The sequence below is a fragment of the Ruditapes philippinarum genome, unplaced genomic scaffold, assembly GCF_026571515.1.
Source record: "Ruditapes philippinarum isolate M1 unplaced genomic scaffold, ASM2657151v2 ctg6828_1_1_1_1, whole genome shotgun sequence".
Classification (NCBI taxonomy): Eukaryota; Metazoa; Mollusca; class Bivalvia; order Venerida; family Veneridae; genus Ruditapes; species Ruditapes philippinarum.
In genome coordinates this window covers 24,641-138,424 of record NW_026852366.1, presented here as the reverse complement: position 1 = coordinate 138,424, position 113,784 = coordinate 24,641, and the positions used below count along the sequence as shown (strand labels likewise).

Here is a 113,784-nt window from a genome sequence, read left to right as displayed (position 1 = left end):
TATTAATATATATAAAAAAACAACCACAACAACAAAAACAATTATAATTGATATTCAACTCAAAGAGAACAAAATTACTTGTTACATCAATACTCTTAACATTCAATTAATGATTGTTAAAAAAGTCAAGCACCGCATAACTAACTGATAAACTTGCAAAATCATTTGTGAAACTAGTTAAGTGAAACTCGCTTGAAACGGGTATTGTATTAGTATGTAAATGAAAAAACTGATGAGCCTAAAATACATTTTATAAAGTAAGGTTTTAGTAATAAGAGACTAATATCATTTTTTGTTTGAAATTCAGACAAACATTTATAAATAAAATCCGAAAATATCTTCTTTGGTAAGTAAAAAAAATATAATTTGTAATCCGTTGGTCCCAAATTTTATTTGATCATTTTAAGTACATCATAATCACATTTCCATTAAATGCTTATTGGGTGCGTTTGCGAACTTATTACTTTGTGATCAAGCTTATAAAAGTTTAAATTTGATAATATTTTGTTACATGTAAATGTCACAAGGTCTTACAATATAACTAAATGCCGTCCATGCATGTAATATAGCATAGGTTGGAACATGTGGGTCTGACACAAATCAAATTACGCATTTATGCGCGTGTCGTTTAATTGTAATATAATTTATAACTGCAATAATCTATCATTTCTTTTAAATGTTGAAAGAACAAGGTTAGAGAGATAACAGCAAGGAACATCGGCTAAGGATACCAGTGTCTATTGCTATCAAATTTCATTCTGTGAATGGACCATATGTCTTGTCTATAATGTTTAAAAATTTTGTCATGTTTCTGTCGTTTCCATTTCTCAAATGCTAAATGATTTTCATACTGCTTTTTCTCTTTCTCGAAAAACTTTCTTCTCAATGCTTGTTTTCTTTGCTTCAGAGTTTTGAGTTTTAACTCATTATTTTCGCGCTTTTGTTTATCTGTCAATGCATACGGAGATGCATAATTGAAATTCCACTGAATCGACTTCTTTGTCACTTTGTATTTTAAAGATGATCTTCTTTTCAATGCATTTTTCTTCTTGTCGTCTAGTAATGTGCCTTCAGAACTACTTGTTATCTTTGTTTCTAACTGTGCGTCAATTTCTATCTTACTTTGAGATTTGAGATTCAAGTCACTGTCATCTCGGGTACATTCAAAATCTCTAGGAGCGATGTCATTTTGTTTACATCTTATACATGCTAAATGGAGACTATCGTCACTTTTTGATTTCAATTCTCGTTCCCTTTTGTATGTCATAGCCGGGTCGTACTCAATGACAATATTTTCTGTAGAATTCAAATACGGTACATCTTTCCTCAAAATACTTTCATTTTCAAACATACGCGTAATGGATACTTCACTTTTTATACCCTGACATGGGTCGTTTTCCAATCTGCTGTTTTCGATAAAATCCTCTCCAGATGGACATGGCTCTTCTTTTATCTCAGAAGATCCTGGCTCTTCAGATTCTGACTTTACTCTTTCTATTTCTATTGAACATTTTTCTTGTGTCTTGTTAACTTTATCTTTGTCTACTTTTTCTTCGTCACTTTCTACTTTTTCTTCGTTACTTTCACCCATTTTATCATCTCTTGACACTGTATCTTTTTGAAAAAGTGTAACTTTAGATTGATCTGTTATGCTCGTATAAGACACTCCAGTAGTTTCGTGTTCTTCTTGAATGACTGGTAATCTTTCAATTGGTGTGTCTGTCAATATACATAATTTATTTATATTTGAATGTTTAAATTGATGTTTAAAAAAAAACGAAATATTCAACGTGTTAATCTCAAAGGATGATTAAAATTCAGGATTTGGAATCAGAAATCACTTAAAAATGCATTATTATACAGGTGGCCACAAAAATTAAAATAGAAATCTTTAATACTATCAATTATATATATTAGTGCGATTTGCGAAAGAACGCGTTTTAATTACTGAGTATAATATCGCAATGAAAATATTTAATGCATATTTTTACTAGTAGTTGTTGTTTCCCGTTGATGAACAGTTCTAGTTGTGCTTGATTTTGTTTCTCTGCTTTCTTCTACTTCTTCTACTTCTTCGTCTTTGATGTATTTTACTTTGCCAATTCTTCTTCAAACATATGACAATTATGATGACAATTGCCATTATTATAACAAAAGGAATTAGAACTATTCCTATTATTACCCCTACTGACTTTGCGTCATAGCCGTCTGCTGTCTGCACTAAAATGAAAATCATATTTTATGTCCCGCTAATGAATAATACAAAATTGATATTTTTTTAAAGATGTACAATGTATCAAAACTCATCCATAGATCATTGGTTTGAACCTCATATGAGCCTCAACCATGCTTCTCCATTTGATAGTTTCAAAAGATCTGATCGAATAACTGTAATCGAGATAATATAAAAACAAATTGTTATCATGTTTGCTTTATACATGTTATAGTGATACATTCCGTCCATATATAGTGTATTTCGCTTACGAATGTGCGACCGGAAACAAAATAGATTATAAAATTGATTTTATTGGTATTAACCGGCATTTAGTACTATCTTTTTGATAAACAAAAGGCGTTCTTTCTTTGCGTACTTACGTGCACGAAAAGTAACTCCAAAATTTACCGCAAGAAAAAGCGATAACGACATTAACGGCAGAAAAATAGACTTAGTTTTAATTCCAATATTATTCCACCCATATCTTTCTGAATAATGCTTTTAATGACAACCAGCATTTTATGTACTGGCGCAAAACAGTGACATCTTTGAAAATAGATTACGAAATGGAAACGCAAAGCGCGGACCAGTATAGAAAAAATATTTCTGACACTTTTCAATGCGATTTATAGGAAATGCATCTTTTAGAAAGTATTTACGTTAATGTTAAATATAGTAAGATACTTTTAAATTTGTAAATTTGATACTTATGGATGCAAGATTTATTAAATACATATTATTTATCAATACAAATTTTAAAAGATACTTTCTTTTAAATTACCTAGACTTATCCGTAACATATACATGATTATCCATATATTAATTTTTTGTGTCATGCTTTTAAATTATTTTATCGACAATTCATTAAATCCAATGTATTAACGAACGAACTTCCGTGTCACCAAATAGTATAATAACTTTTATAAGACAAAAGTATTCAATGAGGTGTGTAATCTTATACAAGTTGTTAACTAAATATACTGATTCCCTGCTAAATTTCAAAAATGGACTTGCTTAACAATTAATCTAGGAAGACTTCCTCCTTTGTAAGTGTATATAGAAAACAAGATTGTTAAAATCTTTTCAAAAGTTGAAGAACAAGCATGATGCATTGATGAATAACGATTAAGAAATTGTTGATGTTAATGATTATTTGTAAATTGATGGTCTTTTGGGGGTTAGATATTAGATGATCTTAGTGTTCGTTTTATGGAACTATTCTCAGACTGATATTTCAAATGTAAAAATGTAAATTGAAATATCAATACATTCAAATGGGGTTTAATGGTGCAATGAAATACTTATTGCTTCTTTAAAAACGAATTTTCTTTAGATAAATGTCTTAATTATATTTGATTAACAATGTACTTATTGAAATGCATTATGAAGGTTTATACACTCTGTCCATGGCTTGTTGATATAAGACAAACATCAAACTATTGATTAACACGATTTAAAAGTGCACTAAATGTAGTATGACTTTGGTTGAAAACGGTGTGTCTATATATTAAAACAATGAGAATGAAATACCTACCAAAATATTACAATTCTTAGTCAACTATACAGCAATTTAAAGCATATGCTGAAATGTAAACATTAATGTACACTAAACAAACTTGTTAAGTATACATATCTTGCTACTTGCAAGTGCGGACATGTAGGGTTAAAGGATGACGATAGTATCGATAATAACAAAATTTACTATGACTGAAGTACATATTAGCAAATTTAAATTTGCAAAGTATGGTCATTCGCGTAAATAACAATGAAAAGAATCATTTTGATACAATAACTCTCCATCCTATTAGTAAGATATTGCACTGCACTCGTCATATTGGATTATAAATGCAATTGTTATATTGGATGATAAATGCAATCCATATAAATATAAATATATTAATATGTTTTGCAATTTATGCATTTACAAAAAAAGAAACTTACGTGGAAAATCATGAAAACATCTGTGTAATCATGTAACATAAGTTATTATTAATAGAAAAACTAAACACAACAACCTTCATTAATTTTATGATGATATATTGGAAAGTGTACACGGAATATAAAAAGGCAATATAATGGAGTCAAGTTTTCTAAATAATGACTCTTTTCATTAACAAACAAGATCCCCAAGATTGTCCAATATATTATACATTAAAAGATTATTTTCCACTCTACAGAAATGATTTTGCACGGCAGTATTCATAAGTATAATTTAACGTGACGTCATAATCATGCATATAAAGAAAGCGTACAAAGAAATACGTACATATAGATATGAAAATGTTTTGTTTTGTTACGGTCACTGTTTTTAGATTGTAATAATCAGAATATTATATCTTATTCCTATACTGCTTCATCTATTTGATGCCACAAACTCGAATTATATTTTTGTATTTAATAACCTAAAAATACAGAATTTGAAACATCAATCATTCAATATACTGTTAGCCTATTCATATCACATTTTTCAAGTTATTGTACTATCTGAGGGGGATACTGGTAGTGACATCTCAGAAACAGGGGAGACAATAATGCCGTCTGCAAAGTTTCCGGTTTTCGTTGATGTATCCAAACTATTAAATGGTGATAACATAGTGTTATTACTGTTGATATCTAGCATCTGCGTTTCTGCTATATCAGTTATACTGATACCTCTGCTGTTATTCCTCGATGTGTCGTTAGGAGACGACGGTAATATTATTGTTTTCTCTGTTATAAGAGGGGAACTCCCAGAATTCTTTTGTTCATGCCATTCATTCTTGACATGCTGCATCCTTGAAGAATATCGTAAAGCATAATTCACATCTTCATCCATTATTATATCATCAAATACTGGAACTGTCTTTGTATTCTCACTTGGTAATGCTGGACGAGCTACATACACTGATTCTGTTTTAAATGGCGGAGTAATATCTCTTGCTGGCGTTTCTTTTGATTGCATAGAATCAAACTTCTGTCCCTCCCGCATTGGTGATACATTTTTATGAATTCTACAGATCTAACATTTTTTTTGGTCAAGGTCAACAGGTCATATAGTAAATGTGCATAGACATAGGGACTTCATTCTATCTGTGTACATGCATCTTCATATATACTCATATTCCTCTTTGTTAAACTATGAGAACTGGCTTCCATCACTTTAAATGTCACTTTTATTTTGATGTTCGCTGAAGTCTCTTCAGCTAACAGAACTGTCATGTTTACATTTAAACACACCCCTGGAAAAAATACGAACCGAGTCGCTACTAGCTTACCTTGTTATATATATATATATATATATATATATATATATACATGTATATATATATATATATATACATGTATATATATATATATATATATATATATATATATATATATATATATATATATATATATATATATATATATATATATATATATATAATATCAATTTATTCATAACTATTATTTGATATTACAGACATATTTTCGCTATTTGTAAAAAAACAGACAGTTCGTCCTCAAAATCATTCGAACGTTAAGCAATTCGCACCAATATTTAAATGGACATATTCTAGGCACATATTGTCTTGAATTTATTTTAAGTTTACCAATCATTTCACTTTCACTTATTATCCAATCTATTTTGCTTCGACCAGACGTTTCAATCTTTGTCGCAACAGACAAACATTTCAGAATTTCAGACACATACCAAGAACATGGAGAAAAAATAATAAGTGCTTCGGAAAAGAGAACGATTTTCAATTCTGATTTTGTACATCACCTGTATCTGTTTACATCATTTGGCGGCGTCTTTGATGTGCAGCATCAACATTTAACTTGTTAACATATTAAAATAGATCCTTTAAAATTACCTCAGCATATAAGTAGAATATAAATCCACAAAATAATTCTATGCGTCATTTTTCATTTAGTCCTGTTGGGGTTTATTTACGTTAGATTCCGTCATACTTTCAAAAGACAAAAGAAGCCAATGAGACGTGTAACTTCATACAAATGATTATTTAATACGTTAATTAAAACAAAAAGAAACGTTTAAAGCTGGGTATATCAAGGTACGAAATTTAAGGTGTAACAACATATCAAGCTTGAAGCGTGTTATTGTTTAAAAAATAATCGTTAAAGGCTTAAAGGAGGGGGCGAAAGCTAAACAATACAATTACTATATAGTTTAGAAATATCTAAACAAAAATGTATACTGTTTTTAATTTACTATTTTCTTTAAATATTTTTGTATATAAGTCGAATGATAAAACAGACATGAAAATTTGTCTGTGTTTTTTCTTTGTTTTTGGTTGTTTTATTTTTAAAAAAAATAAGATTCGTTTCTTCCCCTCCAACTGTAACAGAAAATCTCTTTATAATCGTACTTTTTAATTAATATTTTGCGTTAAATAAAATGTATTCACGGTAAACATTACACATATGGTACCACAACACAGTCTGTCAACACAGGGTGAGACCGAAAGTGTCATCTCGGGAAATGAGTTAGACTATCATGTCGTCTGCACAAATTTCGATGTCTATTAACATATATAAAAACCAACAACAACAAACAAACAAAATCAAAAACAAACAAAAACAAACAAACAAAAACAATTATTATTGATTGATATTCAACTCAAAGAGAACAAAATTACTTGTTACATCAATACTCTGAACATTTAATTAATGATGATTGTTAAAAATGCAAGTCAAGCACTGCATATCAAACTGATAAACTAACAAAATCATTTGGTTAGTGAAACTCGCTTGAAACGGGTACTGTACCTGTATGTAAATGAGAAAAATACTGATAAGCCTAAAATACATTTTATTAAATAAGGTTTTAGTATTAAGAGACACATATCACATTTTTTGAAATTCAGACAAACATGTATAAATAAAATCCGAAAAAAACTTCTTTTGTAACTAAAAAATATATATAATTTGTAATCCGTTGGTCCCAAATTTTACTTAATCATTTTAAGTACATCATAATCATATTTCCATTACATTCTCATGGGGTGCGTTGCGAACTTATTACTCTGTGAAAAAGGTAATAAAAGTTACAAATTGATGATATTGTGTTACTTGTAGAATGGTACGTGCTCTTACTGTAACTGAATGACGGACATGTATGTTATGTAGCATATGTTGGAACGTCTGGGTCTGAAACAATCAAATAGCGCATAAATGCGCGTTCGTTTGTGTCGTTTAATATTTCATATAATTTTACGCTCACCTGAGCTTGCTCAGGGTGAGCTTTTAGGGTCGGTGAATGTCCGTCGTCCGTCGTACGTCCACAATTGCTTGTGAACACTCTAGCGGTCGCATTTTTGCCTCAATCATCATCAAACTTGGTCAGGATGCTTATCTAGTTGAAAGCTCGGATGAGTTCAAACATGGCTCATCTCGGATGAAAAACTAGGTCACAAGAGCTAAAAATAGAAAAACCTTGTGAACACACTAGAGGTCACAATTTTGACCCAATCATCATCAAACTTGGTCAGGATGTTTGTCTAGGTGATAACTCGGATGAGTTCGAACATGGGTCATCTCGGATGAAAAAGTAGGTCACAGGAGCTATAAATAGAAAAACCTTGTGAACACTCTAGTGGTTACATTTTTGAACCAATCATCATCAAACTTGGTCAGAATGCTTGTCTAGTCAATTGCTTGGATGAGTTCGAACATGGCTCATCTCGGATGAAAAACTAGGTCACATGAGCTAAAAATAGAAATACATTGTGAACACTCTAGTGGTCACATTTTTGACCCAATCATCGTCAAACTTTGTCAGGATGCTTGTTTAGATAATAGCTCCGATGAGATCGAATATGGGTCATCTCGGATGAAAAACTAGGTCACAGGAGCTTTAAATAGAAAAACCTTGTTAACACTCTAGCGGTCACATTTTTGCATCAATAATCATCAAACTTGGTCAGATTGCTTATCTAGTTGATAGCTTGAATGAGTTTGAACATGGGTCATCTCGGATGAAAAAGTAGGTCACCGGAGCTAAAAATAAAAAAAACCTTGTTAACACTCTAGCGGTCACATCTTTGCATCAATCATCATCAAACTTGGTCAGGATGCTTGTCTAGGTGATAGCGCGGATGAGTTTGAACATGGGTCATCTCGGATGAAAAAGTAGGTCACCGGAGCTAAAAATAGAAAAACCTTGTTAACACACTAGCGGTCACATTTTTGCATCAGTCATCATCAAATTTGGTCAAGATGTTTGTCTAGGTGATAGCTCGGATGAGTTTGAACATGGGTCATCTCGGATGAAAAAGTAGGTCACCGGAGCTAAAAATAGAAAAAACCTTGTTAACACTCTAGCGGTCACATTTTTGCATTAATCATCATCAAACTTGATCAAGATGCTTGTCTAGGTGATAGCTCGGATGAGTTCGAACATGGGTCATCTCGGATGAAAAAGTAGGTCACCGGAGCTAAAAATAGAAAAACCTTGTTAACACTCTAGTGGTCACAATTTTGACTCAATTGTCAGCAAACTTGGTCAGGAAACTTGTCTAGGTCATTGCTGGGAACAAATCGAACATGGGACATCTCGGATGAAAAACTAGGTCACAGGAGCTAAAAATAGAAAAATCTTGTTAACACTCTAGTGGCTACTGTTGTGATCCAAATATTCTGTTAATTGGTCTGAAAGTTTGTTTTGATGATTTCTAAGTCAATATCGAACATGGGTCATCTTGGATAAAAAACTAGGTCACACCGCCCAAATATGGAAAAACCTTGTTAACATTCTAGTGGTCACATTTTCGACTCAATTATCATCAAACTTGGTCAGGATGCTTGTCTAGGTAATTGCTTGGATGAGTTCGAAATCGCATGTGAAACTAGGTCACCGGAGCTAAAAATAGAAAAATCTTGTTAACACTCTAGTTGCTACTGTTTTGATCCAAGTATCCTGGAAATTGGTCTGAAAGTTTGTTTTGATGATTTCTAGGTCAAGTTTGAATATGTGTCACCTGGGTAAAAAACTAGGTCGCACTGCTCAAATATGGATAATCCTTGTTAACACTGTAGTGGTCACATTTTTGACTCACCTGTCATGAGACTTGGTCAGAATGCTTGTCTAGGTAATTGTTTGGATGAGTTTGATAAGTCAGGTGAGCGATCTAGGGCCATCATGGCCCTCTTGTTTATATAACTCCAAAAATTTAACATTTCTTTTAAAGTTGAAAGTTTGTTGTTTGTTTTATTGGGTTTTACGTTACACCGAAACAGTATAGGTCACATTGCGACGTTCCAGCTTTACTGGTGGAGGAAGACTTCATGTGCCCTTCCGTGCGCATTATTTCAGGCACGAAAGGGTATCTAAATAGAACCACCGACGTTCCGTAAGCTGGCTGGATAGCGACCTCACATGAAAGAATTCAAAGTCCCTATCAGGATTCGAACCCACAGTGGTGAGGGGCAAGCGGTTTAAAGTCAACGACCTTAACCACTCGGCCACGGACGCCCCTTTAACAAAGTTAGAGTGATAACAGTAAGAAAAATCGGCTAAGGATACCAGTGTATATTGCTATCTAATTTTGTTCTGTAAATGGACCATATGTCTTGTCTATAATGTTTAAAATTTGTCTCGTGTTTCTGTCGTTTCCATTTCTCAAATGCTAAATGATTTTCATACTGCTTTCTCTCTTTCTCGAAGAACTTTCTTCTCAATGCCTGTTTTCTTTGCCTCTGAATTTTGAGTTTTAACTCATTATTTTCGCGCTTTTGTTTATCTGTTAATGCATACGGAGATACATAATTGAAATTCCATTGAATCGAATTCTTTGTCACTTTGTATTTTAAAGATGATTTTCTTTTCAATGCATTTCTCTTCTTATCGTCTAGTAATGTGCCTTCAGAACTACTTGTTATCTTTGTTTCTAACTGTGCGTCAATTTCTATCTTACTTTGAGATTTGAGATTCAAGTCACTGTCGTCTCGGGTAAATTCAAAATCTCTAGGAGCGATGTCATTTTCTTTACATCTTATACACGTTAAATGGAGACTATCGTCACTTTTTGATTTCAATTCTCGTTCCCTTTTGTATGTCATAGCCGGGTCGTACTCAATGACAATATTTTTTGTAGAATTCAAATACGGTACATCAAAATACTTTCATTTTCAAACACACGCATAATGGATACTTCACTTTTTATACCCTGACATGGGTCGTTTTCCAATCTGGTGTTTTCGATAAAATCCTCTCCAGATGGACATGGCTCTTCTTTTATCTCAGAAGATCCTGGCTCTTCAGATTCTGACTATACTCTTTCTATTTCTATTGAACATTTTTCTTGTGTCTTGTTAACTTTATCTTTGTCTACTTTTTCTTCGTCACTTTCTACTTTTTCTTCGTTACCATCTCTTGACACTGTATCTTTTTGAAAAAGTGTAACTTTAGATTGATCTGTTATGCTCGTATAAGACAATCCAGCAGTGTCGTCTTCTTCTTGAATGTCTGGTAATCTTTCAATTGGTGTGTCTGTCAATATACATAATTTATTAATATTTGAATGTTTAAATTAATGTTTTAACAAATATATATATTAGTGCTCGGCGTTTGCAAGATTTGCGAAAGAATGCGTTATTTAATTACTGAGTATAATATTGCAATGAAAATATTTAATGCATATTTTTACCAGTAGTTGTTGTTTCCCGTTGATGAACAGTTCTAGTTGTGCTTGATTTTGTTTCTCTGCTTCTTCTACTTCTTCGTCTTTGATGTATTTTACTTTGCCAATTCTTCTTCAAACATATGACAATTATGATGACAATTACCATTATTATCACTAAAGGAATTAGAACTATTCCTATTATTACCCCTACTGACTTTGCGTCATAGCCGTCTGCTGTCTGCACTAAATAAAAATCATATTTTATGTCCCGCTAATGAATAATACAAATATTGATATCTTTTTAAAAGATGCACAATGTATCAAAAATCATCCATAGATCATTGGTTTGAACCTTATATGAGTCACAATCATGCTTCTTCATTTAATAGTTCCAGAATATCTGATCGAATAACTGTAATCGAGATAATATAGATAATATAGATACAAATTGTTATCATGTTTGCTTTATACATGTTTTAGTGATACATTCCGTTCAGATAAGAGAATGTATTTACGAATGTACGACCGGAAACAAAATAGATTATAAAATTGATTTTATTGGTATTAACCGGCATTTTGTAATATCTTTTTAATAACCAAAAGACGTTCTTCTTTTGCGTACTTACGTGCACGAAAAGTAACTCCAAACCTTACAGCAAGAAAAATCGATTACGACAGTAATGTCAGGAAAATAGCCTTAGTTTTAATTCCAATATACTTCAACCCTTTCTGAAGAATAATTTTAATGACAACCAGCATTTTATGTACTGGCGCAAAACAGTGACATCTTTAAAAATAAAATAGATAACGAAATAGAAACGCAAAGCATGGACCAGTTTAGAAAAAATATTAAAAGCACTTTCCAATGCGATTAGGAAATGCATCGTCTAGAAAGTAGGTTATCATTGAAATAATAAGTATTTACGTTAATGTTAAAGATAGTTATATACTTGAAATTTTGTAAATTTTATACTTATGGATGCAAGATTTATTAAATACATATTATTTATCTATACAAATTTTGAAAGATACTTTCTTTAAAATTACCTAGACTTATCCGTAACATATACATGATTATCCAAAAATAAACTTTTTGTGTCATGCTTCTAACTGCTCTAAATGGTTTTATCAACAATTCATTAAATCCAATGTATTAACAAACGAACTTCCGTGTCACCAAATAGTATATTTACTTTTATAAGACAAAAGAATTCAATGAGGTGTGCAATCTTATATAAGTCGTTAACTAGATTTAATGTTTGCCCGCTAAATTTCTAAAATAGGCTTGTTAATCAATTAATCTAGGAAGATTTCCTTGGTATGTGTATATAGAAATCAAGATTGTTAAAATATTTTTTCAAAAGTTAAAAAACAATCATGATTCATTGATGAATATTGATTAAGAAATTTGTTGATGTTAATGATGTGTTTGCAAATAAACGGTCTTTTGAGGTGTAAGAATGATAAGATGATCTTGGTTTTCGTATTTGTGGAACTATTCTGATATTTCAAATGTAAATCAAAAGATCAATACATTCAAGTGGGGTTTAATGGCAAAATAAAATACATATTGCTTCTCCAAACACGAATTGTCCATGGATAAATTTATGCCTTAACTGTATTTAATTAACAATGTAATTTATTGAAATGCATTATGTAGGTTAATACACTCTGTCCCTGACTTGTTGATATAAGAAGTCAAACATCGTAATATTGATAAACACGATTTAACAGTGCACTAAATGTAGCATTACTTTGGTTGAAAACGAATACCATTTAGTGACGATGTGTCAATTTTTTAGATCAATAAGAATAAAAAATATACCAAAATATTATAACTCTTAGTCAACTATACAGACATTTAAAGCATAAACTGAAATGTGAACATTAATTTACACTTAACAAACTTGTTAAGTAAACACATCTTGCTACTTGCAAGCGCGGAAATGTAGGATTAAACGATGAAGATAGTATCGATAATAACAAGAATTACTATGACTAAATAGAGAAAACAAGAATACCCAAAGAAACACAAAACGGCAAAATTGAAAATGTTGCAGGTTCGTTTTGATTGAGCCTGTTCATGGACGATACCGTCAAGTGCGAACTACCGTCCACGTCCCCTAGCACCAGCTTAAGCAGAATTCAACATTTAAACATGAAATTTTGAATTTATAAACATCTGCAGATGTGTACATACGATGGTTATCATGGAACCTTGAATGTGACACAGTAGTGCCATTCCATGAAAAGCGGCGTATGGTCCCCAAGTAATAGAACGCGTGTGCCCTAAACGAGAAAACAATGGGCGGAACTAAAGTACACACTAGCAATTATAAATTTGTAACATGTGGTGATTCGCGTAAATAACAATGAAAAGAATCATGTTGATACTCTTCATCCTATTAGTAAGTGATTGCACAGTAATCGTCATATTGGATTATAAATGCAAATGCTAAATTGGATCATAAAATGCAATCCATATAATTTATTAATATTTTGCAATTCATTCATATACAAAAAAGAAAATTTCGTGGAAAATTATGAAAACATCTGTGTAATCATGTAATTTGAGTTATTTTTATAATAAAAAGCTAACCCAACACAACTTTTATTATTTTTATGATGATATATCGGAAAGTGTTTTCACGAAATTAAAATATAATTTAACGTGACGTCATAATCATAACAAAGAAAGCGTTCAAAGAAATACGTACATATAGATATGAAAATGTGTTTTTTGTTTTGTTACGGTCACTGTTTTAAGATTGTAATAATCAGCAGAATATTATATCTATTTCTATAGGCTGCTTCAATCTATTTGGATGGCAAAAACTTCGATTTATCATTTTTGTATTTATACCTTAAAAAACAGAATTTTGAATTATCATATATTCCATTATAATAGTTAGCCTATTCTATCACTTTTTCAGTTTGTACCTAATCTAAGGGGGATACCGGGGTAGTGACATTCAGAAACAGGGGAGACTATTATGGCGTCTGCCATACTTTACGGTTTTTTCGTTGATGTATCCCAAACTATTAAAAGTGGGTTGAATAACACATTGGGTTATTACTGTTGATATCTAAGAATCTGCGTTTTCTGTTATATCAGTTATACTGGATACCTCTGCTGTTATTCCTCGATGTATCGTTAGGGAGCGATGGTAATTTATTAATTGTTTTCTCTGTTATTAAGAGGGGAACTACAAGAATTCTTTTTGTTCATCAGCCATTCATTCTTGACATGCTGCATCCTTGAAGAATATCGTAAAGCATAATTCACATTTTCATCCATGGTATCCATATCATCGAATAACTGGAACTGTCATTGTAATTCTTACTTTGGTAATGCTGGACAAGCTACATGCTTTTGATTCTGTTTTTAATGACGGAGTCTATCTTGCTTGGGTTGGCGTTTCGTTTGTTGCATAGAATCAAACGTTCTGTCCTCCTGCGTGGGTGGTACATTTACGGAAGGCTTGCTTTGAAAAGTTTAACATTTTTTTGTTCATCGATTTGTTCCTTAGGAACAGAACTTCTTTTTTGTTGTTTATCTATGTTCCCTAGAAAGCATGCCTTCGCATTCTTGATCCATGTTTTCTACGATCATTGTTTTCTTCGGTGCTCCGGTACGTCCATAGCTAACCCCCATATCCTGACATCCAGTGTGACATATCTTCTACTGTTAAAATCGCTGTTAACAAAGATGCATAAGTCATTTTATAAAAACATTTCGTTTTTTATTTGATTTATAGTTTTATTGTATATTGACTGAACTGCATTAAACTAAAGGAAATACAATATACTGAAGATAGGAGAAAGAATACCAATTTTCTTTAATTTTCAAAAGTAAATATATTTCAAAAATATTCTGAATGTTCATACTTTGTAGAGAGATTTTATGTAAGTGTTTTTTTTAAATATCAATATTCTACTCATATGATCGTTCGGCAAAGATATTGTACGCAGAGAACTTTTACCATTGACAAGGTAAAACTGGTAAAGCAGCTCATGACTTTACAGTGTCGATGAAAATTTTAATCCAACTCAGAAATGAAATAACAAAAGCCTGAAAAAGAAATTTTAGAGAAGAAAAAATATCATACGTGTTTTTGGTCGAGGAGGACGCTTTTTGCAGCAAAACATCTTGACTAAGATGATGATCAGAATCAGTAGCAATATTACGGCAACGCAGCCTATGGCAATGGCTAGGTAAAGTGTGAATTTACTATCAGTAGATGGAGTTTGAGTAGTAGCAGCTCGAGTAGTGGTAGATGTGGTGGTGGTTGTAGGTGTCGTCGTTGTTGTCGTTGACGATGTTGTTGTTGAAGTCGAAGTTGTTGTGGGGGTGGTAGTGGTGGTTGTTGGTGTTGTTGAAGTCGTTGTAGGGGTGGTAGTGGTTGGTTGTTGGTGTTGTTGAAGTCGTTGTAGGCGTGGTAGTGGTGGTTGTTGATGTAGTCGAAGTCGTTGTAGGGGTGGTAGTGGTGGTGGTTGTTGTTGGAGTAGTAGAAGTAGTAGATGTGGACGTTGTTGTGGAGGTAGTGGATGTTGTAGATGTAGTCGATGTTGTAGACGTAGTGGTTGACGTAGTTGTAGAAGTTGTTGATGTTGTAGAGGTTGTAGTTTCTTCTGAAAAGGCATTTACAAATTAAAAAAATATGACAAAAGAGTATCCATATCTATTAGGGCAAAATTGAAACATTACGCTAGATTGATGAAAACTTTTTCCTGGAAGACATATATAATTAGATATTCGCTTTGTTCTTTATACTTTACATTAATGATAGATTATCAGATACTTTAAACAAAATGTAAGGATATGCGTTTTATACAAAACATAAATAATATTATTTTATCTTATTAATAAATGTATCAAATGATTTTTATGTAATAATAAAGATGGAGAAAACTATTACTTTACATACCACACAGCTCTGAAGAAAAGAGAAATTAAAAGAAATCAGTGGCATGATTGATTCTTTTTTACTGACAAATATTGTGCGTATATCAGGATATTAATGTACAAGTACTATCCAATATTTGAGCAGCGATTATGTAAGACTTAACAAAATCACCTTGGCACGTAGTGTATGATATAAGTAAACATGATATTACATACAAGAGTTGTTGGTAAAACAGCGTGATAAAAAAATCTCAGTGATTGATAGTAAACAACCGCCTTGATAATTAAGAATTTTTTTAGGTTAAAAAGGACCAAAATTCTGTCAAAATAAATATTACAGTTTGGGGCCTTAGACAGTGAGTTCCGATCAGACTCGAAAATATGGGCGGAAAAATTCAAAGTATTCCCTTAAACATGTAAATATTGTTATTTGACACTCATACAGTTATTAATTTTTGAATTTTACTGAAATGAAATATGTCAAAGCGATATTAGGGAGATACAAACTTGCAAATGTTGACTCCAATGTAGAAGTTATTATAAAAGCTATCCTAATTCTTTGAATAGCCAGTTAAAATTACACTGGCAATGATATGAGTATTGTGTGATTAATAATAATATTTATTTCTTTAATAACAGTTTTTGTTCTAGAACAATTTATTACCTGCAATATACAGATATGTATCATCGGATCATGCATGGTATTCTTACAAATAACATGCATATGTAATATTTCCGTGGATTGGTTTCACGAAAAAATATTAAAAACTATCAACATAACCACGCATTACTACTTTTTTCATCTATTGGCCACTTATCTATTTTTTTATGAAAGCAAGAGCTCTCCGAAGAGCAATGCACCCTATTTTTCTCAATATTTGATAGTATGGTGAAAGCAAAGTAGAAATGTGAGCATATTCTGATAAAATGTTTGGCAGGGATAAGAAAATATAAAGCAAGAAACAAGATTAATTGACAATAATGCCCTTGAGGATAATTTGGGTGTTCTTGTCAACATTTATAGCGAACAAGCATTCAAAGTTTTAAATAAAGAATCTTTCAAATTGAAAGTTTTAGAAAAATTACGATGATTGTGAACAGGTTAACCAAAAATATAGTGAATAGCTTTGCTAGTTTTCGAGAAAAATGACCTTAACCGAATACCTATTAAAAGTCTCAATGACACTGGCCATAAATCTAATGAGCACAAAATTGGTGTAACAGATCTCATCAAGGTGTTTCCACAAACCAGGTTTGAATGTTATAAATTACCTTAATTTTCAGTTAATGAAACGAAAAAGATTAAATTCCGACCAACGAGTGGCCCATTTTTTCTTTTCGGAAGGTTGAGCTAAAATGAAATCTTATATTTAAAAAAAAAGATTTACCTTTGTCATTCAATACCATTCTTAGTCCAGATGTTGGTACATCATAAGGCGTCTGTGATTTAGCACAACTTCCAGGACTTTGTGAGACGTACAGAGTTCCATTTTGTGCCAAATGTGAAACCTTTGTTTAAATTAAAAACAATCTTATGTAATATATTACATGCATGTATAAATGACTTAACATGTTCGCCAATGTTGGCAAGATCGTGCTGAAATGTTTAATTTATACTGTACAGATAAATGGCATGATTATTCATTTATTAAATTTTATAACTGAAATGTAACACAGGATATATTAAGAAACTGTGTTAAAAGGATTTTGCAGTGCCACATATTGTTAAGCCCTGTTAACAGCGTATATTGTTCAAGATTTAGCGAATATACCACTACATTAAGTGCAACTTACATCAAATATATTTTACCAAGGCTGTGTTATTATCGCTGTCATTAATATTTTGCAAGATTGTCTTTTAACTTTTTCCCTCATATATATATGTATTGACGGCTTTTCGTCCCCCCTTTTTGAGGCCTCAAACAATACAAAAATGCCCTATTTAGGCCCCAAATACTATTTTTCGTTTAAGAATTGTTTGTTAAAAAGTGACCATTTTTTCGGCACGGTCCTCCATGAAAATGATACATCAGAGGGTTGCCAAAAGGGGGATGCGCCCCCTTCTGTTTGGGGTGTTTGAAGGGGGGGGGGGCGGTAGTCCCTGCCAATAAAATTTTGGACATGTGACAGGCTAAAAATGACCTCGATCTTAAGGTGAAGTGTAACCAACGCTGAAAAGCCTTTTACTCTATCTCATTGCATTGAGAAGTTGCTGCACTTAGAAACCAGTTTTGATGAAAAGAAACAATGCAAAATAGTAATTTCTCGCAAATTTGAGACGTCCCCCGTTGCCATGGTAACAGGAAATTTATGTAGAGCATTTTGTTACAGAGGTTATGGTTCAGGCAACATATGTGCCAAGTTTCATCCGTATTGAATCATTTATCATAGTTTTATAGCAGTTAGATCTTGTAACAGGAGGCTTTTCAATGAAAAAGGCCACTTTTTACAATATGCTCATTTGGTAAAAGGTTAATTACAGGAATCATCAACATTTTGGCCATGTGTATTTAATAATTGTTTAGATTGAAATCTAATTCCTGGAATATTATATCACTCTAATGTACAACTATAATTAAAATATAGCATTCCCGGGTCTTTATTGGCACAAATATGTTGAAATTTATACGCGCATATCTATAAATTAGATTTGTTAAGTAAAGACGTCTATTTAAATTCGTTTACGTAGTATATGTCTGGTTTAAGACTAAATTTAGTTGTATCAAGATCAACATATGAAACTCAGATTAGTACAAAAGTATATCGTAACAGTCAACGTGTTACTTAAAGTGGTAATCAAATAAAGAAAACCACACATATATCATTTGTTGCGAAAACTTGTTTAACAAGTGAACACGTAGTAGGTACAATAAATTTATCAAATCAATAAAGTTAATGAACTGAAAAAGAATAAAAAACGATAATTCATGGATAAAGAAATAAGGTTTTTAAGTAGTCAGGGATATCTACTTTAATAATATCTGGTCATACTAAGCTTTTTAATGACAGATTTCATAATTACAAATAATGTATACATAATTGAAATATAATGTTTAGCTTACGAAGCACGTAAACCGTTGGCTACTTGATATTTCCTTTGTCATGACCGTAACAAGTGTGTAATTTCCATCTACCATGTCAAAAACACAGTTCACAAGACCTTGATCTGAAATACAAATATTTGACAACATTTTAATGTTATCATAATTATTAATGTCATTTTAATTCTAGAAAGATATTTAAGTAGTTTTAATGCTATAATTAGTTTTAAGAAAAACGAAGTATTTTTCAATTGTTGAATTGGATTTGAAATTTAGATATAAATTTTACCTTTTATTTATAGATGAAAACGTTTTATTATTATCATCATCATCATTATCATTTAATAATGTTAAATACTCATATTTTCTTTCATTCTTGCATGCTTGTTATCTAATCAAGCAGCAAAATATCATATCATACAAGTAATCAGTTAAGACTTTTACATCTTGATTTTGTTGGGGTTTCTATCTATATTTTATCCTTATTTGGTTTTTAGGAATGCCGATATTATTTAAGACGTATTGTAATATTCGGCTTTCTTGGTTGATGAAGAAGTCTAGTACCCATCTGTATATTATTTAAGGCACAAGTCTGTAATATGAGCAGAACCACTGACCTTACGTAAAGTTGCCAGACAGCCAGCTCATCTGAAGAGACCCCTTTAAATTTATTAAATTAAATATATTATTTTGCCAGTTGACTGTAGTTTACCCGAGTACGCAAGTATTTTTGAACAAAGTGTATAATTGAACATCATTGTGTCGCTGCTGGAGCAAACGCTCCAAGAACTATCACCAGAGTCACAATATTCTGTTGTCGTGTCATCAACAATGTATTTGTGTGATCCTATATATTCACTAGGACAAGCACGACTTGCGGCCTCTGTTTTATCTGCAAAATGTTTAAGTTGATTTTCAAATATATAAAGCGTTTTACATAACACAAACATGAGCAGAATTTTTATCGTACTTCAACTTTATTAGCAGCTATTTATATAAATCGAAATGGTATTTGGGATTTGTTTTTGGTCTGTCATTTTAATATTTTTCTTATTTTAGTCATTCGAAGGTTGAACATCGTACAGTCGTAAGTAAAAAAATTATAGCTCACTCGCTATAAGTTCTTGTATAAATTCAAAAAAATGTGAGCAAACAAAATAAAATGACAAAAGATCTATCCAACAGTGTTAATAAATAATAATACAATGTACATGGACAGCAATATTTTAATTCACTGTGGTTTGTTAAGTGATAATGCCATTCAAATTGCATAAATTGACCTTTAAAGTTATAAAATGTACCATTTCTTATGATGACATGATATTCCTCTGCAGATGGAGCATTGGTGTCAACTGACGACAAACAAAGAAGGTTTTCTGTTGGTGGGTTAGTTAGATATGTACTCGATTCAATCACAGGGAGTCGGTCATAACTCATTCTGGATTCTTCGTCTGTAAAAAAATATTATACTTGCTTCATGATGTCATTAACGGAAAATGTATCATAAATAATTAATAATTCTAAATACGTTTCGATTTTTTAAGGAGAAGTACAACATAATTATAAAAGTGTACTGATAAAAAAGTGGTTATATTCTTAATATTAATATTTATATTGTTACAAATTCCTTTATGAAGAAAAGCAAACATCGTTTTTTTTAAAAAGATAAAAATGCACAAAGAGGCTTTATTGAAACAAATTAATACTTTGATCGTTGAATTTTATTTATTATAGCATACATACATATATGCATGAATGCATGCATGCATGCAGCATTAAACTGTGTTTGTTCATAAAACAATTGGTACTTGGCACACTGTAGTCATATAGCCTTACTTGCTTTAGTAACATACTTTTTACAATCAATTACTTACCAGACATCTGGTAGTACATGTAACCCTGCTCAGAAAACTCTTCCATTTGCAAACACGCATAAACTACATAGGTAATTCTAAATAATTCAAATGTTGTGCTTGCTCTGAAACAATGCAATTCAGTTTATACATGTAGGAACTTCAGCATCAAAGAACATAATCTAACATGTCTCTTAAGTATTATTTACATGTATTGTTTTTTAACAACGGCACCTGTCTAGACAGGATTATGAAGAATTCAACTTTAGCAGTGCTTTTGCAGTCTTATATTATTTTGAAAATCAACACTGGACTGTCATCATTTTTAAATATAGTCTTATTTTTTGCTGTTACAATTTAGCTATGTAATAATTGAAAACGCCTTAAATTAGGCTTTACAACTTTTTTTAAAAACGCTTCATAGTTTGATTTCTCTGTTTTTCATGTTTAAGCAATTAAATGGCTGCATATTTAAGCTGATAAGAGTATGAATTTTCATTAAACAATTGTGAAATGTTAACTTTTTGGTTAGATGAATGTTTGGGCCTCGCAATTGTGTAAACAGAACACTGATTAAGGTAAATTATGATAAGGAAAAACCTACTTCAATACAAGTGTTAATGTAGTAGATGAAGTTTCATTTACACTGTAGCATTCCCATGAATCTATTGTTGTCCCTCCTTGAGCTGTTGCGCCCCAGCCACTCAGTGTCGTATCTGTAAATGTCACCTCACCACGGTTACTGTCGTGCCATATTGTATTTCTAAAGGCAGTTGGCCAGCTGCAAGATTTTGATACTGGGAAAGAAAATAATAGAAATTTCAATGCAACCTATACCTAAGAAATGAGTGAATTAAACTTTATAGGCAAGCATGTAATTTATAGCGTTTAAAAACTAGATTTATTACAAGAAGAACACGCGTGTAATGTAATATAAATATGTGAATATAAAGCACTTAATTATTATAACTATACTATTTGCCAAAATACAAAAGAAGCAAATAATGACAAAGATATTGACAAACCATTGACATGAAACAAAACATCAGTTATCAAAAGGACTAGCATATGAAACATTATTTACTTACTTTTATACGCATTTATTAACGGTCGGCCAATTAACTATCAAATGCGAAACAAACAAGCAAATCAAATTTGTAATAGTATTTTTATGCTCAACTTAGCGGCCTCCATCGTCACTGGTATGAATTTTGGCATTTAAGTTATTTTAAAAACAAATTGGCGAGCCAGAGCCCGTTTAAGACACGTTTTAAACGTATCATACTTCATACATGAGTTGCAAAACCATACATGTATTAAAATTCTAATAACAAAGTAAAGAAGATAAACTCACGTTTGACATTTATTGCCAATATTGCAATAACACATATGCCACCATTTTTCATATTGAATTATAATTGTTACAAGTAAATGAGACACATTGATTAACTAATCTAAAAAGTACAAACGTAATTATGAATGTTGTCAATAGAACAAGTCTTTAAGGAACACGTATACCCTAGAAAGTATCATACTGTGTAAAACACGCTTGAAATGTGTATAAAATATCATGTCAATTGTTATAATATATGTTAATTTGAATATCTTTGGAATTTCTTTGATTGGACTGAACCTGTTCCTAAACTTGTCATATAGACATTCAACATCTAATTACCACATGAACAATATATTTCTGCTTACTGGCTAACCAAACGACCCACCTTACACCAACCTACCTACACACCTACCTACCCACCTACTGACCTTCCCGTCTACCATCCATAATTATTATTGTTGATGTATGAGACGTTCACGACCATTGTCATCTAAGCTTCAACGTTCATGGATTGAGCATGGCAAAAACATTATTACAGGTGTCAATAGACCTTAAAGCTGTTACCGTTTTAACCTATATATCAAATACAATGAAGAACAAAACATTTAAAAAGAAAGGTAAATTGACTAAAAACAAAAGAACTGCGACACAATCGCAGGCAAATGTGTGAATTTAGAGTATCAATGTCTTATTATTATAACAATAGACAAGTTTAATTATTTGGGCGGATATATTAGGTTTCAATCTTGCCATATCATACATAAGCTTTAGTAAGTTTTACTAATTGATGTATAGGGTTTCAATGTTAAAATCACAAAATTCATTCAGGTGTTTTATTGCATACATTCATACATGTAGTCTGATTTCATTGACCTGTCAATGCTGAATACATTATAGCACTCCTTTACACTGAAGAAACATCGAAACACTATTCTGTCTTAATTTATATTGTGTTTTACGACATTAAAACTACATTAATTTTCTTGTTTCTAATCCAAATAGATTTCAAATATTATTTTCTTTTATTAAACCGTGGTATTTAAAAAGTGTATTTTACCAAAATAAGTGAAAAAACATATTTATAGTATACAAACAACACACAAATCAGTCATAGTTTTAATTATATTGAGCATGGAAAAATACATTGACAAAAGCGGTTTCGATTTTACCACATTTAGGACATTTAGACATTATAAACATGTAGTTTATCCTATTGCGCTATAACTCGCAGTGAAATTATTTCATACACATAAATTAAATCAAATCAAATCTTAGTGTTAAATCTCTCGGAACTGTCCGAAAATTGTGTGCGTTGACTAATAACAAATTGTTTGGTTTTACAAAGTAATGCCCTATTCAAAGCGTGTTAGCTTTTTTTTATGTAAACACATAAACAATACACTTTTTCCACATTCCTTCATTTGTAGTATATACTTTTTGTTTTCTATGTTACAACTGAAACACTACAATAACATTTGATTTAATTAACTTGGTGCCTGCTGTTTACTTTAATAATAATAATTATAATAATAATGATAAAATTATTATTACTATTATTATCAATAATAATAATAATAATAATAATATCAATAATAATAATAATAAAAATGATAATAATAATAATAATAATAAATAATGATAATAATAATAATAATAATGATGATGATAATAATTCATATATGAAACAAATCAAAAAACAATGTTTATGCGTTTATTTGTACAAATTTATGAATCATCAAACACAACTATTTGTCTTTAGCTTGAATCTCCGGTAAAGTGCAAAAGTTACATATTTGCTTCCTTCATGTTGTTTTTGAAAGAAAAGTAACTACAGGGTATGTTAAACATTTAGATGTTTATTGTTGATAACGCATTAATTTCCTTATATAATATAAACAGATGTGTTTGTGAAAAATGTACGCAAATGACATTAAAAACGTCATTTATTCAATGTAGCCGATTTGTATCACGTTATTACACTATCTGATGGGGAAACGGGAAGTGACATCTCAGAAACAGGGGATATCATCATGCCATCTGCATAACTTCCGGTTTTCGTTGATGTATCAAAACTATTAAATGGTGATAACACATTGTTATTACTGTTGATATCTAGGATCTGCGTTTCTGCTATATCAGTTATACTGACACGCCTGCTGTTATTCCTTGAAGCATCGTTAGAAGACGGTGGTAAAATTATTGATTTCTCTGTAATCATAGAGGAAGTCGTCCCAGAATTCCGTCGTTCATACCACTCTTTCTTGACGTCCTTCATCCTTGAAGAATACCGTAAAGCAAAATTCACATTTTCATCCATTATTATATCATCGAATACTGGAACTGTCTTTGTATTCTCTCTTGGTAATGCTGGACGAGCTTCGTACATTGACTCTGGTTTTAATGGAAGAGACATACCTTTTGCAGGCGTTGATTCTGGTTGCATGAAAACAGACCCCTGTCCTTCCTGCCAAGATGGTAAATTTACGGAAGACTTTCTATGATAAGCAGCATTGTGTTGATTAATTTGTTCCTTAGGGAAAGAACTTCGTTTTTGGGCCTGCCAGGAATCTTTGCCTTCGCTTTCTTGATCCACATCTTCTATGATCGTTGTTTCCCGTGGTGCTCTGGTAAATCCCCAAGGCACAACTCCATACCCTGATGTCTTATGTGACGTCCCTTCTATTGTTGAAACCGCTGTAAAAATAACGCATATAGTCATTTTATGAAAACATTCGTATTTTTTAACAATCATAAAAAAATAGGGTAAAAAGGCACTCGACTTCAAACCACTAGCGCCCGTTTGTTCAAATGACAACAAATACTTCAGCCAGCAAAGAAACGGCATTGATTCTACTCAAGTGCCAACTCGTGTCTGAAATAATTCACCGAGGGCACACTATTCTATGTAATACAATGTACAAAGTATGAAGTTGAAGTATATCAACTATTCTATTGTCATGTTCAATAATTTAAAAATACTTCAGCGTATCTTTTTTATTAAGACTCATCATGATTCTACTTGGATATCCGGTTGTACCGGAAATAATACATTGGGTGGCCCCTGAAATCTATCTCAAATACAAAAACCTGAATGATGCCCTATGACCACTTCTGTGCCGTTTGAGTCAACAGCGAGAAATAAATATGGGTCTTAGTGGTGGGATATATAAGGTCTTGTATCTCTTTCTGTGTGCCACTGCTGTTTTACTCTAATTCCAAGATGTACTTTCGGTTTCATTATATGGGCAGGTTATTGTTTCTACTCATATGCTTATTCGAGCCAAAAAATATTATACAAAGAAGTAAATCTTGTAAACCGGCTTATGACTTTGTCGGTATGATCTTAAATCCAACCTAGGAATGGAAGTACAAAAGTCTGGAAAAGAAAATTTAAACAGAGAGAAATTAGAGAAAATGGTCATACGTGTTTTCGGTCGAGGAGGAGGTTTTCTACAGCAAAACATCTTAACTGAGATGATGATTAGACAAACTAGCAATATCACGGCAACACAGCCTATGGCAATGGCTAGGTAAAGTGTGGTTTTACTACCAGCCGCTGGTTTTTGAGTTGTAGTTGTTCGAGTAGTGGTAGTTGTGGTGGTAGTAGGTGTCGTCGTTGTTGTCGTTGACGAAGTTGTTGGTGAAGTCGAAGCTGTTGTAGGGACGGTAGTAGTGGTTGTTGGTGGAGAAGTAGAAGTAGTAGAAGTGGACGTTGTTGGAGATGTTGTGGAGGTTGTAGATGTTGTAGATGTGGTCGATGTCGTAGACGTTGTGGTTGACGTAGTTGTAGACGTAGTGGTTGACGTAGTTGTAGAAGTTGTAGATGTTGTAGAGGTTGTAGTTTCTTCTAAAAAACGCAATTTACAAATTAAAAAATATATATAATTATAGAAAACAGGACAACAATTTATCCATATAGGGCACAATCAGTACATCACAACAATTATTATCATGATAAATTCTCTTTTTCTGGAACAATCAGATATCCGAAATGCTTCTTACATTACACAAAAATTTACAAAAAGTTAAGTTATGCGTTTCCTACAAAAACAATATAATGATTTATTATCTAAAATGTCTCAAATTATCTATGTTATTTTAGAAATGGAGAAAACTATTAATCTACATACCGCACAGCTCTGAAAAAGAGAAATAAGAAGAAGTAAGCACAGTAGTATGTTTAATTCACATCTTTTTCTGCAAAGTATAGTTAAGCTTGTTTTGATATTGATGAAATAGAAATAATTATCTAATATTTTAGTAGATATTATAGTAGATATTGACGATTAAAACTAATCATCATTTATATGTGGTTTATGATATAAGTTAACATAATACTTTCTAACAGGAGATGTAAGTTTATGCAAAAGGACAACGTCCTCCACTAACCACAGTGCTTGACAGTAAAAATGAAGAATTTTTCTAAGTTCAAAGAGAGCCATAGTTCTGTCAACATCCACGTTAGAGTTTTTGGCCTTGGACATTGGCCTCCTATAAGACTCTCAAAAACGTGTAAGAAATTTCAACCCGTTCACTTTAGTATTATAGAGATACCAATGTGCAGAGTGTGACCGATGCCGAAGTGTGTACGATAGTTCTCATTATTTTTTAAATAGTCAAGCTTAAATAACACTCGCACTGGTGCGAGTTTTACGTGATCTAATATTATAAAATTCATATCATTAATAACATTATTTTGTTTTAGAACTTTTTATTATCTGCGTAATGCAAATATTCCATATCGGATCATGTATGTTACTCTTACAAACAATGTCCATTTGTAATATTTCCGTGGATTTGTTTTACATAATATATAAACAAGCGGGCCATGACGGCCCTGAAATCGCACACCTGTACATGTATATAGGCCCTTGGGGTGGTGCCAATTTTAATCCAAGGGCTTTTATTTGAACAAACTTTGTAGACACCCATTTGAAGATGTTTCATGATAAATATCTAAGCTCTAGCTGTAAGAATATTTTTTTTTAATTTTTACTATACATATATAGGGAAAAACAATGACCCCTCCCCCATCTGGGCGGGGCCAATTTTGTCCCCTTGGCAATTATTTTAACAAACTTGGTAGTCACTCACTAGAAGATAGTTCATGCTTAATATCTAAACTCTAGCTATTTGGGCTTTTTAAAAGATTTTTTTAAGGTTTTACTATATACATATAAGGAAAAACAATGATCTCCGGGGCGGGGCCAATTTTAACCCCTGAGCACTTATTTGAACAAACTTGGTAGACAACTATAAGAAGATGTTTCACGCGAAATATCTTAGCTCTAGCTCTTAGGGTTTTTAAAAGAAGATTGTTTAAAGTTTTTACTTTAAACAAAAAAGGAAAATCAATGACCCCCGAGGCGAAATCAATTTTGGCCCCAGGGCATTTTTTTAACAAACTTGGTAGACACTGACTAGATGATGTTCTTTGTCAAATATTTAAGCTCTAGCTGTTTCGGTTTTCTTAAAGACAATATTTTAAGTTTTTTTCTTTCGGTCGCCATGGCAACCAGAGTTCTGCTTAGAATAAAATTCTTTGAACAATTTTTAAAGTTGACTACCAAAGGAACATTCCTGTGAAGTTTGGATGAAATTAGCATAGCGGTTTATGGGGAGATGTTGTTTAAAGTAAAAGTTTACGGATGGACGACGGACGGAAGACGAACGAAAAGCGATCACAAAAGCTCACCATGTCACTTTGTGACAAATGAGCTAAAAACTATCAATCTAACAATTCATAACTAATAGACCGTCTATAAGGGGCCAATTTTTTCAATTGATTTAGACAAGATCTATCTGAGGAGTAGTGCGCCTAATTTTTCTAAGTACTTGATAGTACGGTTAAAAAAAAGGAAAGGGAATATTATTTTGATAAAATGTTTCGCAGGAATAAGATTTTTTTTAAAAATGCTCTTTTAGTGTTATGTGATCTTTGATCTTTAGTAATGCATCAAATTCTAAAAGTGAGCAAGAATTAAATGTTTTAAGTAAATATCTTTGATAATTTTAGAGAAATTGACCTTAACAAAACGGTTAATCAGCGCGACTAAATCATAGATATTGTATCACAAGATCATAAACAAGTAATGAAATTTGAATTTCATAACATTATGCAATTTGGTATTAAAGTTAAATGAACCTAAAGGTTCCAACGCCGACATTAACGTGGACCGACGCCACAGCGGAAGAGTGTTCTACCTATTTTTTTTCAAACAGTGGAGCTAAAATTAATCCAAAAATATTTCATTTACCTTTGTCATTTAATACCATTTTCAGTCCAGATGATGGTACATCAAAAGGCGACTGCGATTTAGCACAACTTCCAGGATGCTGTGAAACGTACAGAGTTCCATTTTGAGCCAAATGAGATACCTTCGTTTAAAATAGACACACAGCAATATCTTGTAAGTATGCATGGTTACATAGTGTAAAATGATACGTCCATATTTTCTAGATCGTGTTGAAATGTTCAATCAATACACAACGTATACGATTGTGTGTGAAATGTAAATATTGTAAACTGATGGTGATAGTGATAATTATCATTGTATTGCATATACATGCTTAACCAGACTGTAGATCAAAGTCTAGTGGGGTTTCACAAGGATGTGACATAAAGTTGTGCATAACATTGAGGTAGACTCGCCAACTCAAGCATAATGGTATGCTTCATGGCAAAGAATCGGCAGAAAGACTGTTGTCTAACATTGTTTTCAATAATTGCAATATGAAGAGCACGAATTGCAACAAATCAGGTTAACACTTATGATTAGGATCAACACGGGGTTGTTGTTGCTGCAGCATATCATATCAATTATTATACAGCGATAGGAACAGAAATGTTTCTAAGCGAAAACAATATCAGCGCGATGGACGTACTGCTAAAGCCTTCGACCTTAACGTGATAGAAATGAGACGCAAGATAAATAAAAGCACTGCATTAAAAGGACTTTGCAGAGTCACGGACCATTCCCTAATTACTAGCGTTTATTGTCCAACAATGAGCGGATATTCGACGACATTAAGTATATCTTATGTCACATATATGTGACAAATCTGTTCATATGTGACGAAGCTGTTAGGCTGTGTGTTTGCAAATATGGTATTGTCATTAACATCATTGTTTTGCAACATTGACTTTTGAAGCATCATTCTCTTTATTGGTCACATATATGTAACAAAGCTGTTTATATGTGACGAAGCTGTTAGGCTGTGTGTTTGCAAATATGGTATATAACTGACATCATTGTTTTGCAACATTGACTTGAAGCATCATTCTCTTTATTGGTCATGTGTTTGTTGTGAAATCAAATAACTGGAATATCATACCACTCTACAGTATAACTATATATATAAATGTCAACATGCACTCTTACAAAAATTGAAAACGTAGAAGGTAGCACAACTTTAAACAAGGTATATCAAATTAATGTTATAGTTACGTTAATAATTAAACTAAAGAAGAAAGATATTTTTGAATACGTGAATATTAAATGATTTAGATGTTATGTATCTAAATAGCAAGGGATATCTTCTATTAATTTTGGTCAAAGTAAGCTTTAAAATAACAGATGTCCCAATTCTAAACAATGTAATATATTTTTAAAAGTTAGCTTACGAAGCAAGTAAACCGTTGGCTACTTGTTATTTCCTTTGTCATGACCGTAACATGTGTGTTATTTCCATCTACCATGTCAAAAACACAGTTCACAATGCCTTGATCTGAAATTTTAATATAAGACAATGTAGTTGTAGTTTTAGTTGATCTATTATGGATACTTATTTTTTAACCTGCATATCGTTTTGCGAGAGAGGATGCATTATTCCCCTTTTCAACAAATTTGCAATTTAGACATACATTTAACTTGAAAACGTTTGTTTATTATTATCATCATCATAAAGTTCAGACACTCTTTTTGCCTTTCACACATGTGTCTGTTTGTTATTCAATAAATGCAAAAATATTAAAATAATATCAGTTACTTTCATCAATTGACATTTTATTTTTACAAATTAACTCTGTCGTGATTTTTTCTTTTGTTTGATTTTGGGTTTTATGAAATACCGATACTGTTAAAGAAATATGGTGAATATTCAGTTTTGTTGGCTGAGATAGACCTTAGGTACCCCTCGGTAAATTATTTCATGCATGAGTCAGTTTTGAGTAGAACCGCTGACTTTCGTTATCTAGCTAGATAGTCTCCTCATGTGATAGAATCCAAAGTCCCTGGTGGAATTCAAACCAACATCTTTGAAGAGTATCTTGGTTCGAACTTACTTTATTACTTGGATGCAGACACCCCCTTTCATTTTGTAATATATAATTTGGCCAGATGGCTATACTTTACCCGAGTAAGCAAGTATTTTTGAACAAAGTGTATAATTGAACATCATTGTGTCGCTGCTAGAGCAAACGCTCCAAGAACTATCACCAGAGTCACAATATTCTGTTTTCGTGTCAGCCACAATGTATTTGTGTGATCTTATATATTCACTAGGACAAGCACGACTAGCAGCTTCTGTTTTATCTGCAAAATGTTTTAAGATAATAATGTCACATATAACACGAACATGAACAGAATTTTTATCGTACTACAAAAATAAAACTCTCCCAAAGCAACATTTTTTTCTTTCTTTATCATGAAGCTATTTATAGAGATCGAAATGGTATTTGGGATTTGTTTTTTGTTTGTCTGTCATTTTGATACTTTTCTTATTTTAGTCCTTCAAAGGTTAAATATCAAACAGTTGTAACTCAACAATTATAGCTCACTCACTATAAAAAAGTTATTGTATAAATTCAATTAAGGTAAGCTAGCAAAATGTCAAAAGATCTATCCAACAGTGTAGATAAATAATAATACAAGGCCAACAGTATGTTAATTCACTTTGATCATAAAAGTGAAAATGACTTTCAAATTGTATAAATTGGCCTTTACCTAAGCATACATTAACTTTTAAAGTGTATTTGTAAATGAATTGATCTTCAAAGTTGCATAACTTGATCCTCCAATTTATATATATTGACCGTCAAAAGGGTTGTGTCGACCTTTGAATAGTCATAAAATAACCTTTTAAATAATAAAATGTACCATTTCTTATGATGACATGATATTCCTCTGTAGATGGCGCATTGGTGTCATCTGACGACAAACAAAGACGGTTTTCTGTTGGTGGGTTAATTAGATATGTACTCGATTCTGACACAGGGAGACGGTCATAACTCATTCTTTGGTCTTCTTCTGTAAAAAAAAATAGACGTACATTATGATGTCAACGGAAAATAAATGTATCATATATATACATTTATTTATTCGTAAAACAATTGGTACTTGGCACACTGAAGTCATAAAGCCTTACTTGCTTTAGAAACATACTATTCACAATGAATTACTTACCAGACATCTGGTAGTACCTGTAACCCTGCTCCGAAAACTCTTCCATCTGCAAACACGCATATGCGACATAATGCATTCTCCATAATTCAAAAGTTGTGGTTGCTCTGAAACAACGCAATTCGTTTTATACATGGAGGAACTTCAACATCAAAGATTATAATCGTACTTGTATCTTAAGTATTCTTTACGGGTATTCTTTTTTAACAACGGCACCGGTCAAAACACAGCACAAGGATTGTGAAAAATTCAACTTAAGCAGTGGTTTTTCAGTCTTATATTATTTTGAAAATCAGCCATGGACTGTCATCATTTTTAAATATAGTTTTATTTTATACTGTTACAATTTAGCTATGTTATAGTTGAAAACGCCTTAATTCAGGATTTACAACTTATTTAACAACGCATCATAGTTTACTTGCTCCGTTTTTTATGTTTAAGCAATTAAATTGCTACATATTCAAGCTGATAAGTTAAACAATTGTGAAATATTAACTTTTCGGTTAGATGAATGTTTGGGCCTCGAAATTGTATATTAAACAGAACACTGATTAAGATAAGTTATTTTAGGAAAAGCCTACTTCAGTAAAAGTGTTAATGTAGTAGACGAAGTTTCATTTACACTGTAGCATTCCCATGAATCTATTGTTGTCCCCCCTTGAGCTGTTGCGCCCCAGCCACTCAGTGTCGTATCTGTAAATGTCACCTCACCACGGTTGCTGTCGTGCCATATTGTATTTCTAAAGGCAGTTGGCCAGCTGCAAGACTTTGATACTGGGAAAGAAAGTATAAAACATTTTAATGCAACCTATACCTAAGAAATGAGTGAATGAAAATTTATAGGCAAACATGTTATTTATAGCGTTTACGTAATAGATTTAGGACACATGAAATGCTTATTACAAAAGAACACGCGTGTAATATAAAGGCGGATATATTAGGTTTCAATCTTGCCATATCATACAGTTTTACTAATTGATGTAAAGGGTTTCAATTTTAGAATCATAAAATTCATTCAGGTGTTTTATTGCATTCATTCATACATATAGTCTGATTTTATTGACCTGCCAATGCTGAATACATTATAGCATTCATTTAAATATGCGATCCCACTTCGGCTCTGTCCGTGTAGTTTTAGACTTAATACGATTATAACTATTCTTTTTTAAAAGTCACACCAGCTTAATGTATATGTCGTCGGCACATCCGCATAGCATAGACAGTAAAGTGATTACCTAATATATGAGAAGTCTGTATTACGACCCCTACAGTTCCTAATTTGTACACTATAGATTGATGGATTTGGTCGGTTATTTGCAAATATGTCTACACGGATATGAAGAAACATCGAAACACTATTCTGTCTCGATTTATATTGTGTTTTACGACATTGAAATTACATTAATTTTCTTGTTTCTAATCCAAATAAATTTGAAATATTATTTTTCTTTATTAAACCATGTTATTTAAAAAGTGTATTTTACCAAAATAAGTGCAAAAACATATTTATAGTAAACGAACAACACACAAATCAGCCATAGTTTCAATGATATTGAGCATAAAAAACATGGACCTACGCGGTTTCGATCTTATAATATTTAGAAATTATAAACCTGTAGTTTATCCTATTGCGCTATAACGCTCGGTGTAATTATTTCAGAGACACAAATTGAATAAAATCGTATCTTAGTGCGTAAATCTCACGGAACTGTCCGAAAATCTAACAAAGATTTAATATATTGTGTGCATTGACTGATAACAATTTTTTTTGGTTTTACAAAGTTATGCACTATTCGAAATGTGTTAGCATGTACACACATGTGCACAACACAATTTTTCTTCTGTCTTCGTTTTTAGTAAACACTTGTTGTCTTCTATGTAACCACTGCAAAACTACAAGAAAATTTGATTTTATTATCTTGTTGACTTCCGTTAATTTCTTAACTTTCAAATTGTACTATTACCTTTATTTAAACTATTTGTATGCGTTTATTTGTACATTTATGAATCTTCAAACACAAGTATTGGTCTTTAGCGTAAATCTACGGTAAAGTGCAAAGGTTACATATTTGCTAGATTTTGAAAGAGAAGTAACTATGTTAAACAATAACATATTTGTTGTTGATAACGCATTTATTTCCTTAAATAATATAAACAGATGTGTTTGTGAAAAATGTACGCAAATGACAGTAAAAAACCTTCATTTATTCAATGTGGCCGATTTGCATCACGTTATTACACTATCTGAGGGGGAAACGGGAAGTGACATCTCAGAAACAGGAGATACCATCATGCCATCTGCATAACTTCCGGTTTTCGTTGATGTATCAAAACTATTAAATGGCGATAATACATTGTTATTACTGTTGATATCTAAGATCTGCGTTTCTGCTATATCAGTTATACTGACACGCCTGCTGTTATTCCTTGAAGCATCGTTAGAAGACGATGGTAATATTATTGATTTCTCTGTTATCTGTTGGCCAGTTACAAGACTTTGATACTGGTGAAAAATATAAACAAAGATTTAAAGGGAAACTTTGACTAAGAAATCAGTTATCTTTACTTTTAAGAGAGTTGAAGTACATGTTATAGATTTAGAACATGTTAGATTCTTATCACCTGAAATATAAGCGTTGAGTTTGAAATACCTTTTTGTTTATAAAAGTAGCACTATTTAAACAATGTGATAACCTAATTCCATTCACAACATTTAACTATATTAACTATTTTAACTGTACTGTTGCACAAAATGCAAATTACAATATGATGATTCAGATATACAGCGTACGATCAACGTTTTTGAACTGCATCAGAGCACCCCCAAAAATGAAGCATATGAAAATAAGCAATTGTGAGGCATAGTTAGCAAATAGTATAATTTCTTGATTAACAGGTTCCGAAGGTTTAATAAGACAATAATATAATTATAATATGAAATAAGCAGAAATATACACATCTTTAGATAGAGAATTTTGCATAATTTGCAGAGAAAGAAGAAGAAAAAAACAACATTTTTTTGTATTCAAACTGCAAACTATAATATCATTGTTGACCCTTAATTGTTCTTTTAAAAATGCAAAAATGTCTCCACCTCAAGCACCCCCTCCTTTGACTTGCAATATATTTTAAATGTTTTTACATAGTGCTAAGAGTCCAGGGACATGACATTTAGCAGCTTCTAAAGAATTAAAGTGTATGTAATATTTGATAGATATTGACAGATCATCAGCATGGCACCAAACAACAAAACGTACGTTTTCAAAGATACTAGAGTTTACCGTTTTATCGTCAATTAATTTAAGGTCGGTCAGGCAACCAAGCAGTTCAACTCTGAAGCGTTCGTGTGCTCATTTGATCCGAATGCACTGTGACAGGTATAAATTCTTGCGGCTTTCAATGTGATCTTAAAAATCATTATCAATAAGCCCAAGTCCGGATAGATAACCGCGTTATGAATTTCTTGTATTTCGTGCATGATTTATTGTAATAAAAGCATGAATGCACAACAAAGTAAAGGAAATAAACTCACGTGTGATATTAATTGCCAATAGTGCAATGATAATGCATATGCCACCAATATTCATATTGAATAATAATTGTTACAAGTAAAAGATAAAGAAACATTGATTAACATATATGATAAGTACAAAGATAATAATGAATTTGGCCATGGAAAAAGTCTATAAGGAACATGAACACCCTAGACAATATCATATCGCGTTAAACACGCTTGAAAAGCAATAGTTGGTTTTATCGTTACGTAAAATTGAACATGTGCCCGACACATGCATATAGACATTTTAAATATTATCACGAGAACAACATGTATCAAAACATTTTTATCCGATGGTAATACCCCTTATCATGCTAAATTTGTATTTGATACAGCGTGCTTTTAATTTGGGACCGTCCATGAATGTAACAAAAAAGATACAATGAGATAATAATTATCCTTGGGTAAAGCACATCTTGTAGAAATACATTAAATCTAGGAAATTCTTACTAAATAGGCCTAATTTGAGTAAGACAATGCCCTAACGGTATGTTTGGAAGCAGCATTCTCATCCTTCGCCAAGGTCATTTCATAAACAACTTTATTTTTTTTAACGATACTTTGTGTTTTAACTGTGTTTACCTTTAGTGTGTAACATACCAAAAGATGTATTCATTTTACTTTTATAAATATGTAAGACGAAACTGCATAGCATACAATATTTTAAATATAATTTATAATAATGATCATGATTGGAAATGTTGCAATAATAACGGTTATTATGTGGGGCGTTAAGTAGGGCTTTAAGCGAACTAATTAAAATGACCGGTGTCACTAGCCCTTAAACTGAAACAGGTTTAACTTATTCATTCATAACAATGAAAAATCAAAACATGTATTCAATTCATAAAGAAAGGTAAATTGAATAAAAACAAAAGGACAGGGAAACATCAAAAGCGTATGGGTGAAATAAGATCCATGTCTGACAAGTTATATTATTTGGGCAGATATATTATGTTTCAATCTTACTATATCATGTATCAGAGTTAGTGGTTAAGATTGATTGATAAATAGGGCGGATTTATCCGGTTTCCCCTTTAAAATCATAAAAAGATCATTTAAGTTTTACCATATTTATTCACATAACTTTTATTTATTTTAACAATTTAAGGTCGTGCATATTTAATAGAAAAAAATGTGTTATAATATCATTAACACAACAAAATAAGTTTACCTATTTTTCGTTTGTTGAATTACTATTTCAACTGCAAAAATACATTACCATGTTACAAACTGTAGTTTTCTTTATAATAATGCTTTTATTTTTTCTAAGTTGATTTTTTCGGAGAGCGTCCGTTTTAATAGTTAACAGTTTTAAGTAATTTTAATCCATGTATGCAACAAATAATAAAACTCTGTTTATTTATTTAGGACTATTGTTTCAAGGTGTGACTATTCGGTAAAGGGAAATGGTCACTGATTTGTATTAATTATTGAAAGAGAGATAACTCTAACTGTTACAAAATTAAATATTTAGTTTGATACTAGTAAGCAATAATTCCCTTACAGAATAGAAATTTTAAAAAATGTGGTTGTGAAAAAAGGCAGTAATTAATATAAACTTGTGAATGGATCAAAATTAGTTTATTTATTTTATTTATTTTAATCCAAAAGTAGACTGAAAATCCCAACTAAAGACACTCTTCTATTTTATTGTTCTAAAACACAGTTAAAGTAAATGAAAAATAGATACAATGCACTTTCCTTACTATGCGTACAATCAAATTAACAAGGAAACTATCATTATGTAACTATAAATTAATTAACAATGCATCATTTCCACAGTAAAAAATAAAAATCCAGTTTGTTCAGCAAAGCCAAGATCACAAATTTAGGTCAACAAAAAAGATTTATTAATACCACAACCTAAAAAACAGGTTGACTTATTCGGGCCCTAAACTTTAGTTTTATATCTTTCTACTGAAACTGGTTTTATTATTATTGTTTTTTTATAATTATTCGCCTTATTACGCCTTTATTCGCGTTATTACGTCTTTTTTCGCATTTTTTGCATACAATTACATTTATCTGACATTCCAAACATCTCCTTTAAATGACTGCCATAATATATTTTACAAATATTAAGTATTAAAAACATGCACATTTTTATACAAAACCATGTCCGTATATTTTTGCAGCAATCGGCAAATAACCATTGTCTCGCGCAAATTGCGCGGGACATGCGTGATGGATTACTGATTTAACCTCTGGATTGTCTAGGATGTAATCTGGTCATTCGTCATTTTTTCACACCTTTTAAGATTGTAATCTTTTATCTACCGATGTATCAGGATGAGTTATGTTGTTTTTTATTAACCAGGCATGTAGCAAAACAACAAAATTTACACTCCTCTTTTTTAAACAAATCATCCAAGCGTCAACGTATATTATGATCGAACAGAAGATTTGTATATAAGGGGGACTGATTGTGTTTTATAATTAGTGAATGTTTGTCTCTTGTTGTTTTTTTTCTGATTCTTGACGTAAACATTAAAAGACATTAAAAAATGTTGACGATGAAATCATTGTTCGGTATTGTATTGCTGGTAGTTCTTGTGGAGGGGTCAAGCAAAAAGGGCGTGGTACACTGGGCAGATAGTTATATGTGTGATGATTTTGAAATATTGAATAACATGACATGGTGGTAAGTATTGTTTTTGTCTTGTAGTTATTGTTTCTCTTTAATTTGTTTAGTCTAATTTCTTTCTTAGTTTCCGTCCTCATGTTTTTCGTCATGTTGTTATTGTTGTTGTTGTTACTCTATTTGTTGTTCTTCTATTTCTATTGCTAATTATTTTTCTCTGTGTCGTCTTCTTCTTCCTATTTATCTTTTCTCCCATTTTCTTTATCTAATTATCTTCTTCTTTTCTTTTTCTTTATTCATCTACAGAATTATGTCCTTACCGTTATGTATTCCTTTTTCCTCATGTTTTTCATCATCATCTTTTTTTCTTTTCCTCCTTTTTATATCATCATCTTTATCAAGTTCCGTTCCCTTTATATGATTTATATAAAAGGAAATACGGACTAAATTATGGTAATGTTCTTTTATTTAATTTTATATAATTATATATAATTTGAAAGTTCCATTATAAAGTAATTTTTCTTGAAAATGATCATATTAAGGTAGAAGGTAAGGAGAGGTCATCGTTTTAATTAAATGAGGTAAGCCTTTATGATGTATGAATTAATCAGTGTGAGGAAAACTTTTTTGTTAACCAACAACCTTTAATGATTAACTTAAGAGAATGAAAAATGATTGGACGGACGAGCAGACGAACTAAGAATGAATGAATGAATGAATGAATGAATGAATGAATGAATGAATGAATGATGGATGGATGAATGAATGAATGAATGAATGAATGAATGAATGAATTAATTAATTAATTAATTAATTAATTAATGAATGAATGAATGAATGAATGAATGAATGAATTAATTAATTAATTAATTAATTAATTAATTAATTAAGAGTCACAATAAAAAAATGAAAGAGGTGTTTGGTATTTAAAAATATGTGGTTGTAAAATAGCGTGTACAAAAATTCGTTTTTGCATACAATTAACTTGAAAATGATTGATGTTTTGCATATTTTTTCGCCTAAAAATGTCAAGCCTGTGTTAAAGAACACCTCAGTCTGAATAAAAATAATCATGCTTATTGTATCACCCTTTTTATCAATTTCAATAATTATAATATTATAATTATTATCAATTAATTTTGATTATTAATCCATCATTTAAAAATAAAATGAAGTAACGTCCAAATGAAGATCACCTGTCTATGAAATAGACATGAAATTGGTGTATGCTTCTTATAAGTGTATTCATTGGAAGAAGCAAACACGAATGTCGATGGTACATTTCATCCTAAAAATGAAACCAAACAGACATCTATGTGCTGGAATGTCGATATGTAACATATGTAAAAACCCGCAAAAAATAAATGAACTAGAATCAAGACATTAAGTTATAAAATCAATAAACTAACAATTACTAGTCTTCAAGACATTTTTATTATTTATTGATATACTCAACAATTATCGATTTTGATTATATTTCATTAATTCCAATAACTTAAAAGCCGATTAAAACCCAGAAATGCTTTTATTATAATTTCTCAAAACCTTTTATTCTGCTGTCCTGCTATAGCTTCAAAAAACGTTACTCGCTGGTCACTGAAACATCTTGCTTCTTTTGCTTTTTTGACAATTAGTAAAAATATAGTGATTCAGTATTTTGTATAGAAGTCAAAATACTACTTTGTCTCTATTTTACTACTTTAATAACAAAATTAGTAATTTTAAATTCAACGCTACTTTCCTCAGGTGATTAGCATGCCATACAACTTATTTTTACCCTTTTTAATGAATAAAATAATCTTTTCTGGGGCACAATGTGTCTTAAATAAATGGTTTATATTACGATTTGAATCAAACACTTTATTAAAACGAACACTGATATGCCTTATATTTCACCCGTTAAAGTCAATAATATACCAATGTGATATGGGTTATATCTGTACCAACAGCGTCACGGGTGGTGTGTGACACAAGTATAATATATTAATTATTTACGTAATTATTTACGATCATTATTATTTTAAGTTATTATTTATTTATTTATTTATTTATTTATTTATTGTTTTTATCAATATTTCAAATACTTATTTAATAATGTGCCCATGGTACACCAACCGCTTTAAGACATTTAAAATATTGATGAGAGTGAATGAACTATACATTGATGTTTTATTTATATTTATCATTGATTGTATCAATTTATGTATAATTGTATGTATTGACCGAGGTATAGATTAAACAAACTGTGGTATCCAATTTCACGATTTTCACCTTTCGTCGACCTCTAAAAACGAGTTTATTTACCCTTAAAAAAAACAACAAACATTAAAGGATGGGTGATTCGAAAATAACCTGTGAACGTCTGTGCACGTATTTGAGTTTTTTTATACTCGCCACCGGTTGCCCATACGGGCGAGTCCTCCAGAGGTGTATTAGTCATTTTAGATTTTAGAGGATAGGGCAAGATACAGAAAATATTCCCAATTCCTGAAGCTTCTCCTGGTTCTTTAACGTGCCAAGTGTTTAAGCACTTAAACACGGGACCTCATCCGAAAGACTGACAAGTAATTTTAGTTGGCCAGCACGGGAATCGAACCCACACTGTGGAGATTACAAGTCTGGGCTATGCTGGCTGGCACTGTGAACGTCTGTGTAAAGTATAAGGGTTTTATATCATTTAAGACCGGCATTTTGACAGACTTAACACAAGACAAAAACGAAGAAAAAATTAATGAAAGATAAAATAAATCAAAATTATATAATATCTAGAGGTTCATTAATATTCCTATTTCACCTGTCAACTGTTAAGAAACATTTATAAAATTATATTCCTTGCTTGTCCGTTATTGAGAGTGCCAAATTAAAGATCAAAAACATTTTATCTTTAAAATGTATTTATATATCTTTTAACTTTCGAATTTTTGACACCGCAATTCTGAGATAACGTTCATTTAAATAATAAAAGATAATCGATAACTAAATTAAGTTGTTGTTGTGTGTTTTTTGTCTCCCTCTCCTTTGATCTTTTTGTTTTTATTTACTTCTTCCAATCTTGCCTAAAACCAAACATTTTGTTACAACGTCTTTTTGCTGTTTTGATAGTCAAGACATTTTAAAGTGGTAATCATATGCAACGTTTGTAATTTACATGGAGGATAATGATAAGAGATATATATCCAAAAGCTAAAATCCCACACATGTCACTATGATACATTAATTACTTACTATAACATTGTAAAGTGAAGATGAAATCTTCAATTCGTGAAATTGAAATTCTGAAGTTCAAAACATGTATTTGTATTTATGAAGCTGAGATCGTGAAGGTGAATTTATGAAGTTAAAACCATGAATTCGTGATTTCGGTATGTTGAAAACGTGAATTCACGAAGTTAAAACTGTGTAATTAACGGATCTAGGTAGTTGAAACGTCTCCACCGGTCTTTCACAGTACGAAAGATCGGTGTTAACATTTCAACTTCACGAATTCCCGATTTCATCTTCTCTTATTAAACAATTCGTTTTCACGATTTCACCTTCATCAATTCTTTTCACTAATTCACGATTCGTTTTCACGAATTCAAGATTTCAATTAAAATTTTCATGAATTCACGATTTCCACTTCACTTATTCACGAATTCATGATTTCAATTTCATGAATTCACGATTTTAACTTCATGAAATCACGAAGTTGAATTAAAGAAGTTGAAATCGTGAATTCGTGAAGATAAAATTGTGAATTAATGAATATGAAATTGGGAATTTATGAAATTTCAAGAAAACCTGGAGGCATGCTCCTTTAAGTACATTGTAACAGCATTTTAGTATTGTCGTTATTTGTAAAACATAAACTTGCCACGAAGATCTAAGATAGTAAAGCTATCTAAATTACATTAATCTACGTACCAAAAACATTTTGTCACCAAAATTACTACTTATTCCCGTACTATTTTTACAGTGTTTTTTATTTGTTTATTCAATTATTATATTCCCCCATGGGTTTATTTTGATTAATATAACGACAGAACAGAATGTAACAGAATAATAAAATACATTCTGTTCAGTAATATAACGGCAAAAAAAAGAACACTAATTATGTAATTAATTAATGAGAATTATCATAAAAATGATCATCTTAATTATCATTATTATTATTATCATCATCATCATCATCATTATCATCATCATCATCATCATCATCATCATCATTATTATTATAATTATTATTATTATTTTATCATTATTATTGTTTTTATTATTATTATTATTATTATTAAACAATAATAATGAAAATTACAAAATATAACATTGAAAAAAATTGTGCGACAGATAATTATTCTAACTTATTCAATAAGAACAACAACAAATTCTTAATTAGAATGACCGTATGCATGCTTTTTGTGATGTAACAAAAATGTATGTATACGAATGAGACAAAAATAAAGTAAGACTATATGATAATTATAAGCATTCTATTTCTGAATGTAAACGGAAATGTAGAGTCGTGCTTAAAGATTATACTATTTTTAAATCAATATAATACATGTATACCGCAATGAATGTATACATATAAAATTATAATGTTTTTAAAGATTTTTTGTAATTTTGTAGGTTTGACTTTAGAATGAGTCTAGATTATTTCCACGAGAAAAATATTTGCAAGTCATCAATCGATAACTACAAACACAACTATGTCCCCATGGTTTGGGGATACTGGAGTGACACGAAGATCTTTATTGACGATGCGGCTGAATTCGTCCTCGGTTTCAATGAGCCAAATCACGTAGAGCAATCCAATATGTCGCCAGAAAAAGCGGCTGCAGCATGGAAAGAGGTAGAAAAGCATTCTAAAGGGAAACCACTAGTGAGCCCATCAGCGGCAGTGTGTGGAAAGAACTGTAGAAGTACTGAAATCGAATGGTTTGACAAGTTCTTCGAACTCTGCAAAGACTGCCGAGTTGATTACCTCGCAACACACACGTATTGGTGTAATGCAAACAAAACAATGACGTATTTGGAGAGTTTGTTCAAGAGATACGGGCGAAAAATTTGGCTGACAGAGTTTGCTTGCGGCGAATCGCCGTATGAGTTGGAACAACTGAATTATATGAAAGACATGTTACCGCGACTTGAAGCTGCTGACTACATATATAGGTAAAACAATTACCGAAGCATCTAACATGCTATCTTAAGATCATTTTTCTCAAATGTAAAATATTTATTTCTTAGACATGATATGAATTAATTTGACAAATGTAATTATTTTGTTTGCATTTATCTCGTCAAACAGTTCAGACTTCGTAACAGATAGAGATAGATGCAAATTGTTTCTCCCTGCATTTTCTTTCCGACATGAACAATTTAAACAATGTTAGAGCGTCACAGCATCAGTCGTCTGTCCAGTTTATGTCTTCACGCGACACAAACCAACGTTCCTGACAGGGGGTCGAACTCACAGCGTCGAGGGGCAAGTGCTTCAAACTAAGCTATCTTAATCACTTGATGCACGGGTGACCTATGGCAACTGTTAAGATTGTCTTACCGACCTCTCAATTGAACAATATTTAAAAAAAGAGGGTATTACCGACCTCTCATTTGTAAAATGTTCGAAAAAAAGGAAATAGACATGAATTGTATAATATGCTTTAATTTTACTACTACTACTACTACTACTACTACTACTACTACTACTACTACTACTACTACTACTAATAATAATTATAATAATAATAATAATAATAATAATTATTATTATTAGAATAATAATAATAATTTGTTCGTAGATATGCTTGGTACAGGGCTAGGCTGACAAAGTCCGGATTCATCACCACAGCCGCAAGCCTTCTGAAGAAAGATCGATCTGAACTTACTGAACTTGGTCGCCTCTACAATAACTATCAAGGGGAGACAAGTACGTATCATAATAAAGTAAACATCTATTTCGGGAATAGTGTCTATCAAAGGCAAGAATATATTGCTTAACCCTAATGAATAGTTGAATTTCAGGTAGTACAGTAAATCGTTAATGTCGCAAACTCTCATCATACTTATTTTCGTACAACTTTGTTCCGTGAAAGGGTGAATTTTGTTTTTGAGATGTCACAACTTGAGTTAAAGAGAACAAGAAAGCAATATGGTGGCTCGCACACAAGCTCAGTAATGTTTGTTACTCTTAAAGAAAACTTAAAAAGTTTATGATAAAAGTACCCTGGGGTCTCTTTGTTAGCCTCTACGGCAATTGTGTTTTTCAATTAAATCTTTATCTAAATTCTAAAACCTGAACGTCTGATTTGCAAAATCGGTAGGTGTTATACATGTATTTTTAAAAGTTAATTCACATTCAATTTAATAACTTATGTCTAACTTAAATTTTCCTTTTAACATCTTTTTTAAATTATTTTAACCATGAATTTGCTTGCGTACATGCGCGCATGCGCTTTGGCATGAAATGTTTGTTTTAATATTCCACCGTTTCTTATTTTAGCAGAAGTAACCACAAGTACACCAAGTGTAGTTACCACAACTACGCCTGTACAAGTTACAACTACCACATACAACAACAATGTCTGCGAAAGCACTAAATTCAGTGCAGAAGAGACTATATTAGTACTACAGTCCTACCAGTCCAATCCGACCGTCTTAAGAAAAATGCTTAGATATGTAAAGCGACGATCCGCTAAACTGTCAGAAGCGGTAAAATCACTTTACAAGACACCATCGAAATCATATCTCATAGACAGAATAGAAATGGCTTTCACTGCAATAATATGCTGTGATTTGAAGACAATACAAAGCAGAGCAATCAGGTGAATACTTTCTAAAAATAGATATTTTAGTTTTGCAATATTTTACTTGCTTTCCTGGACATGTGTTAAAAGCACTTTATAAATTGGGAATGTGGCATTTGATGATAGTTTTTTATTGTTGAAAACTGCCACTGGGTACCTAAATTGATATAAACTGCAACCTATATTACATCGTGATTCGAAGACCACCCTAAGCACATATTCGAGTATACATTATTATAAACGAAATATTGGTTTGATTTTTAAAGCATTATCGGTTTGAACTTATTTATTTATTTAATATATTTATTTATTTTAAGGAAACTAATCAAGCGTATTCGGAAGATGCCTTTGGAAAAGAGCAAGAAAACTGGAAAGCTGTACGTTCCAAAATGTGTATCGTGACAATAAGATAATTTTACTTTCTAAACTGAAAACATAAAGTCCTTGTAGAATAAATATCAGGACAGTTGTAAAATAAATGGATTGCTACAATCTAAAATATGTATCGGGACATCAAGATAAACATTTTCAAAATGAAAGTATAACGTTCTTAAATGTGTATCGGGACAAAAGGATAGTTTTGATGTTCTAAAATGAAAGGATAAATACGTTCTAAAATGTATATCGAGACAATGTGATATAATTATATTCTAAGTTCCAAAATGAAAGAATTAATGAATTCCTAGATGTGTATCGGAACAAAAGGATATATTTCAAGTTCTAAAACTAACGGATAGATACGTTTTAATAAAAAAAGGTGTAATTGTACAAAGGAATTAAACAATTAATTTCAAGGTATTAAACAAAAAGAATGAATCATTCTTTGATAGATGTCCTTGCAATAGGATATTATTTTATGCTCTAAAATAAAAGGATAAATACGTTTTAAAATGTTTGTCGGGACAACAGGATGCATTTCATATTATACGTTTATTTCAAATGTTTCAAAGCGCACGGAGAGTACAAACAGGTTTTGCAATCGACATGGTTAAAAGTTTGAAAAGTGCAATCCTTGAACAGCCTTTAATTAAAGTTAAATTATCTATCAAAATAGTTTCTTGTTATTTGTAACAATTGTACAAAATTGTAACACAAGGTTCCATGCTTACCTGCATATGAACACATCTGCGGATGTTTCAAAATTCCAAACTTTGTCAGTTCATGTTAAATGTTGAATTCTGCTTAACGCAGTGCTAAGGGGCGGCGACACTATCTTGCACTTTCCAGTACCATCGATGAACAGGCTCAATCAAACAGAGCATGCGATATTTTCAAGTTTGTTGGTCTTTCTTTAGGAATCCTGTTTTTCTCTGATTTATTAATTTTCCAAAAATATAAACACATTTTCATAATGTATGTTGTCGCAAATAAAATGACATGAGTGCATAAAATCCATTTTGCTCTTAAAATGATTACAGCTATAGTGTCATAAAAAAGTTGAAGATGTTGCCATCTCAGAGCAAATTCTTTGAACAATATATATATCCTTTCATCCGGTTAGTGTTGTTTATTTGTTTTATCAGTATCAAAGAAATATAGTTTATAAGCCTATGATTTGGCCATTCTCGGAAAATACTGCAGTTGGGTTTCACAAGTTTTCATTTCAGTCTTTTCCCCAACTGTACAAAGAAGAATTTGAAAATTGTAGAATCAAGTCATCTCTGTCTGAACTAAAATTGTACCTTAAATAACGTATGGCTGCGAAGTATGAAGTGTTTATGATTATAGAGAATCAGATAAATTACACATTCAGTTTTGTAAAAACAATATAGATGTGAAGCACATGATGTTTGTGGTGTTTTGGTCCATTCCCGTTGTCGGTAATTTGTAAAGAAATGGCTATTAACTTTAAGTTAAAAATATGGCAAATAAATATTTACCAACCGAGAGTTAAATTACTTGTCTGCCAGTGTTGCAGCAAGATAAATCAAAACACGCGAACGACCATCGCACTTTTTCAATGCTGAGGAAATTGCTTTGAAATTTGAAATAGCAATGTAAAACCAAATCATTTACTCTTGATGACGGATATCTTAAATGAATTAAAAGATCAACAGATTTAAAGGTCTGTTTTAATGCTTCGAACAATAGCCTGCCATAGTGGCAGTCCTATTCAGTACGTAATGAACACATTCATTCCAAAATACAGTGAACTGACAATAATGAGAGCGACATCACAAAACTCAGAACCTGCCTTAATTATCAAAGCGGACCGAACACCATATTTGTACTGCCATATTTGTACGCTCGCACTAAAAGAACTTTTAATTTACCAAAACAATCTAACAATATTATATGACAAATATCAAAACTCTCGGTTGTCAGCTACTACCACTTATAAAAATTATTATGTCTACAGTAGCTAGCTCTTCCTATTTCTTCATCGTATTTGATAATTATTAAGTTACACTTTTAATGTCAGCTGCTTTTTAAAGAACAACAGAAAATTGAATGTATCGGCAGCATTCATTTTTAATACGAGTATTGAAAACTTTTAATAAGTAAGGAAGTTTTTTTTGTATTTTTTAATACATTCAGTTTTGATTTTTTTCGTTATTATTACCATTCTAAATTATAATTCTGTTCTGTTCTATAATAGTTTAGATTTTGAAATTTATTAGTTATACTAATAAAATTGAAATTGACAACAACAAAACTGAGCATAATATCACACAGACCTTTGGATAGTTTGCTAGGATATACGTACCTTGGTTCTTCGTTATAATTTCTTGTCGCGATGAAGATGGATGATATTTTTTTATCTGCCACTATATCAAACAGTATGGAGTGATTTTTGTAGCCTTTTTATTAATCAAAACCATAAACCTTTCGCTCTACCCTTTTTATCTAGATTTATTAACTAACCACCCAAGAGCTAATACGTGACATAGTCAATACTTCATTATATATATAATTGGGGGTAAAGATTGTTTTCATAAAAGTACGTTTTTGTCTTGAACCTGCCATATACAAATATTAAACTGTTGAGTGTTTTGAAGCAAGATGGTGATGACACCGTTGTATTGTTTTGTATTGCTTGAAGTTCTTGTGGACGGGTCAGTTAAAAAAGGCGTGGTACACTGGGCCGACGATTACTTGTGCGATGATTTTAAAGTATTGAATAACATGACATGGTGGTGAGTGTTTTACAATTTTTCATTTTCTTCATCTTCACTTTCCTTGATTTGTTCCCTTTTTGAACGTTCTTTCTTTTTATTTGTCTCTCACACTATCGCTGTCTGTTCTTTTATTTGCGGTTCTTTTCCTCGTTTCTTCTGGTTTTTTTCGTATTCTTGACTTTTCTTTTTCGTTTTTTATTTCTTATTTATCTTACTGCTCTTTTTTTCTATTCTCATTTGTTTAACTTCGGCATACTAATTGTATCATTTGGCTCTGACATTGAATTTAGGAGAGGTGAAAAAAATTAATGATGTTATAAATAACTAAATCAAATAACGAGATAAATGTAATGAGTAAATTAATAAAAAATATATGTATACATTTATGCTTGCTTATAATTAGCTTGAAAAATAATTTATTTTCTATTTTTATTAACGAGAAATTTGAACTTTCATCGGAGATAAAAAAAAATCAGTACACTATTGAATTCCGAACTAGTTAGAAAATTATCATAATTATTAAAAAAAATAGCATTTATTTCAACCATTCATATTTATTAAAAATAATATTTCTTTCATTCGTTCTAGTTTGTCAATATTTAATTTTGTCTAGTTTTAGGCTCGAATTTTATAGTCACTGTGCTTCGTTGTCGGCATCTGCATTACACTTTTGGTTATGTTTTTTGTACCAACAACACTTTTTCTACACCGAGGAAATTTGATTTGAAACTTTATTTAAAAGCAGTGTATGACCAACATCTCCACACGTATTTTATTTTCAATGAACTCAAAGATCATGATTATGAAGGCTACATCTGAAGCGTGATCGGGTGTGTAGTATATATTTAAATGTGTCTATGAGCAAAGGAGATCTAGTGTTGTTTAGAATTAACTTACTAGATGTAACGTCATCATCAAATGCATTTCAATCATAAATTACAGAAAATAGAAATGAGTCACATTTGGGTTGTTTTTAGATAAGAATACTTTACTTTTAGTATACTCTAATTAAACCTTTCCCAGGATCCAAGGCCCATAGAACAATATTTAACATGTGAAAAGTAGAATGAGTTATAGTAATATTTAGCGCTTTTAAAATGGTTGAATTAGAGAAAATATTCTGTGATAATAAGTTTATAAGTAATACCTAAGTCAAGGAACTGCTATGTTTGCAAATGAAATGAGTTTGTTGGATTGACAACAAGTGATGAAAAACTTTTAGGAGGTAAATAAAAATATATGAGCCTCGTCACGACAAAACCAACATAATGGGTTTGCGACCAGCATAGGTCCATGCTGGTCGCAAACCCATTATGTTGGTTTTGTCATGACAAGGTTCATATCAATTAAGCAATTTGTTAGAAAAACAACAAAGGTTGTTAGCAGATTGTATAAAGCGTTGTAGAAGAAAATATGACTTTTAATTGTACTTGAACGCTATAGGTGTTGAAGAACCACAAATAAAATGCATATGATTCTATACTTGAGTTATTATAGGTTCTATACTTGAAATATATTACGAATACTGGTTTCTAACCCTTGAATTTCTATGATATATGAACACATAGTTTATAGATATAATATTTATCTTGCATGCCATTGAAATTCAATGGATTACACGGCGCTGTGAGTCTACAGGTAATGTATACGACATTCAAACTTTAGAGGACGTCAAATACATATAGTCTAGATGCCAAATATGAATGACTAAAAAATATATACAATATGCCACATATTCAATCAATGGAATATAAACAGAATGTTCAAAATGGTTTTAAAAAATGAATTCGCTCTACGTCATTATTAGTTAAGTTGTTTAAATTCAAACGGCTTCGTTGACCACTTTAGTTATTTTGCTTTTAACTTCAGCAGTTCTAACTTTAATGACGACACTTTTCAATTCTATTATTAATTGATTCTAAGATAATCTTACCATTTCATAAGATTTTCAAAAATTAAGTCAATTTCACGAAAAAGGAGAGTTATTTCTTATTTTTTCCATTGTAGCACAACTTTCCTATATTAAATTATATTTTATTATTTAAATTAAATTGGAGTGTATACGTATAGATTTGTATATTAAATCATAAAGAGAGATATATTCTTTTACATATTTCGAGTATTGTAAGTTAAATATCATTTAGTTATTTTAGCTTCCCCCTGATTTTTAATCAAGAAATTCCGCGCTTCCACGAAACCAGGGTTTGTAACGTTCATGTTTCACAGAAGCTTCGTCACCAAGTGCTCTGGTGCATATTGCCAGATTATTGTCATTCGAACAATTCGATACAATAAGTATCTGCCTACAACGGCAGCATTTTTTTCTTCGACCGGACCAGATTGAACGTCTGTAAAACTTTCAGGAAAAGACTCACGGGGTAGATATTTGGCTTGCGTGACCCCAAAGGATGAACCACAAAATCCTGCCATTTAGTTAAAACTTGAGATATTTTGAACAAAAAACAGACATTTTCACGAATTTTTCTGAAGCTGTCACTTTTATCCTGCTCAAAATAGTCTAAAAACAGGAAAAACTAGTCCAAAATTACCTTACAGTATCTCCAGTCAATGGACAATAGTTTCATAGCAATGAAATGGGCCGTATTTGTGTAATATAATAATACCAACTAAATTTATAACCTACCTGTACCGAGCGGTAAATGACAGACACAACAGATCAAGCACACATGCATGAATATAGAAAACTGAATTTCTTCATCTTAATTGCTCTATTTATAGTGCAATTTGGTCGTACTGAATCATCACATTTTGTATTCTATCTGCGTGTTGCTAAAAAGCTTGTTCGATGCACATACCGCATTAATAACTTTTCTTCCTTGAGAAAATATTAGAAATCTCAATTCCGGCTAAAAGGGCGCAAAGAATAGATCGAGGAATTGATGAAAGATTGACCTTGATTTTCTGTCAGAATGTTAGCCACTTTCATGGTATTTCTGCCATCGACGGCAGCATTTAAAAAAAGTATCTGCCTACAACGGCAGCATTTTTTTCTTCGACCGGACCAGATTGAACGTCTGTAAAACTTTCAAGAAAAGACTCACGATGTAGATATTTGCCTTGCGTGACCCCAAAGGATGAACTTCTATATTAATAACACGAAATCCTGCCATTAAGTTAAAACTTGAGATACTTTGAACAAAAAAACAGACATTTTCACGGATTTTTCTGAAGCTGTCACATTTATCCTGCTCAAAATAGTCTAAAAACAGGAAAAAACGAGTCCAAAATTACCTAACAGTATCTTCAGTCAATGGACAATAGTTTCATAGCAATGAAATGGGCCGTTTTTTGTGTAATGTAATAATACCAACCAAATTTATAACCTACCTGTACCGAGCGGTATTTTTCAGCTATATGCCATCACTGCAATGATCTGCCATCACTTCCACCCGTAATACGGTGTGTGTTGATGTTAAAGTAGAGTGAAAGACGATTTGTGATGCAGCGGGCTCACTCTTAGTACAGGAACATTATGTACGGGAATTTAGTTGCATGAGAAAATTAGAATAATTTATGTCTGTTTATAAACATATGCGTGTATTTTTTTTAATTAATTGTCTGCTACATTTATGTGATTAACTTAAGGACTAAAAGTGACATTCACTCGCCCAATATGGACAAGTAATGCCGAGTAACAAGGCGGCCCACATTGCATAATGACCTAGATCTTGCCATAATGGCCTTGAAATACCCTAGATTTTGTTACTATATACAGTACCATAGTTATTGATTACAAAATATTGCTGCAGAATAAAAGCTTACAGATCTGTATGCTTGCCTAACAAAAGGCATCAAGATCTGAAATTTTGTCAAATTTCGGTCGGAAAGTATTCAGCTACCTTCGAACTTGCTCTTAAACATTCGATTTTCGAATGTCAGTGCCAACTTCCTGTTACTGTCCTATTTCGCCCACAATATTTTGATTTTCTCCATAAGGAAACTAGCCAGAATAAGGAGTCCTCTCACTCTTAAATGTAGAGACAACAAATGTATTTTGCAACAAGTAAAACTGATGTAAAGGATGCTGTTAAGATAAATATCAAACAAGTAATTTAAACATCATAAATAAATTAACCTAGACAAAAACAGTTAAATGTGAAAAAAAATCGGTGAAATAAAGTGCTTTAGTTTATATCTTATTTGTTTTTTGCCTTCAATTATGTAATAGATTTATTTGATGATTTAATCAAATAAAAAAAACAACATGTCAGGTATGTTAAACTACTTTTCATTCATTGATAAATATCAAATATTTCAAACATTTTGATTCGATAACCGCTTTTTTCATAAAATGAAGATCAAAGAAGACACAGTTGACCGTAAATTATTTGAGCCGTGTCATGACAAAACCAACATAGTGGGTTTGCGACCAGCATGGATCCAGACCAGCCTGCGCATCCGCGCAGTCTGATCAGGATCCATGCTGTTCGCTTACACACCCTATAGCAAGTAAAGAAACTGATAGCGAACAGCATGGATCCTGATCAGACTGCGCGGATGCGCAGGCTGGTCTGGATCCATGCTGGTCGCTAACCCATTATGTTGGTTTTGTCATGACGCGGCTCATTTATTGATATTCTTTTGATTTATGTGCTGATTTATGTAATATAAAAGGTCAAGACTGTCATTTTTCATCAACGCACATCAATAATAAAACAGATAACTTTTTTGAACTTTTGTCTCTTTTTTTAACACAGTTTATTATTTTTAATGATTAAACTTGAAATTATGACTGGTTAAACGAAAAAGAAAAAAAAATAATAAAAAAGATAAAATACGGATATGTGTCTAGGCTTTCATAAATATGGATGTTAAGAAATGTAGATAATTTTCCTGCTTGCGGGATATAAAGGACATCAGATTAAAGATCAAAAGCATTTCTGTATTTACGACTTTTTGCACTCGTTATACTTACGGTCTTCATTTTAAACAATAAAATATGAATATAATAATAATAAAATATACAATCAAACTGAATTTTGGTTGTTTCGAGTGGTTTTGGTTATGTTGTTATGTTTTTCTTTTTCTTCTTTTTCTAAATTTGCCCGGAACCATATTTTAAATTATTGTGTTTTCATGTCATATTTTATTACGTTTTTTATCATCTACTATATATACCTACCACGAAGATATAAGGTTGGAAAATAAAATATAAAAAAATGAATGTACTTACACAAATGAAATAATTTACGTAATTGGAACAAAGACTAAGATAATTTCTTTCAAAGATAATACTCAGCTCCCGTACTTAAAACCGATGATGTTTTACGTTCTTCAAATTTCTCCCTTAATATTGTTGTACAAATAACAAAATCAACAATAATTAAACAAGGAACAGACCTTTGATTGTTTAGTAAAATAAAAATATGACAGTAAACATTTAAAGATGATTTGTTTGTTAACTTTTTTACAGGTTTGACTTCAGAATGAATCTAAGTTATTTCCACGAGAACAATATTTGTGTTTCTTCAATCGATAACTACAAATACAACTATGTTCCCATGGTTTGGGGATACTGGAGTGACACCGTCATCATAATTGACGATGCCGCTGAATTCGTCCTCGGTTTCAATGAACCAAATCACGGAGCGCAGTCCAATATGTCACCTGAAAAAGCAGCCGCAGCATGGATAGAAGTTGAAAAGAATTCCAAAGGGAAACCACTAGTGAGCCCATCTGCGGCAGAGTGTGGCGAGAACTGTAGAAGCACTGAAATCGAATGGTTTGACAAGTTTTTCGAACTCTGTATAAACTGCCGAGTGGATTACCTCGCTACTCACACATATTGGTGTGACGCGGTCAAAACAATGGCGTATTTGGAGAGCTTGTATCTGAGATACGGACGAAAAATTTGGCTGACAGAGTTTGCGTGCAAAGAATCGCCATATGAGCTTGAACAATTGTATTTTATGCAAGACATGTTACCACAATTAGAAGCGGCTGAATTCATATTTAGGTAAATATACCGGAGACAAAATATATAATTTTAAAATTATCTACTCAAATGCTTTAATTAGAGGTTATTTGAATGTATTTCAAATGAATAGTATTCTCATAGGTGATTTAAATGTATTAATTTTAATATGATATCATTTTGTTTGGAATTCACGTAGAACTCCCCTTACCATTTGAGAATTATAATTATAAAGCTTATAGGTGGTGAAATATTTCAAATATTCGTTCATGGATTTTGCCAACCATAAACAAGTATACTGCTTTCGGCCTTCCGTAATTACGTAGCTCCTCACATGAAATGACCCAGGGGTCATGGATGAGTTCGAACATATGGCAGTTAGGGACTAGTGCACCTGAATCATTTGGTTTACGAATAGCCTATTACAGCCGTTATATGGTGTTATCGAACTTTTCATTCGAATAATGTTTTGAATAAAAGGGTAATTTTGTCGATTATGTTGTGTTTTGTTTTTCATTCGTAGATATGCATGGTACAGTGCTAGACTAAAAACAGTCTCAGGATTCATCACCAAAGCCGCCAGTCTTCTGGCGCAAGATCGATCTGAACTTACTGAACTTGGTCGCTTCTACAATAATTATCAAGGAGAGGCGGGTAAGTCTTACATTAACACACAAAACAAATTGTGGGTTATTGGGCTAATTACATGATAAACATCTTACGAACCCTGATGAATCAGCAAATAGCGATTAATTTCGGGTAATATTGGAATAATCCTTTTGTTAATTTTTTCGTTTTCCTTTGTGAGACTTTATTTTAAGGAAAAATACCAACATGACTGCTTGCCTACAAGCTCAGTTAGATTTGTAACCCTTAAAGCGAGCTTAGTTCAGGAAGGGAAATAAATGCAGGATGATCATTTTTATCAATTCTCAAGGTTTATTTTTAAAATAACTTCGAAAACACAAGTTCTGTCTTGTCTCATTCTCACAAAAGTATTGTATTCCCGCTGTTTTAAAAGATATAGCAATGTGTTTGCGAAACATCAGGATTTGTAATCGTAACACTAAAGCTGCAATATAGCCATTTCTATTCTACATGGGGCGGGATAGGACTAAAATAATATTTAATTTGCGCTTATTTACAAGTACATTTACTATAAACAGTTACCAAAGAAGTTTCTTTACGATAAATACATGGAACCGACTTGTTATGAACCTATCATACTTGTACTTGACTCTGAGACTTTCACGTACGAAGGTGAGCGACTATTACATAAAATGTTAGAATTAATCAACAGTCGCAATAGAGTCTGATTAGACTGTCCAAATGTCCGACGGTTCCATCTGGTCACCCAGTGGGCACGCAAGAGGTATCTGTGCAACAGGACGTGTATTATACTTGGTTCCAATGTACTTGTCCACTGACGGCACAGTTAATTGCTCTTTAGAGAATTAAAGTCAATATAATATATTTGATCTAAAAGTGTGGAACGGGACATATACTCATGACACTTTGCCTAATCTCCATGCTTTTAATTACATTGTTTGAGCGCGCGCTAGCTGTAATTGTGCTAGATGGAAATGCAACATGTAAACTTTTCATTACAGTAACAGTCATTACAAATGAACCAAGTACAGCAGTTATCACAAATGAACCAAGTGTAACTACCACTTCCACACCTGCACAGGTAACCACTACCACAAACAACAATAATAACAACTGCGGGAGCACTGAATTCAGTACAGAAGAGACGCTACTAATACTGCAGTCATACAAAACCAATCCATCTGACCTGAGCAAAATGCTTAAATATGTAAAACGGCAGTCAGATACATTGTCTAAAAATGTACAAGCACTTTACCAGACAGCATCAGAGACGGTTCTCATGGACAGGATACAACAGGCGTTTACTGCAATCATGTGCTGCGATGTTAATACAATACAAAACAGTGCCATCAGGTGAATATTAATATATTTTTATATATTTCGACTTGCTCTAGTTAAACCTGTATATAAAACAAGAGGAATCATTGACATTATTCCTCAATCGTGTTGAATCTGTTCGATTCATTGTTAGATATAACCTAAGTATAGCATCAATGTTCAGTAATTTGAGAGAGTTATAAGGTTACCATTGGGTCACCGCTAATGACCGTGCCCCTGATTAAAAAAGTATTTGCTTTTTGTTCGTTGCATCTTTCAATATTTGAAAAATAAACATATACCATGCTCCAGGCAAATATTGACAATGCCGATCGCATAGAAAAACTTCTGCAAGCATAACGGAAATAACAAGACGTATCATCCTTACATAAGATGCTTGGCCGAATTAAAACTTGCTTATTTGCATATCGAATCTGAGGATATCATACTATGGTAGCTGATTTCGTGCATTGTGCATTGCATTGTCGATAACGACAACGCAACCTGATTCGTTATCGCTTTTTCGTCTTGTCGCTAGCGACAACATGACAAAGCGCCAACTGGCGCGTTGTCGGATTTTCGTCTTGTCATCCTGTCGCTAACGATGTACGTCAAACGGCGCGTTCTTGTGCGGCGCGTTGTCGCGATGTCGCCCTGTCGCCTGACTTATAATCCAATCCTTTGATTTGAACTGAGCGACAATGTGACATCGCGACAACACGCCGCACGACAACGCGTCGTTGACATACATCGTTAGCGACAGGACAACACAAAGAAAATCCAACAACGCGTCGTTTGGCGCCCTGTCCTGTCGTCGCTAGCACCAACACGACGCAGAATAACGTTCCAAATCAGCCACTATATCATACAGATTATGATATTGAGCCTTTTATTGGAATTTATTTTACTGTATCATCTCGAATTTATGTATCTGAAATAACACTTGATAGTGAAAGAGCTTATATATGTTATCAATGTAAATAGATCGTTTCCAGACCTCCTATAGACCAATTAAAAATTTGACGCGTATACCATGTCCGAAACATCGTTTATGTTAGTTTACTAATTTTACAATGGCCAATCGGATTCCGAGATTTCAGATTGTAATTTTTAAATGATCACTGAAATTCTAACATTATATTAAGTTATTCCCTGTACATTTTACAGGAAGTCCAACCGAAAACAGACGGCCTATGGCCGAAAAAGAGAGCTACATCGGAACGGCAAAAATTTGACTGGAATTTGGTATTTAAATATATGCTATTTTAATTTTGAAAGATATGACCTAAATAAGAAAACATAAATTTAAGCGATGCGCGCGGCCATTAGCGTTGACCCAAATTTACTTATACAAATATGTAACGTGATCATCCACCCTGGTAATAGTGTATCGCACGGATTAAGGAAAGAACTACCTATAGGGAATACAGATATGGAAAAACATAATTATATTTATGCTATCATTCCAAACAAATTCTCTAAAATATATCTTATTAACAAATTTACATAATGAAACATAAAGCAATTCGTATTACTTTATGTTACAAAATATTTCTTGCGTATGTTTGGCATGAAGTAGCATACGTATTAATCGTAATTAGTGCGGCAATTACTTTACAATGGATTGCAAGTAGACTTATAATTTACCGGAAGTCAATGTGAAAAGCATTAGTCTAAGGCCGAAAAGTCTCTATAGAAATGGGGGAATTGAGTTTATTTGATAAACGTCGGATTTGGTTTAACTCTGTAATTTATGAAAAAATGGCTGTTTTTTATTGCAGTTCACTGTATCACAAAAAAGAACATTGCCATTATAAAGCATATTGTTTGTAGTTTCTAAAAACCCATTTCTTAAGTTACGAAGTCCGGGCAAAAGTACAAAAATTCAAGATGGTCGCCAATGTGGCCGCCAAAAGTGACAAAATACCATGTATTTTTGTATGTATTTTATTTTGTATCTGCTGACCTTTAATTTGTACGTTTCAAAACAGAACCTTCGCAAAGATTGTGTCTCATTGGTGAAGATTATTTGTTTCAAAATGTATGTTTTAGACTGAATATGAGACATGAGGCAAAGCTATAGCAAATAAGATTCAATTTTGTCTATGTCTGTGACTTACAATAAAAACGCACCATAGACATGATAGCAAAATGCGACTTCGTTGATAAATGTATGTTTTATTCATATCAATGTATATTTTATTTTCAAGCAAAGAGGTTGAACGGATACAAAAGTTACGAGTGGGAGAGTGCGATAAACCTGAAGAGCTTTGCGTTCCAACATGTGTTCCGGGACAATAAGATTAATACGTTCAAAATTGACAGACAGAAGTGTAAATATGTTCCAAAATATGTATTTGGACTATAAGACATAAACGTTCCAAAATGGCAGAAATAAGTGTAATATGTTCCAAAATATGTATTGGGATTATGTAATAATGAGTTTTTTTCATCATATATTATGATTTTAACGTTCAAAAATGGCATATTTTTAATGTAAATTCATTCTAAACCGATAAAATGACTGCATTCCAAAATGACAGCATAACTACGTTTATAAATAGTGGTGTATATACGATCCCAAATAATAGTGTAAATAAATTCCAAAATGATATTATTACACTAGATAAGTTCCAAAATGATATTATCAATAAGTTTCAAAATGTTATTGTAAATAAGTTCTCAAATGATATTATCAATAAGGTCGAAAACGATTACCATTTCAAAAAATGATAGCATAAATGCGTTCCAAAATGATAAAATGAATAGTTTTCAAATGATAGTGTAAATACATTCCAAAATGAAAGCATATATATGTTTCAAAATGATAGAATGACTACATTCTAAAATGATAGCATAAATACGTTCCAAAGTGATAGCATAAAGAAGTTGCAAAATGATGGAATGTCTGCGTTCTAAAATGATAGATAGCATATATACGTTTCAAAATGATAGAATTGCTACTTTCCAACATGAGTTTGTAAAGAAATTCAAAAACAAATATTCTAAATACATTCCAAAATGTGTATCAGGAGTATGTAAAAGTAATTTCTTAAAATATTCGATAGATATGCTTTATAATGATGAGATAAAAGCCTAACAAAATGTTTGTCGGGATATTACTATGAAATCTCTTTTTTATTAGAATGGATGTGCTCTTTGTAGTAGAAATTTATAAGGGACAGATAGCAAAAGTCGGAACACGTGATGGAAACAAATACTGGACATTTTTTTTATTGTATATAGTTTTATCATATTATGTATATATTCAAGTATTATAAAGGATATTTAAATGTGAATTAAAATGAATTTCGTAATTCTTATGTATCCGTAGATGTTCACCTTTAATTTACATAGTTTAAATTTTATAATATTTAAAGCCTTTAAAAGTCTTTCTTTCTGTTTATACTTTTTTCTTTGTTTACTTTTAAATTTTTACTTCTGACTCCTCATTGTGATTGGCAAGGAAGGTCCGGACATGATATAAAACTTTTCCCTTAGCATCCGCTTGTGAGAGGCTAAAAATGACCCTAGTCATTATAAGGTAACGTGTAACCAAAGCTGAAAAGCCTTTGACTCTATCTCAATCCATTGATAAGTTGCAGCACTTTGAAATCAATTTTGATGGAAAATCAACGCAAAAAAGTAATTTTTGGCAATATTGAGATGTCCCCTCTTTGTCATGGTAACAGGAAATTTTAGCCTGAGCATGTTGTTACAAAGGCAATCGTCCAGTCAACATTTGTGCTAAGTTTGATTAGAATTGGAGCAGTTTTTATAGTAATATAGCAATTTGAACTTGTAACGGGAGACTTTTCAATGAAAACAGCCATTTTTCACAAAATGCTCATGAAGTAATGGGTTAAGCTCGATTCCAAAACAAGTTCTTGCAACTTATATTATCACTTTCTTGTCCACCTCCTGGAACCAACCAGAAATGGTGTCAAATGAAGAAACATGGTCGTGACCCGATTAGGACTCGAACCCATGATCCAGGGTTGAGAGGCAGACACCTTTACCACTAGGTCATCGCCCCTTAGGGCCCAGTTACACAGACGGTCGGACCCCAATCGGTCATTTTATTTTAAATTTAATCGCTGTTATGATCGGTTGTCATGCGTGATTTTTTTTCTGGTTTTCTGTGTGAACGGCCATCGGTGACAGAAAGCAAACTCAAACGACGGGAATGGGTCGATGATTAAATGCTGAAATACTTTTGTTTTTTATCGTTTGTAAATCGGAGCTAAATCGGGCGTAACGCTGATTAATCGGTGTTTGATAGCTAGTCATCAGTGGTAAAACACTTTCCGTCAGAAATGGACGGTGATTCATATTTGGTTATCTTTGTCCGATCGGCGATATCGGTGATTAAGAGCTTGTATATCTCTTGATATAGGTTGCCGTCGGTTATTTTTAAAACATTTTCACCGATCGAGAATTTTAAACGTGTTTAAAAATCCCAATCGGTAATTTTTCACCGATGAAACTTATCTTTCCCCAATAACAGTTGATAGGTGGAAAACAGGTGACCAATAAGTGATATCGGTGATAAATACGTTGTCATCGGTTCACTCCATAATTTGGCTAAAAAACTAACACCCCAGTTACACAGAGCCATCGGTGATTGATCGGCAGTTTTTTTAGCCAAATTATGGAGTGGACCGATGACATCGTATTTATCACCGATATGGCAGTGTTACGCCCGATTTAGCTCCGATTTACAAACGATAAAAAACAAAAGTATTTCAGCATTTAATCATCGACCCATTCCCGTTTGAGTTTGCTTTCTGTCACCGATGGCCGTTTACACAGAAAACCTAAAATAAAATCACGCATGACAACCGATCATAGCAGCGAGTAAATTTAAAATTAAATGACCGATTGGGGACCGACCGTCTGTGTAACTGGGCCCTAACTGGGGTGATAAATAGCATCCTCTTTGTTTGGTCATATTCCATAAGACTGCCTGTCATGTGGTTTGGGTGAACTGCCACGTCTAGCAGATAACCGCCGTATGTGTGGATGTTTCTAAATTCAAAATGTTGCAATTTCATGCTGAATTCTGCCTAGGTCGGTGATTTGGGCGTAAAAGAGAAGCTTGTATTTTGCAGTATTGTCTTGTATGAACAGCGTCAATGAAACCAAACCTGCATCATATTCAATCCTGCTACTTTTTGACGTTCTTTAGAGATTCCTCTTTTGTCTATTTCATGTCACTAAATAAACAAAACATTTGCACATCAAATTTGCGATACCAATTAACTACTGTCGGTTGTTAAACACATGTATTGCGCATGTTTTCACTTTTGATTATTTATGTTTATGTCGCATAAACAGTTCAAGATGATAAACGATTGTTTAACAATTAATTCAAACGTCGCGCCTATTTGGATACGTAGTAAAATAGTGTCAAGAAAAGAAATAAACGACTAGCACAGACTTAAGCAAGGTTTTATTGGGAGTAAGTTAATCCTTATTCAGTTACAGATTATGAGAATGTTATTTTGAATTTCTAAAATTGACAAGCACCGAGGACATATTTTAAGGTAAGTGACCTTGCGACACCAAACACGCATCACAAGATTCCCCTTCTCTTACGAGAAAAAAACAAAGCGCCATCCGCCCATTTTGTCAAAGGGCAGAATTTAAAAGTAGGTCATTCTTATTGTAACAGTTATTGATAAGGTACAATTTTTCAGAAAGGTTATTTAATCAGTTTATATACAATTGTAGTTATGCAAACCAACCAGGCTCAGTTTTCATACTTTTAAGGCCGGGATTAAATTTTTGAAAAGTTCTTTTATGATTTCTAGAAAAATCTTGAGTTTACATTTTTTTCTACTTTTCATTTAATGTATATACTAGAATTATCTTATTTTTGCTAAATATAAACCTTTCAAAAAGGTTGTGTGGACAAGAAAAGTGCATGTTTGCTAATATTAACATGAGGGTGTGCTTGTTAAAAATCGGTTAACTACCTTTAAGTACTTGGCTTTAGCTAAGCCTCATGTGATAAGCCACAAGAACGAAAATTTCTTGGTCAAAATTCTTAAGACTAGAACAATTTTTTGATTTTTAATAGAAAATTTCTTAAAGAAGTTTTATCAGGAACATAAGTGCATGCAGTATTGAAAAGTACAAAGAGTATTATTTCTTCAGCTTGAATTGTTTCCCTCACTATAGAGTGTAAGTTAGACACAGCTTCAAATGTTATCTGTACGTCTGGCTTCAAAAGATGGTCTTTTACTTAGAATTCCTCAAAGTGTCATTTCTGCAAACAATTACGTCACTTCAGTTTATTGCATTACTTAAATCGTGGGTCTCAAATATACCTGGTATAAAGAACAGCCAATCTGATTAAAATCGTCTCTAAACAAATCTTGCTTTTAGGTCTGACCGTGACCAAATACGTAATCATTTCCGGTGACCATTCACACAGCCAATCATCGGCGAGCTTTCATAATTTTGAAAGCGATATGGTTTCTAATTTCAACCCTGGGAAAACCAATATTGAGTAGGTATTCTTACGATTTCGAGACCAAACATGGCCTTTGTCCGTATAGCCGACAGATAAATGGGAAAAAACAATCTTGCCTATTAAAAATTGAAAACGAAAGAATAAATTGCGAAACATATACATTCGCCTTCAGATCTCTTGTCAGATTTGAAGAATAGTATGTCAGATTCCCCATCAGTAACATTTTGAAAAAGAATAACTGACCAATGGATTCCGTTTTGTCATAAACGACCCCACTTCTGATTGAGCTGGTTAAATTTGCATTTTCCAATTCCAACGCATCGAGCCGTAGTAAATGGACCAATAGCATCGTGTCGGGCGTATTTACAGTGGTAACCTGATAACTTTAATGTTCTCTCGCTTCTATACGGATTCTCACCGGTTTCTATATACACATTTATACACAGTGAATGTTTCAGGAAAGTTGGACTTAAAATTGTATATAGTTTACATAGATAAGTATTGATTCTTTTTAATTTTAGTATTTTATATATACACATTTATAATTATGAATGTTTTAGGAAAGTTGGTCTCAGAATTTAGCACATTTTACGTGAATAATTATTGATTTGTTTTAAGGATTTTACCGAACATTTAACATAATATTCTACTAACGCGAATATGTTCAATCTATCGTTATGCATAAAGAGTGCGCGTTGAATCAAAATTATGAAGGTATGCGTTATGTATTTGTAAATATTCAAATGTAAGAGTGGAAAACTTGTATTATTTTTTGTAGATAATAATTGACACGACTAAGATATGCATCACCGTCATTCTACCAGAATTCGCGGCAATATTAGTAATTGAGTTTAAATATAATTAATTTTGTGTCAAATTAAAACTAAATACGGATGATAAAAGAATGCGGCACCGGATATGTAGCCGATTTGATGGAACTGCACCATACGAATATTTCATGTAATTGGCCTATATGTATCTTAAATTGGCTGTTGTTTTTTTTTATTTATAAACAACACTAAAATATTAAAATATATTTAAAAATACACTGTATTCGTTATATTTTACTAAAGTTTATTTTATAGAATGCAATAAGCCGGTGATCCATGTTAAATCTATGTTAAAAAGTAATCAAGTGCCTTATGTTATATTGCGGTAACCCTCAAAGCAATGTGATTATTTTCTCTGCTCATACAATACTGCCACCACTGTCTAATGATATTTTATTTTTAATGCTATAACTCGATTTTTTTTCTGCTTTGCCATGCCCCCTTTTTTCAGCAACAAAGTTTATTTCCCCCGTAATTAGTGCAGTTTTATCAGAGAGTTGTCACCTATTGTTCCTTACATTGACATTTCATGGCATATATCATCATATTTTGGAAATACTGATTAAATAGATAAAATATTGATATGCTAATAAGAAATAATAGCAACAATGCTTTTACTAGTATTGTTTTATTGCATGATGTTCAGCAGTAAAGATTTGCTTACATCAAGATTGTACATGAACATTGCAGTCGTTTTGTATTCATGCTGAAATGCTGCCTTTGGCGACATGAATGACATGGTTTTCACTTTACCTAAAGATATTAACATTTCGCAATGTATATTTTTCAATGTGTGATATCTTTATTACATTATATATAATGTATTATCATAATCAATCATTGTACAGCTGTTTCTAACATTGTTGATTTGATAATTAATTGTGAGGTTATTTTATTCATAATTGAGTATAATACTGAATTCTATTGGACTAATACACAGCTGTCAAAACCCTCTTTGACGAATTGCTTGCTGTGTCTGATATAGGTTTTGCAGCTATGTATGAGTTCATTAGAATCAATGCTAATTTAATCATGTTTATATGTCCATTATGCCCCAGCAATGCTATCATTTTAATCTCTCTAAAAAAATGAAATTATTGTTATCTGGTTACACCTTTAAATAACAAACTTTTTGCCTCTCTGTATTGTTGACGATTGGCATAATTATAGTGAATTAGTATTTGTACGGAAGTAAAATACTACTTTGTTTACATTTTTCTACCTTTATTACCTTACATGTACATTTAGTGATTGTTTTCTAAGCTGTTAAACATCCAACATGCTCTAAATTCATTCGTATAACATTATTAAAGTCATGTTTGACTTTCTTAAAAAAGTTATTAGAAATCAATTCCTGTGTATGTGTTAGGGCTTGTTCATCCTCGCCATCGGAAAGAAACCATACGAGCGAACACTTAATTTATAACATGGATAACATACGGGATCAAATGTTGTTTTACTTGTTGTTATATTGGTACTTGTGTTATGTATATACAATATCTCCCATAACAAGGTCGTCTCTACTTGCGATCAATGTTCTTGATGGGAATGATGGGCTTATCCCATTTTAAGATTTATGTTCTAAAAATTACTGTTAAAATATTTGTTATTAAAGGGCAAGGAGTTAATAAGGTGCACACCGCCTTTATTAACAGACCTTTTAATTGAAATATTGATTCAATATTTGCATGTAAAAGTACAGAGTTCGCATACTTACATGCGATAAAGGCATGCCAGGAACGTATTTTCCAATTAAAACTGAAATTACTTGTTCTCTCGTATGGAGAAGAGTATGTCCAATTTTCCATTAGATAATAACTAATAACTTTCGAACATTAACATTTAATTGACCAATGGATTCCATTTTGTCATGACGCCCCACATCTTATTGCGATTGTTAGATTGTCTTTTTCCAATTGCAACGCATCGAGCCGAAGTTAATGGACCAATAGCATCGTGTAGAGCGTATTCATGGTGGTTTACCTGAACAGCTTCTTTATGTTCTCTTGCTTCTAAACGAATTCTTGCCTGTTTCTATATACACATTTACAGACAGTATAATTATGTTTAAAGAAATTTGGACATAAAATTTACATAGTTTACATAGATAAGTATTGATTCTTTTTTTTATTTTAGCATTTTTTCTATATACACATTTAAAACAGTGAATAATTTAGGAAAGTTGGCAAAATTTACATTTTATTTTTAGCATTTTCACGGAACATTCTAGATATCTTTTTACTTACGCAAACATGTGTAATCTCTCGTTATGCTTAAAAATGTGTATTGAATTAAAATTATGAAGCTATGCATATTTGTAAACATTCAGAATGACGTAAGGAAACTTGTATTATTTTCATGTAGATAATAATTGACACGACTAAGATTGTTTTCTGATATACATGACCGATATTTGCCGACGAAACTAAGTATTAAGTTCAAATGTAGTTTAATTAAGTGTTATAAAATATATTTCTATGGCTACGGGTGATAAACGAATGCTGCATCGGATATGTAGCCATACTCGATGGAACATGTCCATATACGAAATTTCATTTTAGACATTGTCATAAAAGTGTCTTACAATGCGCTGTTAGATTTTTTATTTATATAAAAAACACTAATTTATTAAAATATTTAGAGGATATTTTTTTCGTTTTTCGTGAAATATGGAATATATTTTCACGAAATATGATAAAGTGCCACATATTTCTGGTGAAAATATGTGGCATTTTATCATGCTGAGTGATAATATATACCATATTTCACGAAAAACGAAAAAATAACCTTTTAATTTAATTTTATTATCAAAGAAAAATGGTTACGAACCCCCTTGCTTGTTACGCAACTGCAATCGACAGCACGCTGTAATATATTTATATATATATATATATATTTATTTTTATATAGAACTAATATATCCAAAACAGTGATTTTATCGTCCAATAATATCACTGTTTGGAGTTCAGATGAGAGGAATTATATCACGAGGGCGTAGCCCGAGTGATATAATATGATGCGCATCCGAACGACAGCGATAAAATCACTGTTTTGGATATGTTATTTCGATTCTAACACGACATCAACAAATAAATGCTGCCGTACCTGATATTAACCTATATTGCGCCTGATTTATTTCCCTAATTATTTTCAGCGCGTCACATTTTTAGTGGTTACGTCACGTGTCTATATATAGAACGTCAAACTGTGATTTTAATGCATAATTACACACACTTTCGGTTCTTCTATGTTCTATGGGGAAACATTTGGGTCGTGTTAGAATGATTGTTTATAGATACGTCTTGTTTTGCACGCGAAGTTTGGCGCTACATTGTGACGTCATGTAAACAACTCTTTTCACGTCTGTACAGCGTTAATGACTGAATTAAAGATATTGCTGTTCCGATTCGTTTTCTTGGTTAGACCATTTTCTATCATTTTAGATAGTTTTCAAAACAAAATTCAACAAAAAAAAAACAACTTTTATTTATCAGATGGCGAAAGAAGTCCCTTAAACTTAATATGAGCTTTGACTCCGCCCACCTTTATATTTATGTTTTATATTTATTTTATTTATGTGACTGATATTTTTTTCATTTTTCGTGAAATATGTGGCATTTTATCATGAAAAGTGAAAATATATTCCATATTTCACAAAAAAACGAAAATAACCTTTTTATTTAATTTCATCATCAAAGAATAATGGTTACGAACCCCCTTGCTTGTTACGCAACTGCAATTGTGCAGCGCGCAGTAATATAATTATTGTCTTGTTTTACACGCGATATTTAGCGCTACATTGTGACGTCACTGTTAAATAACATCACTGTTTGGAGTTCGGATGCGGGGAATTATATCACGAGGGCGTAGCCCGAGTGATATACTGATGCGCATCCGAACGACAAACAGTGTTGTTATCATGCGATAAAATCGATTTGGATATATTATTTCGATTCTAACAGGACATCAAAAAATAAATGCTGCCGTACCTGATATTTAGCTAAATTACGCCTGATTTGTTTCCGTAGTTATTGTCAGCACGTCACATTTTAGTGGTTACATCACGTGTACAATGATTACGTCACATGTCTAAATATAGAACGTCAAACAGTGATTTTTTACCATAATAACACACACTTTCGGTTCTTCCATGCTCAACAGGGGAAAATGCGGGTCGTGTTAGAATTAAAGATATTGGTGTTCGTATTTAATTTCTTGGTTAGACCATTTTCTATCATTCTAAATAGTTTTCAAAACAAAATTCAACAAAAGTTGTTTTGTATTTATCAGATTTTTCAAACAAAATGCGAAAGAAGTACCTGAAAATAAATATGAGTATTGACTCCGCCCACTTTTATATTTATATTTCATATTAATTTTGAAAAAAATATGAAATAAATTTGACTGATATATGGCTTAAATTAAGTAAAGCATCAAAGTTCATGGGTAAAATTAAATAAAAGTGTATATTTAAAATATACACTTCATTCGTTCTATATTACAAATGTTCATTAAATTTTATAGAATGCAATAAACCGGTGATCCAAGTTTAATATATGTTAAAAAGTAGTCAGATGCCTTAAGTTATATTGCGGTAACCCTCACTGCAATGTGATTATTCTCTCTGGTCATACAATGCTGCTACTACTGTCTAATCAATTTTGCTTTAAATTGTTACTACTCCGATTTTTTTTTCTTCCGCAAAAGTTGCTCATTTATTTCCCCCGTAATGAGTGCAATCGGATAAAGAGCCGTCCCCTATTGTACCTTACATTGATATTCCATGGCATATATCATATCAAGTATAATTATATTGAAAATACTGATTAAATATATAAAATATTGATATGCTAATATCAACAATGTTTTTATTGTTTTATTGCATGATGTTCAGTAAAGATTTGCTAATACATGTAATATGTACATGAACATTTCAGTCGTGTTGTATTCATGCTGAAATGCTGCCTTTGTCGACATGAATGACATGGTTTTCACTTTACCTAAAGATATTAACATTTCACAATGTATACTTTTCAATGTGTGACATCTTTATTACAGTATATATAATGTATTATCATAATCAATCATTGTACAGCTGTTTCTAACATTGTTAATATTATCATAAATTTTAAGGTTATTATTCATTATTGAGAACAGTACTGAATTGTATTGGACGAATACACAAAGCCCTCTTTGACGAAGTGCTTACTGTGTCTTATATAGGTTTTGCAGCTGCGTACTTCATTTATAACCTAGTAATAGAGAATCAAAGCTTTCCCTTATTGTAAACGGTGCATGTTTGTGTCAACTTTTATGCCCCGTAAAAGGCGTCTTTATGTACTAAATGTTATGGAGAATGGTTGTTTTTCCATTCAAAATTTTATTTTTCAAAAAATTTAATTTTAAAAATTTTTCTTTAAAAAAACAAGCAAGGCTTTATAAGGTGTGTCGTCTTTTACAACATACCATTTAATTAAAAGATTGATTCAATATCTACAAATAAAAAGTACAGAGTTTGCAACATCACATGCGATAAAAGCATGTCAGGAACGTGTTTTCCAATTAAATGTGGAATTTACTTGTTTTACTATTATTTTTTATCTTTATCATTTATTAATTACGCATAAATTTGGTTGCATTAGATTAATTTCAAATTTGTAATTAGCAGAATAAAGTCGACATTTTGTAATTTCTACCCGAACACCCGCTTTGTAAGACTAATTTCGATTCATTTTGAAGGGATTGCCTCTTTTGTCCTGATTAGCCGAACTATTTTTGTTTACAAAAAGGTGGTCAATGAAGTGAGTTTTCATAGGTTGTCATTTCTGTCATAAACATAAACGTGGCTTATAAAATTACACTTTAGAAAAAAAACATAAAACATGATGCAAGTGGTATGGAACTGTGGTCTTGTTTTTGTCGCTTTGGCCTGTACCGTCAAAGGGTCAGTGAAAAAAGGAGTTGTACATTGGGCTGACAGCTATGAATGCGATGATTTTAAAGTTTTAGACAACATTAATTGGTGGTAAGTCTTTTTATTTATTTGTAAAACGTATGTAAATAAAAGTCAGTACTTATATTTGTTTTTAATTTGTACGTTATGGGCTTAACTAAGTTTTTAATTTTTGACATTGAGGGACCGAACATATTTTTGAAGATTTGTGTACAAAGGGATGTATGTCTTAATCAAAATATATATCCAATCATTTGCTTAATCCGTTTTCCTGGGATAACAAATACTGAATTAATTGAGCGAGTTGGATAAAAATATATATTATGCAAGCCTCTGGCGAGTAAATTATTATTTTATTAAACGAGTTCAATAAATTCGGTAATAAACTTTCACGAATTCTTGAATCCTCTATTTATCACATGCCAAATATAAATACCGTTTGAAGTAGAAAAAAATGACGCGCCTATATGATAACGTTAGCATTTCGCGCCTGTAAACGCTATATTTGTTTAACGCAAATGACGTCACGTCAAAATTAAAGTACGGCTATGCAGTGCCATTTTTACAGAATCGCAAAAGCAGCACGTGTATGTGATTTTTTTTTTAAAATACATTTAAATTCTACAGCAAATTTTCTATGAACAGTAACATGAGAAAAATAACCAATGAAACAAAATACCATGGTTATATGTGAATGATAACAGCTTTTTTTTTGGGGGGGGGGGGTACCTAAAAAAGCGTCAGTTACTCTGAACAACAATTTGAAAATAATAAACGGAAATTCATATTAAGTTCTCGTTAAACAAAAATATAAAAATTCATGCGAATAAGAAGCATATTAGCAAATATGGCGGATATAGTTTCCGACTATGACTTTTTAATCAGCAACGATTTCTTTAAATCGTATTCAAGCTAAGAACTTATCTAGAATCTTCCCTTTTGAGTGACATCATTTTTTTCATTTAGGAGGCGATTCGGACTACGCCATGTTTGTTTCATATGAACTTTTATGAAAATTTATCAAATTTCTTTGAGATACAGTATCAATACGTTCAAGATATCATTGATTTAACTGATGGATAAATAACTAAATATGAACAAACTTGATTTTTTTAAATCGAAATTTTAGTTTTTTCATATATAAATAGAAGGTATCTTTACACAGGTATGACTTCAGAATGAATCTTGACTATTTCCACAAGAACGACATTTGTACATCCAGCGTTGATACTTATTTGTATAACTATGTCCCCATGGTTTGGGGATATTGGAGAGATACTGTGATTAACCTTCCGGACGAGTCACAACAGTTTGTCCTTGGTTTCAATGAGCCAAATCACAAGAAACAATCAAATATGTCACCTGAGAAAGCTGCTGCTGCGTGGAAAGAAGTTGAAAAGAATTCTGATGGAAGAAAGCTTGTGAGCCCTTCAGCTGCCCCTTGCGGTTATGAGTGTAATGTCAACGACTTTGAATGGTTCGATAAGTTTTTCGAGCTTTGCAAAGATTGTAGAGTGGATTACCTAGCGGCACACACGTATTGGTGTGACCCTGGTAAAGTGATGAATTACTTGTGGCAACTCTTCAAAAGATACAATCGAAAGATTTGGCTCACTGAGTTTGCTTGTGGCCAAACAACATATGAGATGGAACAATTAGATTTTATGGAACAAATACTACCAGCGCTGGAGGACGCCGATTTTGTTTTCAGGTATACAAAATGTTCCTAATAATTTATATTGTTACCGCTATTTCACAGTTACTGCTCAATTCATCAAAACTTTTTAAACTGAACACTAACTTCCGTTTTCGTTATATTATATCAAGAAGATGAATTTTGATTTAGTTTTCCAACAATATTTATGTTACAGTTATTACTTTTTAACATTTTTTTTTAATATTCGGGAAACTTATTGACAGTGATGATATGTTATAGTGAATCGAATATAAACACACATTTTTGTAAGCATATTTAGTTGACTAAACTGAGGCGTTTATACATGACAGAATTGATTTTTTTAAGACTTGTTTACCAAATATTTCATGTAGGTCAGGACCATTAACTTGATTGCAAAAGCGCAGATTATTCGCTCACTTTGTTTCTCCAATATAATTATTTGGGTTGTGAGAAAATACCCCCAAGAAATAAAAAAAAAAGCTTTTAAGCGTCTTTAGTTTAGATTGGGCTAACAATCACACAGAAATATGATGTGTCTTCGTATTAAACACAGAAACATACTCATGTCATTTTATTCGGTATTCATTTATTTTAAACCAATTAAAAAAATGTCAGTATATATAATATTGAATTAATCATATTTTAAAGTATACCAACTACGCAAATGATATAACCATTATTACTATACATTTACATCTTCGGTTGTAGATATTCCTGGTATTCAGCAAGAATAAAGACGTCTGGATTTGTTACCACATCTGCAAGTCTATTAAAACCCGACCGTTCAGAACTTACCACTTTGGGACGTTTCTACAACGATTTTCAAGGATCGTCAAGTATTTCATCTTATTTATTTTTTAAGCATTATCATCATCATCACCATCAGTAGCAGCAAAATCTTCTTATTGTTCTTTTCTTTCGTAACCATCATCATCGTGGTCTTCATCATCAACAACAAAATCAACTTTATCGTCTTCTACTATTTCATCATCAGCATCAACATCATCATCATCAGCATCATCACTATCATCATCATCATCATCGTCATTAATATAATAATATTGTTTTCGTTGTTTTTTTCTGCAAATGGTGATAGAAAAAATAGTAGTTCAACGTAGTGTACTAGCACTAGTAGTGGTAGTGGTGGTGGTAGTAGTTGTAGTAGTAGTAGTGGTGGTACTGGAAGTGTTAGTGATAGTTGTGGTGGTGGTGGTGGTGGTAGTGGTCGTAGAAAGAGTCGTAGAAGTGACTGAAGAGGATACCGGTTAGTAACAGTAGATATAGTGGTGGTTGTGGTAGTGATGGTGGTGGTTGTTGAAGTGGTTGTAGAAGTAGTCGAATAAGTGACAGTAAATGGGTAAGTAACAATATAGATTATATAGATAGTGGTTGTGTTAGTTGTGGTAGTAAAAGTATTAATCAAAGTGTAAGTGAAAGAAGTAAAGTATAAAAATTAAATGTTATGCTTTGTTTTCAGCGACAGCGATAGGTGGAAGTCGTTCATAAGGGAGGGGAGGAAAATAAGGGGAAATGTTAGTAAAAGTAGATTGTTGTTACTTAAGTATAAGTCGTGGTGGTAATGTTGGTGGTGGTGTGTGGTGGGGGATGGCGGTGGCAGGAGAAGTGGCTATGTAATAGTGAAAATAGTAGTATTGATGGTTGTGGTGGCAGTAGTAGTTGTTGTAGTTTTGGTGATGTAAATGATAGTAGCATCAGTGACAGTATAGAATTCTTATAATTTTCCAACTGACATAACATAAATAACACATGGGTTTGTGGGTAACAGTAAAACTATCATCCCGAGGAAAATACTGTTACCCGAGGCATAGCCTCGAACAAAATCTGCGATGATCTAAAATTGTCAAGTAAAATCTAAATTTAAACAAAATAAACCAAGAGTAACAATATCTAAACTATCCTTACCTTTTAGGTTTTAAGTGTACTGTAGGCATATTTGAGAAGTTTTTTTTCTCTCTTTTATTCTTTATACAAGTGATGATATCTACCAATGATAAACACACAATAAACTGCGTTTTATTTAGAAAACAAAACACAAACCCATTTATACGGTTATGATCTGTGAAATATGATCCTTCTGTATCCAGAATATTCTCTTCGCATGGTTTTTGACAAAGTGCATTTACAAAATAACACAATGATATCCTGTGTTTGTCAGTTTTACTGGTTAAAATTGTTAAATGATCCTTTGTTGCATGCTTTAATCGTCTGCATGTCCCAGTTTGACACATTATTATTCGCATAACAATTATAATTACTTCTGTTGAAAACGGATGTTTACTTTTTGACTATTCAACAAAAAGATATTTTATACGCAAAAAGCACTCTAGGGTGGAAAGAACTAAATTTTATAGGTGTCCTATCGTGTTTAACTTCGAACATAAGAATTCATGAATCAAGAAAGAAAATGGCGGCCATTTTATTTCTTTTTATTTTAGAAAATAGACCACGTGACCAGATTTTATACTGTTAAAAAGTAATAAGTACAAAATTCACCTGGTGCACTTACATTTACAGTAAGATTAACTCCCAGGGGCCTATGGGAAATTACCATTACGAAAAAAGTGAGGGGTGATAAAAAATTTATTGCACGAACATAAGTTCAAATCTTAGAGATTATCGGCTGAATACATAAATAACAGCTCCTCATTCTCCTTGGTTGTATTCGAACCCACACTACGTGTATATTAAATAAAATGTAGTCAGAAAAAGAAGCATATTGTTACATATACCACTACTCAAATTAATGATCCATTTTTTTATATAGGAAAATTTATGACTATTTTGTTGGGTATATTTATTTGAAATAAATCAAAAACATCATTTGACAGAATAAAATTTTGCCCCTTAAGATTACATTAAATTAAAGAAATCTTAATTGGCAGACTGTTATCGAAATCATTAAACTCATTTTAGAATGCATTTTTGATTTGTGTTTGAACATGTTCGAGGTCTCTTAAAGAGTCTATTCTAGAACCTTTCTTCTAGAACTCGAATATTAAAGATATAACGATACTTTACAGGCGAGATTTCTACTTCTCCAGAGCCACAGATTACCACAGCAGCCGATGTAAATGTGGTAGGCAGGGATGAAACGCTCCTTATATTAAAATCTTTCACTTCAAACCCAACCAAATGGGGGAAGATTCTCAATTTTATGAAGAAAAACTCATATACGCTGTCAGATGCTGTACAAGATGTATACGGGACTTCGTCAAAAAGAGACATAAAAGAGCGGATTAAAAACCGGTTCATCGAGGTGTTGTGTACCAATGTTGAAGATTTGCAGGACACGGATGTGAGGTAAGTTTGTTAACTCTGGCGCTACCATTATAATAAAAAGTGACATAATGGCGGTATCCGACCATTCTTCCAGGTTACATTCAAGATGTAACGTGAACGTGACGTTCAAGATCAAAGGTCAATCACTGACATAAAAGGTCGATAATAATTATATTGAGTTTCTTTCTGGTGGTATGTATAATTCGGCAAGTGATATAAGTTCAGCGGGTGCTCATTTTATGCTTAGAACGTATATTTAATTAATGATATTATGATTTTCTTTTACCCTTAACATGCCTTAATACGGAGATAAAACCATACAGACGAAATTAAAAATATTGACTGAAAATAGACATTTTTGACTATCAAATGGCACAAATTGGCCGCTGATTTCTTGGTTGGGTTTGCACTGATCACATGAGTTTAATCTGTCGCCACTAAAAGGACTAAGGGTTAAGTAAAGATTTTGCAAAGAACGGCAATTTTTCAACCAAACATTATATTTTTCCCTTTCATATATAATTTTAATCCTATCTTCGTCACATATGGCATTGCAACTATACATCTTGTTACGTTTGAACATGGTGCTCATTGAATTGTTTTTGTCTTTATTTAGGTTCCTAGTTGAGAAGATTAAAGATATGCCTCTAGAAGGGAAGAAAGGTAAAGGTAAAACAAATGCGGGAGAGCTACGCGTTCCAAAATGCTGAAGAACAGAGTGCAATTTGTACCTATTTCATGTTTTATTCCAATGAGGCAATGTTGTACAATTGTAGTAAATAAAACTTATTAATAGCTTTCACCCTCATTACTTTGAACGTTGAAGTCATACCTTTTCCACTGAAATTATGTGTTAGAGATAGGCAAACGATTTCTGGCAAATTTGAGTGAGATATTTTGGACAAAAGTTGGAAAGTGTTTCTTCCAGCGTACTGTATTCTGACCCTTTGCCGGACAGGACCATGTGCCGGAAATTTTTTTCTTTTTTCATGTTTGATAGAATGCATTTGGTTATAAAATGTCTTTTTAAGGACAACTTTTAGAGAAATATACAGATACCAATAATATCATTAATTTTAAAATAAGTGTAAGGTATGGTAATTTTTTTATTGTTTTTTTTTTTATTTGAAATAGAAAAAGAAAAGGTAATACAAAACATGCATGAAAGTAGGAAATAACTTAAATAAATTGTTTAATTTACAATGCGCGTATCACTGCAATGATGTTCTTATGCTAACCAGATCTTCGACTAATATTTGTAACTGTTGTTGACGCTACTTTGTGATGACACCATTGTTGTCGAGATGTTTGCGGAAATAATATAAAGCAACAGACGAACTATGAATTTTCTTAGAGTTAGTTTCTTTAAAGCAGCATGCCCCAGATTCATGCCAATTTGTATCGACAGTCAACGGCCAGTCTACACTCCACCTACCTACCACAACAACGAGGATCGAGTTACTCCATCCTTTCATCTTCTCTAAGTCTTTACATTTTATTGAATACATTTTGAACCTATTTCATTATATTTATTTATATTTTAATTTATTTATAATTTAATTTATTATAAAGCATTCGATCATATTTGACCAATATCTGTGTGTACCTGTTGTGTGCATCGCTCTTCCTAACAGATACTATTTCTTGTTATTTTAAAAGAAGTTCTAGACCGTTATATAATACCATTTTTTAAAGAGTACATTTAGTGTACAAGTATTATACCTATTATTAATGAATAGACGGCTGATCAACAGAATATATACATACAATGCAGAACAGGGTAGCCAGATTTCGTCCATCTTGTCATCATAGGGACCTATCGGGCGTTCTTGGAAGTGCATTGGACAAACGAGAGGACCGCTATGTAACTAAGACAGTGTCAAGGAAAGTATGTGTCCTGAAAGGGCTTAATGGCAACATCACAAATGTAAAAAATTCAAAGCATTAATTACAACAAAATTACATGAAAATTGCTGACTTGATTTGATTGAGTCTGTACATGGGTGAATAAGTGCAGCATCCCTCACGCCCCCTAGCACCGGCTTGAGCGGTACTCAATTCTTAACACTCAAAAATACCGGCATCAATGATCCCGAAAGACCAGAAAAAAATCATAAGAAAAAAAACGAAAAAAAACTCTTGTCGAAACTCAAATGTGGCCCTCCAATATATTCGGCATTTTTCTTGATTTTAATTACATTACAAATTCATATCTAGGCTAGTTGAAAAGTGTTCAGTATTCAAGAAATTGTGTGTTACCTTTCATTACAGGATTTATTTTAGATTCTTAATTCTTTACAATTAGTAACGAATTCTTTATCATTCTGGAGATTAAAAAAAAAATTTTATAATAAAAAAAGCTGCATATGTCTGTAAACCGTTGCGATCTTTCACAGTTAGCAAAACCTTTAAATTGCACTAAAAGTACAAACGGGTTTGACATTTGAAACGTGCCGCTCTTGATATAAGTATATTTTTAGCCTTGAATAAAAGTTAAAATAACTCATAAAACTACATAAATACATATATGTTTGGGGAAATAATATAAAAATGGAACATGATGGTGTACTTCATGTCCTTTGAACAGAAAAAAACAACAATTTCATATCATTGCATATTTAATGGAATGTTAATTGCATGAATGTTATTGTACAATATACTATACTGTCACTACACCAAATGATTACGGCTATGGTGTATGAACAAAGTCAATTATGTGTAAATTACTGTTGCAATTTTAGGGAAAGGGCTTTGATGAATTGATAATCTGTTTATCTGTTTGATGTTTGTCGGTCCGTTTGATCTTTCATTTTTAGATAAATGCAGTCTGTAAACGTATGATTTGGTCATTTTCGGAATAAAGACCGCATGAAATGAAGTGAGGTTTCATAAGTTGTCATTTCTGTCATAAGCATAAACGTTGTTTATACAAAATCCATAGTGATTAAAAATGACGCAAATGGTATGGAACGGAGCTCTCGTTTTTGTCGCTTTGGCCTGTACCGTCCAAGGGTCAGTGAAAAAAGGAGTTGTACATTGGGCTGACAGCTATGAATGCGATGATTTTAAAGTTTTAGACAACATTAATTGGTGGTAAGTCTTTTCATTCATTTGTAAAATGTATTTACATAATTTAAGTACTTATATTTTTATAAAACAGTACGCTATGGGCTCAACTAAGTTTTCAATTTTTGGCATAGAGGGACCGAAAATATTTTTTGAAGATTGGTGTACCAATGGATGTATGTCTTGATCAAAATATATATCGTTTCTTAAATTTCAGATCTTTCGCTTAATCTGTTTTCCTGGGATAACAAAAACTGAATTAATTGAACGAGTTGGATAAATATATATATTATGCGAGCCTCTGGCGAGTAAAATGTTATTTTATTCAACGAGTTCAATAAATTCAGTAATAACAAATATAAATACCGTTTGAAGTGAAAATCATAATTGACGCGTCTATAGGATAGCGCGTCTAAACGCTATATTTGTTTAACGCAAATGACGACACCTCAAAATTTGAGTACGCCTATGCAATGCCATTTTTACAGAGTCGCAAAAGTGGCACGTGTATGTGATAAAATTTTATAAAACATTTAAATACTCTAGCAAATTTTCTATGAACTGTAACATGACGAAAATAACTAATGAAACTTACTTCTATGGTTATATGCAAATGTCTTTGCTGAGATAACAGCTTTTTGGGGGTGGATGGGGGTTGGGTAACCTAAAAGAGCGTCAGTTACTCTGAACAACAATTTAATTAAGAATGAAAATAATAAACGGGAATAATAATTCATATTAAGTTTTCGTTAGACAAAAATATAAAAATTCATGCGAGTAAGAAGCATATTAGCTAATATGGCGAATATAGTTTCAGACTTAGGCTTTTTTATCAGTTTCGTATTCAAGCTAAAAATTTAAAATTTATCTAGAATTTTCCCTTTTGAGCGACATCATTTTTTTTCCATTTAGTAGGCGATTCGGACTACGAATTGACATGTTTGTTTCATATGAAATTTCATGATCATTTATCAAATTTGTTTCACATACAGTATCAAAGTTGACGTTCCAGATATCATTGACTGATGGATAAATAACAGAATATGCACAAAGTTTATTTATTTTAATCGAAATTTTAGATTTTGATATATAAATAGAAGGTATCTTTACACAGGTATGACTTCAGAATGAATCTGAACTATTTCCACAAGAACGACATATGTACATCCAGCGTCGATACTTATTTGTATAACTATGTCCCCATGGTTTGGGGGCATTGGAGAGATACTGTAATTAACCTTCCAGAAGATTCACAACAGTTTGTCCTTGGCTTCAACGAGCCAAATCATAAGAAACAATCAAATATGTCACCCGAGAAAGCTGCTGCTGCGTGGAAAGAAGTTGAAAAGAATTCCAAAGGAAGAAAGCTTGTGAGTCCTTCAGCTGCAACATGCGGTGATAAGTGCAATGTTGACGAATTTGAATGGTTCGACAAGTTTTTCGAGCTTTGCAAAGGATGTAGAGTGGATTACCTAGCGGCACACACGTATTGGTGTAACCCTGGTAAAGTGATGAGATACTTGTGGCAACTCTACAAAAGATACAATCGAAAGATTTGGCTCACTGAGTTTGCTTGTGGCAAAACAACATACGAAATGGAACAATTAGATTTTATGGAACAAATATTACCAGCGCTGGAGGACGCCGATTTTGTTTTCAGGTATACAAAAGGTTCCTAAGAATTTATGTTGATATCGCTATTTCACAGTTATTGTTCAATTGATCAAAAATGATTTTAACTGATCACTGACTTCTATTTCTGTTACATTGTATCAAAAAGATGAATTTTGAGTTTTGCGAGCTCTAAAAATATTTTCTTTTGCATTCATTAATTATTTTTAACAAAAGCATTAATGTTCGGTAATTTTGTTGACAATGATGATATGCAATAGTGATTCGATTATATACACAAGTTTTTGTACGCATATTGTTATATTTGTTAACCATTTGATGAATGTATGGGCCAATAATTTATTTGCAAAGGTAACAGCACAGATCATTTGGGCACTCCTTTTCTCTAGAATAATTATTTCAGCTTGTGAGAAATGACCCACAAAATGAGAAAAAAATAATAAAATGCGTTTAAGCGCTATTGAATTCAGTCGGGCTTAGACTCGCACAAAAAATATGATGTGTCTTCGTATTGAACACAAAAACATACCCATATCATTTAAACGGTATTCATTTATTTTAAACTAATTCAAAAATAGCAGTAAAATAATAAATTAAGTTTATCTGTATTTCAGCCACCTCCGCAAATAATATAAGCATTATTATTATACATTTCCATTTTCTGTTTTCAGATATTCCTGGTATTCAGCGAGAATAAAGAAGTCTGGATTTGTTACGACATCTGCGAGTCTCCTTAAACCCGACCGTTCAGAGCTTACCACTTTGGGACGTTTCTACAACGATTTTCAAGGATCTTCGAGTAATTCATTTTATTTAATATTTAAGATTATCATCAACAGCAACAGCAGCAGCAGCAGCAGTAGCAGTAGTTAGTAGTAGTAGTAGTAGTAAATGGGTAGTAGTTAGCATTAATAGTAGTAGTAGTAGAAGTTGTAGTTGTTGTAGTTGAAGGGGCATTAGTAATGGTACTAGCGACAGCAATTATGGTGGTAGTCGGTTCATAATGGTAGTCGTAGTGATAGGTAGTGGAAGTGGTAGTAGAAGTAGATATAGTTGCAGAGGTGGTGGTGGTAATGTTGGTTGTGGTACTGGTGGTGGTAGAAGTAGTAGCGTTGATATTCTGGTGGTGGTAGAAGTAGTAGCGTTAATAATCTGGTGGTGGTAGAAGTAGTAGCGTTGATATTCTGGTGGTGGTAGAACTAGTAGCGTTGATATTCTGGTGGTGGTAGAACTAGTAGCGTTGATATTCTGGTGGTGGTAGAAGTAGTAGCGTTGATATGCTGGTGGTGGTAGAAGTAGTAGCGTTAATAATCTGGTGGTGTATAGAAGTAGTAGCGTTAATAATCTGGTGGTGGTAGAAAGTAGTAGCGTTGATATTCTGGTGGTGGTAGAAGTAGTAGCGTTGATATTCTGGTGGTGGTAGAAACTAGTTAGCGTTGATATTCTGGTGGTGGTAGAACTAGTAGCGTTGATATTTCTGGTAGTGGTAGAAGTAGTAGCGTTAATAATCTGGTGGTGGTAGAAGTAGTAGCGTTGATATTCTGGTGGTGGTAGAACTAGTAGCGTTGATATTCTGGCGGTGGTAGAAGTAGTAGCGTTAATAATCTGGTGGTGGTAAAAGTAGTAGCGTTGATAATAGTGAAAATAGTACAGTAATAGTATTATTGATGGTGGTGGCAGTAGTTGTAGGTAGTTATTGTAGTTTTGGTGATGTAAATGATAGTAGCAGCAGCAATGCCAGTATAGAATTATAATTATTTTTTAACTTACATGTTTTAATTGCACAAACAGGAGTCTGACTCTTACAGATAATGGGCTGAATATATATAACAATGATTGTATTCGAATGCACAGTATATTGAATAAAACGAAGCATATTGTTACATGTACCACTACTCAAATTAATGACTGACTTATTTGAAATGATTATATATATTGTACCTCGGGAATCCTGGAATCAAAAACATCATTAAATAAGATAACATTTTTGCCGTTCAGAATAAATTAAAATTATTATAAAAAGATCTTAATAGGAAGATGTTTTATATAAAAGAAAAACATTTACTTTATAGAATGCATTTTTAATTGTTTTTTGAAGAACAAGTTCGGTTTCTCTTTAAGTGTCCAATCTAGAACTATTTAATTTCTAGAACTCTCTTCTCGGCGGGATAAGAAGCAAAGAAGCACATCTTTACAAGCTTTTAGCATATAATTATTTTGTTCCATATATGAATATAAAATATATAATGATAATTTACAGGCGAGTTGCCTACTTCTCCTAAGCCACAGATCACCACAGCAGTCGATATAAATGTGGTAGGCAGGGACGAAACGCTCCTTATATTGAAGTCTTTTACTTCAAACCCAACCAAATGGTGGAAGGTTCTCAATTTTATGAAGAAAAACTCATATACGCTGCCTGTTGCTGTACAAGATGTATACAAGACGTCGTCAAACAGAGACCTCAAACAGCGGATTAAAAAACGGTTCATCGAGGTGTTGTGTACCGATGTTGAAGAATTGCAGGACCCGGATGTTAGGTACGTTCGTTACCATTGTAATCAAAATGATATCATGGCGTTATCTTCCAGGATATTTTCAAGATGAAGATGGAAGATTTATATGACGCTCAAGTTCATTCATATATATACGTGAAAGGTCGATAAGAACTATCGTGAGTTTATTTTTTGTGACATGTATAATTCGGCAGGGGATACAAGATCGGCGCATGCTCTTATTATGCTTAGAACTTATATTTTTAACATAAAACATCATGTTTGTTCCTTTAATATGTACATTGGTAAATACATTTTTATCCTGTCTTCTTCAAATTTAACATAACAACTAGACATCAATTACGTTCATTTAATTGTTTTCGTCTCTTTTTAGGTTCCTAGTTGAGAAAATTAAAGACATGCCCGAAGGAGAGAAGAAAAGGAGAAGAAATGCGGGAGAGCTACGCGTTCCAAAATGCTGAAGAATAAAGTGTGCATGTAATTTGTACCTATTTTTTATTTCTTTATTTTCCAATAAACGTTGTACAATAATTGTAGTAAATAAAACTTATTGATATTTTTGACCCGCATTACTTTGAACGTTGAAGTAATACTTATGCCACTAAAATTATGTACCGAAGATGTGCAGACCAATTCTGGCAAAATTGGAGTGAAATATTTTGGACAAAATTTGAAAAGTGCTTCTTTCAGTGTACGGGATTTCGACCCTTTGCCGGACAGGACCATGTGCAGAAAAGGACCATGTGCCCGACATTTTTCCTGTTTCATTTTTGATAGATAGCATTTGATTATAAAATGTCTTTGTAACATGGTCAATCTTTAAAGAAATATATAGATACTAAAAATATCAAGAAAAATCAAGATAAGTGTAAGGTATGGTAATTTTTTATTGTGATTTATTACAAATAGAAAAAGAACAGGTTATACAAAACATGCATGATAGTAGGAAATAACTTAAATAAATTGGTTAATATACAATGCGCGTATCACTGCAATGTTGTTCATATACAAAAATCATTTGTTAAACAGATCTACAGCTAATATTTGTAACTGTTGTTGACGCTGCTGTGTGATGACACCATTGTTGTCGAGATGTTTGCTGAAAAAATATAAAGCAGAAGATGAACTCGGAGTTTATTTTGAGTTTGCTTCTTTGAAGCAGCATGCCTCACGATTTCTGCCACTTTTCATGAACATTTTGAAAATGTATTTCAATAGTAACAATTTGTGAAGAGGACATAGCAAGTGCACATACAACCCGCGTAAATAACACCAAAAATATTGAATAAATATGCAAAAACAGCCATTACTGCATTAGTCACTCAATAGAAATGTAGTGATAAATACAAATACAACACATAACACGTTAATCGTTCCTTGAATTTTGAATATTTTTTACTTTTCTTTAAATTTTAGTACATTTTTCTCCAGTTTGATTTTCTTGAAATATTTTGGCTCATCTGGGACATGCAGCTTTCATGCACATCCGTCAGTTCATACAGGACCAGGACAATTCGCGAACAGTAAAGTTTTGCAATTGTGTTCGGGTCAAATAAAAATCAGAATTTAATCAACAATGTATAATGGTACTTCGTTTCACATGACCATTGTTTAATTTTGGACATTTAGACAGAACTATGTTAATTCTAAATGAGATATTGATTTATCTTAGGCTCTGGAAATAAAACCGAGGATAAATAAAGAATACTTGGTCCAATAGTGATTTTTATTGGAAATCACGAGGCATGAACACGCTGAAAGTTTTTGGTTACATAAGAAAAAAGTATGAATTTATAGAAGTACGTAATGATTATAATAATTATGTAACATTTAAAGAAAGCAAAATTATTTGATTGAAGAGTGTGTTTTTTCAGCATACTACAACATTTTTACGGCACGCCTCAAAAATGCATTTTTTTCAATTCTTTAAAAATGTCAAACATGTGTTTTAACAATGTTCTAATAATTGATTTTGAGTATATTAGATGTTTCACAACAGAAGTAAGTTGCACTGAACGTGCAGTAATATGTCGTAAAGGTAAAACATGTGAAAAAGTAGTATTTTGACCATAGAAAATACTCATTCACGATGAATATACCCATTATCAAGAGATCATAGGAAGTAAAAGATAATTCATCTATGTACAAATTAGTTTTTTTTAAACTAAAAAGATACCCCCCCCCCCCCAAGAAGGGAAGTTTTTGAGAAATCAAAAATGATGCATTTCTAAGACATACTTCAATAATTATACGTGTAATATACATACCACCTCCCATTCCCGGATTTTGCACAAAGACAGTAGTTCTGTTGCTGGAACAACAACATTTGTAACAACACACGCAACACCCAATCAGTATACCAAAAAACACTATTGATGACACGATTGGTGCCCAACTGAAAAATTGGTAAAACATTATATGGTGTATAAAAGGAAAAAGTAAACATGTACTGTACATGCACGAAATTTTAGTCCGTTTCTTTTTGTCCAATAAACGATTGAACACATTTCTCCTGCAGTTAATTTTGTTTGCCTGTATACAAGAATATGGTATACCGTTCTGTTGAATAAGGAGTTATTGATTTATTATAAGTGTATCTTATATTTATATTTGTTTTGACTTTTGTTTTTAAGTCTGTTCTTTGTTTTTCATAAAACATTTCGCAAACAACAAAACAAAACGAAAACAACATACTTATAAAATTACCTGCAAACCACATTCACCATGAAATAAAAGTATGGTGGCTGATTTGTGACAATCGTGTGTTCGCCCCGCGACCCCGCCAAGCAAAAAGTCGAGAATTAACAAGTAAAAATGGCGAGGGCGCGGAGTGAAAAGTCGCTAATTAGCGGGGGCGCGGGACGAAGTAAAATAAATTAAACTTAGCCCCGCGTGGGCACGAAGCGAGATTTAAGAAATAAAACAGCGGGGCGCGGAGCGAAACACGTTAATAAGCGCCATGGATTATTAGCGTTTTTTCACTTTCCGCCGTCGCCATTTTAACTTTTAAATTCAAATTCTCGACTTTTCGCTTGGCGGAGCCGCGGGACGAAGCTAATTAACGTGGGTGCGGGGCGAGGTTTCATTTACTTACTTAATTTCGCCCCGCGCACCTGCTAATAAGCGTGTTATTGCTCCGCGACCACGCGGGGCGACATTTTATTTCTTAAACTTCGCCCCGCGCCCCCGCTAATTAGCGTGTTTTCCGCCCGCGACCCGACAGTTTTATTTTTTTTAAATCTCGCTCTCAACCCCGCAGGACGACGTTTTGTTTCTTAAACTTCCTCTCGCACCCTCGCTAATGAGCGTGTTTTTGCTCCGCCTCTCGCCATTTTAACTTGTTAATTCTCGACTTTTCGCTTGGCGGAGTCGCGGTGCGAAAATACGTTGATATGTTGAGGCGCGGGGTGAAGTTTTTTCTACTTAACTTCGTCCCGCGCTCCCGCTTTTTAGCGTGTTTTCCCTCCGCGACCCCGCCGTTTTATTTTTTAAATCTTGCTCCGAGTCTCCGCGGGGGCGAAATTTTATCGCCCTGCGCCCCCTCTTTTTAGCGGCTTTTCGCTCCGCGCACCCGCCATTTTAACTTGTTAATTCTCGACTTTTCGCATGGCGGGGTGCGGAGCGAAAACACGAATGGCACATATCAGTCACTATATAAAAGGGTAAAATGACAGTGATACATGATAAAATAGTTCTTGAAAGCTCGGGATGTTTCGTCATTTTCCGTGTCTTTTATTGCACATATTGAGCGCCTAATGATCATGATTTCAGGAATAAGTGATAATCTTGCTAATTCAACGCTTTAAAAATAACTACTAGATATTTTTCGAAACGAATAATGCCAAATTTGTACTGGCTATAAATTGGCAAATACCTCAAAATGCAGTAAATGGAAACAAAGGTTTATAACAAAGCACTTCATTTCTTTTATTATTAAATCAAAATTTTGAAGCGGTTAACTAACAACAGCGATCAGTAGTCACATGTGTCGCCTCATGATGGCCAATTTCATGTTTGGACAAATTTTGTGACGGATGGACAGACAGACGGACAGTGTACAACTAGACTTGGTACTGATCATTCCTGTAAAGTTTTGATGAAATTGAACCAGTAGTTTATGAGGAGTAGTCCGGGCAAGCTTTTGTGTATCTGGCAACACACACAAAAAAAACCTTTTTATCAAAGGGCCATAACTCGGCCAAAAATCATTCAACTGAAAAACCCGTGCAATATGCGCAAGGACTTGAGCTACAGATCAATCCTGTAAAGTTTCATTGAAATTGCATTAGTGGTATAAGAGAAGTAGTCCGGACAAACTTTAAAAATAAAAAATATTAAAGGACCATAACTCAAACAAAAATCATTGAACCGGAAAATGCTGACAATATGCACAACTAGACTTGGTACTGATCATTCCTGTAAAGTTTTGATGAAATTGAACCAGTAGTTTATGAGGAGTAGTCCGGACAAGCTTTTGTGTATCTGGCAACACACATGAAAAGAAACCTTTTTATCAAAGGGCCATAACTCGGCCAAAAATCATTCAACTGAAAAACCCGTGCAATATGCGCAAGGACTTGAGCTACAGATCAATCCTGTAAATTTTCATTGAAGTTGCATTAGTGGTATAAGAGAAGTAGTCCGGACAAACTTTAAAATTAAAAATTATTAAAGGGCCATAACTCTGACAAAAATCATTGAACCGGAAAATGCTGACAATATGCACAATAAGACTTGGTACTGATCATTCCTGTAAAGTTTGGATGAAATTGAACCAGTAGTTTATGAGGAGTAGTCCGGACAAGCTTTTGTGTATCTGGCAACACACAGTAAAAGAAACCTTTTTATCAAAGGGCCATAACTCGGTCAAAAATCATTCAACTGAAAAACCCGTGCAATATTCGCAAGGACTTGAGCTACAGATCAATCCTGTAAATTTTCATTGAAGTTGCATCAGTGGTATAAGAGAAGTAGTCCGGACAAACTTTAAAATTAAAAATTATTAAATGGCCATAACTCTGACAAAAATCATTGAACCGGAAAATGCTGACAATATGCACAATTAGACTTGGTACTGATCATTCCTGTAAAGTTTTGATGAAATTGCACCAGTAGTTTATGAGGAGTAGTCCGGACAAGTTTTGTGACGGACGGACAGACAGACGGACAGACAGACAGACAGACGGACAGACAGACGACGGAGAAGTGATCCCTATATGTCACCACTACTCCGTAGAGGCGACAAAATAATTAAATGTTATCCTATTAAATGTTATTCGGATTGCTCTGTTTTTATGTTCACACTTAAAAACATATTATTCAACACGCGTGAAACAAAATAATCACACTTACACGTGATGTTTCCACCAAAGATTACAGAAATCATCCCTATCGTCAGATGACGCTTGTAGAAGAACGCTGTCACAGCAATATAGACCGAGGACCCCGTTTGTTGAACCACAACAGAAGTTGTCACACCATTGCGGATCGTTCCAGTCATTAAGAATGTTATAGTACCCTTCGCAGCACTCGCCTGCGGTCGTGAATGGAACTAAAATGTTAAATATGAAAGGAGAAAAAAACATTAATAAATATAAAAATCTGATAATTTTTGTATAAAATAGTATTTTTTTAGATAGTTTATTCGCTGTTAAGGATATTAAATTTTAGCAAAGCGCAGAGCAGCGCAGTGTCATCCAACACCATATCGCAGCGCATATCATATCATGTCATAATATACCAATTTATTCAACACCTTATAAAATGTATCAACTCAACTTCCTTCTCATTGACAATCATAATCTATAATTAATATTGGATCCATTATTATCAGTTTAGCCTCGTTTTCATTTCCAAGAAAAAATCCATCTCAAGTTGCTGTTTGCACTCCGACTAGCCTCGAGTCCAAAAAGAGGTGTCAAATTCTACTCTGAGTAACAAAGTTATGTCAAAATGGTGAGAAATAAAGAGTTCATTGTTGAGTTAAAAACAAAACGGATTCTGCTGGACGCGTACACAACTGCAAAAACCTAGAGACTCGTCCAATATAGATTTGACAGTCTTATAGTTACACTTCCGATATTATTAAGAATTGTACTCAACATTGTCAAATAAAATCATACAAAAGGCATAGCATAGCATAGCTCAGTTTATAACATATCAAAGCATACTTCACAATTTTACGTACGAAATCAGTTTATTAATGCATAGGGAGGGCGTCTTGTGCTAAAATGGTCTAATCAGTAATTATTATCCTTTTACTCGTGAATCTCCGTGAATAGTACGGAAACAAACGAATGACACAGCTTATTAAGAGATTAAATCATTGATTATCCATCAAATTTTGTCAAGAAAGATTTTGCAATGCTATGCTTCATTAAGTAGGCTAGTTAAGGGATATACGAGTACAGACAGCAATCTTTTATAAATATTCTAGCATCGGACCATGCTATATTGCCCCTTATATCCCTTCAACAACCTATATACATGTAACAATGATTTTATAATAAAAGCCCAATTTTTAATAAAAATGAATTTGTAATTATGTCAAGGTTTTATTTTGTCCTAATTTAATAAAAACCTAACCCACTATCCTTTTATTACGAATTTATCTGATAAAATGCATATCTTAGATATGATCGCCCGATTTCCTGATTGGATATATGATAGAATTTGATATACGGTCTAAGACTCACAGTAATCGGTTCAAATGCCACAACATCCGGTCCAAGTGCTTTTATATGGTTCCTGGTTTAAGCCAATTAGTTACAGCCCCCTATTATCTGGTAAAAATCTAACAGTATCCGGTGCTAGTTCCATTGTACACGGTCTCTGTACAGTCTCAGTACATGTATCTGGTACATGTATCTGGTCACAGCCCCACAGTACCACACCACAATCATTATCATTATTATCATCGTCATCATCATCATTATCAATTATTTTGTTAATTATCATTAATGTTATCTTAGTAATCTTATTGATAATATACGCCGATTTGCTTTTCATAGGGATAACATCATAGCCAATAATAAGACACACTGCTAGTGTTAAACGATATCACACAGGAGTTTAAAGTACCATGTACACATGTCACAGGGTGAAAAAAATGTGCAGGCTGACCGGGAATCGAACCCGGGACCCTCGGAATACCGTACCCCGGCTGAGCTATCCGGCCGCTTACACATCTCCTTTCCTAAATAGTAAACAGTTCTGAACCGTGACATACTCCTCTGCTATTGAAATTCGTCCTTGAATTTCACAGAGTTACAGACCAATGTAAATTAAACTCTGAGCTATATGCAGTCATAGTCCCATGTTGGGCGCCAAATGTCACAGGATGAGAAAAATGTGCAGCCTGACCGAGACTCGAACCCGGGAACTTCGGAATACCGTACTGCGGATTTACCGACTTTGCTATCCGGCCTCCCCTAAATAGTTAACAGTTCTTAACAAACATACACCATTAAAGAAACTTATGATATTGAAGAGTTTTACGTCACACCAACTTTCTTTCTAGCTTTACATGGGGAGGAAGATCTCAGGCGCCCACTTCCTTTGCATTAATCTAGGCACAAACGGGGATCTTTGTAGAAATACCCGCGTTCCGTAAGCTATCTAGAAAGTTTCTCCACATAGAAAAATCCAAAGTCCTTTTTAGGATTTGAACCTACAGCGGTGAGGGACAAGTTGTTTGAAGTCAACGACCTTGACCACTCGGCCACGGACGTCCTTATAAAATATCGGATCTATCAAATAGCTTCAATTTCCGTTATCACTTAAATGGACTCCATTGAGATTTTTTGGACATGACGGGACTGGAATTAATTTTCCGAGATGTGTGTTTCATTTCTCGAGATGTGTATTTCATGTGTATTTCATTTCTCGAGATGTGTATTTCATTTCTCGAGATGTGTATTTCATTTCTCAAGATGTGTATTTCATTTCTCAAGATGTGTATTTCATTTCTCGAGATGTGTATTTCATTTCTCAAGATGTGTATTTCATTTCTCAAGATGTGTATTTCATTTCTCGAGATGTGTATTTCATTTCTCGAGATGTGTATTTCATTTCTCAAGATGTGTATTTCATTTCTCAAGATGTGTATTTCATTTCTCGAGATGTGTATTTCATTTCTCAAGATGTGTATTTCATTTCTCAAGATGTGTATTTCATTTCTCGAGATGTGTATTTCATTTCTTAAGATGTGTATTTCATTTCTCAAGATGTGTATTTCATTTCATTTGATGTATGTCTATACCAATAACTTGTGTGCACAATTTCAGCTCCGTTTTTCCAGAATAATTATTTTAATTGTGAAATCAAAAATAAGAATTTCAATATTTTTATGGGTATAATTCTTAATTTTAATGTTTTGTAAATCTTTCTGGTTTAAGTGACCCAGTCGATCATGTAGGAAATTAAAATTTTATGTTTCTTTAGATCATTGAACCACATTCCTTTAACCTGCCTTTAATATTGTAACGATTTGAAACGGTAATCGAATAAATAAATGTGCAGATATTTTAAGATTCAAAGTTTGATTTTTTGACACGATCCTTGGGTTTAAAATATTCGACATGAATAAACATATTTCTTTCTTCAGAAAAAAACCCCAAAAACAACAACTTAAAACAACAACAAAAAAACAATGAGATATGTTTTCCTGTTGACATTTTGAAGGAACTTGACAAAACTATTCTTAGACCAAACCTGAAGTGCAGTTTAGTTAATATAAATAGGCACGGACATTTTTCAATGAGTTCAAAATAAATAAAAATAAATAATTAAAACGGAAAATTATACAAAAGATGATAAGAAATAAAATTTTAAAAGTGGGTGATTTTTAGCTTGTTTTTGAGTTTAAACAATAAATATGATTATTTTGGAAACACGGAGTGAGTGAATGTTCAGAAATTTTGGGAAAAAAAGTAATTGATCTAAGCCTATTGCAAATTTCAACACAACTTGAAACAAATACAGTCCCGTCATGTCCGAAACCCTTAGTGGAGTCACTTTGAAAGTATGCATAGATCAGAATTTCAATAATCTTCATATTTGAGATTTAATTTTAAGGGGAAAAACAACTCTTACCCTTACATTTATTCGGTTTTAGGAAAGAAAAATACACTGTAGCAAAGTGAAAAGCTTACCTATTGCCAGAAGAAATAAGAGTGAAAACATCTTCATTTGTCAGCAAGATTTACAATGTTGTTAGGTAATTCTTTAATCGTGACAACGAACGTACATACTCAACTAATATGAGGACTTTTCAGTAACCTTTATAAACTTGTTATCTTTAAATTTAAGATAGTATTTTCGAAAAATGAAATGATTGATGAAAAACGAAATACCGCTAGATTGAACATGTTCATATAATATTATAATCATATTTATTGAAGGATTATTTAATTTTCGGAAATTCATAAACGGGTGTCATAACCATACCTATAAACTTCGTTTCCGTAACTCCCTTTTTTCTGAAAAATGGACAACAGAGGTTTTTTTTAATCACTTGTGTATAACCTTTGTCATCCCTATCCGAGTGATAAGTCTGTCTAGCCCTCCGGCCACAGCAGTGGGTTCAAACCTCAAAATGTACGTTGAATAGTGTAGTTTCACGTTGCCGTTTGTCTTTCTTATCAAAAAAAAGGTAAGCCCATCTCACACAGAACACACGGCTTACACGGTTGGCCACCCGTGTAAACCGTACATACAACCGAATCAACCGTAGTGTTATCCGAGTAACAGTCGGGCCATTCGAGTGTATCCGTGTAAGCCGTGTATGATTTTTAAAACTTTTAAAAAACTGACACGGATGTCATGTCCGTGAATGGTCGTATTAGCAACCGTACAAGACCGTAAGAGGCCGTGTGAGACCGTATGAGACCCGTACATACAACCGTATTTGAATTCCCCTACGAGTGAGTCCAACCGTGTCGAGATCGTATACAAATCGTATGGAATCGTTCGAGACCGTCCCAAAATCCTACATCCAACATTATTAAAACCCGAATATCACACGATCATGGTACGATTTACACGACTGCACACACGGTTTCATACGATCGCCATACGACCAATACGGTTCAAGTACGAATCATACACGGCAGACACGGTATAGTACGGGTATACACGGTAGCGCACGGCCTCGTACGATCTTACACGGCTTTTTCATTGAATATTAAATATTTAGGAAATAGTTTTATTACGCAGCTTCTACTTATTTCTGAGAGTTTTCTTTGAAATAACTGACTTTATTATTAAGGCACTGCTTTTAAAATTATCCCTTTGCAAAAATTAATGGTTCTCATAGTCCCTTGGTCTTGGTCCCTATTATATCATCTGTAATCCCTGAGGTAGTTTCGTTGTTACTTTCCAATGTTATGTTCTACGTTACGGCCAACAGGTACTCCTGCGTCCGCTAGTAGACCCTCCTCTAGCCACACTAGGGCATGGTTTGGTCCTCTTGGTCGGCATTAACTGTTACACCAGTGTATCGTATCGTAGGTTGTGCAACATGACGCAGGCAAGGAATAGGGACTTCACACTTTCTGTTTTCTTATAAACTGTTGCATGAAGCAGACATTGAAATCTATTGGCCAATATTCCGATGCATTATCCATCACTCTTCTGGCACGGGACAGTCTGTAATTAAATATGCGCTCATCGTGACCAAGGTCCATCCTTGAGTGGGGCTTCATCATCCAGGTCATCAATGGAAATACATTCTCACAGGAAGAAGAAGGACAGGTTTTCCTTCAGGCCTGTCAGCGGCCCTGGATTTGGGAAACCTAGTTCACCACCTTCCACCAACTGCCTCAATTCAGAGTCGTTGAACACTTAAAAATCGGATGCTGAACCATACTCCGCCACTGATGCCCATACGATCTTGTAGTCGGCATCTGCCAATGCCAGAATGATCATGGAGAAAAAGCCCTTGTAGTTGTGGTAGAGTGATCCAGATTTTGGTGGAGCCTTGATAGGAATATATCTGCCAACCAGGGCACCACAAGCATGGGGGGAATTCCACTTGATGTTGAACCTGTCACTGACTTCCCTCCATTTACCTGGCTCAATATGTGGTGGCTTAACTTCGGCTTTTAATGTGTCGACTATGGCCTCCAGGACGGTTGGTATGAATTTGGAGATTGTATTGTCTGCTACACGGAAACTGTACTGTCTGAATGTTACACTAGTGGTCATGTTTCTTAGTGTGATTGCAAGCATGAGTTCAGGCTCCAATGGCTCTCTGAACATAAATAATAGTAAACAAACATTTATCAGCGACATTTATTTTAAAACTCTCACATATATATTTATACGTACTTCTTCTATCGATCATTGAGATTAGTATTAATAATTCATGCTATTTATACTTTGCAATTTTTTCCCTGGAAAAAAGATATAATATTATTGTTAATGTCCAATTGGATGTCCTCTTAGATATCTTTGGCCCAACGCGTCTTACCAACTCCCCAAACAAGTCGGCATCAACACGGAGGAAGTTCTTGTAATACATAGGGTCCTCTCTGTTTAGTTCTTGTAGCAGAGTCTCATATTTACCAAGCATGGTCCTTCTGTTGAGCCATTTTCTTGTCCAAATTTGCCTCCTTCTTCTCTGTCTTATGTTGGTTTGATTTTGTCTCTCCTCACGTCTTCTGGCCAAAATAATCTCAATGTCTATTAGTCTAATCATTATTTCTAGTTCCTTTATTGTTGTTTGTTGCATCTGCTATTGTTTTTATTATTCGTTGAGAATTCGAAAATTTATGAAGCCAAGCCATAAAAATGGGTAAATTTATATCAAAACATACATGAATGTGTGATAATCCGAGCATAACTCGAATAAAAGTCGGCGGGATCCTATGTTAACCCTGTCAAAGTCGAGTGAATCGAGTAAAAGTCGTGATTAATCGTACCAGACCGTAGTTGGAACCGAACAACATTCGTATATATTCGAATGCAAATCGTCTTCAAACTTTGCTTGACCGAGTATATCCGTGCTTTATTCGTAAATACTCGTGCTATATTCGAGTCTAACTCGTACCAACTAATCCCCAGGTACGGTTGGAGTCCAATACTCGTACCAGTCAACCCGTGTTTAACCGAGTATACCGTGTTAGGACCGAGTGTCCAACCGTGTTTTGTGTGAGACGGGCTGATAGTCTACACTATAGTAGAAATAATTGTGTTTTTTTTTCATTTCAAATTAAACAATAAATAATTTCAGTCATATATGACCTTTAACGTTAGCTAAGATTTGTATATACATGTACCTAAAAGTCAACATTTTCTAACTCGTAATGTGGATTGAGGGCTAGTGTTTTACGTTACATTTTACCGACATGCTTTTCATACTATGTTAAACAAAACGGTTGATGTTCAAGTTCTCAGTCAATGTGATAAATATAAACAAACAGATATATATGAATATCACATCTGCCGAGTAGAAAACCACAATCATGTGACAAGCATTGTTTTCCGAACGTCAATTCCGGTTTCTGGTCAGGCGCCGGGCATAGGGCAGTGGCCATTTCACTTCTACCATTATAACCGCTTACACATCTAGTTTTAACATAGACAATATGCTTGATTTTGAAACAAACATTTATTTATTAAACTGCCCTTGCAAAAGTACGCTTCCTGTAACAAGCTAATACTCAGTATTCCATATCAGCAAGCATGGTGTTGTTCCGAGTTGGGCTCAAATCCACGATATCTGGGTAAAGATGAAGGTGGTGGAGGAGCTGACGTCAGATGGGTGTGGGGGAGAGATCTCAAATATGTGTGTGTGTGTGTGTGTGTGGGCGGGGGGAGATCTCAGATGTGTGTGTGTAGGGGAAGAGATCTCATATGTGTGTGTGTGGGGGGGGCGGGGGAGAGATCTCAGATATGTGTGAGGGCGGGGAGAGATCTCAGATTTCGGTGTGGGTGGGGCAAGAGATCACAGATGTGTGTGGGGAGAGATCTCAGATATGTGTGTGGGGAGAGAGATCTCAGATGTGTGTGTGTGTGCGGGGGAGAGATCTCAGATGTGTGTGTGGGGGGAGGGATCTCAGATGTGTGTGTGTGGGGGGGGAATCCAGATGTGTGTGCGGGGGGGGGGGGGGGGTAGAGAGATCTCAGATTTGTGTGGGGGAGATATCTCAGATGTGTGTGTGTGGGGGGGGGGGGAGATCTCAGATGTGTGTGCGGGGGGAGAGAGATCTCAGATGTGTTTGTGGGCTGAGTGAGATCTCAGATGTGTGTGTGGGGGAGAGATTGTGTGTGTGAGGGAGATCTCAGATGTGTGTGTGTGGTGGAGAGATCTCAGATGTGTGTGGGGGGAGAGATCTCATATGTGTGTGTGGGGGAGATCTCAGATTGTGTTAGGGGGGAGAGATCTCAGATGTGTGTGTGGGGGGACTCTCAGATGCCTTCTTTGTATAATGTCAGTGTTGGGGGAGAGATCTCAGATGTATGTGTGGGTGGGGGAAGAGATCTCAGTTGTGTGGGGGGGAAGATATCTCAGATATGTGTGTGTGTATGTGGGTGAGATCTCAGATGTATGTGGGGGAGAGATCTCAGATGAGTGTGTGGGGGGAGAGAGATCTCAGATGTATCTGTGTGTGTGTGGGCGGAGTGAGATCTCAGATGTGTGTGGGGGGGAGAGATTGTGTGTGGGTGGGAGATATCAGATGTGTGTGTGTGGTGGAGAGATCTCAGATGTGTGTGGGGAGGGGAGAGAGGTCTCAGATGTGTGTGTGGGGGAGAGATCTCAGATGTGTGTGTGTGGGGGGGGGATCTCAGATTGTGTGGGGGGGGGAGAGATCTCAGATGTATGTGTGTGACGGGGGGGGGGGGCTCTCAGATGCCTTCTATGTATAATTTCAGACATAAGCGGACACTTGAAGTACATGTATCCTCTACTGACTTTCCGTAATCTAGCTGGATGTCTTTTAAAGATGATAGAATCAAAAGCCCGTACCGGGATTCTTACTTACGGTGGTGAAAGGCAAATGCTTTGATGTACACACTCCATAACGTACGCATCGAATAGAGAAAAAAATATACGGTTGCTATAATAATGCCGGAAACAGTACATTAACCGTTGTAGGGATTTTTGATTACTCTAACTACAGGGTTTGTTTTGCAGTTTTTATTTTTCCTTCAATTTCTATCTGCTCTATAAGGTCTTACCTTTATTTGTTTAACAAGGTATTTAGGGTTATCATATTTATCTGATATAGACTGTGAAACCAGTTTTTATCTCTTTTTTATCTCCTAATTATCACTTTTGAGTACACTTCATTTTAGAGAAGCAGACAAATACACACATTTACATGTATAACAGCAAAAATGTTTAATACGCGTATATACCATTTAAAAGCACATTATGCCTCACAGATGAATATCTTTCTTTATCTTTATAAATGTCAAATATGTGTTCAAAATTTTTTGATGCATATAAGATGTTAAATTATTTACTAAAGTAGCGCTTAACGTACAATAATTAATGTGTATTTAACAAGGAAGGTAACAACACGTAGGTTTTAAAGTATCGTAATAATGAGTTATCTATCTTACTTAACGGGTTATCAAAGCTTAAATGGTCAATGACTAGGTAACAATAAAACATGATATTTTGCCATAATTGTGTTCAGTTTAATACTTTAAAAAATAATTAATCGATAATCAACGTGGCCAACGAAAATTTCTTTAATTAAAATATCGAGTGAAATGTATTGTTAACGTTAACTTATAATTAAAAAGAGGTGAGGCAGTCTCTTTAAAATTTAACTTTTATATTGTATCAAAAAAATTCTTTAAATTATTAATTTTGGATCAAACACCATGATAATAATTGCCAATCTGTAAAATATATTTACTAATTCTATTTAACATGACAGCGGAAAAATCGGTAAAATGTCACTTTAATATTGGCGCTATCGCGACATCTACATTCGCAAAATTTAAAGAGACGACCGTATATTTATTCATATACTGTACACAGTATTGGACTCAATTTAGATTTATGCGGGAAACATAAACTGTCGTACTGTAACTATCGGACTGTCAATATCGCACCGGCGCTTTGTCACCATACTGTCACAGTGTCACCATCGTACTGTCACCTTTGAACTGGCGCATCTTGCCGTCGTGCTGCTGTAGTGATAGAATTGTACTGTCGTATTTTGCGCTTTTTGTTCTCAGAGAAATTGCAATGGCCCAAACGGGACACCATATATTCAGGAATCGGTAGCGCAGACTATTTACCAGTGTTGGCAACTCGGTATGAAAAGTAGTATATGCGGAATATGTAACGTGAGTTCCAACGGGCGGATTCTCCAATTGCTTTGCGCAGAGACGGTCATCCACGTAATAAGTGCATGAATATTAATTCGGGTTTTATTAAAGTATACAAAATCTGTAAACAGTTTACGTGTTTTATCAATATTTAACCTTTCAAAATCAATCTCTCAAACTGAAGATAACTTGAATTTGTACATAGAAGGCAAGCGTTTGTTGATAATGACCCATTGAAATAGATAAAAGGCAACCATACTTTGCTTACATTTGCTGTGGCAATATTAAAATTTTCTTTCTCAATGCTTGTACAAGTAGCTGATATGAAAATGAAAATCCATATCCATTCATTATTTTATTTTCAGAAAACAGAATAAATATTTAAAGGCACAGTCAGCCTGAGAAATTAATTATGTTCTTGTTTTTTTTGTGTGCCTTTCTCTTTTTCTCTGTAGGACGACTAGTGAATTCATGTGTTTATTTATACATTGAATAATGTTTAATTACTAACTTAGAACATATAATATGTTTATCTCCGGAAGAGAGTAGCGCTTTATATGAAATAATTGCTCATTAACAAAGCAAAATGTAAACGAAGTGTTATTTCAATTTCCATATAAAATACCTCATCATTTAAATTGTACTACTTGCCAAAGAAGCCAAAAAAAGGTTCTACTATATGGACGATGAGAAAACACTCGGAAACTTAATAGGACACTAAAAGCTAAAATAAACCTTTTAAAATTTTAAAATTATTTTTTGGGGGGCTTAATGCACCTGAAAAAAATATAAATGATAAAATATTTTTTATAAAATTATGCAAATCAACACTGTCCAATTTCGTGAAAAAAGCTCCTGTTCATGTAACTTTTTAATTCGGATAGTTCGACTTTGGTGGTACGCCCGTGTCGTACGGCGGTGGTGCCGGGTTGAAGCCACCTGGTGGGTACACAGCTTGGTTTTGTACCGAGGAGGACGGATATTGTGGTTGACCCTGGTGCTGACCGGATACCATGATAACAGCTGAAAAAAAAATTGTTATCTCTATTAAACCTTATTATAAAATACTTCCATACGATTTTATCATTTAAATGAATTCAATCCTAATTTAAGGCACATTGCACCATAAAAAAGAATTATTGTTTTCCTCTTTAGAAAGGGCATTTAACTGTTTCGCAACATGGTAATAGTTTAGTAAGAGCATATTAGGTACACTTTTCTGTGAAATTATTTTGCATTAAAGAAGCAAAATATAAAATAGGTAGTATTCTACCCATACAAAATAATAAATCACTATAACAATACTAATTGCAAAAACGCAACAGAGGCAAAATACGGTTTATACATTAATAGGCCGTTAGAAACATAAATATATACGTGCATATTTGATGCTATTTTTATACTTCTTCGTAAAGTATTTCAATCAATATAAGGCTTTTCAAAATGTGTTCAAGGTGCTCAAAAATACTTCCAAAAATGATTATTTGCTGATAATGATTAATTGCAATTATATTAATCAATCAAAATATAAAATTATTGCCAACGTACCATATTCTGATGAATTTTTGCTAACATTGATTAATAATAAAATTGCTCTATCGCCATATTCATATCTTTCAATCTTACCTGATTTGAATGCGTGTTGCTTTAGTTATTTCTTCAAATGATTTTTGCTCCAATTTTGAAATACTTATACTTATTAATTTCTATATTGATAAAATGCCAGCTTATTGTTGCTTTTGTTACTTCTTTGGAAGAGTAATTGATTATACTGATTAATTAATTGCTCGACAAGCTTTAAATGATACAGATGATAAATCGCGTATTAAATTAATAAATTGCTATAATAATATTGATCCATTGACAGATTACCTGGAGCCTGAGGCTGTTGAATCATCATACCAGTTCTGTTGTTGTTGTTTGAACACAATTTAAAGCATCCAAAACAACAAAGAGTTATGGCCGCAATACAACCGATTGATATTAGCACTGGCACCCACCTAAAACAATAAATTTGTGCATAATTAATTATGAATTAAAAATTTTCTTCATTCATCATCATCATCATCATCATCATCATCATCATCATCAACAACAACAACAACAACAACAACAGTAGCAGCAGCAGCAAAAGAGTCTCTCTATCAAGCTTTTTTTACATATTTTTGAGGAGAGTTTTGATTGTCTACAGATTTTAAAGAACGTATCTAAAGATGGTTTGAACATAAAACGGTTGGCATTTAAAACGTGTATCTGAACGTGACGAATTTTGTAAAGAGTACAGCTGGCACGATTGTCATTCAAATAACACTTTGATAAACTTATAATAATAAACAAATGCTAATCAAATAACCCAAATGTCTAAGATGAAGTAGAATATCAATCCTGTAATCAAGTCATCTGTTGCCACACCACAATTGGTGCGAGTCCCCTCTGATATTTCTGAACGATTTTAATATGAATAAGATACATCTTGTTGCTTGCTCACATGAAGTAGATGGTGCTAGTGAGAGGGTTACATAGTTGTAGTTGAACCCGGCATCTCTTTATACGTGCAATACGTGTAATGTATGATTTGCAACCAGCGTCTTCATCCACCCGAGTCTCCTGACATCAATCCGGGTTTCCATCCAACACAAGCGTGTAACCAATAATTGGAAATTAGTTATATGATTCACAGGTGTGCCAGAATTTGTTAACAAGAATATCTTTAGACTGAAATTTACATTTTGATATAAGGAAGGTAATTATAAACTTACGCATGTTGTGACCACCAGGCACTGCACGAACTGGTTCGTCTGTAAGAGTCTGTCCGACGAAAACTACTACTGCAGCATTCTAGATCTGGTGTCGTTGGAGTATATAGTATGTACGTTTTATCACAACAATAATCCGGACACCACTCTTCATCTTGTCGAACTCTTAATAAAATTAAATGCATTAGCTGTTTGACAAAAAACAGGCGTAAAAATCAGTCTTTGAATATTATATCGTTGATATAAGTATTGTATATCTATAATATCAGAATTTGTACTAGAGGGTTGTGTTATATAAGCGTGAATACAGAATCTAACATAAGTTGTCGTTTCATATAAACGTATGTCAAGTGTGTCTGAAAGAAGTGTTAAAAAGTGAGCATTCGGCGAGCTTTTGGAAATAATAGACCGGCGTGTTTTCACGTATTTTTTATCCGTTAATGCATATTCATTTCTTCGTTACCACCGTGCATATCCAGTAACGCAGGAATGTGCAAATAACGTTAAGTAACGCCTTATCTGTGCAAAGGTATTACCTAAACGAATAACACAGTAAGTAATCGAACCAAAATATTTTAGTCTAAATAAAATTCAAAGAAATGAATTAGAGCATGCGACTGATAAGATATAAGACTTAAATCGGCATTACATTTTTTTTCACTAAAATGTTTACTTTTTCAGATCATTCGTGAGAAGGACAACCTGATTACCATTTTGAGGGTGATTTTTGTTTTTCTTCAAATTAATATGTACACTTAACACATTTAAAACTTTAGTTTTTCATATTCTGTATACCTAAGACATTTGTCAAACTATTAAAAGAAGGAAGCTGGTAAAATTACAATAAGCTACTTTTTATGAGATAACCGCTGTTGCTTCGGTGCTTCATTCGCGAATTCGGCGTAACCTCGAAAAAATAGTCTCAATTACTTTTTATCTCCTTAACAAAGTGTAATATGACACAAGTAGATGGGAAAATGTGTCACATACACCGAACATAAAAAATCATAAAGTAATACGTACGTTATTGCAGTTACAGATATCAACAAAACTAAAAATCGCCGCAAATTGCTAGTCAGGTCTTGTAAAATGATCTTGAAAAATAAACATTTTCATGGAACTATTTTTGATGAGGTTGAAAGTATAATGACTCAGCAACCGCATGTTCTAATTCATTTCTTCCATTTTGGTGTACAATAAAAATTCTTGTTTATTAAGATATTGCGGTGGTCGTTTTAGCAACTATATTGAACAATTATCTGTGTTACTTTTGCACACTTCTGCGTTACTGGATATACACTGTGGTTATGAAGTTTTGATGCAGACTGTACTCAAAAATATCATATAAGATTATTATCATTACATCTAGTACTAGGTAAGGAAAAAAATAATTAACGATCAAAGATAACAACATACCCATAGTTGTCAGTGTAAGCCTTGCAACATTCACTAGCATATACTGTATTATCTGTTGAAAGATTTTATTTATTATATGACTGACAGTTTAAGGGGTCTCTGTGACTGAGTAGGCATGGTCACTGACCTTAAGTCACTATCAACTTATAACTTCTCATCTGGTCTAATGTAGGAAGACACGTTCAAGCATAATTTCAGACACAAGTTTGATCTTGAGAAGAACCATGTTGGACTAACGACATATCCTAAGTTTGTAGGACAGCAGCTGCTATCCCTTACATACAATTCAGACCTCAACCCCATAAGTGATAAAAAGTCAGCTACCGTTACTACTCTGCCATGGTGACCTTAATTACATTTTATTATTTTCAAAATAATAGCGTGTACACGTCTGTCATATATCAAATCAGTAAAACAGTTGTGAAAATAATAAGCTTTAATTAAAGTATACAAAATTTTAAACTATAAAAATAAATACATTACACATATAATATAATTTAATTTAATTTATTAATGTCATTAAATTATATTTACCTAAGCAAAATATCGAAAATATCAGAAAAAGAAATGCAATGGCTGCCATCTTGAGAACTTCCTTGTTTTCTATGCAAAACGTTTCATTGATTCAATACTGATAAAACTAATCCGAGGTATTTACCAAAACGTTACAGCATTTTTATCTAACGAAACATTGATAAATGGGGGACAAAAACAATCTTGAATTCTTTGATATCTCGAAACATTCAAGTAGATCCATGTAGTTTATTGCAAGGCGACGTATATTAAAACGAATCGAGCACATCGAGGAGTTTAACTTGACAGTTATCTCAGTTATAAAGTCCCAAAACTTTCCTATCAGTACCCCCCCCCCCCTCTCACCGCAAATCCCCTAAAGACATATTAATGTTCGAAAATCAATTCTACGTACGTCACGAGCGGAAAGAAGACTTTATTTGTTTTAGATTTTTGTCCATGTACATTCAGAATCTATTAAATTTCGGAGGATTTATTGTCAAAACCTTTCTAATAATTGTTTTACTAGCCGGAAAGTTGTAAAATTAAATTACAACGATTTATGCTTAGAGATCGTGTATACAAGTTTATTCTTAAATGATATGTCATCACGTTAATATGAGTGGCAATGATCAAATGGCGTACAATAACGTTAATTACAACGGTTTTTGTGCTTAGAAACATACAGTCGCATTAAATGCAACGATGATTTATGTTTGGGTGACGTATAATCAAGTATATTACAAGGATCATTGCCTAAAGGTTTAAAAGCCTAAAGCATAAACTTTGAATGTCTTACATAAATGAGCTGGGACACTTTAAACAGAAATGTATGCAAAGATAGTTAAGAAATATACTTAAGAAATAAAGAAAATAACTTAAGAAATAAATTGTTAATCGTATTGTTATGCTTTTCTTAGCCCGATTTGAGTGAAAAGCGTTCAAACGCTTTTCATTTGGGGTCATTTATTTACAGTTTGAACAAGTTTTCTGGGAAAAAAAGAAGTGCGCGGATGATCTGAAATTTCGTGCAAAGAATAGTGGTCTAAACTTTCATCAAATGATACATTTATCTGAAAGAATTTTTTCAGTCCCATTATGTCAAAAAACCTGAGGTGAGTCCCTTTAAATGTCGTATAATTGCATTAATTCCAATGATTTATGCTTAATTAAATGACGTATCTTCACGTTAATTTCAATGATTTATGCTTAAATGACGTATAATTACGTTAATTACAATGATTTATGCTTAAATAACGTACAGTCAAATTTATTGCAATGATTTATCCGCATCTTTAAGCATAATTATGCTGAGGGCAATTAAAAATTGAAATTTTGTATTATTGCGACAAAACTCTAAAAAAGGGGGGCCCCTCGAACTCAATATAAAAATCCAGACCCATTTTCACGAAGTGGTCCAACTTTTACGAACTTCTTGATGATGCTTTTATCAAAAATATTAAAATAAATGCCAATGTATAAGGGGAGGTAAAACATGCAATCTTAAAATATTTCAAAATTGAATTACCTCCCTTGGGGATTTATTTTCTTCAAAATACGAAAAAATGTCACATGAGTAAAGCCAGAGCTGGAAAAAAAATTATTAATGGCAGATTTGAAAAAAATGAAGAATCTGTCTTTAGTTATTTAATTTTGGTTTCGCCGTTACCAGCCGTTGCTATCATCACTCAAATTTTGAAGATTTTATTACAGAGGGATAAGCAGCTCTAAAGATGGACCTTTTTCCTGTCCAGACCCACAATCCTTTGCTCGAGATTTAATGGCTTTTGATGATGATCGATTTCCGCCATCTTTTTAATGGAGATTTTACCGTACCGAATGTGGTTACAATAATTTTCCCATACACTGCAGATAATAATTATCATAATTATTCCTAATCTTTATTCTTTTTTCATATTTTCACAAGTTATTAGTTCGTCATTTTTTTTTTGATTCTCGTAGCGAAAACAAGAATACATGGCGACAAATTTTCTCAGAAAGATGAACTTTACCTGAAAACATATCGTGCAATATGTATTTAATTTAATTTTCCAAAATTTGATAATTTTACAAAAAAATGGAAATCTTATTCTATTAGTTAATTAGAATAAAGATCCGTTCCTGCATGAAAGACATTTTACAATGTCACCAAACCTTCTTGCAACAGGCTCAAGAAAAAAGATGTGGGATAAAAAATAAAAAAGACGAAAATGGACTGTTTCAAGCATAAAAACCGGCTTATTCCACAGACTGTAGTCGTCGATTTTTTCATAGGTTGTCTCGTTTTTCGTTTGAACGGGGTGTCTTTTCTATGCATGGATCACTGCTTAGTGTTCTTTTCTGTCTTTCTCTTTTGGATATTCACCACCAATGTGCTTTAATTCACCGTATTTTGAAATGTTTCATTCTTTGTTATCGCAAACATTCCCCTCGTTAAATATATCATATCGTCATTTATTTGATAAAGCAATAGAGTGACTGTCCCATTCACCGATATTCATATAAATTGTCACATTTTTATATGCTGTTATTTGGTTTCATGTCGCACCAATACAGTATAGGTCATATGGCGACGTTCCAGCTTTACTAGGGAAGGAAAACCTCAGGAGCCCTTCCGTGCATTATTTCGGGCACGAACGGAACCCTGAGTAGAGCCACCGGCGTTCCTTAAGCTAGTTGGATAGCTTCCTTAATTAAAAGAATCCAAAGTCCTTGTCGAGATTCGTACCCACAGGAGTGAAGGGCAAGTCCTTTGAAGTAAATGTCATTAACCACTCGGCCACGGACGCCCCCATTTTAATTGTCACAATAGAATATAAATTGCTTAGCATCGTCCTAAAATGAATAGTTCATTAAAAATTAATTGTTAAAGTGTCGGCGGGTACATAATTATGTTAATGTTATATTATACAAAACTGTGTCTTGTTCATGAAAGTAAATGATTTAACCAAAGAGTCGTTGGTCAGAGCCCTACTTGGTCTATGACGACGTTCAATCTTTTAAATGAGACGAAGAGCTATACATTTCTCTTACATTTAACAACATCTAAGGACTGATTCGTTTACAAGTAAACCCCTACCCCCATCACCGCTGCTCTTGAGCGTAGAATAATTATAGTATTTTACTTCCCGCTATCATCACATTCAATGGTTTATGCAGTGGTTATAATTTTGCATGATTAACGCGTTGTATGGGGTATTTGCCGGCTTATTAAAAAACAAACTTTTATGGCTTTCCTGTCTTCGTGTTTTCGCCCCTCTAAAGTCGAAGGCAAACGCACTTCGCCATCGACTTTAGAGAGGCGGAGACACGAAATGGCACAAATAGGCCACCATAAATTTCAGTTGATAATTGAAAGCCACTTTCATTGTAATTTGTTATATTTATATGCATTTCCCCCATAACAAAATGATTGGTTGAGCAGTCCATTACAAATTAATTACTTTATCTGTACACTGTACAATGTATCTGTAATTACTTTATTTATACAAAATGTTTAAATTATCCCAAGCATCGGTCTGTAAAGAAGCACCGGTTATGTGGTTAATGTCTCCCTATCACGAGTTCGATTTGAAATACGGTTACAACCTTTGTTGTTCTAGCATTCCAGCACTGTTAAGGCTCGATAGGCACTCGAGTGTGGTTCAAGAGATCTTTAATAATCGACCTAAAATAAATACATGTAAGTGAAAAGTGACATCGGTGAAAATTTTATTTACTTCCGTTTTCGACAGATAAACAGTAATTCGAGTATTGCGTGCGCAAAACTTGTATAAACATTCATAAATACGTGAGTTTTACCCTGTAATTGTATTTGTTATTGTATTTATTTTACTGATTAAATTTCCGATCCTTGTATGTAGCGTTTATTAGACGCTGATTTTAACCGCCTACATGGTCGAGGGGTTAGAGTCGATGACTTCTCTCTGGCGTGGGTTCGATCCCCGGGAGATGCTTTGGTAGTTTAGCACGGAGGAAGGTAGTCTAGTACTGGTGTAACTCTCCAGGAACGATTATAAGGAAACTACCCGCCTATATGACTGAAATACTGTTGGGAAAAGGCGTAAAATGAAACAAACAAACAAATAATCAGACAAACAATTCAGATAAGGAAGTTCATTTAGAAGTCGTTTGAATACTAGGACTTGGACTGTTCAGTAGACCTTTTTATTTTGCATGTCTATTACGAACTTACAATTCCGAATAAAGAAGTTTCTTTCTTAGTTTAATAATATTTTATGTAAATATACACACAATATACAATTTCATAAACATAATCATGTGTGCATACAAAAGGGTTGCGCAAAAGGTTCTAACAACATTATCGTGGGCCCTTTTCCTGAGGTTAGTAAAAATAAGGTTATACTATTTGAATGAAGTTGTGTGATATCAAATTCTTATGAAATTTAGTTTTAAGTAATTTTTCAGGAACTAATTTTAACAAATGTCTTACGTGTAAATAAGAAAATATATATCGAATGAGAAATTGAAAGAAAAAAAATATAGAAATAGAAAATATAGATAAACATTATAATATAATAATGATACTAAGAATGACTAAATTTAGTTATTTAAATGTATAAAGTATACAGTTATAAGTCAATCGTGTTTCACTTAAAGATCTTGTAACACATTATTTTTATGGTTTTATATACAAATTATGCTGCTCAAATTACGATTTATCGATATTGTAAGTTCCAAAAATCATTTTTTATAAAGATATTACCGAATTTAATATTTCATGTAAATAAAGGGAGGTAATTAGAATTTAGTTTTCTATTACTTCTAAGTCAATTTTTCCAATAAGAAATGAATGCATATAATTTAATGATTACCTTAAATATGTACAAATATTTGCAATACATATTTTACATATTCCTCGATTTTTGAAAATTGGCAAATTTCCATAATTACATTCATATATAACTTAATGAAGAGTGGTATGCAATCTAAATTACAAAACATACAGGATCTTTAAAGTTACTTTTGGCTTTTGAATTTAGAGTTATAACGATCAAATTTTGAGAAAAAAGAATAAATGATAAAAATAATAGATTGAAATAAAAGAATTATTGTAAAAGTTACAAAAAACTGCCAAATAAATGAATAAATAAATAAATACGAAGATGTTTAAAAGTCAAGACAACTTTGATGATCTATACCGATTATCTGTGACTTAATGATAAAAAATTCCCCATAATTATTGACAATATTGACCTGAGACTAATAAATTTTCGATAGGTTTTTGGTTTGTTTCCGTAATTTATTACGATTCACTTAATAATAAGTAAGTTGTTGATACATTATCTGATACTTACGTCCCAATGGTAAGTAAAATAGCATAAGTAGGACAACAATCGCAAAATTGAGATTTCACCATTTTCAGAATTCTTTAATCATTTTTTAATTATATACAGCATTATTGGATGACTCATTTCTTTAATTCATTGTGTCTTTTCTTTAAAAGAATCATAACAGTTACTTTGATACATAGAAGTGCATGTAAATTTTCATAATTTCAATTTGTACAGTCGTACAATGAGTATTTGGTGTGCACAAAAACTTAGTAGTCAAGTTTCGCAAAATGTAATAATAATACATTAAAACAAAATTTTTCGTTAAGATTCGAACCTACATCCTTCGATTTCAAACAAAAAGTCTTAACTCCTCATCAGTAAGTCGGTTAATTCGGTTATTTTAAGTTATACATAAAGGCCCTGTCACACTAGACTGCGCTTTCAATGCGTTTTTGGACAGCGTTGTAAAATTTAACAAAGCGCCGCGAGATCGCAATAAAAAATGTGATATTTTTGATGACATGAAGACTTCACGGCGTCCCCACGGCGATCATGGTGATGCTGATGTACGGAGCTTCCGCGGCGATTGGCGATTGTCTGCGTTCGGACTGCGCTTCTGCGACGTTCTTTGCGCTTTCACAGCGCATTGACGGCGCTCAGACGGCGCTCTCGCGACGCCCTCACTGCGTTGAAATCGTAAAGCTCCGTAAAAGCGCCGTGCACAAGCAGTATAAGCGCCGTAAATACACCGCACAATCTCCGTACAAGCGCCGTGGATAACCATCGCGTTCATTTGGCGTTCGTTTTGCGCTTTCACGGCGCTCCTGTTGCGTAGTAGGAGATGCTACTGAGTTGCTACGGCTCCCTTGCTGCGATCCTACTGCGCCAATTTTAGAACGCCTAGTTTTTTTTAGCATGCTCGGTCGGCGTTCTTTGCGATGCCGGCGATGTTTGCGATCTTACTTCGCTCACCTCGGCGTTCTGAATTTTCTTTGGACGCCGTGAGAACACCGTCCTAGTATGTAAGGGGTTTAAACCATGTTTACAGTTATGCCATACTTTAAAACCCGTATGATTTACTTCGGAAACCGACAATAACCGACCACAGGTTATTGAATATTTATATGCCTTAGGTCAATATTGCAAACAATATATTTGATATTTTGATTGCTCTCTGACACGATCCATGTTTTTTTTATTGCACAAGACTGCACTCTGTAATGTTTACCAACGTTTCGTCATCAGTTGTAATATCATTTTGTTTCTTCCATTGCCTTACAACGGTTTAAGGGGGAAATATTTCGCTTTATTTACTTAAACTAAAGTAGGATTTGGTGTTATCTTAATGCAAACTTCAGATAACATTTTACTGTACTGTCCTGTCAGTAATATGAAGAGATCATTTCGCAATTCATTCTTGATGGTATATACATTACATGTACATAAATGTTTATAAATATATACTCGTCCGCAATAGATTACGTCTAAAGATTACTATAGATAGACGACTGTCCTAAATCATGTTGAAATCATTTCATCAATATGCGAAGATTACTTTACATTCTTTTTTTAGTACTCCTTTATTCTAGGAATGGGTTCGAGAGTGTTTCCATAAGCGTATATAGCTTCCAACACATTCGGACTAAAATAAATTTGTATAAACTATAAATAAATAAGCGGCTTTAAACATTTTTTTTCAGCCAACATTACATATTTTTCGCAGGAAAATGTTTGCTGTTAAAGATAGTTTGTGAGACTGACGACCTGGCTACCTTTAGGCTGATAATTTTTGCTCCGCCGATATTAGTTTATTGTTATTCACAACAAAACAACGCATGTAAAAGTGCACTTGCGGGTTTATTGAAATCATTGCTTATAACCACACTAAGATATCTTTCATTCACTTCCTTTACATACACATTCCTTGATTTAATAAATTGGTATTTTAAGAAAACATACGCGTTATCCTACACCAATGTTTACGTGATTGCATTTTTGACCTTGACCGACCTTGACCTTTCAAGGTCAGTGATAAGGTTTTCTTTTTTTTTCATTGTTGTCATCACGCTCTTCCTTAAAGTGTCTTTTTGTGAAATAGTAGATTTTATTCACATTCATACATTTGTGAAATACTAGATTTTGTATTCATATTCATACAGGCGTATAAACTTTATCTCTAAACACATGACGTTATTATATCACTTCCTGAAATGTTTGCTATTTCATTGGCTGAAATAATCTCAGTTATTCAAATCATCAAATTCTCTTATCGCTGGGGTAAAAAAATAATTTTCATAGTCATACAATTTTGATAGTGCCCCTTTTTCGTGTTTCTCTTGAGATAACGACTTTAATTGCCTGTTGTTCTTTTTTTCCCGTTTAAAATTCTTTATTTAGATACATGTACAAGAGCTTGAGAGTTACATGTAATGCGCGGAAGAAACATTCCATAGGAGGTTATAAAAGAAATCTTATGTAGCTGGATTTATGGCTAATACATTTCATTTAGAAATGATCTTTTTTTTTCTTTTATTCAAATTATGAGTTATGAATATAGATTATCATGAAAAGAGTCTTCGGTAAACCATGTTCTCTTTGTATGTACACATACACATAGTCACTATGAACTATGGACATTAAAAAATGTTTATGCTTAAAGCATTGTAAAATGTTTTTTGCTAATTAAACTGTATTGTATTGTATTGTATTGCATTGCATTCATTGCATTGCGTTGTATGGTATGATACATGTATTTAAAGCCGTGCTTTAGACAGGGTATATTTAAATATCTTTCGTTTAAAATAAATCAAAAAACCTTATCGATTAATGTTTTACACTTTCCCTTTTGAATGATTTTTCCATCTATCGCGTGACTAACGTTCTCTCTTTCCTTCTTTACTTTCCTTGCAAAAGTTATGGCATAGAATAGTGCTTCGGGAAACGGTTTTGAATTTTCTTGCTTAAAATATAGCCATGTATTTTGTAAATGTATATTGTACAACGATGTACCATATGTTGTGTACAAGTTGAAAATAAAATCATTCTTCTTCTTCTTCTCTTAAAATAAAGCAGACGGGTCTTTCTTACCAGCTAGAGAGTCGCCATATAACCTTAGCTATAAGTATAGCTATGAACTTATAAATTAACTTTTAAAAACAACAACAACAAAAAAAAAAAGAAATTGTTTAATGTGTACCGTAGCATATAATAATAATAATAATAATAATAATAATAATAATAATAATAATAATAATAATAATAATAATAATGATGATGATGATAATAATTATAAAATAATAATAATAACAGCAACATCAACAAGAAGAAGCAGAAGAAGAGAAGAAGAAGAAGAAGCAGAAGAAGAAGAAGAAGAAAAGAAGAAAAGAAGAAGAAAAAAAGAAGAAGAAATGAAGAAAAGTAAATAAATCTTTTGCATTATGACACTGTCCCCTTTATTAGTAGTTTCTTCCGCGAATTTGACACTCAATCCCTATCCCAATAAAAAAGTGCATAATCAATCAAAAAGAATCCCCCAAATAAAACATAATATAACATAAACTGGTAAGTCCCATCCTCTTAAGGGGAGAGCTGAATCCTTGAAAAACGAGCAAAAACAAATAAGGAAGTATAGATGCATGCAAGAATTTAAGTTCAATAATTATAGAAATAAAACATCGCTTAAGTTTCCTTCGCGACAACGTTTAATTTTGTTGTATTTTGTCTGTTCAAAAAAAAAAGTAGATTTAAAAATGTTCGCGTTTTAAATGGCCCAAGCAGGACACCGTAAAATAAGCAATAAGTCTTTATTGGGGGGGGGGGGGAGTACTTTTATCGATTTTAGGGATCCGTTTTGGTATTTAGTTTTCATGTTAAAGTAGCCTTGTAAAGTAATACACTAGTAGAAGTTACCCAAAATGTCACCTGGGTTGGTTAACATGATAGCAAATTCAATGTTAAAGTTTGAGCCTAGACTATACATACATAGTCAGAAATAATTAGGTTAGCGATAAAATACAGACAAAATAAATTGACCATTAATTTACATCGATAGCGCATGATGAAATCTCGCTAGTCGTTTTGAAATAAGTACATGCACTTTATTGTATGCACTTCAAACTTCTTTCTATACGGCAATTAAATGCATTTGTTGTTTTACATCTCTGACCTTTAAAACATCCGGTTTCATACTTGCCCTGTATAAGTATGTTATAAAGAAAGCTACTATATAGTGCTTTAACTAACAATGAATGCAAGTGTAACAAAGTTAATTTGAAAAAAGTCCATCGATACATAAAACAACAACAACAAAAAAGCAAAAACAGCCAGTACGATGTGGTGACATATACAAATAAAAAAAATCTAAAAAAAACCTTCCATGCAATGTTAACAGATTCTGGCAAAGTCACGTGGTAAAACCTATCGCTTATTGTTGTCGAAATGGGTAATCGGCAAGTTGTTCCGAATGGTCTAAGATTCTTTAATTTCTAAGATACAAGCGATTTACATGCTGATAAAACTTGGCAAACTGTTCGGACGCTTTTGAAATAACTGAAGAAAATAAGTCAGTATAAATCTTGCTGTTTCAAAATGAATATCTGACTGCATTAATCATGTTTGAATAGCATAGTTAGTTTCCATTACATGTATACATGGCGTTCGAAAGGTCAAAGTGCGAGACGATTTCATTAATGTTTACACATATTAGTTTTGTAATTTTTCCGTCTAATGACCAGAACAAGACAAAATATTGTGAATCTAAGTAATCACATTTAATGATCAGTATAAAGTTCATGCACCTATAATTAAAATAGGGGATTAAGTTTCGTGCATAAAAAGATTAACGTTACAAATTTACCTGACTCAGAAAAAGACAGCAACAAAACAAAACAAAACAAAACAAAAAAAACATGTTTTTTTTCTAGAACGAAATATATAATTATACTGTTTACATTGCGGTTATGATAAAAGAAGAACACGTAGGGTTGTCACCAAATCCGTTATGTTATGCATGCATAATTATGATAAAAGTTTTTATAAGTAGAACAATATTTCCCCGTTTCACGCTTTAGATAAACAATATTTTATTTTCACATAAAAGTACATTGAATAAATTTAAAGGATTGAACAGGAAGCTTTAAAAGTTTGTTTTTTTATAAAACTATCTCCGTAATCAGTATTTAAAAAGTTGTTTATAACAAAATCTGCAATATACGATATAATCTTAACTGTCATTTTTTCTTACGTATACATACTCTCTTTATAATAAGACTAGTATTCATTGCACTTATTCAAGATTCGTAACTGTTTACAAAAAGGAAAACTTCAATTTGCACATGTAAGACTTACATTAAGAAAAAGTGAATATTTAACATTAATTGCAATTAGTAATGAAAAAAGATAATGATTAGAAAACGTAGAATGAAGAAGTGAAACAAAAAAAGAAAAAAAAAGAAAGAGGTGAAAAGTACGGAAGAGCATTAGTGCCAGGTGTATGTTTTTTATTAACTCAAAATTTCGAGTTACTAATCTCGAAATTTTGACTTACTAACTCGAAATTTCGAGTTACTTATCTCGAAATTTCGAGTTACTAACTGGAAATTTCGACTAACTAACTCGAAATTTCGACTTACTTATTCGAAATTTCGAGTTACTTACCTCGAAATTTCGACTTAGTAACCTGAAATCTCGACTTACTAACTCGAAATTTCGACTTATTAACTCTAAATATCGACTTATTAACTCGAAATTTCGACTTATATTGCCTGATTTTCATTGGTTACCGGTGAAAGCAAGGATTAAATTCAAGATACTTTCTTTCGTGTGTAGCTGTTGCACATTGACAGAGCACCTATGTATTTAACAGAACAATTTAATATGGTCAAATTGTCCACACATACTGAACATATCCTTCGCTTTTTATGGAGGGGGGGGGGTTGTAAAATCACACTTTCCATATTTCCGTAATAACCGGATGTTTCTTTTTCTAAAGCACACATACAACCATCATGTGGAGATACAACAAGTCCAAAACCACCCTATTGTAAACTGTGCAACATTCATGTGTTAAATAAGTTTAAAATGGCCATTATACGCCAGTTAGTCACGTTTCTTTATACTAATAATGTTTTGTAACATTATTATTCAATATTTACTAAGACTTTGCATATTGTGTTGATAAAAATTGATAAAAGTGGAACTTGTTATATACATGTTGGAAATAATATAAAAGCATCCGATTTTACAAAAAATATAGTCAGTCCAACAAATTTGACAAAGGCCCCAGCACCCCTATTTTGGCCACTCCGCGATACTTTCCTCAGATGTCCCATATGATTAGTGAAAAGATATGTTCGAACAGGTGGGATACAATACAACGTCTGAAGAACGCCTGAACGTACATATTAAAGGAAGCCTTGTGTTTTTAGGTCGGGCGTTTACATGCCATTACTAAGTTTAAGTTTAACTTTAATAGTTTGTCCAGGCACCCGTCAACCGCACTCCCTACTATATCTTATATTATCTAAACTCTTGGTAACTCATAAATTTGGCCATTCTAGGAAACGTTAATAAGTCGAAATTTCGAGTAAGTAAGTCGAAATTTCGAGATAAGTAACTCGAAATTTCGAGTTAGTATCTCGAAATTTCGAGTTAATAAGTCGAAATTTCAAGTTAGTTAGTCGAAATTTCGAGTTAGTAAAAAACATACACCTGGCACTAATGCTCCTCCGTTAAAGAGAGAGAGAAAAAACTGCAACTTTACTATTTTATTATACACACATTTTTTTATTTTGTTGATGGTGTTGATTTGTTTGTTTGGTTTTTTAGCTTGTTTGTAGTTGCTGTTTTTGTTTTGTTTAAATTTATGTAAATAAAACGGAAAGAAGAAAGAGGTAAAAAGAGAAAGAACCGTAACTTTGTTGTTGTTGTTTTTTGTGAGGGGGTTGATATAAATATAAGCTTGAAAGTCGCCATATGATCTAAACTGTATTCGTTCAACGTAAAACCCCAATAGTAAGACAATTGTTACATTTATAAAGTCTTCAGTTATTTGATTCAAAACAGACCGTTCATTTTGGTACATGAGAAAGTGGACGAAACAGTGTTTTGTATTTTCAGTTTTAACCACATACGGAAAGGGGGCTTTCTATTACATTTTGAAAACATGTTCTCTCACATAGCTGATTTGTGCTCTTAGTCTTGTATGTAATATTTTATATCTTCTTTCATCTGGGTCTTTGGGGACATCTTTATTTATTTTGTATAGCCTTCTTCTTTTTTATGCCCCCGCCATGTAATGGCCGGGGCATATAGTGTTACCCTGTTCCGTCCTTCCGTCATTCTGTCATTCCGTCATCATCAGTTTCCGTTCATTATCTTAGTAACGGTTGCACACATTCAACTCAAATTTGACATATGGATATGGCATGAGAAAATACAGGTCATGTTCGAATTTGGTCATGGTTCGATGATTTTAGGCAGAGTTATGCCCCTTTTACTTTAAAATAGTATGAAATTTTCAGTTTCCGTTCATTATCTCCCCAACGGTACAACACATTCAACTCAAACTTGACATATGGACTTGTCAAGAGAAAATACAGGCCAAGTTCGAATTTGGTCATGGTTTGATGATTTTTGGCAGAGTTATGCCCCTTTTACTTTAAAATAATATGAAATTTTCAGTTTCCGATCATTATCTCCCCAACGGTACAACACATTCAACTCAAACTTGACATATGGATATGTTAAAGAAATGCGCAGGTCAAGTTCAAATTTGGTCATGGTTCAATGATTTTTGGCA

The 113,784-nt window shown here is 32.9% G+C and overlaps 10 protein-coding genes and 1 long non-coding RNA gene across 12 annotated transcripts; 3 read left to right on the top strand and 8 right to left on the bottom strand.

Annotated features, from left to right (window-relative positions):
• Positions 1-10,316: 10,316 nt before the first annotated feature.
• On the bottom strand, positions 10,317-11,045 carry LOC132758260 (uncharacterized). The gene is made up of 2 exons (XM_060749827.1): positions 10,846-11,045; positions 10,317-10,688 (listed from the first exon to the last, which is right to left on the bottom strand). The coding sequence occupies exons 1-2, from the start codon at positions 10,985-10,987 to the stop codon at positions 10,468-10,470; spliced, it is 363 nt and encodes a 120-aa protein (XP_060605810.1). The 5' UTR covers positions 10,988-11,045; the 3' UTR covers positions 10,317-10,467.
• A 3,420-nt stretch (positions 11,046-14,465) lies between these two features.
• Positions 14,466-15,473, bottom strand: LOC132758305 (transcription initiation factor TFIID subunit 12-like). Its single transcript, XM_060749883.1, has 2 exons — positions 14,931-15,473; positions 14,466-14,518 (listed from the first exon to the last, which is right to left on the bottom strand). The coding sequence occupies exons 1-2, from the start codon at positions 15,463-15,465 to the stop codon at positions 14,466-14,468; spliced, it is 588 nt and encodes a 195-aa protein (XP_060605866.1). The 5' UTR covers positions 15,466-15,473.
• Positions 15,474-16,374: 901 nt separating this feature from the next.
• On the bottom strand, positions 16,375-22,106 carry LOC132758294 (uncharacterized). Its single transcript, XM_060749872.1, has 8 exons — positions 21,976-22,106; positions 21,226-21,418; positions 20,643-20,746; positions 20,070-20,219; positions 19,481-19,660; positions 18,790-18,893; positions 17,116-17,236; positions 16,375-16,391 (listed from the first exon to the last, which is right to left on the bottom strand). Exons 1-8 carry the CDS (start codon positions 22,025-22,027, stop codon positions 16,375-16,377), a joined length of 921 nt encoding a protein of 306 aa, XP_060605855.1. The 5' UTR covers positions 22,028-22,106.
• A 1,615-nt stretch (positions 22,107-23,721) lies between these two features.
• On the bottom strand, positions 23,722-26,735 carry LOC132758290 (mucin-2-like). The gene is made up of 4 exons (XM_060749860.1): positions 26,717-26,735; positions 26,088-26,096; positions 25,382-25,804; positions 23,722-24,651 (listed from the first exon to the last, which is right to left on the bottom strand). Exons 1-4 carry the CDS (start codon positions 26,733-26,735, stop codon positions 23,924-23,926), a joined length of 1,179 nt encoding a protein of 392 aa, XP_060605843.1. The 3' UTR covers positions 23,722-23,923.
• Positions 26,736-28,214: 1,479 nt separating this feature from the next.
• LOC132758175 (uncharacterized) lies at positions 28,215-30,486 on the bottom strand. Its single transcript, XR_009629545.1, has 3 exons — positions 30,312-30,486; positions 29,582-29,685; positions 28,215-28,335 (listed from the first exon to the last, which is right to left on the bottom strand). It is a non-coding gene; the product is annotated as an uncharacterized LOC132758175 (long non-coding RNA).
• Positions 30,487-30,993: 507 nt separating this feature from the next.
• Positions 30,994-35,018, bottom strand: LOC132758280 (uncharacterized). Its single transcript, XM_060749848.1, has 4 exons — positions 34,891-35,018; positions 31,940-32,132; positions 31,362-31,465; positions 30,994-31,205 (listed from the first exon to the last, which is right to left on the bottom strand). The coding sequence occupies exons 1-4, from the start codon at positions 34,943-34,945 to the stop codon at positions 30,994-30,996; spliced, it is 564 nt and encodes a 187-aa protein (XP_060605831.1). The 5' UTR covers positions 34,946-35,018.
• Positions 35,019-37,219: 2,201 nt separating this feature from the next.
• LOC132758271 (uncharacterized) lies at positions 37,220-43,477 on the top strand. The gene is made up of 3 exons (XM_060749836.1): positions 37,220-37,558; positions 42,107-42,649; positions 43,279-43,477. Exons 1-3 carry the CDS (start codon positions 37,422-37,424, stop codon positions 43,475-43,477), a joined length of 879 nt encoding a protein of 292 aa, XP_060605819.1. The 5' UTR covers positions 37,220-37,421.
• Positions 43,478-68,258: 24,781 nt separating this feature from the next.
• Positions 68,259-74,557, top strand: LOC132758231 (uncharacterized). Its single transcript, XM_060749785.1, has 5 exons — positions 68,259-68,596; positions 69,690-70,235; positions 70,911-71,038; positions 73,244-73,523; positions 74,119-74,557. The coding sequence occupies exons 1-5, from the start codon at positions 68,454-68,456 to the stop codon at positions 74,210-74,212; spliced, it is 1,191 nt and encodes a 396-aa protein (XP_060605768.1). The 5' UTR covers positions 68,259-68,453; the 3' UTR covers positions 74,213-74,557.
• Positions 74,558-74,668: 111 nt separating this feature from the next.
• On the bottom strand, positions 74,669-90,027 carry LOC132758248 (uncharacterized). Of its 2 annotated transcripts, XM_060749814.1 has the most exons (5): positions 89,869-90,027; positions 86,069-86,267; positions 82,984-83,111; positions 81,784-81,815; positions 74,669-74,781 (listed from the first exon to the last, which is right to left on the bottom strand). In XM_060749814.1, exons 1-5 carry the CDS (start codon positions 89,903-89,905, stop codon positions 74,752-74,754), a joined length of 426 nt encoding a protein of 141 aa, XP_060605797.1. In that variant the 5' UTR covers positions 89,906-90,027; the 3' UTR covers positions 74,669-74,751. The 2 variants fall into 2 exon arrangements, with proteins under 2 accessions (XP_060605797.1, XP_060605789.1); XM_060749806.1 differs by lacking the exon at positions 74,669-74,781 and having other exon boundaries at positions 81,586-81,815.
• Positions 76,350-81,842, top strand: LOC132758240 (uncharacterized). Its single transcript, XM_060749796.1, has 5 exons — positions 76,350-76,595; positions 77,683-78,228; positions 78,872-78,999; positions 80,461-80,740; positions 81,090-81,842. The coding sequence occupies exons 1-5, from the start codon at positions 76,453-76,455 to the stop codon at positions 81,175-81,177; spliced, it is 1,185 nt and encodes a 394-aa protein (XP_060605779.1). The 5' UTR covers positions 76,350-76,452; the 3' UTR covers positions 81,178-81,842.
• A 6,321-nt stretch (positions 90,028-96,348) lies between the features above and the next one.
• Positions 96,349-100,939, bottom strand: LOC132758220 (uncharacterized). The gene is made up of 5 exons (XM_060749778.1): positions 100,711-100,939; positions 100,177-100,228; positions 98,764-98,925; positions 97,877-98,004; positions 96,349-97,027 (listed from the first exon to the last, which is right to left on the bottom strand). Exons 1-5 carry the CDS (start codon positions 100,757-100,759, stop codon positions 96,876-96,878), a joined length of 543 nt encoding a protein of 180 aa, XP_060605761.1. The 5' UTR covers positions 100,760-100,939; the 3' UTR covers positions 96,349-96,875.
• Positions 100,940-113,784: the final 12,845 nt, after the last annotated feature.

What these genes read in the sequence shown, in the direction of transcription:
- LOC132758260 (XM_060749827.1), bottom strand. Translation starts at nt 10,987, where the DNA reads ATGGTAATTGTCATCATAATTGTCATATGTTTGAAGAAGAATTGGCAA. An exon ending in ACGGGAAACAACAACTACTG is followed by an intron (nt 10,689 to 10,845) that starts GTAAAAATATGC and finishes GTATATTGACAG; the next exon opens with ACACACCAATTGAAAGATTA.
- LOC132758305 (XM_060749883.1), bottom strand. Translation starts at nt 15,465, where the DNA reads ATGCCTTTTCAGAAGAAACTACAACCTCTACAACATCAACAACTTCTA. An exon ending in TCCTCCTCGACCAAAAACAC is followed by an intron (nt 14,519 to 14,930) that starts GTATGATATTTT and finishes CTTTGTTAACAG; the next exon opens with CGATTTTAACAGTAGAAGAT.
- LOC132758294 (XM_060749872.1), bottom strand. Translation starts at nt 22,027, where the DNA reads ATGAAAAATGGTGGCATATGTGTTATTGCAATATTGGCAATAAATGTC. An exon ending in ACATTAACACTTGTATTGAA is followed by an intron (nt 20,747 to 21,225) that starts GTAGGTTTTTCC and finishes GCATTGTTTCAG; the next exon opens with AGCAAGCACAACATTTGAAT. An exon ending in CATGTACTACCAGATGTCTG is followed by an intron (nt 20,220 to 20,642) that starts GTAAGTAATTGA and finishes ATTTTTTTACAG; the next exon opens with ACGAAGAATCCAGAATGAGT.
- LOC132758290 (XM_060749860.1), bottom strand. An exon ending in TCCTCCTCGACCGAAAACAC is followed by an intron (nt 24,652 to 25,381) that starts GTATGACCATTT and finishes TTATTTTTACAG; the next exon opens with CGGTTTCAACAATAGAAGGG.
- LOC132758280 (XM_060749848.1), bottom strand. Translation starts at nt 34,945, where the DNA reads ATGAATATTGGTGGCATATGCATTATCATTGCACTATTGGCAATTAAT. An exon ending in ATTGGCAATTAATATCACAC is followed by an intron (nt 32,133 to 34,890) that starts GTGAGTTTATTT and finishes TTTCTTTCCCAG; the next exon opens with TATCAAAGTCTTGCAGCTGG. An exon ending in ACATTAACACTTTTACTGAA is followed by an intron (nt 31,466 to 31,939) that starts GTAGGCTTTTCC and finishes GCGTTGTTTCAG; the next exon opens with AGCAACCACAACTTTTGAAT.
- LOC132758271 (XM_060749836.1), top strand. Translation starts at nt 37,422, where the DNA reads ATGTTGACGATGAAATCATTGTTCGGTATTGTATTGCTGGTAGTTCTT. An exon ending in TTGAATAACATGACATGGTG is followed by an intron (nt 37,559 to 42,106) that starts GTAAGTATTGTT and finishes GTAATTTTGTAG; the next exon opens with GTTTGACTTTAGAATGAGTC. An exon ending in GCTGCTGACTACATATATAG is followed by an intron (nt 42,650 to 43,278) that starts GTAAAACAATTA and finishes ATTTGTTCGTAG; the next exon opens with ATATGCTTGGTACAGGGCTA.
- LOC132758231 (XM_060749785.1), top strand. Translation starts at nt 68,454, where the DNA reads ATGATGCAAGTGGTATGGAACTGTGGTCTTGTTTTTGTCGCTTTGGCC. An exon ending in GACGCCGATTTTGTTTTCAG is followed by an intron (nt 70,236 to 70,910) that starts GTATACAAAATG and finishes CTTCGGTTGTAG; the next exon opens with ATATTCCTGGTATTCAGCAA. An exon ending in CGATTTTCAAGGATCGTCAA is followed by an intron (nt 71,039 to 73,243) that starts GTATTTCATCTT and finishes GATACTTTACAG; the next exon opens with GCGAGATTTCTACTTCTCCA.
- LOC132758240 (XM_060749796.1), top strand. Translation starts at nt 76,453, where the DNA reads ATGACGCAAATGGTATGGAACGGAGCTCTCGTTTTTGTCGCTTTGGCC. An exon ending in TTAGACAACATTAATTGGTG is followed by an intron (nt 76,596 to 77,682) that starts GTAAGTCTTTTC and finishes ATCTTTACACAG; the next exon opens with GTATGACTTCAGAATGAATC. An exon ending in TTGCAGGACCCGGATGTTAG is followed by an intron (nt 80,741 to 81,089) that starts GTACGTTCGTTA and finishes GTCTCTTTTTAG; the next exon opens with GTTCCTAGTTGAGAAAATTA.
- LOC132758248 (XM_060749814.1), bottom strand. Translation starts at nt 89,905, where the DNA reads ATGAAGATGTTTTCACTCTTATTTCTTCTGGCAATAG. An exon ending in CTTTGGTGGAAACATCACGT is followed by an intron (nt 83,112 to 86,068) that starts GTAAGTGTGATT and finishes CCAATTTTTCAG; the next exon opens with TTGGGCACCAATCGTGTCAT. An exon ending in AAATCCGGGAATGGGAGGTG is followed by an intron (nt 81,816 to 82,983) that starts GTATGTATATTA and finishes ATATTTTTTCAG; the next exon opens with CAAACATCTCGACAACAATG.
- LOC132758220 (XM_060749778.1), bottom strand. Translation starts at nt 100,759, where the DNA reads ATGGCAGCCATTGCATTTCTTTTTCTGATATTTTCGATATTTTGCTTA. An exon ending in ATTTTCGATATTTTGCTTAG is followed by an intron (nt 100,229 to 100,710) that starts GTAAATATAATT and finishes ATCTTTCAACAG; the next exon opens with ATAATACAGTATATGCTAGT. An exon ending in TCAACAGCCTCAGGCTCCAG is followed by an intron (nt 97,028 to 97,876) that starts GTAATCTGTCAA and finishes TTTTTTTTTCAG; the next exon opens with CTGTTATCATGGTATCCGGT.